Consider the following 129458-nt stretch of genomic DNA (forward strand, 5'->3'; position numbering starts at 1 on the left):
AGAGCTGGGTGGGTTTGATAAAGGATTAGGTGGGTGGAGGGTGGAAGCACTGCTTAAGCTGCATGGTGCATGAGGGGAGGTCAAAGCATGGAGCTGTGAGGTTACAGAATGAGTGTTACGTATAGCTGAACAAAAATTGGAATTTAAATCAACATAAAATCCAATCTTTGGGATGGTTCTTTTAACATTCAGAGACAATCAAACCCTAACTGGTATACAGAATAATCCTCATGTGATACTATCCTATGGAAAACTGAAGAACGGCAACATAAAGCCAAAACAAAGCGGAAAACATCCAACTTAAATGTTGACGGTCCTCTCGGTTGGGTGTTTGGGGGTCTGGACTTTACATTATGTGACACAAACTATCCCAGTCCCTAAATAAAAAAAGAGAACAAAACCCTTCTCTGCTCTCAACTCACAAAAACAGATGCAATCAACCAATGTGGAAACACATCACTTCATGTTAATACATATTTAATTTAATTTGAGGATTTTGTATCAATACCAAATGAAAAAAAAGATTGTCCTTGTATTACCTTGTAGGGAAGCGGGGCTCATAGTCTTCAATTCTTTGCTATACAGACAAAAAAAATGGATACGTGATTCAGATAGCAATTCATTCTGAATCAACATAACAATACCTCAGCCAGTAAATATAATTAAATATGTTTGTGTGTTTACATGTCTATTTTTCCATTCATGCACTTTTTTCAAGTTTTTAAAGGATTTTAACAATATTTTGTGGAGGTATAAACCAAGAAACAAGGAAGAGACTTAATCTGTAAACTATTTCCTGTTAAACTTTTGATGACGATGACGTGATTTCTGCTGCAGTTTCTCTGACGCTCAGAACAGCTGTAGTGACAAAAGCAACCAGCAGAAGGAAGTAGAGACCCATGGTCAAAGAGACAGCGTCACCTCAGCAACGCGCCTCTGACATGTCTCCAACAGCAAGACAGCAAAACCAATTACACACAGAACTACTTTCCTATCATTGTGATAACATTTTGATCGTAATTTAATGATTTGATGAAATAGTCGCTAACGTGCATATGAATAACCAGTTTCTTCTAAAAGTATTCCTTTAAAAAGTATATTAATTAAGCCTTCGCAAACTAAATCCCTAGACGACCTTTGACCCACAAATCAGGCGCAGCATTTCAGGCATTGTATTTTGAGCCTGAGCAATTATTATCTTTTTAATGTCAGTGGAGAACTTTCTGAATGCGGCGAGCCGGAAAGAACATTTTACATCGCTATATGACTGCTGTGCAATTAGACACCGCCCACGAGGAATATTCCAGGTGAGACGTAGGAGGGAAGCTGAACTTGTCGAGAAGCATTCCATGTTGCATAAGTCTACTTCAAAACATGAACCCCCTCCCCCCCTGTCGTCACCGCCCTCTTTTGCTCCTCTTTCTTTTAGTCGACGGGCAAACAGGCTGTTATCAACCTGTCAGAGGAAGTTCCCTCAGACAGCCGCAGAGGGATTATTAAATTCAACCTTCCATAAACAGGAGCATGTGAAGCGGAGGAGAGCCGATTTGTATCTTTATTGTAATAATAAATGCTCCATCCAAGCATTCAGAGAAAGACAAGAGCAGATCTTTGCCAGGTTTTGTGTGACGAAATCACATGTTTAGTACGTGTGCCTGTTTTAATGCGGACACCCCACCTGTGAGAAACCAGGCACGGCGACGCTGTAGGGCCGTTGGGGCCTGCCGTGCAGGGCAGCAGCACTCTGCGCCGCCATGCGGGAGCGGATGCCGTAATCAGGGGCAGACAGAGCCACGTCTTCTCTCTCCAGAAGGTTGCCCGTGCTGCTGCTTTTCCCGTGGAGGCTGGAAGCAGGCAGGTGTGCAGCAAATTAGGAAATGGTAAACATGCCGCTGCTCATTGGGAGATCTACGACCGATTAGCATTCAAAGCAATCGGATTCGAATTCGAAAGTCGATGATATCGCGTTTGATGGCATCACAGATTAATACTTCTCTGGAATACAAAGAAATGCTGAAACATACTTGTGAACTCGAAGTTGTTTCATGGAGTTGCTGTCAGCCTCAGATATCACTCGGGTGTAGGAGAAAGGAAACCAACCGCGCCTGGAAGAAATGTGTGTGTTTTCTTTTAAGAGTTTTATACCTAAATGGAACCAATCTAACTAAAATCCATTCAGCACTTATGAATTCTGTTAAATATCAAACAGAAACAGGTGTGAAAATATGACAAAGCCCCCCGGAGAACATATAAATGACACTCACATCCTTGTCTTCTCATTTTCTCCGTAGTGCCATCCATCACGAGCCTCAGGGACCAGCAGAGTTATGACATCGTTCTCGGAGAAGCTGAGCAGGGTGCTGTTGTCACCGGCTGCGTGGGAGAAGATGGCCTGGACCCGGGTTCTCCCGTTTCTCTCCAGCCCTGCTGCCATGGAGCTGGACCGGGGCAGCGTACGGGTCTCCACTGATAGAGGGTGACAGAAAGCATTTTGATGTTTTACATGTGATGGAGAAGGGAAACGGCCTTGTGGCTGCAGTAATCCAGGCATGGCGAGATTTACTCAGATCCTTACTCAGAGTGGTCTTGCTCTTGGCCGGGGCAACTTTGCGCACAGGCAGGGTGTTAGAGTAGACCTCCCCTCCGTGACGCTGGGTCTGCGACGAGGCCTTGCCCTGGGCCGCTTTGCCCTCCACCCACTGCTGGTAGTCTTCTCCTCCGCCGTGAGCACCGGCCTCACCGTTCATCACCGTCATACCTCCATCCATCAGCCTCTGCAAATGTAACATTAGATCATCCGATGCTGGAAAAAACTTTCAGCATCCAGTAACTAATTCATAATATGGGCCAGGATGTGCTTGATTAATAATAAAAAAAAAGGCAATATGCATTTATGGTATGCTGGTTTAAAGATAAACATAACTGCAAGGAGCTTCAAAGTGTGTGTCATCTGTGAACATGAAACAGCACAATTTGTACTGTGGCATTTAATTAGAAGCTCCGGAAACGCCTCAGCAGTCTGTCTTTCAAGTTTCTTTTCTCTGGGCCTGCGGGAGGCGGAGGGGAGAGAAGGGTGCAGAGGAATTCACTCCTCCTCTCCCCGACAACCTAATTACCTTTACTAATGATTCATTTGCATTCACCGGAGTTTTCTGAGGATGTTCACGGTGGCTCCTGTGATGCAGCCGCCATGCTCAAGGGCTACACGCCTCTAAGAGACTGTGACATTCCTTGTGCTCATTAAGGACCTCATTGGAGAACACTTATCTCTGTTTGTGTGTGCAAATATGAGTATATGAGGGCCGAATTGTGTTTTTTAAACTATGATGGAAGGCGTTCTCATTTGCTAATTGGATGTAAATATGACAAAGTACACAGATCTCATGATCTAAATGATTATTTATGGCAGTAGAGGAACAGACCTGATGTCCGATGGCCCCACTGGCCCTCAAGGCTGCCAGTTCTGGAGGCACCGGCAGGGCTTTGGCACCAGGGATGGGCTCAGAGATGGGCACGCCTGGATGATGAGCGCCATGGGCCATGATGCCCGCTGCACCGCTCATCTGTTGGGCGAGGAACATGGCACGATCGGGCAATTTGTTGGGCTCGGCACAAGCCTGCTGCCACATTGGGATCTTCTGTGACAAAAGCTCTTTCCCCTGAAAGAGAAGAACGAAGAAAAGGGTTGGGCTTCAAGGCGTTTTAAATGCGGTGTGCGCATTATAAGAATTATTCATTTGAAAAGAACAGATTGCAAAATCACCTAAACAATGAAATTATTTTCTAGATTTTTGTAATTATGTATGTCTTATTTTTCTACCATTAAATCTGCTCCAAAGTCAATCACGACAGAGAAACAACTGAATTCAAAGAAAATGTTTGCTATTAAGGTAATAAAATCTATGCAAAACCTGGAAGTGTCGATTTGTCAAATGATGAAATGGAATGAAATGGTATATACGAGCATTTATAAGAGCCTCTATAAATGCAAACATCTGAGATGCTCTCAGCCGGCGCGTTAAGAGGAGAGGAACATCCCTCCATACATCATTAAGTAGGACAGTTACAGTTACATAAAGATACTTCTCGTTTGCATTCACCATAAGTGAATAAACGGTGTCCTGAATCCATGATTATAGTTGACTCTAGCAGCCTGGTGTGGAGGATAAACACAGTTCGCTTCCAAGCCTTACTGACTGTCCTCGCTGTGTGTGTATGTGGGCTCCAAGGCGTGGGTGGGACGATCGAATAAATGATCACATAAACAGATAGAAAAGTCTGGCTCAGCGTTTACTAGTTGCTGCTAGAAGGGATCGTGAGTCACCTCCACCTCAGTCGGTCCTCTCTATTCGATAAAGTGGAGCGTAGGTGGATCGGTGCATTTTATCAGTATGCCTGTAAAATCAACAGGAGGCTCTTGTGCCTTCATTTGTGTCTTCACAGTCAACCGTCGCAGCAGATCACCGTGATAATAACAAAGATTAGCCAGTTTGCAAATCCAAACACAACCCTGAATTGTTTAATCTATAGAATAAAAAATATTCCCTCATGTCATGATAATCTTGTGTGGTTCAATCAATGATGTAATAAGTGGGAGCATGGAGTAAATTAATGTCAATGAATGTCAAATTTGCTTGAGAAAACTGAAATGATTAAAAATAGACATGAAACGAGCTCATTTTTCCTGCTCGATCCGAGACTTGACTGTATTTCAATTCTAAACACTTTCCTGCTGTTCAGTCGTCGTCACATCAGCGGCTTCCGCCCGTCTACCGATCACTCATTCAGACACTTCCACACCCACGCACTGAACCAAGTGTTCTTGCAGAAGTGGGTCATTCGCTCTCCGCTGCCTTCCCACTTCATCCACTCAACCTCCACTCCATAACTTTATATTCCGAGGGGATGAGGGGTGGGCGGGACATTTCTTGGATACAATTTAACTCCTGGTGACATGGCAGCGGAAAACCTTTTACTGAACAAAGTGGAAATCTAAACGCACTTACAGGTACATGGTGCAACACCTGCACAGTCTGGATTCAGATCCAGTTCACAATTACATAATGGTACTGATCTAACGATTTATTCTGCTTGCCTTTTCGCTGCCTGGTAGAGGCGAGCAGCGCTATCGGTGACACAACAACACACAGAAGGGCCGTCAGCAGGAGCTATTGGTCCTCACCTTGCTGTGGTACGCGCTGCTGTTCTTTGCTACTGCACACTGGCGGTCCACCAGGAAGCAGTACCGCCTCCTCTCCTCAGACAGAGCGTTCTTGTAACCCTCAGCGATGCAGCTGTCCAGCTCACCTTGCTTATTGCTGATTGCTTCAACATACTGGGGGACAGAAAGAAAAATGATGACAGCATGTCCATATTAGGGCATTGTTTCCTCTCCGCTCAAAAAGTACAACAACTCATCTGCATTTGGCGTCACCTTGACGAGCAGAACTACCAAAAGGTTGTAACTTGTTTTTCTCCATTGATTTTAAATGCATGCTTTATATCAAACACCATTAGATATGCTGATTAGATCATTCATTTTCTCAACCGCTGTAGCCGTAACCGAGTCGCGGGTCATGCTGGAGCCAATCCCAGCAGTCTATGTGCGAGAGGCGGGGTACACCCTGGACAGGCCACCAGTTCATCGCAGGGCGAGTAGATAATGAGTGGATCCAAAATGCTTTCATGAGAACATATTTCTGCCTCATCTACAGAAGAACAAAAAGAAACATTTTAAAGGGATAATATTTTCCCTATATTTCAATTCGATTGAATTTTATGACGATGTCAAAAATAGATTTAGAATTTACAATTATAATGAAACGTAACAAAAAATGACATGAATTGCAAGTGCATAAATCTGCTTTTCTTCAGAATCCCAATGCATGGCAATGTTGCAAAAGGGGGCCGGTAATAGAAGTCGAGTGAGTGTGTACCAAAGTCAAAGTCACTGGAGGAACATAAGGAGAGTTAGCAAGCCATAAAGACATGAGGCTACACATAGAACTCAGTTTCTAGGCTGAGAGATCTAATTAAAAGATCATCTTTGGATATGGATGCAGGGATGAACATATCACTTTTCATAGGGCATAAAATGTTGCTCTTATGTAACACAACGCATCGAGAACAGCATTAACAAAGATGGGGCAAGATGCTCAGTCCCCCGAGGGCATTGTTGAGTGCAGGCTTCACTTCTCCTTCTCCTAAGAACAGAATATTTACTGAAGTTAATAATAATGATGAGAGAATGTCAGTCTGGTTTTGCATTTGAATGAAGAGAGAGTTCACAATCGGTTGGCTAGAACCTGAATTACCTGAAAGGAAATATTTCCTTTGCTCAGGTTTGAATAGATCTGACATAATAAAGGACCAAAGCTTTACTCTTTAAATCAGGGGTCCCCAATTTTTTTTCCTGTGAGGGCCACATAACTTTTCCCTTCTCTGATGGCGGGCAGGGGGCACTTTGTACAGGAAAAGTGTGACGATCGCAGGGGTGCCGAAACATTTATTACTTTCCAGACAGCCACACATAAAATAAGTCAGGAAATGAATAATAATGCTATTAATAAAATAAATAATAACCAAATTACCCTTTCCGGGTTCGTCACAGAAAAAAAGTATCTGGTATTGTTCAGGGGGCCGGGCCAAATGTGGAGGCGGGCCGTAGTTTGGGGACCCCTGCTCATGAGGCTTCATCTCACCATATACTACACACAGTGACATGAATGGAGTGAACGAGAAACACACACCCAAACAGGCAGCCGCATTAACCCATGAACCAAAATCCAGTGTCGCACACGCAATAACTCTCACACCCAAAATCAGTCTCTCTCAAGGATTATCACAAAGTGCAGAGGCGAACAACAACCGTAGAGACGGCTGGCTCAACCAGCTGATCCAATACAGCTGCCAAAGACCAAACATCAAATTCTTGTAAAGAATCTGTATGCTGCACAAGCTGGTTTTGAACCCCGGACCTCCTGGCTGGGAGTCAAGTGTGCTGCCCACTACACCACAGAGACCTAGACGTCACCCTATCAGACATTAGGATAAATAGACAGTAGCATTGTTGATGTTGACTCATTTTCTGGCACCACTTCAACTATTCAGTGCAAGTCACGAATCACAACCGGAGCGCCGTCCTGTAATTATGTTTGATCTGGATTCATCTCCGTTACTGTATGAGCTGTTAAGCAATTTGTTTAGTCTTTAAAAAGGTCAGAGGACAACTGGAAATGCCACGTCTCAGTCACTTGTGTTTGTGTTGCACTGACTACAAATATTCTGCTTGCAATGATACAAAAGGAGGGAGGCAGTTTTTATTATCACCTTGGTTGAGAATAAATCTAAATGGTTTTGACTTGTTTAGCCTATTTCTGCTCGTCACTACTCATATCAGCCGATATCGACAGGTCAGGTCATCTTAATACCTGAGACAACAAGCACAGGAAAAACCCCCCTGGTGTCTCAGTGGAGACTGCCATTTTCACACCAGTTAAGCCTTGAAGGTCCAGAGGAAGTGCTGGATTCTCTTGTGCTCCCGTATCGATTTTTGTAACGGCGGGCTCGGCCACTTCTTTCATGCTCCAGCAGCTTTCTATTGAAGCAACACTAACAATTTACAGAATAATTACCTCCCCTGCTGCTCTTACATCGTGCTGTGAGATTTCAGCCTCGGCCTGTCGAAGTGCCGCTCGATTAGCCCTGAACCGCTGATATCGTATTTTCTCTGCACTGCAATAACAAGTTAAAACCATATAATGCCTCCTAGGTTATCAGGTTATCTTAGCCTCACTCATTGTGTACTCAGTTTTCAATTACTGGTACTTACAAATGTATTGTGTACTTTCTATTTTGTGTTTGTGAAATGTGCTCTGTAAATAGAATCGTCTTTGCAATTCGGAGCGTAAGGAACTGCCGCCTAGAGGGAGAACATGCAAACTCAGCACAAATAAGATTTGAACCCAGTACCTTTTTTGCTGTGAGGCACTAACCACTACGCCACCGTGACGCACACAGACTGGTTGACAATAAGAATATAAAATGGCCAGAGAGGTGTTTTTGGGGATGTGCTTCACAAGAATTTGGTTGAGTTTCCAGATTGTTAAAGTTGATCTGTCTATTTCACCAAAAAAATAATCAGAATTTCTTTTTTATTTTTAGAATTCTCCTATCGTGCCAAAATTGCTTGACCTTTTCTATCATCTTGAATATTCTTTTTTTTTATTATAATGCTGAAACATAATTAGCAATTACGAATTGGGACCTCTTGATTAATGATGGACAGCAAGTAATCAATCTGCCAAATACCACAGTGTTCCTCCTGTCACACTAAAACATGCCCAGAAAAACAACCATCGCATCTCGATTAATGCTTGTTACTATATGCATGCATAATGAAGACAAGCGCGCGCCCACGCCGGCGCACAGCATAAACATTCATGCAAAAACTCTTCATCACCCTCTCATAGCATAGCTTGACGCCCACCATGCATCAACACAACACCTACAGACGGGGCAAAGGGACCCGCGCACCTCCTCGCGCCCCCCTGCCTCAGCTTTGAGTGAGGTAAATACTGACTGAGGGGAAATTGACCAATCCACCCACTCAAGATGACTTACATGAGTTTTATGCAATAGTGCCAAATTGCAGGAATTGATAAACTGTAAATAATCAAAGGATTGCATATTTGGTATCAACACTTGTGTTATTATTAAATCATTTCAATCTATTTAAGTGTAACATGAGTCACCATGATTTGTTTTATGCTTTTGTCATACATTATTGTACGTTTGTGCTTTGACATTTTACAAGTGTTGCTATTTCTTTAATGAAACATTTGGTACCTCATGCAACAGAATGTATTTTCCGTCAAATGAATGAAACTGCGGGGGGGGCATCTCCGTTTCTCTCAGTGCGAGGAGCCTTTCAGACTTCATCTACCCAGCTGGGGGGTCTAGTCCCATTCAGCGCAGCATGTCCTATCCCATCAGCACCACTGGCAGTCACGGATTACTACACTGCACTAGAGCTCAAATCCCATCAGGAGGAGGGAAAAGCATCTAAGAGCCAATTCTAGCAGAAGCAGAGTTAGCTCTGCGCCGCACTTAAGAGTCTGTTTGACTTCGCCAGAAGCTTCTTTGGATCTCAGACTGATTTGAAATAAAGATGAAGTAAATTATGGGTAGATATTGTGTTGAGTCGTACCGACAGGTTGCTTACACCACACACTGGGCTGGAGCCAATCGGATTGTACATTCTTGGCACTCGCTGTTGTAACTACGTTGTTTTGCATTTTTATGGTCTTCTAGCTGGCCAAAAGGATTCAGAACTGAGCTGCAGAACTATATAGTCCAAACATCGGGACATATAGTTTGGATTATTCAGCCTCCTGCACACGACTGAGGACACGTGTAGTTTCACCAACACACACACATTCACACTGACCTGCATCTCTTTGTCTCCGTACTTGGAGGGGTGCTTGCTGCCCTGGCTCTTCCTCCGCAGTTTCTTCAGCTCTGCCTGGCACTTCTCCAAACTCTCCCCTTTGCCCTTGTGCTCCGTCTGGTACTTCTTTAGCGCAGCCTAAGGGGGACAGCACAATATTTTACACTGATATTCATTCATTTATAACCTCACCGACGTGTGGTCGGCTTCTGTTTCACCAGACAGAAAGGTAATTTTTTTTTTTTAACGAAACTCGACCTTGATCCTCTGGATTTGGCAAAGATCTGCTAAAGTTTGTTGGATACCAAAACTTGTTAATGTTAATGTTCTGAAGCAAAAAAGACATTCAAAAAAATGTAGCATCCTCGTTCATGTGATCATCAGACTTGCATTCATGACATATGACTCCAATGAAAGTTATTGTATCATGTGCTAATAAGTATGAAATATACTGTATGTCTCAAGTTGTATCCGTTTTGCTATTGATTCCAATTATTTGCATCAAAATCTGACTGGAATTTGCATCAAAATCTGACTGGAATTGATAAAACAACCAATTCAAGGGGTATTTCAAACTCTTCATCACGAGCAAATGCGTTTTTTTTTCATGTCATTCTCCTGGAATGAGTCATACCTCGCGAGGCAGTGTGGGAGGTAATTTATGCAACTTGCTGCAGTGGTTTGGATGAAAGCCAGTGGGAAATTAAAGAGTGAGAGAGAGAGCCTCTCTTGGTCTCTGGTCAATGATTTTATGAGAACATGGTTCACACTTTATTCCCCAAAACCTCACCCTCCTGAAAGACCTAAGTGTCACGGAGCACGGCGGTCAGGTACACTATCTGTTACAAACCCAGGTATGGTGCTGCGTGTCTCCTTGAACAGTTATTATTATGACAGGCAATTTCAACAGAGGTCATTCAATTAAGCGTTTGAACTCGATCTGTAATTTTTATTCAGTACTTGCATAGTATTTAAAATGAATGGAATATAAAATTGCTGAATTCTTCACCAAAATGTGAGGAGGAACACTTGGAAACGAAGTGGAATGTTGACACCAGAAAATAACTGATTCAGCTTTGATGAAGATCTGGATTGTGGATCCAGATTGCTTTTAAAACCCCATTCTAGTTGTACATTTTGTTGACTACAGCAAACCATCCATCATCATCGCTGATAAAATGAATGAAACAAGGTTTGTGATTCATTCGCGGTACAGATGACCCTGAAATGAACCATCAGAGTCTTAAAAGGACTGAAGGACTGAATGGCGGCCTTCATCACTATATAACTGTATCAAGAAGTGACTCACGTTCAGATAGCGAGCATCCAGCTCAACCTTCTTTTCCAGCTCTGTGAGAAGCTCGTTGTGGAAAGACTTCAGCTGCAAAACAGACGAAAACAACAACAAGTCAATAATGTTTAAAAGGGATCATCCAATATGGGCTTTTCTCAAGGAAAATGCCAATAACTATAAACAGAGGAAATGCAATTTTGAAACCATGTACACATTACTCTACTATTTTATGTATTAATTTGGAGGTACTTAATAGTTGACTTTTTGCTTAGTATTGCATCTATGTGGATTGTCAACTTTCCTGCTCAGTGCAGAGTAACGTTTCAACCATTAGGATGTGAAATCCTCTCATTGTAAATATTTGCACAAAGAATAATAATTGTGTAAATACCTTCCGCTCAGCTGATATTTGTTTGTCTAATGCCTCCACAAGAGGACATTTTCCTGTATTAGAGACTGAAATAAAGATCTTCTGGGGGGGGAGTGAATTAAACTGAACTTGAAAGGTTCCAAACTCAGATCAGATCAGCAAACAAATGCGAATCTGCTGCCTTCAGAAAAGGAGAGCAGAGCTCTACGAGCACCACTGTGTCCCTGCATGTCAAATATCTAGATATATATATACTGAGACATCAAACCAACTGGCCCACAATCTGTTTGGTTCCTAGCTCAACGCTGAAGGCCTGCTGATTTTAGCAAAGCCACCAGCAGCACCGCCGCATGCTCACCATCTCTTCAAGCTGGATCTGAATCTGTCTGTGCACCTCAGCCATCTGAAAGAGCACCTCCCCTGCAGAAGTAACACAAAGAACAAAAAAAAGACAATAAACACAAAGAGGGAGGGGAGGAAGAAGACTGATATTAAATATTTCCAGTGTCTGCGAGATCAACATACTGTACATCGTGCAAAATAACAACCATGCAGCCAGACAGAACAGATGAGAGACAGGCGCATGGCTTTGAGGGAAGAAGAGGGGCAACGGACAAGATGAAGTGGGGGTCATGATGCTGACGAAGCATGACGCAACTCATATTGATACAAAAGAAGAACGTTACAGAAATATTCAGCAACACCAGAAGGAATAACAAAAACAGGGAAATCTACTGAATGATTTAAATGCTTAAACGATGGATTTACATGTTCCTGTGTTTACAACACTACTGCTGATAAACACACAGGGACAGTATTTCGAAAGAAAGTCGTTATACATCAAGTATTTTATCTTTGCAATGAGACATTTGCTTCTCTGCTACATAACAAGGAGTGGGTGGAACATCAAAAAGAAGAAGTTGGGGGAAAATAAACAAAAAGTAAAAGATGATTCATGCAGCCAGGGAGGTGTGTGTCATTTTAAGATACCTACATGCTGCCTCTTCTGAAAATGCAATGCATTGCAAAAAAGGAACAAAAAAAGATCTAGTTTGAGCAAAGAACAGAGGGAGATAGAACTGGAGAGACAGTGACAGATCAAACCACCCCGAGGAAAATGAGACACACAACAGCTTTTCAACACAAAGAAACACTCAGACAGGAAGTTCATCAAACCCTCCACTTGTGTTACAACAGAATGCATGGAGTAAGACATTATAATATCATATATATATATATATAATTATGTGATCAGCCAGGCTACTCTATGTACCAAGGTTAAATACATCAATTAGGTAACAGGTGCATTACTAAAAATTCCCACAGTAAAATATTGTGCAGATCTGTCCACTAACATGCATTAATGTCGTTCCTCCTGCACAACATATGCCGACACCACACAATGTTGCTGCTCTGTGTGTGTTGCTGGACCCGTGGACACTAGAGTGTGGACAGTCAGAGGGGAGCACTGTGAGAGTGGGTTGTGTGAACAGGATTAATGGGCTTAATGGAAGTGCTGCGGTCATGCAGACGCGACTCAGTTGCAGCAGAAGGGATTTAAGATGGAAGGAGGGCAAAGGTGGAAAGGAAGTGTGCAAGTGCATATTTACTTCGATTGGAACTGAACTTGAGTTGCTGGTATTAATCGAGCATTTCTACATATGTATTTTCTGGTGGGAGGAAAATATTTTATTTTGAAACAAAGCGCTTCTTTGCTCCTATAAACTTCTTCCTGACTTTTTCACAGAGCAGCTTTTGCCTTTCCAACATGCCACATGCTTCACTTTGAAAGCCACACTCTCTGCTTGTGAAACTTCAGGGACAAGCACAAAACCGGAGATGCGTTTCAGTGCCGCAAGACAGGCCATTAGTAGCAGCAAGGCAGATGAACGCGCCGGCGTGTACTCTCAAACTCTCCTTTGATTCTTGGAGGGCGCCCAACACACACTCCATCCCATCCATTAATAAACAGCCACCGGCAGGCTACGGTAACGGACTGAACTCACTTCTATCGCCTACACACACACACACACAGATGTTGATCTCAGCCAGAGGGGTACTAGAAAACTGAACTTTATCAACACGCCTTACAGAGAGGAATGGATGAGGAATTTATTCCAGGATATTTTACAGAAAATGGTAGAGTTGTTTCACATAATTGGCTTCTAGTGATTATATAAACTGCAAATACACAGACTGAGATCAGTTTTAACTATGGCCATAAATGTAATCAAATAATACATAAAATGCTACATCACAAATATGAGCCCATTTTGGCTTTGAACATTAATTATTTTTTTTTACTATATATGGACAGATTATATAAAAGAAAATGCCAAAATCTTTTGCAATGTAAAAATGTGAAAACGAATGCGGTTTTTCATGACATTAAATCACATCACACGAATGGAAACTCGTTTCCCTCTTCTGGCAGGTCAGGGTGCGACTACAACCCTGACAACACAGGACAGCGAGAGCTTCACTGTCTCCTCACTTCACACTCCAGTAAAGAAGACGGCCATCAGAAATCACCTTTGCTTTACCGCCAGCTGCTGCAGCCAAAATAGGTAATCTACTTTTTTTTATTTATTCACAGCAAACAAAAAATGACTTAAAACCAGTCTAACTAACAGCAAAATAACTTTAATCAAAAAACCTCTCCATCTTGCATTGTGAAATACTGGACTTCTGCTCCTCACACTTAAGCTGCTTACTAATAATCAGTGCAGATAATTGCATACGAGGCTTAGAGCGGCGTAAAGCACATAGTTGTCTGCATGCGTCCATGTAAATGAAAGGAAACACAGAACATGCTTAAATAAGTAAATAAGGTAAGCACAACAATGTAGCTCACAGAAATAATACCAAAGAATTACGACTTATAGGTGCCAACCCTCAGAAGGTGGGTCAGGCTAATACAAAGGTGGGCCACACTCACATCTGGGTTTATTACCCACAGCAGCTCCATTTGACTCCTGGGCCCAACAGAGGGCCCCTTTTTTCAGTATTGTTTGATTACAGAATGACTTGATAATGACTTTGTTAGAATTTTTACAGCTCTAATCCATTCCGAAAAAAATAAAAAATAGAGTTAGTCGTCGAGCAATGTGCCGATTAGGGATGCACCAAATTACAATCTGAAGACACAAATGTAAGCATCTCGTATCATCATCATGCATCATTGGGTGTCTTCACTGATACAGCGTGCTGAGAAGATAGATGGATCCTAAAAGGAGATCCAGGCTTTAGATGAGCAATAGCAGTGACTAGACTAGCTCTCCATAATCGTTAAAACGGTGGCTGACGAGGCGCAATATTGAGACTGATGATCGGAAGCCAATTCAAGTTGGGAGCAAATAGAGAGGTGGAGGCCATGAGCAGAAAGAGACAAACACTTGTGGACCTCAGATGGTCAAGGTGACTTCTCCTCTAACTCATCATTTATGGGTACACAAAGGGCAAAAATAAAGATTTATTGAGCTGTTACCGCAAAGTGTTCCATCACCCATCCCATCCCTGTAGCTGATTGTCTCTACGAGGTTAGGATATTAAACCACGAAAGGCTGAAACGGTCTAAATAAGGCCGTTAGAAGGACCGGCGGCTTACAAACAAGCATCTTTAATACTGAAACTTGGAATCCCACAGGAATGGGAAAATAAAGAGGCGTTGGAAACCTGAAGATTGTTTGCATAAAAAAATGAGAGTAGCTTGTCTGTGTTTGTTTGTCCATATGTGATCTGAATGCTTGGCAGCATGTCTAATCACGCAGTGCTTCAGATCAGACCGTGTACTTCGCGTTACTCCCGGCATCATTAAGTCACCAATTGGCTGAGTCATCACATCAAGGACACCTCAAGGACATTTTATAGCGCATGTTATTAAATCAACATTAACAACTCATTACATTTCCTCAAACTCTATACTTTTTTGGGGGGGTTTACAAAAATATAATCGGTTCCCTGTCGGACAATGGTAGCGAAATATTGGCTTGTGAGATGCCAAGGCAGGGGTAAATGAAAAAAAAAAAACTACAAACTCCAGAGAACACTTTTGCTGCAGTTTCACTCAATGCAGAATGAACGCAGGCTGAATTCAGATTGAGGCTGAAGCTCCGGGGAAATCCAGCCAGTGCTGGTTCAGAAAAACCGGGGCCACGGTGACATTTCTGAAAAATAGTTTTTTGTGTTTATTTCTCAAACTAAGCCGTGAGAGATTCCAAGCGAGGCGCGATGCGAGTGGAAAACAATAACGAATATTGTGAAAGTATTTGTCTCAGGGATGCTTAGTGGCTCAGAAACACAGCAGTCTGGTCACAGAGGATGTTGCTTTCCTGTTGTTTGTCAGTCTTCATTATTGCTTTCATCTTCTATTTTCTTCTTCACATCAAGAAGCAACTGCATGCTCGTATTTCTCCTGCTGACGTTCAGCAGTGTCGTTTATCTGAGATAAATAGCAACACTGGGGTAGCCTGAGGAGAGGGCATGAAACAGGTGGAGGTTTGTGTGCACACAGTAGAACGGAGGTTTGGGTCTAGAATCTCTAGCTATGAAATCCACAGATAATAAAAGGGAAAGCCTAAATCCCAGAGCCTTTTTTTTTCCTTGCAGTTTGTACACCAGAGCTCATACCGCCTCTGCTCAAATTTGCATCTGAATGCCCTTATATGGTCAGAGAGGGGAACCGGAACTGCAGGAGCTTCCTATTTTTTATTTTTTTGCTCACAACCATATTTAGTATAAGGAAGCAAGACGACGGTGTTTTCATCGTAGTGACATCACGGCCGAACCATTTTTGGGGCTGCGGCTCGAGCATCACACTCCATCTATCCTCCTCCTCCTCCGAAGCTGCTCCAGTCAAGGCTTTGCATCTATTTTTAGAAGTATGTGCAGAGTTGGCGTGTTCTCCCTGGGCTGCCTGAGCTCCCACATCAATGCGGAGGCGTTCGCAGACACAGAGCGAGCGATAGTGAAAGCAGAGAGGGTGAGGAGGACGGGACTGTTGTCTCCTCTCACCAGGAGTCATGCAGCAGAGCAGTTGTTCAAACTGGTGCAAATCATGAATAACAGATTACAACAAAGTGAGGCATCATCTCCTCTTCCTGTGCCGAGGTGTCAGGGCATCGTGCTATCAACCGTAATAAGTGACAAACGACAACCCCTCTGCTGAAATCTGTGTTTGCAGCATATTTTGGGCTACAAAAAGGGATAATTCTGTGTTTTATTTTGTCCTAATTACTCCGCACTAACTGCTCCAGCATTGTGAAGGCGCACTCTGTGCTCGTACAGTATACAGTATGCGTTTCTGTGAGTATGTGTGTAGGCAAATAAACTGTTCCCCTGCCTCTCCCGCTGTTTCTAGTGGCACACCAGGGTACCACAGTGTTCCAATTAAAATTACAAGTTACTCTCACGCAGTTTTTCCCAAGGTGCAGTGAGAAAAATGTTCATTTTGTAGTGATGCCTTTTAAGTTAAATCTAGCACACCAGACTGATGCAAAACATGCATTCAAGTCATCGGTCCTCAGCTGGATTTGAACCCAGGACCTTCTTTCTGTCATGCAACAGCCTCACCGTATAAAAACTGGTTTAGATTTTATTTTTGCCTTTGCTGGCCCGTGTTAAATGAAATCAGGTTATTACGTATTACCCCCAATGAGCTGATAAATAGCGCTCCTCTCCCCCACATGACGAGCTTCACTCTCTCCACCAAGCTCAATTTCTCAACCCTTCTCATTATTTTGCTTGCCACACCCCTCTTTCATGTGCAAATACTATTAGCTGCTGCTGATCTTAATGCTCTTCACTAATTAACAGCTGTGCGTGTGGCCGGAGTGAATTCTGGCAGAAAAGGCTCAACATCAGTTTCCAACCGTTCAAAATCCGGCCCTGTAAATTGAGCTCTGTCACACGTCGACATTTTCCTCATTAACAAAACTCAATTAAGCGCACAGTTGCAAGTTGGCCAATTTTACAAATCTGCCGTCAGACCTAATCAACTATGAAGTACGAGGTAAAGCCCTGGGTGAGTGAGTTATCCCTGACAAACACACACATAAATACACAGACACTATATCCATCCATGGCGCCGTGGTCTTGACTGTGATCACAGTTAGAGCCACATGATGGTGAGGAACAACCACACTCAGACACTCAGTCCACACACAGGCAAAGGCACAATCGTTCTTATCTACTAATTAAAAAAAGGAGGAAAGCTTGGGAAGTTTTCACTTCAATGTATTACAAAACATCAGCAGTCAGTATTTACTCCGTCCTTTTCTAATGCAATATGCCACCACTGTTACCAACTCTCATTCTAAAACAATAACAATCTACAGGAAGCCTTTGTCAAATACACTCTTACCAACTGAGCCACACCTGCCCGAATGTTTCCCAGATAACTATGGGTTTGATTGAGTGAAAGGGGGTGATAATGCATTAAATTGCGAAATGACACAGCCTCGGTTCTGGGATTTCACGGTGTTAAAGCAAAGACTTGCCATGTATGTTGCTATGTTCAGTCTCAGGTTGGTCATCAACTACTTTTGTTCTACAGCACAAGACGCCCAATGCACCTTCTGCTTATGCAGCCCCCCCCCTCCATCCCTCTAGGGGCGCTACAACCAATACAAGGACTCACCAAGATCCTTAGAGCCTTGACTTTCGCTGGCCATCTCGCCCATCCGCACCAGAGCGTCGAAGTAGCCCTTTGCAGCATATGTGACACCTGGAAACATGGAAGCATTGGGCATCAGATCAAGGGTGCAGAGTTGAAATGAAGTCTTCATCAGCTCTGCAACCCTCCCCTACAGCTTCCCCCCCCCCAAAAGAGGTAAGGTTCGGCGTGGGAAATAAAGAGCGACAGGCGGAAATGGAGGCCAGGCAGGAAAAGAGAAAGCTCTATGGAGGCAACTACAGGCACTAAAGGAGACAAAGCTAACTTTAATTACACGCATAACCACCTAAGGTGAAGCCTTGTCTTCACAGCAAACCTTGTGGAAGGATTGCTTTACCTCAAAGTCATTTCCTTTCTTGCTCATAATGGTATCTAGTCACTAAAACTGGTCCAAGTTCTATTCATTTCTGAAATTTCTGTCATCACAAGGATGAGGTTTTTGTTGTTTTCGCTCAGCAATAGAGAAACACTCACAGTTTTCAGAATGAAAGGCAAGTGAGTGACCTGCTTTCCAACAATTCAAGAGTCTGTGCTCAGTGTTCCGATGGGGAATGTGAATTCTAATACAGCATGACAATGAAATACAACTCAGGAAGTCTAGTTTCACTAACAGGACCAGGAGCTTCTACAAAAGACTTGAAATAATTCCATGAATGTGGAAAGTTCACATCACAGCGGCTAACACCGCTCTAATATACTTCCACCAAGGCCAAGTCATCCAAAAACAAAGCAAAAGCTATTGTAATAGTTTTCGCATACTTTGGGTAATAAAAAAACCCCCTCTATTTAGCAATGTGACAGAAAGTGTAAAGCGATTCCAAAATTTGTCCCAACAAAATCCACACCATAATCGATCAGGTTCTTTCCCGGCCAATGCGCCATCCTTCTACCATGTTTGATGGAAATCCATCCTGTAGTTTTTGCATAATCCTGCTGACAACGAACCAACCAACATATACACGTGAAAACATCCTCCTCCAAATATTCTAATAATCTTACAGGAATAATCTTTTTATGTCTTTTATTTTAAGTTTCTTTCAGACTCAATGCAGATTGATTCATGTTTGGATGCTGCTTGAATGAAGATTGACTGCTAAGGATTAACATGACAACATCTCAAACCACAAAAAAGCATACCCATCATTGATAAATTATGAATGCAGATTGCATTTTTTACCCCAACTAAAGTAAAATGTTAGTGCCAAAGTTACAATACATGTTTTTTTTTTGTCATTTGGATGAATCTTTACATTTTTTAGCAATCTTAGCGAAAAAAATCTGCACACAAAAATAAGTCAAAGCAAACTGCAATTCCAAAACTGAAAGCCAGCCATTATTCTAGGCTGCAGTGCATCATCACATAAGTCGGAGAAACAGTGACTCAGCCCTCCACAAGTGACAAAAGGGCTTCAAGCAGTAAGGACGGTGAATTAAAGCAGGTCAGAGGTGAACCACTTTAGGATTGCCAGCAATGATGACAGAGGACACGTGTCCAGTCAGGAGATACATGAGGGCTGTAGTGTATTTATTAAGGGGCTGTTATGTTGATGGTTGCTTGTGGTCTGTACTGCCAAAGGACACACATGGAGTATTCCCAAAGGGTGAGGGGAAATGACAACTTAATTATACCGCCACATGAAAAGAGCATAAATCTATTCTGATGTCCCAGCGGAAGTTGTTTTAAAGAACTTATCCACAGAATGAAGCTCACCTCTATGCAGGTTCAGAAAACGATGGTGTCCAGCTGCTCGGTCTACTTAGAATTCATATAATTTCTTTAATATGATGATTTCCGAAATAATCATCTCTAAATTAGTAACAACTAACTTTTTCTTCCATCAAACTGAGGTAAAAGTGAATGCATTTCTAGGAAGCAACGCAACCCTCCTTGGCAACAAAAACAGAGAGATAAGCCAACAAGCCAACTCGGATTACATGTAGTGGGTTAAAAGACAAAAAAAAACAACAACAAAGAAATACAGGCGAGACGAAGGCGGCTGGGTGAGCGCATGTAGCATCCTCCTTGATGTCCGGAGGAATCCCTGCACAGTGGGGCTCGGTAAGGGAGTGTTCGTGTGAGGAGGTGTAAAGTGTCCAAGCTTGAGGAAGGTATGAGAAGAAAGGAAGGAGGAGAAGGCAGGTCTGCATGTAGAGCGGATAATAACAGTGATATAAAGCGGATACAGTGCAAGGAATATTGGTGTAAGTGAAACACAAGCAAGAAAGAAGTCAAAATCAGTCGTGACGCATGTTATCATTCGTCACACCAACTCAGGTCTTCTCCAATCAGCTCTAAAAACCATCAGCAGGTAGATGATGAATCGCAGGTGAGAAGACATCTGGACGTCGAGGTTAAGACTGGTATGTTTTGTTAGTCTATAACCCACAAGAATTAGCTTTGGTTCCTGCTAATCCTCAAAAGTGATGATTCCTGTTTTAGACTTTAAAAGCACATTTTTTGGGAGATTTCATAAAACCTAAATATCTTTCTACCCCTACTGTAACACAGTTTTTAACCTAGACTGCATGTCTTTTGACCTTCAGACTACCAAATCAAGGACTAAAGGACGTCCATTTCATTCAGACGTATACAGTAGCTTCACTCTAGTATGATGTTCTCTATGGCCTGCAAGCCTGCAATGTTTACTGTAATAACTGGCTCATCACAAATACACATGCACCAAACTTATCCAGTCCAATAAAGCACATATGCAACTAAAAAACACACAAATCAATGCTGTGAGTCCATCATGGAGGTTTTCACAGTCTCCACATATACCGTGCAACCTCTATTCTGCTAAATAGAGGCTGCACTGGCCTTTTTTTATGCGACAATAGAAGCTCGCTGGGAGCCCGGCTCCGCTCTGCACTGCTGTCAACCCTGCCTCTGTGCTGCTGCTGCCTGGCATTGATGAAGTGTAATCCCCGGTCTGGGAGTTGCAGTGCTATATTTAGCCTTATCAATCAGACTGGAGTCAGGCCTTTTTTGTTTCTTTTATTGGTCTCATGGGTAACCGAGTCTTCCCCATATCCTCACCTCCCATCCAAACGCATGAAAAGAAGTCTGGCTCTGTGCTGAGCGCAATGCACCGAGCCAAGCTGCAGCACAAGATTACTACAACATCCTCCCTGCAGACTTATATGAAAGAGCAAGGTCGGTTGGGTTTTCAATAAATGAGGCGTGTACATGGCCACACTAAAAGCATTCCCACATTTACATAATCCAGACTCCACATGATCCTAATCAAAGATGACAAAGTGTTAGCAGACATGGATATTTCATGTTAAAGTCAGTTTCTCCTGACATTTCTGAATCTCTCTTTTTCTCATTCTCCTCCCATTCTTTTTTTAAAGGCCATCCTGTCCTGGATACCAACTCTGTCTGTGCTCATTGCTTTGGCCCCGGGGGGTGGGGGTGGGGGGGGGGGGGTACGGTTAATCTCACAACTGCTCTTGTCCCACTTGCCATTGGTTTTATGCTCCATTTAGCTCTCTCAAGACATTTCGTCTGATGCTTCCATCTTTAACCTTGGGCCACGTAACATCAGTAGCTCTGTAACATCTTCTTCCCTCACACACACACACACACACACACGCAAACACACCTGTACGAGACACAAAAAGCAACAGCAAAGGATGTTCAGTAGAGGCAGACATTTAAAATGAATGAATGGGAGTCGGAGCAACATGAACTTATGGATGTGGATGTCTTCAAAGAGGGAGAAGATCAGAAGACTTTAATCCTGCAGTGTCATCTCTGATATCACATGTGATAATTGAATCAATGGAGATGTTACTTTTGCAACAGGCTAACTTGTGTGTTTCAAAGCCTAAATAGGCATGATTGTTTCTGCAAGAGCTATATGAACACTAAAGCAACACTAAAACTCCAAATATCTATGTCATCATCAGAGATGGAGAAAGTGTCTGCATGGCGAGTTGGTCTTCTGCCTGGGCTGCATGAGAGACGGGAGGAATGAGAGACAGATGGAAACGGAGTGAAACGTGACATCATTCATGTACTCACTGGTGAGAGCCTTCTCGTAGCTTTTTCCCATCGCGATGAAGTTCCGCAGACAAGGATTGAACTGCTCCATAATAGACTGGAAAGGGGGAGGAAATAGCACAAGTGGGTTAGCCAAGTAGCGGCAAAGACACCGATACACACACGCCGACATGAGCTGCAATGATAAAGCGCCGCACTTTACTAGGGCATGAACACACACCCAGTCAGCTGGTTTAAGCCGGAGGAAGAGGTGTGCGGCGGGGATCCATTCCCCCGTGGTGTGGACCCGGTCTGTATATGTTGTGGTGTGTGTGTGTGTGTGTGTAGAAATGGCAAACTGTTTCCACACCTCTCCAGTTGAATCCTAAAATAGGACCCGATTTTTGGCTGCACACTCTCAAGTGACCAGCAGACCTGGACACACCAGGAAGCTGTTCCCCTCGTCTCTTTAACAGTCCCTGAGCTCTGACACGTTCCACCTGGTAATTGTGTGATTTAACAGCGGAAACCGTTTTCTCGCACGGTGGAATTAGAAAAACAAACATTTGAAAACTCCATTCCTGATTTACTTGACTGTTAGTGGGTGAATCGATGCATTGAAAGACACAGGGCCCTTTATCGTTTTGAATAATAAGATGACTAGATGCGATAAAGGAAGAAACGTCTGAGGATGTAAATGATTTTTCTTGACTTTTTCCTTCTTTTTCATGTATGATAAACACACACAATAGACACAAACAAAAAATCTAATTTCCCTCTCTCTTTTCAAGCAGCTAAAAAGCCAAGGATAAGTGAAGAAGAAGTGCATAATGAGTTTTACGACTTCTATCCAACGCCCCCTCGGTTGAAGCCGCCCTTTACTCCTGCTGCATCTCATTGCAATTACCCTCTTTGAGTTTCTTGTCCATCTTTGAAGAAGCAGAACTGTCAGATGGATGAAAGGATGGAAAAGCAAAGAAAAGATAAATGACGGAATAATAAAAAGATGAGGAAACAATTGAACCATCAGCATTGAAAAGTGAGAAATTATGCAGCATCAAATAAATCAATTCCAATGCCACTGCAGGGATTTTTGTTGTTACAGAAACCTGACGTGTGCATGCAGGACTGTTGGTAAAAACAGACAGATTGAACATCGGACAATAGCTGACATGGATGGATAGACTAACAAACGAGGTGAGACAGGAAGCGCCTTGGAATATGATGTTTGCAGATGACATTGTGAGAGCACGTAGAGGAGAATTTAGAGAAGTGGAGGTCTGCTCTAGAAAAGAGAGGGATGAAGGTGAGTAGGAGTAAAACAGAGTATTCATTCACTCTACACTTGGGGGATGCAGCACAGGATAGGATGAAAGCAACTTGCTGCCCCCCCATATGTGTGGAGAGAACACTTACATGGGGGGGTCAAATGGAATGAATAAAGCTTATCTAAGGGAAAGTGTAGAGTAATGATAATAACGAGTACTAAGTATAAGCAGAAATGGATGTCAAGCTGTGTGTCATTAACCGAAAGTCCTTTCCAGATGGAAACTAAACGTATTACTGATCAAAAGCACCCTGCCGTGGATTCTTGGGCGAGTGTTATTCTAGCTATAATTAGACACACCATCGCGAAGAAGGAAAATATGATAGTGGTGCTGCTTTGTGCGTTTCTACAGACGAAAACAACCTATTTATACCCCGGTTATCTCTCGTTCCCCCTCTCCATTCTCTGGGTGCATCTTCTGTTCCATAAGGCATCAGCTGCTGACTAAACCGAGTTAGCGGAAGCGCTCCAGCGGCAGGAATAATCACAGGGACTGTACCCGAATTGGCAGAAAGAAAGGGATGGTCAAAGAAAGAGTACATGCAGAAGATAAGATTTACAGAAAGAGGCTTAGGAATGTCTCTCTAACTAGGTGTGTGTGTGTGTCGGTGTGCATGTTTGTTGAGGGTGCTTGCTGCAACACAACACATAGCCTGAAGGGAATCTCAAAATATTTCAGGGTATTTCTGTGATCACAATATTTTTAATCCACAATACCTGTGGAACCCCCCCCCCCCCCGGCTCTCCTCATACTCAGCCCAGAGCTTATGAGGAGGTCAAATAAGTTTATTTTCATATTGCTTCTCACTGTAAATGTAGTTTAAGAGTGCATTCTGCAGCCAGCATAAGAGTGTCTTAAGCCTAGGGCCTTACCTGGGCGGAGTGAACTGGACCGGTCCACTCCACTCCGCCCAGGTGTGCCCTGGGTCTACCCTGCTACCCCTGCCCCACTTCATTCCCATAGTGAGATTCGAGACCAGGGCCCTTTTGCAGTCCTCCCTCAACAATGCTACCAACTATGCCACCATGTTGGTGAGGAAACCCTGCCCCCAACTGTCACAATAACAAAAAAGTTTGAACCTCAAGCTTCCAGGAAGCATGCGTTGGACCAGGCGATTCGGAATACCAATCCCAAGAAAAAAGTCAGGAAATAAATAGTAAATAATTAATAATATAAATAGTAACCAAATGACCTTTTCCGGGTTCATCACAGTAAAAAGGTCCATGGAACATTAACTTTCTGGTCGTATTTGATCATCATTAAAATTGTCCCAAACAAAAGGAAGAATATATATTATTTTTAAGAAACAAAAGATTGAATTAATGACCCCTCTTAAATGCACCAAATACGATTATCGATCCCCCACCGGCTACTCATATAGTATGGAAAGGGAAAAATGTTTTGGGTCTCTGGTATTTTTTCATTTTCTTGTTCAGGGGGCCGGGCCAAATGTGGAGGCGGGCCGTAGTTTGGGGACCCCTGCTTTACAGGATAATCTTAATAGGATCATTAACTCAGCTGTCCTGCCTTAATCCACACTCAGTCAGCTGAGTTTGTTCCTTTTGCAACATGGATTTAGGCTGATTAGCATTCCGCTGAAGGAACGCTTTTGTCTCGCTTTGCGTGTGTGCGTCAGTCATGGGTTTTAATTGACTCACTAATCACCTCCCCAGTTAAATGGCAAAACCCAATGACAATGCGGGGATTGTCTTATCACGCTGTGGCATTTGGGAAGGGGGGGGGCTTGAATGTTTGCCATCTCTTAGCAACACAAGTGAATTAACTATCTGGAAGCTAAGAACAACATTATTCTCTGCTGAAGCAGGCACATGGAGGTACACTGTGATGAAGATGATGTTTGTTTCCTTTAAAACGCCAATAGATTCTTACTACAGGTGTGTTTTTAATAAATCCATATAGACTTACCAATGCATCGTGTGTGTTTTTTATGTACTGCATGGCTCACTGACAGGAACAGACGAAATGCCACTGCAGAGATAATCACAATAAACATTGTGCAATCTTCCCTGATAATTAGCTCACTCAAAATGAGAGGAGAATGAACTCTTTGAGGAAGACGTGCAAACGCAAGTTGGTCTTAAGAGGTCTCAATAAATAAGGTTTGGAATCATAGCAATCCTAAGATTAGACTCTTAAAGAATTCCCTCCACAAAGAAATAATTAACAAATGAGTCATTTATCAAACTAGTCCCGCAGCTGGTTTGAAAGCGCGCGAACATCTACATGCTGCGTCACATATTCGCACGAGATCCATCCGAAGCGGACACGGTGGTTGTTGTTGTTCTGTCCCGCTTCTGAAATATTTATTTATTCTCACAAAGTGCAGAAAACAAGCTTCTCTTCCATTTCACCAAAAGCGTAATGGGTGGAAAGTCATATATTTACCTTGGAAAAATGTATGTGTGCAAGTATAACTCTGGAATGAAATATTGATTCATGTTACTTAAATGCTATGTGTATTCGTCAGTGTGTGTGTGTGGTTGTGCTGGCAGTCGGCCATGACGTGGCACCACTTTCTGCAGCAGGAGCGAGCATTTGGTTTTTTCCTTGCAGAAGGGTTATTCTTTTGGACTTGGTAAACTCCAATATACCAACAGGCCCTCATAACTTGACAACAAAGTGCGGGTCCTCCATATGTTCGTTTGTCTCTGCCGCACCATGCATAAGACCGTTCCGAATGTGTGTGAGAATAACATGAGCGTCTGCTTCGTGGTTTTGCCTTTGGTAAAGTCAGACAAACAAAAACAGCATGGAAAACATGGTCGTCATGGTTACGGAGCGGCTGTGACTCAGCGGCTGTGTGAATGGGCGGATGCTAGGCGTGTACTCAGAAGCTTTCTGGGTGGTAAACTACAGACAGGCAATGTTTCAGTTCGGTCCAATGACAAGGTATGAAGCTGAAGCTCATCTTTGACGCTGCAGACTTTGTGCCATCAACAACACAAAATTGGCACACAAAACTTTTTTGCCTTGGCCTGACAGAGAGAAATAATCACTTCCAACAGAGGATGCTGCTTGACTTGATCAGGACTCATTTATGAAGCACTTTAAAGCAACCGCAGCTGACGCAAAGTGCAGCAATAACTGGAACAGGAGAACAATAAATAAAATATAGAAAACATAAGCATAGAACAAATAAAGCCACATCGTCACGCCGCCTCGAGTGCCAAGGAATAAAAGTACATTCAGTCAGTCTCTTCCACAGTTTTGCTGCAGCGACAGAGAAGGCTCTGCCCCCTCTGAACTTCTGCTGGCGCCTTGGGACCTCGAGCAGCGACTGATCAACCGAGCTGAAGTGCTGAGCAGGGACGCAAGGGTGAAGGAGAAACGCATACCTCATCAGCCGTTGGGTCTGCTGTGTGAGCTTATGTGGGCTGCCGTTGGTTGTTCCTCCCAGGCTTCATAAGAACGCCACTTACAGTCAATAGGGGAAGCTGAGGCATGGCATAACTCATTACTGCCCACACACGTAACAACCAAACGCACAAAGCTAAGAGCAACAATTAGCATTAAATTCATTGTGACCTGCAACGGCAGTTAAGACAATGCAGTCTGTGTCTATGTATCAGTGTGTGTGTGTGTGTGTGTGTGTGTGTCAGCTGGAGCCAGGAGTGTGTGAGCTGAGTCAGAGCCTCCATAAACAGCAGCAGGTTTATATCATGTTGTGGCGTAAATTACTGTAAATCCGAGCCGACCGTGCGGCAGCATTAGAACCTGCTGCCCCCTGCTCTCGCAGGATCTGCTGTGTGTGTGTGTGTGGGGGGGGGGGTACCTGGCAGGTACCATGTGGGCGGAGTTTACCAGAACAACCGGGACCATCCAAACTCTTTTCTTTCTTTCTTTTATCCGCTTTCGCTCCCCCAATCCTCATCACCTCGGCATCGTGTTTTTTAAAGACATCAATCTAAATCACCTGGAAGAAAATTGGAAAACATATCACTGCCATAACTTCACCTAATAAAAACGTCAGCAGTTTCAGTGGGTGAACTTAGGATATGAAGGTCAACTTGATTAAACGTGCACCAAAAAAACACCAAAGGTCATTTGCACCAGGCGGTCGCCTTGGAAACCGCAAAGGCTCATGCAGGGTTTGTTTGGCTTCTACTCACAGCTCAAGGTGACTCTCAGTCGTCACATTTCGCTGCTTGTGAGTGTGAACATATGACAAACCCCGTCTCATAACCTGCGAGCCGTGCTCCAGATTAAATTCGGGCCTCTCTCCCTTACAGAACTGCATATACGTCCGGATATTTATTTATGTATAGGAGACCCTCCCTGCACTATAAACCGTGTGTGATTGAAAAGCTGATGCACGCATTGTGTCCATTAGTGTTTTGCCGCCGCTCCTCGTTATTGTGTTCCTCGGAAACGGACATTATTCTCCTCAGCTCAGCCAGTGTGACAGTCATCAAAGCCGCATTGCTTCAACGCCCTCGGGAGATGGAAATTCAGTCCCTATCTGCTCTGTGTGTGTGTGTGTTTGAGATCTCATCCAATTTCCCTTTCAGATGAGCCCTTATCTGCTTGCAGAGACATGAAGGATGGGGGGGGGGGGCATTTCCGCTGCCACAAAAGGAAGTGCTGGAATTCCCCTCTGTCACAGGGCAAACCCATCGTCATTCGCCTCACGTTTGGCTCATACCACACGAAAGCTGGCGAGAGCGAGGAGGCGAAAGGGAAGAAGCCTCCATCGCACTCGTGTGAGAAGAGGCTGTCCTTGTCGCTTCAACCGATTTGAGCTGCACCACCCATTTGTCATTTGCACACACACAAGTGAATGAGCAATGCTCGGCACTCATGTCCATTCACAAATACTACTGGCAAGAGAATGGCTTTCAAAAAGCCAAAGGGCAGAGAGAGATTCCATTTGGCATCGTTTCCTGTGCAAAGGACAATGTGGCTGCACATCTATGTCTCTCCCTTCTCCCTTCAAACTTCAGATTCCAGATAAAATGCCGCTCTGAGCCTGTAGCCCAAATTAAACATGCACACACTGCACCATAATTTCAGTCTAATTACAGGGATCAACATTTTTGTCCCCTCGCTCTGCTCCATCCTTTCTCCTCTCGTTCCCTCTTTGGAGAGCCAGCCCAATGACTTCCCCTTCATCCCCTGCCAACCTCCCATCTCCCTCCAGCTCCCGTTGGATAACTTACAGATGCGCTAAAGGTTGCTGGCATGCTGCATCCGCACAGCAGATGCCAACAGTTATGTTGTGCGACAGCTGACAAAGCTGCGTCGTAACAGAAATAAACCCACACAGTCCTGCACCTGTGCTGAGCTGATGTCTTCTGGAATGCCGATTTGGAAACTGTCTTAAAGTAAAGCAATCAATGCAAATAATAACTAACAATCACGTCTTTATAGTCATGTATTCCTATGGATTCAGGACTAACTCATAAAACGCAAGAAAATAGTTGGCATGCTGCATCTTAGATAAACTTAGTTCTGCATGTGTATTTTCTTTATCCCATTAAACAGAACCAGTGCTGCAAAGATCCACCACACCACTGAGGGAGTTCAGACTGGCAGCAATCTCAATGCAATGTAATGCTGGGTGGCAACAATGCCTTCTGCCGTTAGGTATTAAAGAGTCATTTATATGGATGAGAACCATTTTAGGGGGTGTTGCTGAAAGGCTTGCCAGATAAGATTGAGAATCTCAAATTGTGGAAGTGAGGAAATATCCTCTTATCTCTGTCTCCAATCTAATTTTTCCCCAAAGAGGCATCTTAAATTGTCTTTGTTTATCCACCGATCAATTAGCAAAATTGATGCTGCTGAAAGGCTGAAGAAAATGCTTGGGGTTATGGAGTAAGCACATTTGGCTAGATCCCCAGTATTGATCGGAAATAAAGTTAATATACTATACGGCCATGGTATCCATAGCAACATGTATGAAGAGAGCACAAAAAAATTAAATGGAAGGGCTGATCCCTCGACAATCCACTCCTTCCATCACAAATCAACGGAGACGTCTCAAACCGGCCTCGCGGTGACATTCAAGCTGCGTTCAACAAACAGCCTGCAGCAATGTTGAGAGAACAACACTCCTATACAAGCATACAGATGGTGCTTGTTGAGCAACTGTGACAACCTGAGGAAAAACGTTTACCCATATTGTCAGTGGGCAACACACACACACACACACACGCACACACACAACTCATCTCAAACCAAACCGAGAAGAAGGTAGAATTAATTCCATTTTTTTCTTTTATGCTGCTGTGAAATTGCAAAGCCAGATACAGTGCCAGCCGCCCTGCACTGCAATATGAGCGCTGACAGGAGAAACACACACACACACACACACATTCGTGAGACACTGCCCACACAACTTCATCCGCCGGTATGAGTCATCCAACATTATATTCGAAACGAGAAAGCAATAAGGTCAAGGCTTTGGCCCTCTACTGTTGCGTTTGAGTGATTGTGTTTCTGGCGGTTAATAGTCGAACAAAGACAACATGAACCGCCTCATGTAGCTACAATGGATTATGTGATAGGTTTTAGTATTCTTGCTCAGCATTTTGTGTCATTGCGCTGCATGACACGCACGCATCATAGGACCTTAACTCCTCGGTGGAGGAACAGATTTGAGAGTTGACAAATATGAGCTGGCACCGCTGGGCCTCTTCATCTTCAATGCCTTTCATGAATAAATAAGGACTTATTAGCGGCACTAAACGCCGCTCCACACAAGGCCAGGCTTCCTCATCGGATCGGCTCCAAATCGCCCCGGCGGCCCCTCCTGCTGCAGCATCGACCGCGACGCCAACCAACTTAAGCATCCGGCACCGGCTGCTTCTCGTCGCTCCTGCTGACTCCGTAATGATGCAGCCTGCTGATGACAGGAAGAACCCCCCACCGCTGTATGTATTTCTGCAGGATGGCATTTTCTTCTTGACCTTACGAGGGGTGGGGGGGGGGGGGGGGGGCTCCTCCTAAGGGCGACAGCTTTTTCTCCCATGTTTCTATTTAATTTGAATAGGGATGTTATCTCAGCTCCAGATAAGGATTGTGTCTTTTTTTATTCATAATTGTTTGCTTAGTCTGTCCAACTGTAAGTAGGTGTGTGCATAGCAACTAATCTAATGCTGGTGGGCTTTCTCCTGCTCCGCCTCCAGCTCCTCCTCTTTGCGTGGTTTTTCTCAAACGAGCCAGACTAACCTCCATCAGCATGAGGCTCAGGTCTACTTGAGAAAGACTGCACTCGTCGGTTGCCTACTTGTTGTAAAGTTACACAAAACCCCTTCTCCAACAAAGGAACTGAGAACTCTGAGTGACCCCCCCCCTTTGGCCCAGTATAAGCAGCGAGTGCACTTCTCCCTTTCCCATTCACTAACACCTCTGTTGCACGACGAAGCCTCTTAAGCTCCTTCTTTCGGGTGTGTGGTGCTGAAACGCTCCTCACCTGGAGAGCTGCCCCCCCCCCCCCCCCCCCCGAGTGCATTTGAAGCTGATGAAGATCGCCTTCTTGCCTCTGCTCAAAGAGCAGCTTTGTTGTCGATATAACAATGGAGAACCTGAGAGTTTGTCATCTTCAGCCTGTCTTTAGTTTCACGTTTCCAAAGCGTGTTGGTCTGTTCAGAATGCTTCCTGGGATGGAGCAGCAGTGGGTTTTTGGTTTCCTTTCTTCCCTTCTTCTAACCTGAAGCAAGCTTCTTCTGAACTAGAATTTGTTTAAAATAAATTGGGGTCAACAGCAAAATAAGAGTTCCCTTCTTTCTTTCTTTTTTTTACTAGACCTGCTCCTTCTAGCTGAAGGCATCCAGTCATTCAGTCATCATCACGTCACATGGACAATTTGGGGTCCTAAGTGGAAACTCAAAACTCATTCTCACTCACAATTTACATCTGAGGGATTTACTTGTTTGTTGTTGCCGTTGCATGTGTTTTGTGGGACACAGACGCTCAACCTCTACATCTGGATTCACTCAGCTGATGCCGAATTCAGACCATCATCCCTGAAACGTGTGAGCAATTTGATCTGACCGTCAATTCAATTAGTCAACGCAAACTATTAACCCAATTAATTTACCGCGCATCCCCACCAATCAATGTTTTCATTCTGCACTTTATCGCTCATTTTAATCTATTGAAACGACCTTAATAAAATAAAATAAAATACAAAGGAGATCTGCATTCCGTTCCCGTCCAGCAGTCTCGCAGGACAGACAAACTGTTGTCAGTAAGTAAGACACAAGGAAGGACATGAGTCCACGTCTCCGTGGGTCAAAGTTATCCGCAGGTGTGCGTCTGCGGCAGGACGCGCGTCCTGCGCCGGGGGACAAACGACCAAACTGTCCGTCTTACCTTGTAGACGTTCTCCGTTATACGGTGCACTTCGTCGGTCCGGGACATCCTTGCGAGGCGCGTCGGTCAGAACCATAAACTGAAGATTTCCTTTGGGTGAGCGCAGAGATGGTTTGTGTTTTGGGGGGGGGGGGTTTGAGAAATGAAACAGCTCCGGTCTGTGGCGTCCGAGAGATGAGCGCGTCCGACCGTGGGATCCCTGGTTTTATAGGAAAGCCCTCCACTGCGCGCACACCGGCCCCCCTCCCTCCGTCCCTGCACGCAAGTCGCTCAGGCAAGTCGCGGAGCGCAGAGCCGGACTCAACGTGAAGAGGCGGTGCTGCCTCCACGGGTCGTAGGAAACATGACCACTTACGTTCTCAGTTACATTTACAAACAAAATATATATACATTTGTATTAAAGTCCCATGATCCCATTTGCATTTGTTAATGTATTTGCCTTGCTATCGGAGTGCTTTACGTGCTGTGAAGAAAGGTATGACATTAAGACAGACATAGCATATTCAGATGTGCAGAGATATTTCACATTTCTTGAGACTTGCAGTCTTGCGGATGATGATGGCTTTCAATTCTTGTGAATTACCTTTCTGAGAAAAATAAATACAAGTTTCATTTGAAGAAGAAGGTGCGTGGACTCTGGCTGATATGTGTGGGATGGAATAACATTGGATTTTAAAGCCGTGTGTGGTCGAATGGGGAATCCCACACACTTTTGATGACACATCACAATCTGAAGGCCTTCGAACGGCAATTTACGACACAAAAGCTGGAGGATCTGTGTGAAAGCAGAGGGACACGCGTTTTATTCCACAGTAAAATCAGACTGATGATCTGTGATATCGTTTAGGTCTGGTGTTAATGACATTAAAAAAATAAGCATTTCAGCCTCATTATCAGAACAATCTGCTTTTTGTTTTGATTCTCATGTCTGCTGATTGTGAGAATGCCAAACAGTGTTTCAGGTGCGTTTGATCTTCACTTGAGCAAAAAGTGTTGATGCCGGCGCCCCCCCCACCCTTGGCTGTTCCATTTTGGGAGACCCAGAGGTGAACTGTCCCCCAAGCCCCCTATAGTGTGTGCTTTTTAATTGGACCATTGTGTCTGCAAATAAAGATTTGATTGATTGATTGATATAGTGAGAGAAATGTGTTTATTGTTATGCAATTAAAAAAAATTGATTTGCTCAATCAGCTGATCCAACGCAGCTGCCGCGGACCAGCTGACTGTCAGGAGGCGGGGCCTGTCAGGAGGCGGGGCCTCCCACCTGGTCGGAGGTACAGCCACGACTTTGTTAATGCCTCAGGTTTACTCACCAACACCGTAGCGTGTTGGTAGCATTATTGCCTTTCCATTGAGGGCGCTGGGATCGAGTCCCGCCGTGGGAGTGGGGTGGAGCAGAGGTAGCAGGGTAGACCCAGGGCACACCTGGGCGGAGTGGAGTGGACCGGTCCAGTTCACTCCGCCCAGGTGTGCCCTGGGTCCACCCCGCCACCCCTGCCCCACTCCACTCCCATAGTGGGATTCGAGACCAGGGCCCTCCCGCAGTCCTCCCTCAACAACGCTACCAACTATGCCACCGTGTTGGTGAGGAAACCCCGCCCCCCCCCCAGTTTGATCAGGAAGCATGTGTTGGACCGGGCTATTCCGGATTTCATTGTAAAGGGCTTGGCAGTCCTTCAGTTGATGAGATTGATTGAGAATAGAATCGTCATTACTGTGCACGGTTTGGAGAGCTTCTCCTTTCAGTGTGAGTCCATAAAATATACATCATAAAAAAGTAATAATACAAGACAGTTAAGTACCTTTATGAAGTTGAAGTTTATGAAAATTTGAGACAATACAAACCTGAGCTGACGTCTAAACAGTGTGTGGAGGTGTAATCTGGGTAGGCAGCAGGACACACCTCCATATCTGAGGCATCCATTCAACAGCATTTGATCTCCCCGTCATGATCATCCCACTACCGCCCTCTCAGCATTTTCCTCCTGCGCTCAGATCCACGCCTGTGATTCATCATCCGGACTCTCTGACATTCAGGCTCTCGTCTGTGTCGCCCACTCCCACGCTGCAGAACGGAGCCGGCTCATTCAAAAAGGAGTTCGGTGTACTGTGAAGTGGATTTCAGTTGCCTTGACCAAATTGCACAGGGTCAGAGAGATGGAATTGTTCTTGTCTGACAAAGCAGGAATCGGAAAGATTCCAAACCATTATTGCGTGATCTTAACGGCATCTGCTCTCGAGCAGGTGTGGAGGATGTGACACAGATGTTGTGTGACGTGAAGAATATTTGTCTCAGACGAAATCCCTTATCTTCTGCCCATAATGTGTAAAGAACACGACCCAATCCACTTTGCAGATGCTTCCGAGCATATTTGTCACCTCCTAGTGGGTTTATAAAATCAGTGCAGCTGCAAGAGAATGGAAATAAAGTTTTATTGTAAAAAGAATGAACAACTCGGCCTTTTTACTGTGTACAAGATAAACTAGTTTACAGATCAGCTTTCAGCTTGTGTCTTACTTACTGACACAGTTTGTCTGTCCTGCAAGACTGCTGGACGTAAATGTAGGCCATCGATCTTACTGCAATTCAACACACATCTACATCCGTAGTGAAATAACTACACGCCCCACGTTAACAAGGCGTTGGGTAAAGATCCAGGCAGTCACGTTATTACCTTGAAGAGATTAATAGCTGTTGTTTGGACTCGACAGGTAAACTCAGAGATGATGCGATGAGTCCGTTCTCCAATGACACGGAGCTAGCAGATGATTTAAAATGGATCATAGTGAGAGAATAGTCTATGGAACTTCCAGGGTTGGTCAAATGGCCTGTGTGTAAAGGCAAAGCTCACCAGCCGGGATGATGTCTTTGCAATGAAAGGTTTTCATGTCCTGAAGGGTCAGTTCAACTAAACTACAGGAAAAAAAAACTTTGTCTGCTCCTGCTGTTTTTCTGGAGATGCAGTCTCATTGTATCTACCCAATGAAATAAAGTTTAGTCATTCCTTTGTACTGCTGAAACACAAGCATTGGTTTTTAAATATAGGCTCCATCTTTTATTTATTAATTTTAAGAAAAAGTGACACTTAATCCATCAGTGAGACAAAACGTTTTAAAGTTCATGTGCATGAGAGACAGGGAGAACGAGACTTTGTCTCTCTGGGCATCTGAATACCTTTCCTCGACATTTTCCAAATGAAAATTTGATTGCAAAAATGGAGCGACAAAACTAACTCAATAAAATCTTTTAGCCATTTATGAATGGCCTGCACTCCGTGAAGAACTGATCATTACATCGATTGATGCATGAATTCAAATAAAATTTATGTGTGAACGAAATAGTGATGAAAGTCGAGAACGAACACTCGAAGTGAACGAATTAGCGATGAAAGTCGAGAACGAACACTCGAAGGTTAGGCACGAATATCTGATTTTGATTGTCTGGATGACTAAAATCAAGATTTCCCCCCATTGAACCGAGGAAGTCACAACATTGAACAAGTCCCGAGTGTTTTCAGGTGTCGACCAGCATGAGACGAGGAGGAAGAGCAGCTGGGCAACATGGAGGAAGCTCGGGAGAGAGAGAGAGTGAGTTTCTCCAGCTTCATGTTTCTCTCATGGAGAAGCTCCTGCAGCTCCGTCGATGGAGGTCGGTCACACAGCGAGCAGCTCTCGCTTCTTTTTGGATGGTTCCTTTTCTGAAACTAAAACAGATTGAAAGACTTAAAAAAAAAAAAAAAAAACAAATACAGCAAGGAGGTGAATCAAAAAACAGTGAAACATGATGAGGCATTTCCCACAGTGTGATCAGAATTTCTGTAGTCCTTATTAGCCATGACCGGCTAATGCTAAGGAACTGGTGCATCTATCAAGTACACAAGTCATCCTACAGCAGGAGCAACAAACCTGGTTTCCTCTCCGAGGCTGCTGGGACTTCTGGAAGCTCATCCGACAGAACTTCAGGAAGCTCAAGATCTCCCTGCTAGAGAGAGAGAGAGAGAGAGACGGATCTGTTTCAAATCCTCTGAACGGATGCCCTGTTTGTTTTACTTTAATATTAACAGTGACTCAAAGGAAACCGACCTGAGTTATGGCCTCCAGCTCAGCCAGCACAGCATCTTCATCTTCTTGTGACAAGGAGCCAGCCAGCATTTCATCTATTTGCTGTGGGAAGATGACGAGTCTCTCAGCGAACCACACAAATAAAGAAACTCGATGGCAAATCTGTGAAATAAGACGAGCCGACTATCTATTGTTCTATTATCTATCTATTGGACAAACGTCATCAGGTTTGGAAAATGCGGAATTCATTGTAATAATGTAATAATATAATAAATAAATGACAAATGCATGATATTAACTCGATTCATATTTAAAACCATTCTGTCAGATTTGTTTGTTGTCTCTGAAAGCTGAAATGAGCATTCGCTAAAAATCAATGATCAAAACAAGGCCATTGAAAAAGTGGTAAAACCGCTATGCCCATAGCAGTTTCACAACGTGAGCTAGAATGCACGTAGAACACACACACACACACACACACACACACACACACACACTCTCTCAATGTCTTGAACAAAGGGACGACTGGACTTCTGTGCTCTATCTCCTTAGCAACAGCCACAAGCAAGTAAACCAAGGGTGAATACATGATCCAGTGTTTTTTGTGGCAGCAGGGGGGGGACTCACCTTTTGGTACTCAATACCCTCTTGGGTTTCATCCAAAATCCGTTCCACTTCGTCAATAGACATCACCTAAAGAGAAGGAAAGCAGAGCTCATCAATGATTGGGTTCAACGGTAAAGGGTGTCATCCTGCATCAGTCGCTGAATTCGCCATCGCCCACCTCATGCATTTTTTTCAGGCAATCATTTCCAACTTTCAACCCTTCAATGACTTTCCGTTCGATCTGAGAAAACTCCAAGTCTTGAACCTGAAAAAAAAAAAAGAGGAACTATTAGTTTCACCTTGTTGCTAAGAACCACATAATCGAACCCTCCCATGACTCACCATGCGCTCTAGGTTCCCTATCTGGTTCTCTGTCTTGTCTAGAAGTTGCTCCTGGTAGCGCTTCTTTTTTATCAACAGGAGCGCTTTCCTGGAATAGAAAATAAAGTGAAATCACAGAGGAAGATATTCTCTCACATTAAATCCAGCTCTACAGGTTTCCAAATTGGGTAAATATACCATTGATAGTGGCATTTCATTCTAGAACACAATAGTTAGTGTTAGTCTCCCAGCTGACATGGGAACGCCTCGGGATGCCCCTGGAAGAGCTTTGCAACCTGGCCTGGGATGTTTGAAACTTTCTTTGAGAAAGTTAAAAATCCTAAAAAAAAAAAAGTCTAGCAATCCGCTCCATGACACACGGCGGGAATATCCCATCACACTACTGAAATAAATGAAAGAAACTTTTGGTTTTGTGACAACTGAATGAAATATTTTCAAATCAAGTGTTCAAAAGCAATATTTGTCTGACGTTTTCAGTCTGACTCACTCTTTTTTGCCATTTTTCAGCAGCTGCTTGGCTAAAAGCCTCTCCTTCTCCAGCTGCAGGTTTATCCTCTTCTGATACTGCCTCAGCTTATCCCTTTGCTGTTTCAGTTGCTGCAATGAGAAGCGCTACTACTGTCAGATAGAAGAGGCGTTTCATTTAACACGACATCAAGTACACACTGCTTGGCCCAAGGCTAAGCAGACTCAGCATAGTTACCGCGCTTTAAAGCCAGTAAGTAAAAGGCTTTTAAAAGGCTTTTGAAATTCATTTTCAAAGGAACTACAGTACAGTGTCGCGCTTAATAACAACACTTAGCTAGCTGGTAAGCTAGCTGTATAATTACCAAAATCGCCTTGTCCTGTTCAGTCACACGCGTGTGCTTCCTTTTTCCAAAAAGATTTCCCATTCTGATACAGCATCCCAGCTGCTATTTACACCCAGGACGACAATGTGAACCCAAAACGATCTTCTAGTATTGTTTTCTAACTTGTAAAAACAGACGAGCGTCGCTTCTCCGCCATCATTTGTGTCGTCAGCACTGACCACACCCACACCAGGAAGAACGGTAGCCGGCAGGGACAAAAAGCATAGCAAATACTTATTGGTCTTAAGGCAGTGCGATTTAAATTAGTACTAATACATTTACACATTAATACGTTAATGTATCGTCCATTAATAAATTGTAAATATTTTATTTGACTTGGTGTTTTTCTCCATCTAAATAAGAAATAAGCTTTAATGTACTTTATTAATGCCCAATGAGGAAACTATTTTTACACTTGATATATTAAACACACAAACATGACAGGGAACGCACCACGCACACACAAAGGGGCTGTAGACATGCAAAAAACAAAGGAGCGATAGAGAGCCATGTAGCAGCAGCCTAGGAGCAGCTTGTGAGGTTTCGTGCCTTGCTCAAAGGCACATTGGCAGTGCTCAGGTTGCGATCTGACACCTCTCCAGCTACAAGTTTGCACTCCACACTTTGGTCAATGCTGGTCCCCAAGCAGAGTTCTCGTGGTCCGAGCATTGTGCATTGCTGCATGTATTAAAAAAGAAAATCCCTTCTTAACAAGTCAACATTATTTCAATATAGTCAAGGGTAAAAATACACTTATTTATTTTCAAATGTCATGTCTGATTCAAAAGATTTCACAGTTCTTTGTTGTGGTCAAAGAAAAGACAGCAACAAAGGGCAGTGAACATGGCTTAACGGTCTATCCACCAGAAAAAGAACAAAAACAACTTAGATCAACATTTATTCATGAAAAGATCATTTAGAGTCCAGAGTTCATTAATGACAACTGTTCAGTTAGATATGCAGGCAATAAAGGAGGGGCTAAAAAAAATTACAAGACAGAACGCAGCAATATCCCAGTCTTTAAAAAAATAAAATCAGTGAACTGATAATCTTACAAAAATTGCATAATACACTTAAAAATATAACCTCAACACTCCCGTTTTTGCTTCCATTTTTCACAAGCTGAAACAAGAGATATAGTAAGAACATCTATTCACAAACGGTTAGTCCCTTTAGATTTAAAAAAAAAAAAGAAAAGTGTTTAAATCCCTGTGGTTGAGCATTTACCCCCGCCTGAGTGGGCTTGCATTGTGAGAATCCCAACATATGCCAATTGTGTAGGTTTTCAGACATCTTATATGCTACACCCATCATGTGGATCAATCAGTGTAAAGGCTTCCTTAACACATATGTGAACGATATTTGAGGGGAATAAGTCATTTATGTGCATAGACAAAGTGTTGAGTGTTTATCAAATGCATAAAGAAGCCTTATAAAATTTCCACCAGGAAAATAACAAAAACCAGTCAACTTTCAAAGCTTCAGTGCTCCTCTCTACAGAGCCCCAAAAAATAGTTTGGTTTTCTTCATGTGAAATATTTCCATCAGGGTGCAACACTTTTTGATCTGGAAGCAGGGGTGAGATAAGTGCAAAACAAAAACCTGACAATATTTTGGTGGCTACATGTTAACATAAACATAAACAACATAAACGCTCAAGTACAACAGAATTCAACGGATGTTTGCTTACATTGCACTTTGAATAGCATCTTAAAAGCGTCAGCCATCCTTCACCATGTGTGAAACTTTAAGCAGAGCCAGTGTTTGATTTGATTCCTTACTTGAAGGAACAAGGCTACATGTCTGCAGAAAGGGTCGACACCTTTAAAATAAAGTTTTCACATTTAAAAGGACAGTGCATGGAAGGACACGAGGCAAAACTCCAACTCAAATTCTCAAGTATATATATATATATATATATATATATTTAGTGTATTTAATATCTGTAATGAAGGTTTGGAAAGTCAATCTTCATATCTACTTCGTGAGCTACTTGAAATATATCTCAAATCAGGTGAAGTTACTCAACATCATGTTGATGATGACGACACAACAGGCAAAAACAGCAGTCAGTAAATGAATGAGCTACAGCACTAACATATGAGAGGACTGGAAAAACCCACTACACTAAGCAGCTACTGAATGACTTAACGTTGGATAATATACTAAAATAAGAATCTATATTTAACTTTAAAAGTCAAGATAAAGATCTTTTGAAGCGCTGTTCCATCAGAACTTGTAGACAAATCTAACGATCCCAACAGGTCATTCAAGTCTGTCCAAAGAGTCCCTTTAAATTCCTTTGAACCGTTAATAAGCTCACCTGAATGTCAAGATTTCTTTTTTTTTTTTTTTTTTTACAATTTATCGGTTTGCCGACAGGTTTAGAACACAGCTGCATGAACAAATACTAGATAAATATGCAGCTACACACAGTATATACAAAAAAAAAAAACACACACATACACCAAATAGGTTAGATAAATGTTCACAAAACACAGCTGGCACCGAAGTGAAAGAGTGACTCCACCGAGTGGCCACTGCTGAGTTACAAACGCTCCTCTCACTGGAGGCCAAACATTCATTCAAAATCTGTGATCAGAACATCCTGGCAACCCGAGGGGACGTTTCGACAAAAGCCCCATCTGTTTCAGAACAAACCTCATGTTAAAGATAATCAGCCTTGACAAGAGTGGCGCGCTACATGTACTGAAGTGCATATTCTACACTATTTTCTATCAATTCTACTCAAAAGCTAAACTTGCAGAGAGGAAGGCCAAAAGAACATCCATTTACCATATTTAAAAAATAACAATAAACCTCCTCACGCCCCGGAGAATGTCTGGATGTTAAGACGTGCATGCTGGTGTCAAAACGAGGAGAGAGAGAGTCTGGTCTTCAACCTCACAGGACTAAAACGCTGGTTGTTTGTTAGCTAGTGGGCCTTGAAAAGACTTGAGGAGAAAGGGAAAATATAATATTGTCAAAATATTATGCCATCTATTTATGCACATGCTCCGGACACAAAAACTAAAACTAAAAAAGCACTTCTCAGTCTGAGTGTGGAGGTGTGGTAGTGTGTGGTTCAGAGATGTGCTGCTTTGGTACAATCTTGGATGGATTCCAGTTCTGGTAGTGCTTTTTTTTAAAAAAAAAAAAGAAGTTTCACAAACACAACAGACCGAAACAGTTGAAAAGGCGAGCAAACACACGGAAATGTCGTGCTCAAAAGACAACGGACGGAGAGGATTACAAAGCATAAATATCATATATTATTTGTATATATTTTTTCTTTGAGTTACTCCCGGTGGGGGGAAAAAAGCGCCTTAGAAAGAGGAGGAGGTGTTGCATCAGCAAGTTCAGAAAGATCCCTTTGTCATTGCTGGACAGAAAATACAGAGCACCAGTTTACATGAGGTTTACACATACGCACGCCTCAGACCCAGAAAATGGGTCTGTAGAGGCCCTAAACCTGAATACACACCCAGTTAGTCCCAGTGTGCATGAGACTCCACCCCATAGGACACCCATGTTCACAGCCCATAAGAACGGGGAGCGGGCGAGTGCTGGCGTGAACGCTCGGGCATCGAAGCCTGGCAGGATAGGAGAGGTCAGTCAGCAGCCGGTTTCCTTTCAGCTGCAGTTCAAAGCTGGTGCACGATGCTGTCGGTGTGGTTGACGGAAATGGGGCCATCTTGGCGCAGCCGCCGCCACTGGAATGTTGTGCTGAGGGAACCGACTTCATCCTCCTCGTTCTCCTGCTCCTTAACAAAGTCCATAAACACCTGCAGAGCAAGGAGAGTTACTAGGCAGTGAATATATTCTGACTGAACTCCAAAGAAGTCTAAAGATTCTGTATCTTACCAATTGTTAAAAAGACTGACAGAGTTAGTAAACATACACTTCCATCAATCCAAGCCAAAAGCAGCATTCTGTTGAACAGTGGCTGATATGGAATCTGGCCTCCATCTCACATTTGTTTTTTATTTGCTTACCTGCTCTAAGGTTGACTGGGAGAAGTTGTACTCTTCAAAGTTGAAGGTTTGCTTGGCTGCAGAGTTACACAGATTAAGAAGAATACTTGAATGAGTTATTCGATACGTTCAGGATAATTGTTGTGTTTTGCATGCGTTTTGTGTGTGTATATATTACATGTCTGTGTGTGTGTGTGCTCATTCGTGCCTCACCACTTTCTAATTGAGAGAAAGACTTGGCAAGTGATTTGACATCCTCCATAGGAATTTTGTAAAGCATCAGAGTAGCGAAGCTGCGACAAGTCACCAGACAGCAGAATTAGACGTGTACGTGAAGTAGCATCCGTTTAGCATTTAGGTTGCCATTTATGTCAAACATTATATACATTATTACAATGTTAGGGTTCATTATGTGAATGCCCTCATTGGTTGGGAACATTTTTGCAGAAAAATCGACTCCCATAACTCAAATATCTAACACTTCAGTTGGTCTCACCTCTCCTGCCGAACGGCGTGAGGGAAGATTCTTAGCATCTCTTTGTGCAACAGCGCCACCTGTTGGAGTCCAGTCAGATCGTCTCTGAGCTTCACCTCCAAACTGTAGCCTCGTCCATATTTCCCTTTTAAATGTTGGATGGAGCCAATACATCTAGCAGGCAAAAATAGACGGAAAATTAAGCGAAACAGATGACTGTCCGTTCTGAATGAGTCTCACACACAAACACTTACTTCAGCTGGCCTGACACCATGATAGCTACACGGTCGCACACAGCCTCTGCCTCCTCCATGTAGTGTGTGGTGAGGATAGCTCCCCGCTGACGATTCTTGAAAGCAGCACGTATGGCCCTCCTGGATGAAGATACAAACATCAGGGTCTGGATTTAAATCTGACATTTTTTATTATTATTCTCATTTGCTACTATTTAGCTCTTTTGATCATCCAAAGTTTTTTAGGTTTTACTCATATTTTACTTCTTGTTAAATGGCTGAGGAATGTTTGTAATGATTATAATCTCACCACATGCGCTGCTTTGATTTAGGGTCCATCCCTGATGAAGGCTCATCCAGCAACACTATCTCAGGATTGCCAATCATGCTCAAGGCAAAGCACAACTGTTAAAAGAAAGCGATGTGGTAAAACGGTGCTAATGTTTAACCCCCAAAAAATAAATAAATACATAACATGCATCTAAAATCAAAGCATCCCAGAGTTGCTTTCATTAAATCATTTCAGTCATTCAGGTTTCCAGAGAAAGTCAAAAGCAATTAAATCACAATTTGTAAATGTTTTGCGGTTCATCAGAAAATCAAAGAGGTTTATGTTTTCTACTTGTTCTCACCTTCCTCTTGATGCCTGCTGACAGGATCTTGGTCTGTTTGTTCAGATGGTCCTTTAGCTCCAGAGCGTTCACCACACTGGCAACGGTCGTGGAACAACTCTCAGCAACTTTCACATCTTTTACTCAATTATTAATATATAAGCTTAGACAAACACATTTACAGAAGCAGTAGAAACCATAATCTATGAGCGGTGGAAATCAACATTTTCATATCAATATGATATTAAACTGATTCTTTGGACCATAATATAATATGCTGGATATTATAAGAACACCTTCATAGTTAAAAACATGGTGTTTATCTACCCAAACACTGAATAATTACAATAGAAGAAGCTGCAATCCTTTAAAGTGGTCGGATGCCATAAATAATCACTCGACATTATCCTCTGCAACTGATAGTGAAACTGCGTGCAAGAGTGAAGTGAGGCTCACCGTTTGATGATGCCTGGGACATCCTGTCCTCTCAGGCCTTTAATGGCAGCGTAGATTTCCAGGTGCTCCTGCAGCGTAATCCTGGGCCACAGAGGGTTAACTTGGGGACAGTAGCCAACGTGCTCCAAATGATTGTCCCCTTGACAAAATTCTGCGTCATAGTCCCCCATCAGCACCTGGAGAGAAGAATGCAGAAACTCAGAAAGTAATACAGCTATGGTTGAAAGTCTTTAATGGGAATCAGGAGACGATGCTGCCTAGAACCAGCGAGGGTACATCAGTGACACTTGTATCTTACCTGGCCTGCAGTGGGGTTGGTGTCACCTGCCAACATGTGCATGACGGTGCTCTTCCCCGCCCCATTGGGGCCTAACAGTCCAAGAACTTCACCTGAAGAAACAGTAATAATTTTCTTTATGAATTTGACCAATCCAATCACACTGTATCTGATAAACATGCAATTTAGGCATTGGTCCATTTGACCAAGAAAGGAACCACACCTCTGCGAACACAGAAAGAGATGTTCTTTGTGGCCACTTTCTTTGTCTTGTTCAGAGAAAAACCTTCTCTTTTGCCTTTGTGCTGCTTCGTCAGGTTACTCACAACCACCACCGGTTTCTAAGGTAGACAGAGTAAAGAGTGACGACCTGCTCTGTGTTCAGCAAATGTTATATAGTGGCTTATTTCCCTGTCCGAAAAGATAAACTTTAAAGGACCTCTTCACTGGATCGGCAGGTCAGGGCTTCCTTCACTCTGGTCTTCTCCATCTGAATATCCTCATCTTCATTCAGCTCTTCCTCTGGATTCCTCTCCACTTTGGGATTTGACTTGGATGAGATTCTGTCACGTTTCAAACAACAACAACAACAACATGGCATAGCTGTTTTTTTATATTAATGGGTTTTAATTTAATCTCTAAAATTTAATTCAACTTAATGTCTCGTTAGCTCAAGTCTTAGAATATGACACATAACCTGAAATGTAATTATTACCCGCAGAACTGATCATTTTTCATTGTCCTCCCTCCGTAACGGACCTCAAGCCAACGAAGTAGGAAAAGCAGCAGGATACACTGGAGGTAGGGCTAAGCAGTAGCAAACACAAATAGCATGATGATGGAATAAATACTTCTGTCATTTACATTTGCTGATAGTCTTGTCAATAAAAAAAACCAAAAAAACTTGATACATACAGCAATAACTGCAATGAGCAAGCTTTTCCACAAGTAGTTTTCTTCATACGGAGAGGGGAGGAAGGTCGCCTATAAATGCAGAAGAATTGCAAGCCGAGTCACTCCTGCTCGCTATTCAAAAAGAAACCACGTGAAATGTTCACATATCCCTGACTGGAATAATAAAGAGTTTTCAGATAAACACATAAAGCTCCGAGCTGACAAAAGCACCAATTATTAATAGATTACCGCATTCTACACACTTCCTCGTGTTATTTGGTAGCGATTCCGCTGATTGTGACTTCATTACAAAAGTTCATCAATATAGGTCATCAATTGCTCAACACCACTCCTAAAACTGAATAGGTAAACGAGAACAAATGCTACCTTCGTGATGCAGTTCAGGCAGCCTATGAGAGGGTAGAGAGGGTTGAAGAAACACAAGACGTTGTGCAGGTTTCTGGACAGTTCAGGACTGTCGCTCCCAAATAACTGAACGAATGAGGCGGACACCACACACACCTGAGGCAAAAAAACAACGCAGTAAGCAAAACACGTACGCGTTACACTAAAAATGACCACCATCTTAAATTATGCTTCGATAATGTAAATGTTTTGAAGTCAAAATATGAAGCGGAAACTCTTTCTGGATCTGTGCAGCGATACATCCAGTTATTTTATTTTCAAGTTACTGTGTTCATACTTCTTTAGGATTTCAGGAACACATTTGTTTTTTATGGTTTGGGGGATTTCATATTTTGGAATGTGGCTAACAGTAATGTTTTCAATAAGTGTACTCGGTGTTCTCCCCCTCACCATCATGGAGATGACGGAGAAGAAATCTCTGTTGCTCTGAACTCGGGCAAAGCCAAAAGAAACCACATATGTGAAGAGGATCAGGGCTGGACCAAAGCCCACAATGCATAGGACCTAAGACAGAAGGAAGTCATGCAATAAGGAATATTTACAGCAGTATTGAATGAGGGATGCATGGAAGAAGAAACAAAGATTGTGTAATATTCTTCGCACTACAAACCACAGCAGTGAGGTTGCTTGACGTGAGCAAGTTTCCGGTGTGAAGGGAGAAAAGAACAATGGTCATGCAAGAGAGGATGATGTAGAAGAAGGGGATGTCCACAGCTGCCTGGCCGCACCAGTAGGCTGATGGAACCAGACCAGAGATGCGCAGCGTAGAGCGACACTTGATCTGCCGAAGAGAAAAACTCATAAGTCACCAAAGTTGAAAGAGAAGTATAACTGACATATTGCATAATTACATAGATCGCTAAACACGCGAGGAATTACCTCTCGGTCTCGAGTGTGGTCCATTGCAAAATATGCCGGCATTCCAGCTGCTAACATTCCCAATATAATGGCCTCTATGTACACCATAACATAGGATGTTGCATCTGGAATTTGCTGAAGGATGTCACATCGAAATCATTAAACATCTTTAATTTTTTCTTTAAGATGGGAAAGATAAAATCTGTCTCATCTGACGCACAACTCATAAATACTCACATAATCAAATGGTTTGGTCCAGGTTCGGATCTGCCCAGTACCATTCAGACCTCTTAGGATGGCATTGCTGAGAACATTGACAGCCATAGGCAAGGAGTGAACTGTGGTGCTGTTGAATGCAACATTGTATCTGAAACCCTGTTCAAAGATGGAAAAGAAAATTAAAGTGTGTCTATAAGAGAACTCAGCAGCTCTCAAATACAAGACAGCCGGAGCACTAAAACCTTACTAGATGTCGGTGGTGCCGCAAAACTTGCTAAATAAATCAATTCGAGTGACCTTGCTTGATCCTGTTACATTGATGGCAGCACTGTGGGGTGCTGCAGCCATGTAGTCACTGTTTTTCATCATTTCCACTTTGATGTTCTGAGACTCCAAGTTGTGGACAAAGTCAGAAATGTCAGAATCTGCTTGGCACAAAAACAAAACTCTAGTCATACTTTAACACAAGACATGGTAGAAATATAGGAGAGACAGATTGATGGAATATTGAGAGGATCAGCTTGAAGGAAGAAAGTCAAAGATGTGCATATGGGGCATTTCTGTGTCAATTACGATGTTCTCTGTAATTTGTGCCTGTAAATTAGTTGCTCTTTAAAGTTGAGGGGACATTGAAAAATTAAAGAAGTACAATTTCAATCAGCTCGTCTCTTCCACAGTCTTAAAATAAAATCTTATACTTTGGAAAATCTCCAGCGGACTCACCTGAGGAGTTCTGAACCAGGAGGCTGGTGGTGTATCTCTGAGGTTCCTGGTTCCTTTTCAGGAGGTAAATGGGAAGAAACTGACGGTCTGGAGAGTTAATCTGGATGTTTCCCATGGCCAGAGATAGAACAAGCACTGCAGTAACAAACACCAGGAACAAGGCCGCACTGCAAGAGAAGAGAGGAGGTGAGGAAAGAAATAACGAATGAAGGGAAAGAAACCCCCCCATTCCATTTGCTGTACACAAAACTGTTCACAGAACCACTGCTTAAAATACCGTCTGCCATTTCATATAAAGGATTGACTACCGTAATTCTCGGTGTACAAGCCGCTACTTTTTTCCAATATTTTGAACCTTGCGGTTTATGCAACGACGCGGCAAATTTACGTATATTTTCCCACTTTCTTTACGAGCCGTGTTTCGTTAAAGACTATTTATTTTCGTTACAAAATTAACGCCCGCCCGCCCGGAGGGAAAGCCCCGCTTGCGCGTAGCTGGGGAGATCTGCGAGAAGGGCCCGGCGCTCGTCCAGAGTCGCCGCCGCCGGACCGCCGTACCCGGTCCCCGCCGCCTGTCCGCCATCCGCTACGCGGCGTCGGACGCGCCGCGTAGCGGGGAAGGAACCCACCCCCTCGACCTCCCGGGCGTCCCCACCCCTGCCGCACCACGCTCCCGCGGACGGAGGATGAGGGGCACGGGGGCAAGGGGGACGGGGACACCCCGCCAGGCGGGCGCGCGCGCGCCGCGCAGCCTCCGACGGGCGGAGAGGGGAGGGCGACGGGGCGACTGCTCCCCCAGCCGCGGCTCGAGCCCAGCCCCGCTTCGCACCCCAGCCCGACCGACCCAGCCCTTAGAGCCAATCCTTATCCCGAAGTTACGGATCTGATTTGCCGACTTCCCTTACTCTAACATGCCAGAGGCTGTTCACCTTGGAGACCTGCTGCGGATATCGTTACGAGCCGTGTTCCGTTAAATAGCATTTGTCTCAATGCACTTGCGGCTTACGAATATGTGCGGCTTATTTTAGTACAAAATATATATTTTTTTTAATTCAGTGGGTGCGGCTTTTTCACAGGTGCGCATAATAGTTCAGCAATTACGGTACCTAAATACACTCATTTTCAAGATTTCAGTTTTCTTGATTGAAACTCGCTTTCTTTTCCCATTAGGAAATCTGAGTCAACCTTTTTGTTTGGAATGTTAAGTTAAACTTTAAGTTATAAATAGAATCTGAAGATACATCTCCAGAAGAGACTAGTTGTGTACATCATCATCATCACCATTATCTATGATGCATTGTATATAGAATTCAAGTTTTTTTCAGTTAGCATTTTCATTCAACCAACTAAAGCCATGGATACGTGGATTCGGTGCAGTTCTAAGCCACTAAATCTGGACCTTGTTTTCATATATTTTTTGCCCCTGAACACTCACGTGTATACAAAGGCCTTCCGTTCCCTCTTCATGTTGAGCATGTGCAGCCAGGCCACCGTGCTAAACTGCTGACGCCACAGAGCATGACCCGATACATCAGATTTATTGTCTGAGAACGTCAGCAGCCGCTGGTCTATATCGTCCAAAGAGGTGCTGTCGCCGTCATCTTCCGCCTGCTCCCGATTAAACACACTGTAGTCTGAAGACATTGAGCAGGTTTTTTGCAATTACGGAGTACTTTAGTATTTTGTAACACGAAACCACAATTTGCTCCGTGGGTAACACACTGACCAGCTTGGTCAACTTCAGCCTCTGCCTCCAAACGAAGAAAAACATCCTCAAGCGTTGTCATGGAAACTCCATAGTTAATAATTCCCAGATTGGCGTGGCAGTCGAGCACTGAGAACAAGCCTATGAAAGATAAATTATTACATAATTTACTTAGGATCACATGTTGCTGGAGGAGTTGTAACTTTCTCAGCATGTGTCTGGGTTGGGTTTGCTACTCAAGTGTTGAAGAGGGAAAAATATCCCTGGAAGTTTTAAGAATTTATGAATCTTTTTTTAACATCAACTTAAGCCATCAATAAAAAAAATGTCTTTGTTCATATTACTCATTATATATTTTCATCTAATTTTGTTTAATCTAACCTGGGAATGTGTCCATGTTCTCAAAGGGAAGAGTGAATGTCAACTCGGCCTTGTGTTGTCGAGACAGCTTTGCCTTGGGAACGTGCTGTGTGACCAACGCTGTGATCTTTTCAGCTTCACATAAATCACTGACGGACATTCTGACGGAGAAAAAAACATTTTACGATGGTTACATGAAGACATGGTTTATAAGAAGTAGGAATTAGAAACGCTAAATAAAATGAGGCATGTACTTGCCTGAGATGATATCCAACCCCACACTTGATTTTAAGATACAGTGAAGAGCCAACACATTTCAGCTGCCCTTGAGAAATCACAGCTTTGCGATCTAGAGATGAAAACAAAAATCACTGTCTAATACCAACAGATTAAGCACAGATTTTGTGAATAAATATGATAACACTTCTAATTGTTTTGATCTCTGTGGTTTTATGCAGAGCGAGTTCATACCAGCAAGAATGTCTGCTTCGTCCATGTAGTGCGTGCTTAGGACAGTGACCCTGCCGGCCCTGCGGCTCTTCAGCAATGCCCAGACTTGGTGCCTGGAACAGGGGTCCATACCCGCTGTGGGCTCATCCAACAGCAGGATCTGACCGGAACAAATATGCCAAATTACTCAGAATAAACCTAAGATGACACTGTTCAACCAGAACTGTAGACACGGTCACTGACAACCTTTACAAATTCCTCCTATTCTGAGGAGCGAATGCATAAAAAAACAAAAGCTCTTTCCATTTCAAGCTCCATATACCTTAGGATCTCCGAGAATGGCGATGCCCACAGAGAGTTTCCTCTTTTGGCCTCCACTCAGATTCTTGGCTTGCGCAGTCATAATTTTCTCCAAGTCCAAATCCTTCAGGACTTGATTAACCTATAAGGAAAAATCAGAATGTCCTGAATGATAAACAGACTCTGTCAATTTCTTGAATAAACAGTAGTAACTAATCAAATGATTATTTTCTGAATAATGATCTAAAATGTTCAACAATTTGATAGTTTAAGATAATCATAAACATCGGGCAACATCTGCTTGACTAAATCTATTAGACAGAGACTCTTAAAACAGCATTTGGGTAATCATATGACCTCAGCATCGATGTCTGCTGGTCGGATGCCTTTGATGGCGGAAAATATCCGCAGGTGCTCTTCCACAGTGAGCACATCAAAAATGATGTTGAACTGTGGGCAAATTCCCACCAGCTGCTTCATTTCCGACCGGTCTGCAATGTCCGCTACAGGAGAGCCGTAGATGGTTGCTGTGCCATTAGTGGGTGGACAGATGCCACACAGGATGTTCATCAGAGTGGACTTTCCAGCTCCGCTGTGTCCAAGCAGGGCAGTGATCTGACCCTCATAGATGTCAAAGGTCAAACCTTTGGAGGTCATGCGAAGAGAGTAGAATCAAACAATATATATTGTTTCAGAACCATGATTGAATATGGTTGACCATGGGACACTGTGGAAAACATTTATCTGCAAATTGATCAGGAATTGTCTGAGACAAACATCATATCCTCTCAGCCGAACCAAGAGTTCCTGATCAGGGATAACATTCTGATCAATATTTGAACACAATGCGAGAGTAAAGTGATCAGGACTCACCCCGTAGCGCCTCCACCACATTGTCCTTCTCTTTGTACACTTTGTGTATGTTTTTGATGCTGCAAGAGGAGGAGCACATGAGTAGAAATGCTTAAGTATTAAAGGGCTCATCCTCTGCTTGGATATGTCATTTATAGATACGAAACAGATTCGTTGTTTACAGAAGTTGCATTTACAACAGCAGACTGAAAACTCTTAATACAGAGATACAGATATTTGCATCGAAATGGGAGATGTAGGAATGGACTGGTTTTTACCGGATGGCTTCTTTCCCTCTGAACTCGGGTGAAACCGGTTCGATAGACTCATCACCAACAGGAGTGCCATTCACTTCTGTTTCGTACACTGAATTTACTTCAGCATAGTGCTTTCTGTGTCTGGACCAATAGGATGGCTTCAGGAAGTAGATCAAGGACCTCCTCAGTCCAAACTCACCTGCATTTCAGGAAAATGACTTTACACATGATAATAGCAAAACAATGATAGGTTAAAGATTAAACTTAAATTATCACACAGGGAAAGTTGCCTGTTGTTTCAAAACTGATGCAGAATAAGAGCAGACATAATTAGTTGTAAGTTATATTGAAGTTTTGGTATGTGTACTAACCAGGCAGTACTTGGTCCAGGTAGACAGCCAGGAGAAGATAGAGGATGCAGTCCACAACCAGCATGGACAGGGGCACGTAAAGAGGATGGGGACCATTGGCCAGGGAGGAAAACACAGCACCATCTCCCTGTGCCTCGAGGTAAACCACCTAAAGTATGAAACCAATCACACACGTATACAGATCAGCTTGGCTCCTAGCTGATTATTCTTCAAGTAAAAATACAATAAAACAAGACGCACCCATGATAGTCAGCTACGGTTTTAGAACTTCTTATTAATTACTATACATTACATCCTATATAAATATTTGTATCAAACATATACAAATACATTTAATGACCAACAAACAAGGTGACAAGATGGGAAAAAAAAAAAGTGAATAATTAGGAATAGATGTACTAAGTGTATTCTTATGTTTCAGTACTCCATGCAGACGAGTACACCATGGCGTGCCAATGTGGGTTAAGCTTTAGCATTCGTCACCTGTGCAATCCCGATTGAGAAGGCGCTGGGAGAAAGCAGGCAGAGAAGCCAGACCAGCGGCTGCGGGAAGTCCCTCATCAGCACGGTGAACAGCGACAAGCAGCCGAACACAACAGTCAGCATGGAGCCCACCGTGCTGGCAAACTTAGGCTTCTTGAATAACGGAGTCAACATGAAGGAAAAAAAGATCTGTGGAGAAAGAAAATCAGCGAGCGAGGGCAAGTAGTTCCTTAAAGCAAAGCAATACATTTGTGCAGCTTTGCATTCCCTCCATCCCAGCTCTACTCACTGATGATATTCCATAGAGGAAGATGAGGAAGAAGATGACAACAAAATCACTGTTAGGAAACAGGGCTGTGTATGTGGCAATAATGGACATCAGGATGGACATGGTGGTCACCAGAAAAGCGTACAAGAGGCCCCATGACAACCTGTTGCAGAACATAAAAGCTTAAAGCATAAACAACATCACAAGCAGATTATTTTCACGCAAACCAAGACAATACTGTATGCTTGGAAACTGCGACTGATGTATACTAACTCACCAAAACGCAGTGTCATGGAGACCCATCATGGTCATGGTGTCTTTGAGGCGATGCTCTTTCTCAGCCGCCACATTGACAATGAGGAAGGTGACGAACGGCGTGAAGGCCAGGACCAGATAGATGGAGATGAGGGCGTGAGGAAATTTCTGCACCTCTACAGAGCCCGGCTGACCCATCATGACTGCCTTCAGGTCCATCTCACTCCACACTGAACGCTTTGTCTGCATCTGTGCGCCACAGACAACCAAAGAACAAAGTGTGACAAGCCATGACTGTTCGTGTGCATCCCTGTGAAATTTCAGCATTTATAAATATCGAACATTTTATAGACGTGAATCCAACCCTTCTTGGACAACGTTTGTCTCTGGCCGGTCTCACCTGAATGATAGCCGCATCGATGAGAGACTGGAGGCGGATGAAGCCAGAATACCAGTAATTAGCTGCTCTGCAGTTCACCGAGCTAGAAAAACAGTTGGCTAGAGAACAAGCAGAATTACCAAGATTAATATTCCAGTTCTGTCTCTTTCTTACATTTCATGTCAATTAAACTGTCATAACTGAGGCGACACTGCTTAAACCGTAAATTTGCTCTTTATAAAACAGTGTTGTAACTCCAATGTACATGAAGTTGCACTGGAAACTCCTACTCTGTATCTCCCGAAAAGTTTGTTCATTCTTAAATAATGCAGGAAGGAAGATACCAAACGGACCCCACAGTAAATTGATACTAGCGACAGGCTCTCAGTCTGGTTTACAACTGGAACACTTTGGAACGCCATGTCATAAATAACACTGAAATGACATCTTACTTTCCAGTGTTGTCACCGCAGGGAAATCTAAGCTTGACTCAGAAGCTGAATAAACAATGCCCTCATGAATAAACAACTCCCACACAGTATTACCACTTGGATGTCGGTACATATTAGCTTTTAAACTGGTTCAGTTTGCAGCGGCCGAGTCTGTATTTTGTGGTAGAAGGCAGCGACTCATTTAAAGTGTGGAAGACATCCCGACTGGCCAGTTTGTTTTAAAAGATTGTTCATATAAAAAGGTCCAAAGGTGCTGATATTCAGATTACTTATAAACTTCATCACAGCGTGGACCAGGACGGAGAACTTTGTTTTGAGATACACCGTGAAATTACCACATTTAATGATCAAACCAGGCTTTCCAGCACAGACTAAAATAAAAACAGTACCTCTGGACTATGTCACTCATTTGTATTCTCCTGAAAAATCACAGTCTCTGCTGTATGCGGGACAGACTGTCAGCACGGTCCTTCCGACCAATCACAGTACAGTTTGCAGCAACTGATCTGACACAATGGAAAATTCCAGCTACCCTGTGAGTAATGTCCTTCCCGTTTATATTGACAACTTTCAAACTAGCACAAGTACTGGATCCTTTAGCACGCAGTCCTTGTGCTAAAATTACGAAACAATCCAAATGAACTTTAATAATAAAATATACATATTGAAATACAAGTATGACTTTACCAAAAGATTCTGTGTAATCGCTCGGGAGGGGCAGTTGGTTGTATGGGAAGCGTAGTCTATAAGACGTGGCCGTGCTGTCCATGAACACAACACCGACGTAGCCGGAAGGATCGTACAGGCTTGCGTTTTCCAGGTCATCCTCAGTAGCAAACATTTCCAGGTGATCCCGCATGTCTGATGAGGATCAAACAGTCACAAAGAACATTTGGTGAAATATAATCTTTCATTTTCCTTTCCAAGTCACTGTATTGAGGGTCCTCTCCAAAAGAGTTTTGACTCAGTAAATGTCTGTATCCTGGTCCGAATACAACAACGTGAAAGAAAGCATCCAAAATGTTTAACTATATCTGGATTCAACGGTTGGCACCAAATCACACATTAACCGAGCAGCGCATATAAACATTCGGCTTTCAATATAAAAAGGCAACAATATAATAAAGCATCTGAACCTGCTGAACAAGCAACAGCTATGGCATAGGTTTGTGAAATAGGTGCAAGCAAATCTATGAATCCAGCTCGATGCCGTCATTAAAACTTCTAGCACAATGTTACTGGTCAAAGTGGCTTAGAATCACTTACGCATCTCCTGGGCCACCTCTTCCATAATGTGACTAGTGATGTTAGTGATCGGTGTGCAGCCCAGGCCCTTGAAGAAGTGGCCATCGTGCTCCAGCTCCATTGTACTGATGCCTCCATAATAAACATGAGGATTCAGCTTGCTGATGAATATCAGCAGGCCCAACAGTAACAGAGGTAGGATCAGTTCCTGCAAAGACAAAGGGCAATTCAACACTTCCAGAAAACTTCATCAAGAGCCGTCCATAACCTTTTGAGTTGTCTCGCTGACAGGCAGACCAAACAAACCAAAGCTGGCGAAAACATAAGCTCCTTTATAACAACTTTGTACTATCACAGTTCCATTCCTCCCCCTGTGATTTGTCCAGGTAACCACAGTAGCTCCAACCTTCTCCAGTCCAACCTGGAGGATTCCCGACGCATTCCCAGGCAGATCACGGATTGAAAGTTAACTCGTAATACTGCCTGTGATCCAAAGCTCCAAAGGCAAGAACACAGACCTTCTTTGTCCAAGCCACCACCAGCATGATACAGCTGAACCTGAATTTTAGGCGCGAATTCCCCGTCAACAGTTTATTTTGGCACTTGTCTGCCTTTTAAACAGCAAGATACAAGGTAAGAAATCTGCGATACCGCACCATAACATACGACAAGCACGACATAAAACTGCATCTAGTATAAATCTGTCTTCTGAAAACGACGCACCTGAAGACTCTGTTGCTTGGTCCTCCATTTGATGAGTAGATTCTTATATAAAAGACTTTTTGTTTGATGCCAGACTCCAGCATCTCTTCTATTCATGGGATGCATGCTTCCAGCATGCCTCGTGTGGATGACGTATGGACGAGAAGTCGTCTCCCTAATGTTTGCCTCAGCTGCAAGAGAAAAACAAAATGCCAAATGCAGACATTAATGAACAAAGCACGCACTTGGACCGTTTATCAAATAAATGTGTTGATTGGCTTTTAGTTCACACACCTGTGTCAAAGCGGCGGTGATGCTAGTTATCATAAATAAGCAGCTATCATTAGCCAGCGACCCGAAAGCTAGCCTGCTATGTTGACATAGGACATTCCGTGATACGAAGCTGTAAAACTGTTCGCTTGAATCCTCAAAAAGACTGTTTTCAGCCTTTTGTTGAAATTAGAGAAAATAAATTAACCTGGCTTTTGCAGAATGCGCACAATTGCTCACAAAAATGGAGCAGACAACCAGAATGTGTGTCCTTTGATGCGGTGTATAGCAGCCTGAGTAAATACGCGCAAGCTAGCAACCTATAGCACAAAAGCCCATTTATTTGGAATCCATGCATATGCAATGAGAAAAATACTCACGAATGGAATACATTAAGGCATATCTTTTCCCAACGTACGATGAATAGCATTACATGACTAATATTGTAAAATAAACCTCCAAAAACAACAAATGTTTCTTGCGACGCTACTTCCTGCTGTCAAAGGGGAAAACCTCAGAACACGAAACGTTGTCCAATCACGTCTGACCAATATGTTAATGACAATGGATTGCACCAATCAGAATTCGTCCAAGTGGCTTTCGCGTTAAAACAAATATGATCGATGAACTGCATTGACAAACATTTTGTTTTGGAGGTTATGAACTTGAATTTAAATGTTTATTTACGAAGGTAAATCAAACCACATTTTGACGCAAGAGACAAGTAAAGCAGATGCAAATTAATTATTTATTCACAGATGACATATTATAAAAGGTAATTTCATCAATTGTTCATATTTTTAAAACTCACTGGCAACTTTGTTCAAGTTTAGAGCGCTTGTTCCAATTTATGTATACAGTTGAAGAGAAAATGGAAATCCACGTTAAATAATACAGAAATCATCTAAACATTTACATTTGATGAAAAAGTGCAACCAGAAAATATCAACCGTTGGTTCTAAATATCTCTCTTGAACATAAATCTTACTATTTTAACACCCTTAATGCATTCTATAATTTCACCCAGCATAAATTTAGAGGAATTATAAAACATGTATGTGTTGATGACTACTGCGGTATCTCTCTATTCGGTTTAAAAGTGGTGATCGTGGTGGGTGTTTGTGGAGAGGTTCCTGGATATCGCCGAACTGGAGGAAGTCATGTAGCGTTGAGGGTACAGGAAGCTGTTGAACTACATTGGTTCTCATTAGTAGATCTGGTCCCAACACTGACCTAACCTGCAGCCGACACATGTGGGAAAGACCGGTAATGGAGTCTAGAGAGAAAAATGAGAAAACCCAAGAAAGAGATAATTAAAACAGAAAGTTTCCTACAGATTATCAAACACAAAGCAGTGAGTACTTAATCGCAGTACCAAAATGTAAATACGAGTGCCAAGTTCTCCCAGCCTGTCTTCGAGACAGGATATGTTTCAAATGGGGAGGCAGAGTTGACCAGTTCACAAACTCGAGCAGGTAATTCAAAACCTCACTGTCTGCATATTCCAGCCTAGAAAACATTGAGGACAGAACGCTATTGATCAAATAAAGCCAAGTAAAACATGACCAAAGAGTGATAACGTGAAAGGATCAACTTACATATTGGGCTGAAGCAGCAAAGATGGTTCCAGACCTGCTTTCAGAATCAGAGGAAGCCAGCAGGCAGCAAATTGTACTTGGTTCAGTGCCACACAGAGTAGGTTCCTCACATCCTGGACCTTCAACATAGTTTTCCCACAATAATGTGGTACATAACACTTCCTGGTCAAAGTCTCCAGTTGAGGAATCCACCTGTGTTCAAGTATCAGTTGCAGGAATTCTGTTTGATCAGTGGCGAAGGCATAAACCCAGTCCTCCTCACTCAAACTAGCTCCTGCAGCTACCAGCGACCTCACTGATTCACTGAAAGAGATTTCAATCAAAGTCAGGGTCAAAAGTTTCTATTTCATTGTGTATGTTCTTAGGAGTGAGGAAGAGGGTCATATTTGGATTTTGACAAACCTGTAAGGTTTGTTGGATGAACGACACAAGGCGAAGGAGAGTGGTGAACGCATGCCCAGGATTTGTGTACAGTCCTGGGCATCTGGGCTATAACCTTCCCTTAAGAGCAATTCAACACTGCTGCTCTGATGCCTGTTGACAGCCACATACAGTGGACTCACCATGCCATCACCATGGTCAGACGCACGATCCGTAACTGCAATCAGCTTCCCGAGGATACTAGATTGAATAACAAAGTGACAAAAGAACAATGGTAGCGTTGTAATAAAATGTTAGGAGTCACTGATAAATAGAAACTAATTGAAAGAGTCAGTACCCAACGTGGCCAAACTCAGCAGCAGCATGGACAGGAAGCTGGGGCCAGTCCTGACTGCAGGCTATATTGGGATCTGCCCCATGGTTCAACAGGAAAACCACACAGGCCTCATGGCCCTCCTGAGAGGCAATAAGCAGTGGTGTGGCCAGATCAGCTGCTTGAGTGTTTACATTGGCACCTAAAGTGAAAAAAATGTAATTATGTTCATTCATTCATTCATCTTTGAAAGCGCTTGATCCGATACCGGGTCGTGGGTCGTGCTGGAGCCTATCCCAGCAGTGATGTACTTAATCTTAGTAAGTTCTGGCTAAAGAGAGGAAAAAATAAAGGTAGGTAAGGTACAGAAGTACCTGGCAAACAAACGTATACATTGTGGAAACTGATGTATCTGACCAACATTAACTGTTAACAAAGTTATACTTTGGAGGTAAGAGGACACACAGAAAAAATCAAAATGAAAAACAGCTATTTACCAGCATTAATAAGGATTTCTAGGCATTCCTGTTGTCCATACTGAGCAGCCGCAAACAGCGGGGAGATTCTGTGGTCATCATGGACTTCCAGCTCACCCACTTTAACCAATATGCGTACAGTTTCAATATGGCCCTAAGGGAATTTAAAAAAATGAATGTCAAAAGTAAACATCACAGAGTGTTTCAGGGCGTGTGTTTCAGTTCTGTAATTACTTTATAAACAGCTTGATGAAGGCAGGTCCAGCCAGATGCAGTGTGTGTTCGGTTGACCTCTGCACCTTTCTTCACAAGCAGTTCCACAATCTCCTTATAACCAGTGTCTACAGCTGTTGAACAACAGTTTGAGACTGATAAATATCGCACACAACATATGTTCGGGCAATGATGCGTACAAAGGTGTACAGAAAAACCATTAACACCAATTTGATCATGTTCAAATGATATATACCTGCATATAAAGGGCATGATAAGTCGTTTGTTAGCTGGTTGATGTCGGCATGTGTTTTCAGCAGGAGTCGGACCGCTGACAGATGTCCACACTTTGCTGCCAGGTAGCATGCAGATTCTCCTTCATGCGTCAACGAGTTCACGTAGGCACGGAGACAAAGGGAGGGGCCCGCTGCTCACAACAAATCAATGGAAATGCTTTGTCAGACACAAAATAAATTGAGATATCAATGAAAAATTATAAACCTCTGAAAGGAGTGGATTAATTATCGTTCAATCATCAGCTTTCTCTTTACACAGTTAATAGAAGCGTAGCTCATCGTCATAGCGTGCACAGCTTGACTCATTTATCAAGGCAAATATCAAAACATTGCATCTTCTACAACAGTTATTGAACTATAAAAGCTTTCTCACCGCCAGCAGCAGACAGAAGTTCTTGAACACACTCCTTACTGCCAGCAGCCGCTGCCTCATGCAGGGCGTTCCAGCCGCGGTTGTCTCGACAGTCCACGCTGAACCCTCTCTTGATTAGTTTTCTGACCCGCTTCCGACAGCCTGAGCGAGCTGCAGCAGCAACGCTGGACACTGTGTCTCCGTAGCATTCTGTAAAGTCCATTCCCTGATTGAAAAAGTTCGATATACTATTTCATTTACACAAAAAATAAAAATAAACCACACACAGTTTGACTACGACGATGCTAACACTCTCGCACTATAGGTTTATTTAATCGCCCTATACTGTAGTGTGAATACATTAAAGGTATTTAAAAAATAAAACAGTAAATAAACCTGTCATGAAAGAAAGAATAACGTATACAAGTTATTTGTTGTGCATTAAAATTGTTTTATGATTTACCAAAACAGTATCGCTGGACGGCTGCGTCTGCTGCTCAGGAGTCGCTGTTTAATGACGTCACCTCACAACATCCGGTCACGTGCAGCTGCAGTGGGACGCAGTGTTAGCTAAAACCAGTGTCAGAAATCTGCCACCATTAAAGTTTATGAATACGTTTTTGAATAAGTATGAAAAAAATACGAAAGTTTAAATTCTGCAGCGCGAGAGAAATAAGTAAATCAACGTTTTCCCGCTGACGTGTTTTTTTAAGACAACGTTAAAAGGAGTGTTTAATACTAGCAAGCTGTGTGCATTTTCATCTGCAGTTGTGGCAAAGCCTTCTCTAAAGAAATGTGAAGAAACACGAAGAAGAAAGGTCGGTAGTCTGTGGAGAGTGAAGTAACCAATGGTTGAAGCAGAAGCTGCTTGTAAGTGGCGTCGTAAGCTATAATGTCAATTTACTCGTATAAATTAAATCAAACTTAAATGCTTTGACCTGTGCGTACGTAAAATTGGTCGAAGAAGATTCATCGTCTGAACATCTGGATTTGTACCATGAATTGTATCCTGCCGTTTTTCTCTTGCTCCATCGCCTAACTTCTATCTTGTCTTTATCCTTTCCTATTTTAGAACTGCTCCCAATTATCTTGATGATGATGAGTTGTATCTTTGTTGTGTTCTAGTTTGTCTCCTTGTAGGTTACTGACCCTGCGGGTTTAACAGAATCATGGTGGACATTGCTGTGAAGAGTGGAGCTGCTTGGGTCTGTCGCGCTCAAGGACATCACTTGGCTGATGCCCTACAGTCTGTTCACATTAGTGACAAAGACAATATTGAAGAATTCTGCCAGACAGACTGGTAAGAAGGTTTTAGGCAATTATATTTAACTGGTAAATGTTGAATCATGACTCTAAACCTTTTCCCACAAAGGGGCAGCCCAGTGCTACTGGAACAGACTGAGGAGGGTTCTCCCTGCGTTTTGACTCTCCGCTGCGACCCCTGCTCCCCGGCGCCGGCGGTGATCAGCCACCTCCTGGTTATCAGTGAGGCTCGAACCATGGAGGTGTACAGCCAAATGGGAGAATACTGCGGCACAGTACGTGGGAACGGAGGCAACTGCATCCAGCTAGACAAGTTTGTATACAGGATTCTTATCGCTAATATGTGTATTGGCCAATACAGTGCATATAATAACAGTAGTTTGTTAATATTTTAGCATTTTATTTATTTAATAGTCTTACTGTACCAAACACATTTAGGCTTACTGATATGTGCCTGGAGATGCTTTCCGTTTACCGCGTAAAATACTACTCGTAAAATAAAAATAAGTTGAATTGGGTTGGGCTGATTCATTATTTAAAATGTTCTCCTCCTTTGAAAAGGCTGTGTAAACAGGACTACATATTCACAATACCTGTAGAAGCATTTATATTTCCAATACATCATCTTGCCACATTGCGAATGCAAAATGTCTTCTTGTATGTCCTTTACATTTACATTATCAGATGTAGACTGTTTTAAATAATGTATTTACACTGATACGTGTATTATTCACTGTTGATGCCTGATAAATGTCTGTTGGGCTTTTGAAATGGTTTCTCATCTCTTCCACGCTGGCAGCTCAGAAAGAGGGCCTTTCTACAACAAACAGCTGGTTCTCGAGCAACCATCATCGGCCTGTGAGGTGAAGGTGAGATTTTATTACGGAGGCACGTCAAGTCACGTCAGTGATTCAAATTAATGAGACTGAATGAGTAGAGGAGGAGAGAGGAATCCAGTGCATCATGGGATGTGATTTTATTTTAAAAAAATGTGTCAGTTTGTGTACGGCTGCATTAACACGGTCATCTGTTCTGTGGTTGGTTCCTGATTGGTTCTGTCCTCCGCAGCTCCTCTCCCTGGCCGGTAGGAGAAGCGTTGCGGTTTGTCGAGTCGTCGTAGGCCTCCAGCGGCTTCAGCCTTGCCTGCCCCGCGGCCCTGGCATCGACATGCAGCAAGTTCAATGTCTGGTGGAGGAGATGGGAACGAGCCTCTCGCCCGGAGCGCAGAACCTCATGGACATGGTGCACTTCCAGCAGAGGGTGGGAATAAAGGAGCAGCAAGTTACTTATTGCTTGAGTTGTGGTTTCCTCCCAAATGAAAAGCTGCTCAAGACAGATAAAGTGACAATTAATCTAAAATAAGGTAGAATATAATATAATAACCAAATAGACATATGTATTTAATATCATGTATTTCTTGACAGAACCAGGCCAGAACTCAGGCCAACTTACTGCCGCTCCTGATGAGTGGTGGAGTCTTCTCCGCCCTGGCTCAAGGAACCAACATCTGCCCAGCGGCCCTCAGCAGTCAGCTGGAACCCGGAGACTCCCAGGTATGAGTTGTCTCTATGCGCTCACCACGTAGAATGGAAAGCCACGTCCTTGTTTGTCATCACAAAGCCATTGAAATGGGGGGGGGGGGTCACAAAATGTTTGCAAGTACTTTTCTCCATCATACTTCGAGTCTGTTTCCTGTGCCCTCCAGCCTCCAGATGAAGCTCCTTTGTCACAGAATGGAGCAATGTCAGACAGCTCTTCCCCTTCCTCCCCAGGCCTGATAGTTTCTGGTGTCGGCACTGAAGATTCAGGTAAGAATCCGTATTTAATAAGAAACCAGGCACCTTTCCGCGGGCTTTTTTAATCTCTGCAGCTAATCACTTTGGTCTCGTAATTGCAGCAAGCCATGCCCAGCTAGCGGAGATGATGTCACGCTTCCTGAAAGGGCAAGTACACAACCAGGTGCCATCATCTGGCCCAGAGCTTCTGCCCATGTTGCAGAATGTCTGTGGCCAAGTGACGAAGCTGAGACTGGATGAGACTACAGCGGTGGCAAAGAAGGAGGAGGAGATGAGAAATGGCACATGGTGAGTGAAGTTTGGCTTGTCCACCCCTTAAAACACCGCGTTTCAACAACAGCACATTTGTTTCTTCTGATTACGAGAAGTTTGTGTGTTTCAATAGAACACGGTTCAGTAAAACTTGCTACTACTTCTATTCTACTCTCAAAATACTATTCTATTCCTGAAATTCAATAGGAAGTACTGCTTTACAATTAGGAGGCATTTCCTGATTACTTCAGTCACACTATTGTCCCACACTCATGTTGATGTTGGTACTGAGTGTGTGGATTTATCTAATGGGCCGGTACTTATGGCTGTCTAAAGTTGCATTGGCAGCTAAAAGTCTTATGCTGCTCAAAGTTATTTCCCACATTTCCCATTACTTCATGGTGGAATATTCATGCTGGGAATACACAATCAATGCTTATCATGATATGCAATGTTTTAGTAACACCATGTAAAACGTTCATGTTCTTTTCTGGAGCAATAAATAACAAAACAAAAAAACGTTCTGCTCACAACTTTGACTGACAGAAGGATCTGGTTTTGACCAGTGGCTGATAGGAGTACAAGGAGGAGGCTTATAAAGAGACAATGGAGTTCATTTATCAGTTTTGCTATGGTGTGAATCATTCAAATACTGGCAATGTAAAAGAAAACTCATAAAACACATGATATTTTTTTAGCAGAGACTGATGCAAACACTCGCTATCAGTTGGTTTAACTTAAATCTAACATTGGTTTCTCTCTCAAGTTGGATAAAAGCTGATGTGGCAAACTAGTTTGATAAAAGAAGCTCTTTGTTAGAGCAGAGAAGCACGTGTGGGTTCAGAAAGAATGTTCGGTCACTCTGAATCTGCATCCAAGAGAGGACGACAGCTCAGAAGAAGTCCATTCTGTTGACCACAGGTAACAAGAATTAAAAAGTTGAATGCTCTAAATTAAGGAAAAGGTCACATCTGGACGATGTGTTATGATATTTAAAGAAAATCATGTTACCGGTAATTACAATGTTAATAGCCTTTTTTTGTGAACTCACTGTTTCGTTCCTCCTTTAAGCCTTTAATTACAGTTTCAATTTAGTTGCATGGTTGTAAAGTGGGACTGCTGTATTGCATTCTGGTCTATGTTCTGCTTCCTGGTCTCAGAAATTGTCCTGTTTCGCACCAACTTCTGACATTTACCAAATCCTGACCAATGTTTCCTCTGTACAGAAAAAGGGCATCAGTTGGCAGAAAAAAAGGCTTTTAAAGCATTTGAATTAAGATCCCTGAGGGTACAATGTGATCCTGACAAAATGGAAAGACGTGTTTGAGAAGGTGGAAAAAGAGGACGCGCTTTTCCTCTGGACGGTTTTGGGTAAAATAAACCCAACGTCAGCGGTGTCAGAGGATCTGTGAGTCAGATGGCCGCAGTCGAAGTTTGAGGTTAAGGAAAGATGATGATCAGCTTTAGCTGTGTGTTTAGATCTTTGTGTTTGATGTGGCTTCATGTTGAGTCACAGCTCAACCCTGTCTGTCTGCCCTCTCTTACCACATTTTCTCCGTTCTGCAGGGAATTGGACTCGGCCATGGAGCACTCTCTGGGGGAGATGGAGAGGAGGTTGAAGGAGTATGTGGATCGGCGAATGGACGCTCTGGAGCAGAAACTGGAGAGAGCCATTCTGAGTGCCCTGCCCCACATCCCCCTTGACCAGGGAGCCATGAGCAGCGCAGTAGGAGAAGCAGCATCCCTCCAACCATTGGAGCAGACTAGCCCATCAGCATCCATGCATTGAATTCATCGACGCTAACACACTAGCATACCTGTAACTGGTGCTTCTCAAACTGACTGTACTACAGAGGGGAGGGGCAGCAAAATGAATTCTGAAAGTATTCTGGGGAAACAGAAAGTATTCTGACCATAATCACAATATTTATGAAACATAAAATTGTCTTGAGCTGAAAGTGACCGGTTGTCAAGCCTCTGAAACAATTGGTCTCTTCTCTCTGGGGAAAAGACTAAAAAGCTAAACAATGCAATCCTGTTTGTCGGCCATTGTTAAATGCCCCAAATGTCGAACTGTCTACATATTCACATTCTGCATACATCAAAAACTTTGTATATGGCTTGCAATGAATTATGGACAACATAAAAAATATACAGCTAACAAAAATGAAGGCTGAGCATGGAAGGATTGCAGCCTCGTGATCTCATGCAGGTTATTGTGGTTAGGTTTTAGTCTGATCGTAACACCAGCAGAATACTCATTTATTCTAACTGAAATGTTTCTACAAATACTCTATGGTCCTCCCAGCCACGCCCATTCATCCTCACTAACCGATATTGTAAATTAGCATTAGTTCCCGTTTTAAACGGACCTGAACTCTGTTTTAACACTGATGAACCATTTCAGAATGAATACATACTGTAATGTTATAAATAATGTATGTCTGTAACATATCATCTTATCTACAATGGGAATTATTGAAGGACTGTTGATAATTTTAATACTGTTACTAGCAATAAACCAATATTTATATATATATCTTATGGGTTTTGTTTTGTCTTCAATTCTGTTAATGTCTGACTCTGACCTTTCACATATAAATGGAATTGATTATCTCCACTATATATGGTACTGACTCCATAAATATATATATTTCAATATCTCAGAACAGAAGCAAAAGGCAGTGATAGAATATTATTGCCTTGTTTGTAGATTACAGAAACACACAGTTTAACATGAATTAAGTTAAACTTTAAGGAAGAACATTCGACATGAAAAAAAATATAGAAAGGGCTGGGAAAGCATAGCAACAGTTACTAGCCATGTGTTTTTGTCATCCAATTTTGACTTGAACTCTTGAATGAGTCAAAGTCCTTGAAGAGTTGAGGATTCTCATTTGTCCTAATGTTGTGTGCAGACGATGGCAGTACATTCTGCATTCAGGCTTCCTGCTGGGCCTTCCAGTTATTGTGACTCATAGATTGGTCAGAAATTAATCATCAAAGTCTCCTGCGGAGAAGATATCTAAAGAGAATCCTGCTTTCTTTTAAAAATGTAAAAAGAAACAGAGAAATTAATCAATGCCAAGATGCGCAGCAACCCGGCGTCTGAGTCATCAGAAACTAAATGGGTCACACATTACATAAGGAGGACAGCAAATTATAAAAATATGTTTGGTTAGGCATGCGGAGAAGAGACGCAGTCAGCAGAGGGGAGTTTTGGGAGAAACTCTGCTTGGCTAATCAGGAAAAACTGGGTCACTGGTTCCATTCACATCAGCTGAGGCAGAATTGTTAATTGCTCATTGCTTATAAATGCTATCCAGCTGCATTTCAGGATGTATTTCATGGTAAATAAGTATTTCATGTTTTAGTGGTAAACTTGCTTCAACCCATCTCTTCTGTTCTCTGTTCTCTGATAACACATTCCAAGGCAAGATGACTCATCCTCCAACATGGCCATTTCAGAGAGGATACATTTAGCAAAAAAAATTAAAAAATCCCCACCAGAGTTCGTGCAGCGGTTATCCCACAAATGTGTTTCTGTTATAACATGTATTTTAAATCATAGAAATGATCATGGATATCTAAAATGTGTAAGATATTTTCCTCGAGGAAACAGAGACGGTGAAATGAAAGAAAAAGTCAAGTATGTGAACCATTTCACCGACCTGGGTTCCCCAATCGCTGCGATGGATCTATAGACAATGCATTAACTTATAATTAAATATATAATTGTCAGTGAGGAATTATTCTAAACTCTGTTGTTGTTTTTCTTTACTAATTTAGTGTCTGACTTCAGATTTTGACAGACTTAGAACAATTGTAGGGGTTTTCTGAGCCACTGGGGGGCAGCCAGCTTTAAAGGTAAAAAATCATAGGTTGGAGCCACCACTAAGGAAAATCATATAGTGTATGTGCTTCTGCTGATGACAAACACATGGTTCCATAAGCTTGCAGTAGGTTTTATGTGGGATTACTGCATTTGGCATCATGTGATTTCAAATAAAGTGATGTCATCATGGTGGCATCGTCATTGTGTGGAGTTGAGTGCAATAACATAACAAATTGATAATCTCACGGGGATACACAATGGAAAGCGTGCATTTTTGCACAAGCACAGCCGTCTTCTTTTCTTGCAGAGACTCAAATGCTGACAGAAGCTGCCAAAAGGCTTCCAGTGTGAGAAAACCATTTTCCAGATGTTCCGGTTCTACCATCAGTGGTACTGGTAGTGATATGCACTCTCTGAATCTGTTCAACTGTCCTTATGAAAGAAAAATTATGACATTTTTTTTCACAAACAGGTGCCGTACTTATGTACATGCACAGAAGTAGAATGGAGAAGTCCAAAGTTTTAGTTCTAGTTTCTTCACCAACGCGGTGGTGTAGTTGGTAGCATTATTGACTTTCAGCCGGAGGCACTGGGTCCGAGTTGCACAAATATAAAAGTCTCGATATCTGGTCAAATTATGCGGCTAAATTTTACAGTAATTTTATTTTTAATCAAAATCTATTCTGTTTGTAGCTGTAAAAAACAACATAAAATACATGGAACATGTAGGCCTCAACAAACCAGCATCATCAAACAATAGCATTAATCAAATCTAAACTTGTAGGGGCTCAGACCTGATATACGTAATCGCGAGAGGTAGTTGAATATTTATTCATCATTTTGGCTTTAACTTTACAAATGAATATGTAGCAAACCAAAACATCGAGACATTGCAGAGGTTCCTCATGGAGTCCAAGACGACTCCATGTGGAACCCCAAGAGATAAACTATAGACCTCGTTAAATAATTATTTGCTCATTGTTTAAAAAACAATTTTAAAGTACAGAATATTCAAAACTATTGTAAATCACTGTTTCACTGTATTATTAGTTTGTTTGGGCAGACTAAGTTTTTGACCAAAGTTCATAACTGTCAATGAAGGCAACACTTTTTCTTTTAATATATATTTAATATATATATTTATTATCAAAACGCACACAACATTATAAAAAACATTTGATCAAGTGCATACACATTTAAAGAAAACTACGACACCCTGCAGTAACCATTTTGTAGCAACAGATGGACTGAGTAGAACACAATTAAGTAAACAGGAATTAGAAGAAAATTGGGATAGAAATTCAAATTACAATGAGAAAGTCGACATCAGGGTTGAATTTTCAGCTTCCGTGGTCATGACGTTGGACCCTTGATAACGTATCTGAGCGTAACACCATCCTGCTGGGTGGCTTTTCTAAGTGTCCATATTTGCTTGAAAGCGAGCCATCTCAGAATTGGCTGACTGGCTTTCTCATCTGACAGTTCGGTTGATTGTGGCTCACAAAGGTCAAGGCTCAATCTCCTCTGGGACGATGGTGAGGATGACGTCCTCGTTGCCTCTCCTCACCACCGTTCGCAGCGTGTCCTGCCGCTTTACGGCGGCGCTGACATCACTCGCCGAGGTGATTCGCTCACCATTAATGCTGATGATGACATCACTTTCTTGCAGGCCAGCTCTGTCACAGAATAAGAAGAGTGAAGATTAGCACATGTCAGAAATAGACAGGACTGGCAAAAAGCCTCGTCCAGGACAGCTCAGTTTTCCCATTGTGTCATTGCACCCAAAAGCAACAGTCCCACATTTGACCCTTATTGATCGTTTGACTATGAAAGCATTCCTCGAGAACTTGACATCATCGTGGGTTAAAACAGCATTACTGGGGTAAGATAATGATTTTAGATTGGCTATTAAATAATTGATCTATATGCAGTCCTTTGATCAACTTTTGTATCTTTTACAGATTATTAAGTACAATAGTTTATCTAAGTGATCTCTGTGGGTTTCCCTTGATGCCATCTTTGTTCTTATTATACCAAGTCTTCTTTTGTTTCTTTGTTGGAAGGATTTAGCTCTACTTCAAGTCTTACTATAGGTTTCTTCTGCCACTAAAGTATCTGTTACGGCCCCAGCAGTTCACAGTTCTTTTAGCAATTAGATTAAACGCTTTTATTGTCACATATGTACAGTATATATACACAATCACTGCACACACACACACGCACAAAATGTCAATTGCTTCCTGAGCAACAATTTTAATTAATCTGTTCGCAAGGAAACATAATATATATCTGCTTCAGCTTCAATGATTTCCCATATGAAAATTGAGGCTTTACAGGAAAGCGTTTATGGACACACTTTTTTAACTGCTCAGCGTTTGACAGTATTCAGTTACTGCAGTTCTTTAGGTGAACCTACAGCAGTCTCTTTTTTGTTTCTTACACACAGAGGCTCCACTTCCAGAGCAAAGAGTCAATGACTGAGGTAGTTGTGTCCTGCTTGCCAGATGAAGTTGGGCAGTCTCGGTGGGAAACATTCACGATTCCGTATTCACTGCCAACTTTCAGCTCGGTTCAGAAAAAAACTTTCCATATCCTGTGAGCTTTTGACACACATAGAGTTCAAATCTAATTGATGTCCTTTCCAGTAGGATCAGATCCTCCCGACTCCTCCGTCTGATGCACTTAAACCACGCGTTGAGGTGAAAATAAACTTACATCCACTGTTTATTCAGGTGAAGCCCTAATTTACTTTCGACAAGCTTTTCATGTGGGTATCAATATTCTTTTCATGTACAAAATGTATTCCGTAAGCCTGAGTCTGGAACCTATTTGCATTTGACACACTTCATTACTGATTTCCAACAGAACATCTAAAATGGACCTCTTGTCCCTTTGGCATGAAAATCCCTCTCCGGATGACTTACGAAGATTTATAGATTCTAAAATTTTTAAATTTGGCTGTGAAAATACATTTTTGTTGAGTTGTGACATAATAGGCAGCAGGAGTGGACTATAAAAAAGAAGAAATGAATACAACTTAGTCCGTTCATGGTTTCTATAGAGACAGACAGGGCTGGACAACAGGTAAAATCTTCATGGATTTTTTTTTTGATGGTGTAGCAACAAACTAGCACGGAGATCCACTGGGATTTGTCACTGTATGCCAGAAGGACCATGCACCAAGTGTAATTCATTTTGTAAGAAGTGATGAGAGAGACACTCACGCCGCAGCTGGAGTTCGGCTGATGACTTCAACGACATATGCCCCGGAGGTGACATCTGGGAAGTCGGATTGTCTCTCCTTCAGCTCCTTCGCCAACCTGAGAGAAGAAGAGGAAACCAGCGAAAACATGTTGGCCTTAAAGGATAAGAGAAAATAATATCCTCCCAAGCAAACGCTGAACCGTGTGGCTGCATCTTACCTCACCTCGAATTGGAAAATAATTTCCAATTCTAATTATACAAAAACAAATGAAGCATGTTAATTGCTACCATATTTAAAAAAAAAAAAGAAATAAACAGAAACTTCTTTCAATTATTCTCTAATGTGTGATTATAATTCTGAGCATACAAATGGAAAAGAGTGATGAAAATAAAAAGTTGCTGATCTCATGGTGTCATTTTATTAAATGCAGTAATAGTGAACGTTGTCTGATACAAGGTGATGAAATGTTCACTGAGATAAACAAAATATTAACCAAAGATCACATCTCTGCCACAAAACCGAAACAGACGCTGCTGTTTCATGATCATTTGATGAATGAATGAATATGTGACGTTATTATGCCATCAGATACACGAACTTACGCTGAAGTGAGACTCATCATTCTGACTCCTATGTATTTCTTCTTCTGAAACGTTTTTCCTAGAAAACATGAGAGAGAAAAAACAATTCCATTTGTATCACTGAGAAAATCATGACTGTTACAGACAAAGCAACCTATTAAAAGGGACCGTTAAAAGGGACAGATCTGCCTTCATGCATGGATTTTATGGCAAAATGTCATTTGAATCTTGAATCTTTTATCTCTTCATACAGTCTCTGATGTCAAAAAGCAACAGTGTTTCACACCTTTGGCCTGTCTGCTGTGTGATTCTGCCAAGAATTGTCTGATCTTATCTGAGGGAATGGCGAAGGAGATTCCTGCTGTGACCTTCAGGGTGTTGATGCCAATCACCTCGCCATCCTGCAGGAAACATGTGTTCATTTCCCATCAATAAACACTCAAGAAAACATTTAGTTACTGATGCCGCATTACTTTTTGTTTGGGAACACACCCTGGTGAAGATAAGTGTATGATTAGATTCAGCTGTGGACTATGACCATACGGCAAGTATGATGTAAACTGTTTATCTTTCCTAACAATGACTTTATGTCCTTGATGATTGTTTACATGACATTACGTATATCTCTCTCTTCGGAAATAAATGGATGTGCCAGTAATAGGACATGGTGTTTCATCGCTTTTTAAAAGATAGAAAATGGTTATACAAAGAATATATGTCTGGTTACTTTACTTAAAAAACATTCACATTGAGTTCCTCTAAAGGAGCAGCGACAATACATTTAAATGTCCAGTTATTGAATTCAACATCCTGGTAAGGCCCAAAAAACATATGGTAATAACTAATAACATGACTTTCTAACAAAAGGAACATGCCATTTCTACCAATCACAAAGTCAGAAAAAAAAAAAAAACTTTGAGACGGTTTACCAGATTGACTAGTGGTCCTCCAGAGTTGCCATACTGAAAACAAAGAAGAAGAAAAAAACAAATAGTAAATAATAAAGGCCAGGCCATGCAGAGAACAAAAGAAAACCTCTGATGGGGCATAAATGGAGTAAAATGAAGCGCTCCTTGTTATCACGATGCCATATTGCAACTGTATCAATCTATTAAAATAATTCAACTTATTTCTCTTCCATTGGAAATAACGTGCTATGATTTGAAATGCATTCTCCATGCTGGATTGAAAGATGATTAAGTTCCCTCTCTGTCACTTTGCATATCCAAGCAGATCATTGCATTGCCTTGAGGATTTGGATCAGTCGGGGAACAGCGGACTCAAAAACTTTAAATTCTGTCATATTCACTTTTGCAGAATTTATAGCTTTTTCTGAAACCCCCCAATAGGCCTATAGTCTGTCCGTTCTTATCACTGTCGCTCACATTAATGATGGCGTCTGTCTGGATGTAGTCCATGTCAGAGTTGCGGAGCCCAAGTTCTTTGCCTCCCCTCTGGGTGGTGCTGACGACGCCAGTGGTGACAGTGTTCTGCAGGGAGAATGGGCTGCCGATGGCAACCACAAACTCACCGGGACGCAGATCCGCCGAGCGACCGAGCAGCAGCACCGGCAGCTTCGTCTGGTTGGAGAGAGGATGCAGTTTGTCTGAGCCGTACTTTCATGCCTGATGTGTTAATTGTGCATCTCAGCTCAGTCCTATACTTAAAGTAGAGCAATCACAACAAGCAGAAAGATTAAACGAACATCTATCTACCCATGGATAGATAGATTGAAATATACTATACAACGTGTGCAATGTGCCTGTCAAAAGTTCTACAGACTTATAATGGAAGATGATTGGCCGTCCCTCTGTGAGTTGGACGCTCGGCCAAACATGCTCCACGTCATCCTAGTAACCTACTTCAGCCTGAGACGTGACGCTGAACAGAAAATCCGAGACATTACACAGCTGTGATGTTAAGACCCAACCTTTATCTACGCACGCCGCATTCCAGCGAGCATGACTGGCGTGTGTGTGTGCCTTGTTTCCCCGGTGATGACAGACACATCTGTTGCCCATTTCTTCTGTTAGGTAAGAAGCCTGAAGACTGACCCAAATATTGTCGGGTTTAGTGAGGAACAAAATGAATGGCACATGAAAAAATGAAGCAGAGACAAAGACAACAACAACAATACGTGGATCAGACGCAGGCCAATGCCGCAGATCGTGAATGTGGTTTACATCTATGTGCATCTGTGGATTGATGAACACGTTACTTCCTGGACCATTGAAGAGGAAATTAAACTCTAGCCTTGAGCTTGAGCCACGAACAGCTTGTCAAAAAACAATGACAGGCATGCCTAAAGAGAAATGTGACGCATGCTTTTATCGCATCCTCACTTTACCTCTGTCATGCAACTTTACTATGTTCAGAACAGCAACATTAAATCGTGTCACGCCAGATGATCTTTTAAATTGTCTAAATGGGATCTCTTTTGTCTTGTTCATCACCAGCACATGCAAAAACAAACAAGTTCAAATCGTTGACGGAACTTGACAAAGAAAATACAATGAGCATCAGGCTTGCTACAGTATTCAGTTGTACTAGTGTCACTTAGTATTTCTGAATAATACACATTGAATTACTTACCTTCCATCCTCACTGACCTTTTGTATTTAATTTCTGAATATTAACGCATTCAATAAGACAAAATCTCAAGTAGCTCCTACAGGGAGCCTTGTGGGATGGAAAACGACATTAAGGCGACTATTTGCATGTTCAAAACATTTTTTTAGTTTTTTGTGGCTGTATGGGGTCAGTATGAGATGTGTTTGACAGATCTGAACCGATGTTCCAAGGGCATCATCAACAAATAACCCCAGTGCTGTCGCTAGTTTAGTAACTGGTGGGAAAGTCTCCTCACACTGGCATCCCTAATGAACGCTTGCATAATAAATCCTAACAGGAAATAGCTTTTGTTGTACTAATAAGGTCAGTCCCGACACCCCGACCCTCACAACCACACAAACTAACCAGCTCGATCGCCTACAAAGATGCACGGACATAAACTAGGTGCTTATGAATGGATTCATTCAGCTCCCCAGGAAAATGGCCGTGTTTCTCACTGATGAGATTACAAAGCTGCTTTCAGCAGTGATTTTATGAGATGCCAATGCAGAGACAGAACAAAGCAACCGAAATCAGAGACCACAGCGGGGAACAAGACTGTGGCGTTGCCCATCGAATGTCTTCTTCTTTCAAAGTTTAGAATGTATTATCACTCTCGCTCTCATCCAGTCACTTTTCTCTAAAGTTGCTTTCTGCTGATTGCAGTTCCAGATGGCAGGAAGGATGCGTTTCTCTATGAATGGCATTAGCAGGTCTGAATCTGCTGTCCCGATAGACTGAAGGAGGCTAAGAAACAATCTCACCTAATTTGAGGTACAAATTAAACGCTACGTAAATGTGGCCATTCTGTTGTATCTATATGATCAGGCGGGTTCTAATTAATAGCTTAATGTCACTTTCATTTTCAAAGTCAATTAAGGCAAGTTGGATGTCAGACTGAAGGGCTTTAACAAAAACAACAAATGCACTGTCATCGAATCCCACCCCCCCAACCCCCCCGCTGTATCGATCTTAATCGCCCCCCCCCCCATCTTACCGGTGTATCGATCTCAATTAGAGCAATGTCAGCCTTTTCATCCACATCTTTGATTTTGGCATCAAATGTTGCTCCGCTTTTCAGCTCCACCTGTAGGAAATATAATTAATTATGCATCACCATTGAATTTAATATTCATTGGGAGCTAATCAATGATCAACACTTTTGATACTTTCTCAATACAATAAATGAAAACCATTGCACTAAACTATAAAAGGGCCAAATACAAATACTGCATAGTAAAAGTAATTAAATGTCCATCTGCTTTATGTACCTTTACTCTGTGTTTGTTGGCCACAACGTGGGCGTTGGTGACAATGAGCCCGTCCTCTGACACAATAAACCCAGAGCCGCTGGCGACTGCCACCTCCCGCTTCGAAAATACCAGCCTGAGCAGAAAAAGGAATAAAGTTTCTAATTGCAAACAGCAACACAAAGACCTTAATGAAACTCAAACATGCAAATTAAGATGTGGCTACTTCTTGCCACCTATAGCAGTTCCATGTCTATTGGTGAGGCACAACCTGCGTTTATTATATGCTCTATCATTAACTCCTTTGGTTAAAAGGTACCAGGTATTAATTATTGGGATTAAGAATTTGGAACAGAAAAAAGAAAACAGCTTTTGTACATGTTCTTGTTTCGGGTCGCTTTCTTACTTGCGGTACAATTCAATATGAACGACTGCAGGTGCGATCTTCTCCACCACGTCAGCGATGAAGTTGTACCTGTAACGAAGGCTGTCGGGGTTCTGCTGACCTGAAAAGGGACGAATGTGTACATGAGCTGCATTTCACACAGAAACAGAAGCAAAGCATTCTGGTCCTGGCTGATGCCTGCATAACCCGATTGGCTGGAGTTGGGACCGTATGAAATGTAGGAATTCTCGTTAATTTCTAAATGAAGCGGTAAACTGGGAACATTTGTTGCACACATCTCAAATCATGCTGTAGGCTAAATTGCAAACTGCCATTTTATCGGGAATTATGCTCTCACTGAGTTTCATCTGAAACATGATAACTGTGTTTCACTCAGGGGTAACTTGTGATAGAACCAAAGCTGTCGCTGCTGTATTAAACCGAATCCAGATGTGCAGCATATGAACCACAGGCCCGAGAGCAGCTGCAAACGGTATTCTGCTTCCACTGATGCTTATAAAACAACGGAAATGACTCACAGCTTCAAAATATAGACAGAGGATTGCAGAAGAGGAGCGTTAAGATGTTGTTTGATAAAGTTGCAACAAGCCGTGTGCAACTGTTGCTTTCGCCTTACTTAACCCACTTTATTTGTGCTGGACTTTCTGTCACAACTTTTGTTTTCTTTCTTTTCTTAGTTTCAAACTCTTTATTAATCCCCACAGACAAACTATTCAGAATGAATTAAGAGCGCCGCATGGGATAAATATATTAAACAAAACCTGAATGAATGAATGAAAATCTGACCTATCACTGGAAAACACAAGACTTCTGAGAAAATATTGAAAACAACATTGCAAAATGAAGTCCATACTGCAGCATTTCTTTTCAAAGGAAAATGAAAACACAATGTCGATGTCACTTCGCTGTCAGATCGTAGGTCTTCGCCTTCTAATCTAAGCCAACTTCGTGTTCACCACAACGAGCTGATACAATGAATGTCACATCTGTTGCCACAGCAAACCTCTGGTCTCTGTGAACAAACCTGAATCATCTGCAAAGAGCAAAAAACATTACAAGGTTCTCAAACCTCTCTTGTGATTTGAGATCTTATCTTATATCTTATATTATGAGTCCAACAACTACTTAAAGTGGAAGCGTGCTTGGATTTTGGATTTATAGACAACCAGTGGCTTGCAGCCAAGACCCCAACACCCCACATTCCCATGAAATAGAACTCCCTAGAGAGCGCGGCCATCGGCCTTCTCCAAATTCATGAAACACGTGTCGACTCAAAGACTGGCTAAGCAAAATCCCATGAGCCCTCCAACAAGCATGCAAGGGGGAAAAAACCATAGTGCACTATTTGACAACCAGGACAGAAACCACAATGTCAGTCAGAGGTGAAACAAATGGTCAAAGCCGTTGGAATTCCCATCGAGTGGAACGCCTGAATAACTGGAGAACACCCTGTGGTTCCCTAAATCGACAAATCCACTGTAACCAGTCTGCTTGTTCTCTTGCTCTTGTCAGATCCCTCAATATGTGACTCAAGTCATCACAGCAAAAAGTTATCAATTTCTTGATTTGGTTCCCGATGCAAACTGAAGACTTTTCCTGCTGCAGGGTTTCTAAGAGCATGTTTGGCCCGACCTCAGGTGCAGCAGACAGTCTGGAAAACATTGGTGTGTTTATATGCATGTGTGTTTGGCAGTAGGATTAGTGGTATGCCAGCTGCAGCAGCTTTTGAAGTGAAGTGAAGTGAACTGAACGGAGCCAGTCAGACCTCAAGCACACTGTGGAGGTCCGTAACAACACTGCGTATGCCAAAGTCAAAGAAGGTTAGTTCGAGACCGACTTGGCGAATAAACCTGCAGCAGGCACATTTGAATAATTATTGCTCAGGTGTGTAAGTGTTTTTTTTCTATTTTCAAACACACAGAAAATCATTCAGAAATGTGCCTTCACAAAAAATTAAAATCAAATCTCTGTCTGTGAAATTTCATTATCAGCCGGACGAGCCCGAACCGGGGGAAATTCCATCCAGGACCAGAAAGAGTTGAGTCACAGTGCAACCATGTTTTGTTGGTGGTGTATCCAAGCCTGTCAATCTGACAAAGAGCGTGCACGTCTGTGCAGGAAAAATAAAGAAAAAAAGAAGAAAAAAAACACATTTTAATCCCTTTTAATAATTATGGGTAAAAAAAAGAAAAGAAAATTGACTTAGATCTGTGTTTTTCAGGATGTTATATAAGCAAACAATCAGCTCCAAGGAATGAACCATTACAGGAAACCTGACAAGGTGCTGTTCCGTTTCCTTCAACAGGATAAAGATGGGAGAAGACATTAATTGCATGAGGGGGGAAAGGAAAAAAACGAATAGTTAAACAGGATAAGAGGTATAAAGACTATGAAAGAGCAAAGGAGGAGGTTAAGTGCATAAAAATATGCTGGATAGATTGTACATGGAAGATGAGATGAAGAAAATAATCCACACACGCACACACGGCGCTCACCTTCCCCACATGCTCCTCTCTGGATGAAAATCGCCGGCGGCTGCTGCAACTTTAGCGCACGCTTGCTGACGCGTTTCAGCTCACAGATGTTCCGGTAAGAGACGCCGTCGCTGCCGCACACCGGCTCGGAGCTGGGACACGCGCAGACCCCGGCCTTGCCCCGTCGCCTGACGGTGGCGGACGGCTCCACGCCGTCGCTCACCACGCACTCCATCCCCTCGGCGCAGTCGCGGCCCCCAGCACCAGCAGCGCCGCCGCACTGCTCGCCCTCGCCAGACGCGCACACCGGGCAGCAGTCGCAGCGGTCCAGCACGTCGCCGGCCACGCAGTCAGCGGGGATCGGTGCGCACTTGGACTTGTCGCACTTCTCCGGACAGCCGATGGCGAAGCGTTTGCCTATTCGCGCCTCGGCTACCAGATACGGGCCGACAAGCAGGGCCATTACGCAGAGTTTCAACCGGAGATGCATGACGGAAACAGAGCAAAATGAACCCTAACCCAAGCAAACCGAGAGTTGGAATTTAAATTCCGAATTTTTTTTGTTTTGAAGTGTAGCGTTTCGTAGGGTGGAGGTCAAAACGCAGAAACCGGCACCATCGAATGCAGAGTAGCGCTGATCTCCGGCTGTCCGGTTTATAAAAGCGGCAGAATAAACACAGGAGGCGATTGGTGGGCGTGCGTGACGTCTGTCGGATGGAAGGAGGGATAGGGAGGATGCCATGTGGTGCTTTTATCAAAATGACATTTTAGTTACGTGCGTAAATGTCATTCATCGCCCTGTCCCGGAGTTTTGGCATTTTAATTTTGGGATGTAATATTACTATTCTATACGTGGCGTTGGGGAACCCTAACCCCATTAATAAATAAACAAATTATTTCATCTAGTGAACACGACCGATGTGAGTGTATTTTCAGCTCTTCAACCTGGCTATAAGATTCCATGTCAATGTATAACTCAGCATGGAAATGTAATTGGACTATTCACTTCCTCAAAGTAAGCAAACCCAATACTGAAGTTTGTGCTAGAAGTAATTCACAGACCTTTTCACCCTGTTTCCTGTTTCCGGACGAGCTGGTAAATATTTATCCGTGATTAACTGGCAGTCAGCCCCAGAGTTGTCGCTCCATGCTGTGTGACATGACAGCAACCGCTCATTTCCTTATGTGGCCAGACTTATTGTGTTTGTGTCAGAAGGGGCGAAGGTGGGGGGGCAAGAGGATCCACCCAAAAGTCTGATCTCTAGAGGTCATGCCTTTGTTCCAGTAATATTTGGGCCTGGAATATATATAAATCATCAATGTGACAAAGTTGAGATGCCGCTTGAACCGTCTTCAAACAGTTTGCGTTAGTTTTTATGAATGTGTTTTCATGCACAGTGCATGGTTCTGAAAGACGATATGAGTAACTGCGTGTTCTTGCTGCCTTTGAAATATGTACATTTGTTGGCCCCCATTTCTACTAAAGTCCAAACTGTTCAGTAAAGAAGAAGTTAACTGACAGTGAATGTTTGGCCGGAAGTATTGCTTTACATCTGAAACACTTATTTACGTATACGATTATTCCACTTCAGTGAGGCACAGCAGATTTAAACCAAAGCAACTGACTCGAAACACCTGTTTATCCGCAATATGCTCTCAGGAATAAATAACCGAGGGTCATTTGTGGGGATGAATTGAACCAGATTTGGAAACATTTAGCGAACATGTTAAATGAGCTGACTGGGGAGGATGTTTACGCATCCTGGCTGCAACAAAACCCACACACATGGAAGCACTAGATTCATGCTGCTGGCCTGTACTCAGGTTTGGCACCTTTGCATTAATAACTCAGGATCAATACTTTAAATGAGCTACAGTTGACAACTACATTTATTTATTTATCTATGTAACATAGTTTGGCTGTGATTTCTTATGACAACGCAATTTTTCAATCTCTTTTAGATCACAGTTCATTTATTTTTCAGAAAACGAATGAAGCTGCTGGAAGGTCTTCATTCCGCGTGTAAATATCCGACAGGACAGGCTTTGAGATCTCTGACTGGGAGGTGGCCAAACATGCACCATGCCAGAAAAGAGTTAAACAATGATTCTGTGGTTCATTGTTTCACCAAGGAACACGCAGTCCAGTCAAAGTTGAGTGAATAAGGAGGGAAATAGTCTGATAGCGCGGATAAAATTAGAAAATTATCAAGGAAATATCTATTGATACAAGGTGTGAAAGAGAGAGCTGAAGAATTAACGGATATGATAGAAAAAGAACATTTTGACTGTTTCTTTTCTTGAGTACTTGGAATATTTAGCATCCTTCAGCCAGGAATCATCATCAATCACAACAACCACCTTAGAAGAGGTCATTTAAGAGCCGAGTGAGGAACGGTATGAAGAATAAAGGCTTCCTGCAGTCAAAACTGACAAATATTTGAAATATTTGGTGACACCAAGTGGACAAATACATATGTGCAGTGTTGCAAATGTTTTGGTTTATGTACTCTCACCATGATCAATGTTAAGTTTTTTAATTATCGGGGTGATGCTACCTGGTGATGTCAAAAGCGGATAAATTCTATAATCCTCTGCATTCAGTTGAAACAGACATAACATGACACATCAACTTTGGACACTGCGTTTGTTGCAGTCTTTATATACACCATATATTAGTTTACTGTGTACTTATGAATATTTTACAAATTTTATTAAGTATAAATTAAGTGTAAATATACTATATAAGAATTGATTGGTCACCAGTGGGTTGACAGTGTGACCTATGCAGTCCAATTTGCATATTTCTCTTTCACTTTGAGTACATATATGTTTGCATAATACCAATATGCATTTCTTACCAAATCACATAAGCTTCCGCTTGACCTTGGAACATACAGCTTTTCGGAATCTGCATCATTTATTAATCCACCATCTAAAATTGCCTCAAACAATTTCTGAGTAACATTTACTCAAACCTTTGAGCCGTTTCGAATATATTTAAAAAAAAAAAACATTTATGACAATTTTGTTCTCCAACATTGTTCCTCTTTAGTCGAACTGTCATCAAAGAAGACACCTGAATAAAATATATTGGACATTTCTTTTAATAAACAGAGCACATGGTCTTAGATTCAAGTACGCACGAGAAGGGGTCAAAACAACATTTTCGTTAGCTTTTTTAGAGAACAATGCAGGCACTTAACCCAGTTTAGTTTAACAAGGAACAAGAGTGGTGGGTGGTGCTGTGTGCATGCAGACATGCACACGTGTTTATGAAAGTCAATAAACAACATATATATATATATATGTAAATTGTTTCTCTCTCAAACGCATCTCATCACTGACAATAATAAAATCATTAAAAAAAATAGAAGCACAACAAAAGAGTAAAGAACACCCGCAACCGTCCTCCAGTGAAGAGTGCAAAGTCCTCGCACCACAGGAGCAAACAGGAACAAATCAGGCAAACAGCTTTTCATGGGGAACATTTACAGAACAAAAACTGGAGAAATCAAACATACAGATTTCATGCCCCGCCACGTCCTCACATTACAAACGTTCAGACAAGCACGCGAACGTCTGAAGACGTTAGGAACAGTCACACAAATGCACACTGTAGGGAGTGTAGCTGGTGAGCATGATCAAGATCGTTTCTGAAAGACTGGGTCACAGCAGTGCATCTTTTTTTAGTAATCTTACTTACCGGTAAGTAGTTGTGTACTTCGCTGGTGGATCGCATCAGTTTTGGAGTTTAAATTCATCATTTCAATTCAGAGAACATTTGTCAGATACTCACTTTTTCATTTAAATCTGCATACTGTAATTATCTGTGTCTATAAGTGGGGCAGTAAATAAATGTTTTCAGACACGATCCATACAACCAGTAGCTCCAGGTGACTGCTGGCGGCATGCTGATGTTGTTTGACGTTGCATATTTTTAAACTATATGCATGTCCGTGCAGTGAGAAAGCTTGGTGATGGAGTTAGATGGCATGCTAGCTGGTAGCGTTGCAGAGTCCAAAACCCTGTTTCTTAGTCCTGCTACCTACTAGTTAGCATGCCAACTAGAACAAGCCACAACATATGTTAATTCAACCATGTAACTTTGGGCAAGTTCATTCGAACATTATCGAGCTTCAAGGTCTTCATCCAACAACGGCGGTGAAATCCTCGGGCCAATGAGAAGAACCCATCTTGATTGCAACCTCAGTGAATCTGGAATTTGTGAATCGATAGTACTAAAACAAATATGAACAGATGATCTCTTCAGTCAGAGATCAGAAACAGGGGACAGTACAACTTTAATGGAAATGTGGGATTAACAACTTTATAATGGTAAGTGTGACTGCCCTCGAAAAGAAACAAAGGCGCTGAGTCAGTCAGCAGAGTCAGACAACTGACTGTTTCCGTTAACATCTGAGCTGCAACATAAAAACCGTGACTGCAAAATTTGGTTTGTCAGTTTATTACAAGAATCATGGAAGCCTGCTCATCTTTGTGCATTGATCAGGGTTCGTGATTATTGCTCTGCTGAAATATGTCAAAAACGTCTGTAGAGCCTGTAAAGATATTCTTTCTACTTGTATGACACCACAGTTTTTCTTTGCCAGCTGTAATAATTGGAAAATACCCGGGAAAAACACGGAAGCGGACTAAGGTCCTAATCCTCATGTGCGCACACACGTATAATAAATGGTCCCAGGAAGTTTTCAGAAAGATCAATCCAGGTAGATTTCTAAACACATGGAGGTTGTGCAGAAGTGTGCTTGCGTGTGTGTGTGTGTGTGTGTGTGTGTGTGTCCTTTAGAGATTGTCAGTCGTCATCGCATTTGTCAGCATCAAATCAGGGTTACCTGCAGGTCAGATTTTTCAGTGATGTGACTGCCGAGTTCTTCTCCACCGTCATTGCCAACAATTTCCATCTTGGAGAGTTTGCTGCGCCGTTTCCACGGTGACTCGTTCTCCTCTGCTACTTGGAAGTCTGCACTGTCTCCTGCAGCGAAAGGCGGGAGCGCGTCGATGGGAGCGGCATCATCACTGACTGGACGCCACTTAGCCTCCATGGGAGCAGGCTCAGGAAGTTGTCCTGCTGCTGGGTGTCCAGTGTGAGGCTGAGGGCCCGCTGAGGCGGTGTTGGAGGAGGATTGTGGGTTCTGTAGTTCCTCATCACAGGCGTAGAAGAAGTTGGAGGAGGATGCTGGTGAGAGAGGGGGGTGGTCACAGCGCTCCTAGAGAAAGAGAAGGAAGGTGGAGAGATAGTGAAAGGCAGAAAACAAAGACGTCTGTGAGTGATGGATGATCAAATGATTGCACAGCACGGCGGGGGAGGGGAGGTGACTCGACGGACACATGGTGGATGCGTAAGAAGTGCAGTGTGAAAAGAAAGAAAAAATAAAAGTGAGAAAGGATGTTATAGTTCTTCTTTTTGTCAAGATAAATGCATCTAATTAGGCCATTAACCTGTTTACCAGGAAATTCTTTTAACGTTTTTGGGAAGCCAAGTCATTTTCTATTAACCTTTACTGACCTTTCTATATATGGCTTCAATAAATGTCTTATAACATTTTTACATATGGACAAACTGAAAAGTTATTGCAGAACAGCTATAGCTTAACTTAAGTTTCTGATATATCTAATACATTTTCTCATAAAAAAAAACATGCATGTCATTATTTAATTTAAGGGTCACGTGAACACGACAGTCAGATCACTTTGACCTTGTATTGTCGACACTGAGCCACCGCATTTTCCAACACCTTTGATGAACTTAACATCATACAGCATACTTGTCTGGCTGAAGAGCTTTCAGATAAGATGCTAGAATAACACAAACAATTTGCTGGATTAAGAGTAATGATAGAAAAATCCCTTCCAGCAAACTGTTAACTTTTAGTTATGCGAACTGGGATTCAGAGATAGTAAGGCCTTAACATCAGGCGTGTTCTCTATTAATTACATGATAAATTATTTTCCCTGTAATAGCTGTTAAACGCTGCTATCTTAAAGGAGAAGCCCAGTTCTCATTTTAAAAACACTGCTTCAGCTGTGGTTACTAGAAATACATCCATAATTCACCCAGCACTCACAATAAAAGGGGATTAACACAGTTAGACAGCAACTAGCTGCAAGATAAATCCAATGATTTAAGACACTTTTATAAAGCTATGACTTCTAGTTAGTGCTTGGCAATTGTAGATCATTCATAGATTCTGTGGTGCATGCATTTTTCCTTAAGGCTGTAAGCTATGTTCGAGCTACTTCATTTCATCCTCTGTCAAAAGACAGCCTTTTATTTATTTTTGATATATGATATGAAGTTTAGCTGTGCTTATTGTAAGTTAAATGCATAAATATGGGGGGGGGGGGTCACAAAATATCCATCAAAAGAGCAATGGAGTAAAATGTAACTGTAACACAAAGGTTCATGCGGCTCCAAGCAACACGTACAAACGAGTGATGCTGCAGTTGCCAAGGAGAGGGGCAGGATCGAACAGTAGTTGCTAAGGAAGCAGAGAGGCAGTGGGGCTTGGTGATTGGACGATGAGCAGCGGGAGGGGCAGGAAGTAGGCAGCAGGGCTCATTTGGGGAAGGTTAGTACGTCACTGTCACACCTCACTCTCTGAAAAAGCAGACGTACACACGCGCACACACGAAAAAGAAAGACAGAAAGACAACATGACAACGGGTTAGCAGAGAAGAAAAAAAAAAAGCTAATCATGAATTTGGTTTTGCAAAATCCAGCTGGGACTCAGGAAGGCTGTAAAAGTTAAGAAGAGGTGAATGACAACACACAACATGAAGAACGCAGCTACGCCATGGAGAGAGATGATTGGACATGGTCTGAGAGTGAAAGCAAAAGTGTAGCCTGACATGAATGATTCGATGATGAACGAGTGGCCTCTTATTTAGTCAAAAGCAACGTATTCAGGCGGGATGTCGGTGGACCGTATCCGAAACCGATGAGGTGAATGTGAGGATGACGATATCTGGGTTGGACGAGTTATGATGGAGGATAAAGATGCTGCAGCTGCACGAGGTGATCATCAGTGATGAACAAGAACAGATTCTAATACATGCTGTCAGGTCAAATGTCAATAAACTGCAGTTAGTACCTATCCATCTACGATGTTATTACTGCACTGCTTTCCACAACAGGCTCACAGACGCAGAGAGCTCCTGGAATGTTCAGGATAAATGCTTGGTAAAGGGAGGCTGGTGGCTGAGGGTGAATGGGGCGTGTGGGGAAATGGCATGGGGGGGGGGGGTCACATACGTGCTGCATTCACCACTGCAGAAGGGTGTATACCTCTGTATACAAGGGCTGGACAGCCTTCTGGCCTGACGGATCTGAAAACAGTTTACAGCATATCGTAGTTACAGCAGTGTGAAGAGCTCCAAATAAATACCACACATCCGACCACAAGAGGCCTTGCTGCTCTGAACAGAGTCATTGCAGCCAAGGTTACCTGTTAACGGTCTCATTTTAGCGTTAACCTTTGTATATTTCGATGTGTTAGGTGTTCCTTTAAAATATACTGACTCCACACAGAAAAACTCTTTAGGAGCAACCAACCCTGTATCTCATTTAAATTCTAAAGTCTTTCTGTTGAAGGAAAATAAATAAGAAAAGATTATTTTAGCAAGAAATCCCTAAAACTGATTGCATGGTGAATGTAATTACTTTTAATTTTAATTTACATTTGTGCTGTTTTTCCCATCTGAGAGTTAATTGTGTGGTTTTTGATGGAAACTCTTCAAAGGGAAGAAAGAAGTTGAAGAAGCACAAGAATAGAGAAAGACAGGCAGAAATATATGTTTGTTTGTATTTGTATGTGTGTGTGTGTGCGCGCGTGTGTGTGTAAGAGAGAGATAGTAGGCACGGTAGCACAGTCTGTGCCATATACAACCATCATCATAACGATTGTTATCCTTAGAATAAATGAAAACCACCTAAACACAATTCTCTATTTTAAATCATGTGAAAATCGTTTGCCTGCTTCAGTAACTCTTTCTGCCACAGGATGGCGCCGCTTCACCTCATTACACATGAACAACATCCATCTTGATGTACTGGGACCGAAAACAAAAATGAAGTGACTTTACGAATGAGACGGAGTAGAGGTTTCCTCATAGCTACACACCAAAATGTCCAAACGTTTTCCTTATTTTAACAAGTACGATTTTATGGGCCCCCGGAAGACCAGCTGTCGCCCCGGCATCAGCTCATGGGGATCCATTCAGTAAACAATAAACAACAATAACAACATTGGTACAAGATGACTCTGACAAAACACATACAGTATTAGCTGAGCGTCCGGGTCCACGTTGAGCCACGATCGCCCCAGATATGGCCTTAATCCAGCTGTGCATGTCCTCTGGACTGTCAGTCTGACACACACACACACACACAAAGAAAAAGAGATAATTTATTTGTCTATTCTGTTGTTTTAGACTTCAAATAAGGCATTTGAAAGTAAAGAATGAAGTACTGCTACTATAGTGCTAGTAATATGTATTTTGTACGAATGTTTCTGTTTTATTCCAGCAGAATCCGATAATATGTCGCTATTGAACTCGTGGTCCCAACTTTGTCCTCTTTGTTACCTGTACATAGAAGGTTCTGGAGCTCGTGACAATTTCAAACAGGTTGTCCCTCATCATCAGGTCACTGTGGAAACAGAAACAAAAGCTGTTCTTAGCGTTGTGCCCCGCATGGCCAAACACTTGGACAAGCAGCGCATGCTGAAGCAGAAAACTGACTGACCTCTGGTTGCACTCCTGAACTTTGAGAATCTCTTTTAAAGGGATGACTTTAATCGCGTCCCTCTCCTGCAAGGCAGAATCGAGGAAACAATACCACATGGTGTAAACACATTAAATGTCAGAGTTCACCTTAATTGCCCAGCCCTACTTACATTGTATTATGCTACTCTATAATGATAAATACCGATCAATGGAGGATAAATTGTTATAAACACACAGCCAGCACACACACACACACACACACACACACACTGGGTGTGTCCTTTTATCATATGTGGAGGTATTTAGGACACATGCCGCTGCGTGTGGAGGCACAACTGAGGGCAAAACAAGGCTTGCAGCGCACACACATACACACCCTCTTAGATATTCTGCAGCTTACTCTCTGTCAATGTTCCACTAATGTGTTGGATTCAAGCAAGCTGTGTGTGTGTGTGTGTGTGTGTGTGTGTGAGAGAGAGATTCAGCCAAGATTCAAGTGTTATGCGATGCAACACTCAGGGAACCAGAACATGCACTCAAGTAACCTGGTTTCAGCCAGCCAGCTCTCTGCTGTACTAATAACATCTATGCAATGTCTTTTCTCACCAGCTCCGATTTGTAGTAGCTTACGGCATTGTCATCCAGCGTGAAGTACCTCCTCTTCCAATTCTTCATCTGAAGAAGAGGAGCAGAGCTATTAACATCTTTGTGCTTAGCTTAGGCAACTTGTGCGAGTTCAGATATAGTTTGATACTAGTAAAAAATAAATAAATAAACATGCATCAGCTGAATGAAAGAAAAAAAAAAAAGAATGCCAGTGAATATCTTTTGGTTTTTCAAGGCTGGTCAAAAGAAAGAAACATCACTTTAGGAACTTGAGCTGGGCATTTGGCAAAATCCTAATGTTAAAAATAGTTACAGATCAGAATCAAAGTGTCATCAGTGGGTACTGTGTGAGTGTGTGTGTGCGTTCTCACCACAGCTCCCTGTTTTACACAGTATCCAGCCTTGCTGATGGCCTGGCCCTGCATCCCTCTGGACAGGTAGTAGGGAAGTTGACCCTGAGCCCGCTTTAAACCTACACGCTCTGCCCCGTTCTGCCCCTCCCCTTGTTCCTGAAACATGTACATTGTTGCAAAGTATCTCAATTCACCACGAGAACTTTCTAAATTGCAATGAATGAAAACATTCTCCGAATTACACTGTTTTTTGTTTTCAAACTACAGTGAATTGTGTCTTCGGATTACTTCATTTGACAAAGGGATCAGCTTGTCAGTCATTGCTGCAGATAAGGTCAAAGATTAGTGGCAGTATGCAACAATTGGAATACATAATGGAAGCTCATGTTGCTTCTAACTGCTCTATTAGATGTCTGATAAATTTACTTATTTTAATTACACAGCCATACGTTTTATTCACTTTTGTAGTGTTAAGAGTTTCACACAAGCCACACAACTCTATCTGGAGACACTTCAATTTTCATATACAGCAGCTTCGTATGCATAAGTTGATCAGACACTGCAAAGCCTGGAACAAGTTAGATCACGTGTTTGAGGCTTCATTCCATCGTTGTCAAGACTGGACCTGCTCCTCAAAGGCACGCGACCTGTGGGTGTTACCTGTGTAGCAGTGATGATCGGGACTCCTCCTATGATCTCAGTCTTGTAGGAGACCTGTTTCATGGCTCCAAGTATTTCCTGAGGTGTCTCTGCATGGATGGCGTGACCCTCAGCTGACTTCGGTACCTAAAAAAGCCAAGAAGGGGTTAAATACTCTTATCTGTCAATCACAAGGCTGACACCCAGATTTCTTATCGCTTGCGAGGATCTTGAATCTTGGTTTTCTTTTCTTAACAGCACACAAGTGAGCTTTTTCTTTTGTGTGTTGTGCTTTTATTAGATTTTAGACAACAATTAAACTTTAAAGAAGACACTTTGGAAGCACAAAATACTTTAAAAAAATTTCATTGTTAGTTTGGTGGGTTTTTTCGTCCATAATGATACAAATGTAAGATTTCCCTTGCACAGCGTTGCTTGTTGCTGCATTACGAGCTACACTGTAGTTTATTTTGACCCTGTTTCACATATGACCCCCCCCCCACCCCACCACCACCACTGCTAAAAATAGAACACAGAATGTGGACTAATCCTGTGTGGAAAATACTCCTCCATGAATATGCTATTTGCCACTGCTTGAGTATCGTTGACTTTAAACAACAGGCCTTGCTGTTCAGAGCAGCAAGACCTTTTTTTTCTTTGTGAGAATGCAGGAACTGCAAACATGGCATCAAAAGTTATCAGTTAAAAAATAAAAAAAACTTTAAATGTTCAGGGACAAAGAATCCTGACACTCTTCCAGAGACTGTAGACTATTGCAATAAAAGCATGGCTTTCTCTTCTCTCTTTATTCACACTCTGTTAAGCTTGAACTGAACTTTATATCCCTGGTCGATGGGTAATTTTCCATCTGCTGCAGCCTGAGGCAGAAGAGAGAGAGAGAGAGAGAGAGAGAGAGGCCAACAAAAATCACCAGAAACAGGGCCATCTATTGATCATTAGTGTGTGTGTGTGAGAGAGAGAGAGAGAGAAAGAGAGAGAGGCTCACAGTAATCTTGGTGGCGTTGTTGAGAACGCTGATCCATTCCACCAAATCCTGCTGGTCGTTGGCCTGCAGATAAAACTTCCTCATTCCTGCATTTATAACTACAGGCAGAGAAAAGAAATGTGTTGACAGAGGGGAAGAGAACTACCGGTACGCCGAGCTTCATGCAAATCCTGTTTCTAGTTTCTCAGAGGCGGAGGATGTGAGTGCATGTGTGCATTTTAATATGCCATCTGCATGTGAACACACACACACACACACACAGGTCGGGTCAGGGATATTGTACAGTTTCCTCCTATTGAGTGACAAAAAGCTACTGTCGGCCACCAGACGAACAGAACAACAACACGGCGCGAGGGACAAAGGAGAGGAAATAAACCGAACACGAGAGGAAAAGAGGGCGGCAGAGAGGGGGGGGGGGATCTGGGAAGGGAAAAGGGAAGGGGGGGAGACACGGAAGGAAAGGGAAGAGAGGTGATTGACTTGGGAAGACTTGACGGAGAATAGAGGAAGAATGGGAAGAAAGGAGAATGGACAGATTAAAACATCTTAACATCTGATCTGTAAACTGCCAGCCAGCATTATTCTGCTGGACATTAATTCGCCGCTATAAACGGCCTCCACTCTTCCTGTTTCGGGTTTTCAACTTGCTGTTGGAGCCTGGACAAGGTGATGAGCACAGGAGCATCAGTGAAGTCCAGTGCTAATGCTAGGCCATCAGGATTGGCTTTCAGTCATCATTCACAGGCTCCCGAACAAACCAGTCAAGCTCGTTCACACCTAATTCATGTACCTTGCTTTGTGCATGGGGGGGGGGGGGGCATGGTCATTTTATAACAGGAAAGGGAAAAACTGTTGCAACAACACTGGAAGTTCTCTATTGTATCAAATATCATTGTGTATTATAGCCTTAACAGCGGCTTTTAATGGAAGCAAGAAAAGTAGACAGGAGTAGACAGGAAGACTGTAAAGACAGAACGAGATGTAAGGAGAGCGATAGAAAAAAAACAATGGAGGAAGAAAAAAAGAAACAAGAGAAGACAATAAAACTTACCAAAGCAGAACTCTGCTTTTGGTCTCAGCTTGGTGGCATCGCTGACCTGAACGTGAGCGAGAAAGGAAGCCATGCTTTCACTTCGATGAGATTTCATTTTGAAATTCACAACCATTTAGAGACAGCCGTGTGAATCAAGCTAAAGTGTAACGCTAGTATGCAACCTCCAACCTAACCATTGGTTGGAAAAAGTCCACAAATACTTTACTTAGGTAAAGGTTTTCTTAAAATGCTTCCCTAAGTGTAAAGATTATGCCTTATACACTATATTAATGTGGAAAGAGTATGTAAGTGGAAAGTAATAGCAGAAACATGTATGCTGCCTTTTTACTGATTGTACTGATTTTATTTCATCACATACTAATACATAATTCTGTATTTGACAAACTGATCGTGTGTGGGCCTATTTCAGATGAAGTAGACTCACCTTGGAGATGTAGGCGAGACTGAGAGATCCCACTTTCTCTGCACCTATAGGCAGATTCTGAAAGAAAAAATACACAAATGTGTCCCCTCATTTACCCATTACTGTAGTTTTTCTTGTTTTAGAAACAGGAGTGGTGGTGGTAGTAGTAGTAGAAGTAACTGCAGTAGAAAAAGGTGTAATAGTGACATAAATGACACGTACTAGTTAAATATCTATTAAATCAGGTACTGTAGCTCCATTACAATGAACAGTGATCCACTGTTCTTAGACATTTGAAATTCACTGTCAATAAAAAGTTTATTAATAGTGTCACCTGAATGTAGTGTCATGTTTGATTTATGACGAATAGCATTCATAGCGTTACCACCAGGAGCAAATGTGAGCTACTATAGCAGCTTCAATCAAAACAGCAGAAGCTGCCATGAACCCGAGCTTATCATGTACCTAAACCTGCTGCTGCTGCATAACTACAGTCAATTGATGTTCCGAGTCATGTTTGTGTGCGTGCTAGCCGTCAATATGCACACAACTGTCGCTCGTAATTCAAGAGTTGTCTACTTTAAATGGCTTTACAATATGTTCTCTCTGAAGAACAAGGGAAGGGGGGGGGGTCTATATTATTTAAAGCTTTCCTACCTTTGTTGGGGCTATTATAGGACGTATTGTTAAACCCTCACCTTCCTCTGGTTACATATCCTTTGCCATACAACGGTGCTTTGAGCTGTTTACACTGCAAAGTGTTTTAATATTAATAAGCCACATTGCACAGTTGATAAGATCTATGACACTACGCATCTAAACACTCACTAGAGTATTAAATATGGATTAATACACCAATGAAACAAATGCGTTTCCTCTTTAGTGAGTGATGTCTGCTAGAAACAATAGTGTCAAGATGTTTGGGGAAATAAATGAGGCTGAAAAAAAAAAAAAAAAGAAATCAACCAGAATCAAGTTTAAGTGAAATTCAGGCTGAACTAAGAGCAAATGTCAAAAAGTACTTCAAAATAAAGCCCCCTATTAGAGTATACTTGTTTTTAAAAGCACTACAGGTAAATGGGGGCAAACATCAAAATGCAGGCCTTGTACCACAACGTGTGCTGAGAAAATATGGGAAGGAAATTGATTGAATTACTGGTAGTTGAGTTAGTTTCAGTGGGTTTAAGCAGGTGAAAGACATAATGTACATATACATGCAGGATTTTACAACACATCCTAAATCTCCCCACTTCCTTGGTTACTCCTTCCTTATTCTATCAATGTGATGTGATTATTATCTCTGCATTTCTTCAGGACATTTGTCTGACAGTGATGATGCTATACAGTGTAAGCACAAACATTTAATAAAAGGTGTCATATCCTTAAAACACACGAACAAACACAGACACACACACAAGGCGTTACAGTAATAGGCTCATTGGCATGCTCAGATGGTGAGCATGTTTTCAGGGCTGACTCATTAAACAAGAATTCATACAGACATCTGAGACACAAGTGCCTCTACTTATCTACACAGACACTCCCATTCACACATCCAAACGCACACACACAAGCCCTCACCTGTGGGTTGTCCATGTACCACAGCAGGTTGCCCTCCTGAGTGTCCAGGATGAAGTATCGGCGCAGGAACCTGCCACTGCTCTCATTCTCCTCAATGTCCAGGAAACCGCAGATGCGATTCTGTCGGTCCACGTAAGGCATCACGACGCCGCCCAGCTCAGCCCGCCCAGGGGCATCACAGGAACGCTGCGGGAGACGGGACAAAAAGGAATCACAAGTTATGTTCAATTCTTCTGACTACAGAGTGATGAATATGAAAAAAACATCAGGCAGAACAGCTTGCGGCTGGGGCGATGTGGGTCTTTAGTGAGTCCAGTCCGGTCTACGTAATGGAGTATGTGTGGTTAGAGTGGTTGAGATGGGGGGGGGGGGGGGGGGGGTCACCTTCAGTTGACCTTTTGGGCCGAGAGGTTAAAGAATGTGGGTCCATAACAACATGTGTCCTGATACAATTGAATGCATGACGCAAAAGTAAATCTGACAAGCAGCTGCCAAAATGTGGCGAGCGAATGCAATTCAATGTTTGTTTTCCGGAGGGCAGACGCACATCAGTGCCAGACAACAAGACGGGGCGGCATATCCAGACAAGTTGATGCACGTCAGCCCGCGATGACACACACCAGTGCGAGGGATTCCATACATACATGTTTTTGATTATCTTGGTACAGCAAATGTTTAAGACCTGTTCTACTCTTAACTTCAAACAGGTCAAACTTGTATTATCAGTCGGTTCATTGGGCAAAGCTCGACGTGATTAATTTCATAATTAGGATTTGTCCTGCAGTGCGCTCCAATGAGGCTATTTTAGTGTCTAAACTGCATTAGATTGTATCTGCACTAATACTAACAGTACTACAAGTAAAAAAAAAAAAACAAAAACAGAATATTGTTTTCTGCTATGGTGGAAAACTCTCTATTCTGGAAGAGCTAAACCCATTCACAATTGCATATGTTTGTATTCACTACTCTATAAATTTCAACATCCAAGAAGTGCGACGAATAAGCACAAATGCTTCTGGGTGCAATTGGACAGACCTACTGTACAACCAATCATGAAGCTGAAACTCAAATGTGTCAGATTATAGCTAAAAAAAATTACAAGAAAATGTTTCTCTCAAACAAACTGGGCCAAGAAATTAGTCACGGAGCACGGAATGTTGAGGTTTCGTTAGCCTGGATCTACCAGATGCAGCAGGACAATTTCACAACCAATCAGGACAGTGACGTGTGGTGAGAGAATTTGAACTTTTGCGATTTGGACTGGCAACATTCCTCTGTCAAGGCAGAGTTGTGATAATCCCATCAGAAACGCAGATGGAAGGAAACTTCTCTGAATAATCAGCAAATAAAACATGAGCTTCCATAGTTGTTCAGTACACATGCAAACACAAAGTTCTGTGAGCGTAGGGAGGTACGGTTCCTGTTATTCTCACCGGTGGGTGTGGATAAAGGTAATTCAAATGTTTTCTTCATTATAGGCTTGCTTCCATATACAAAATTACACTGACACACACACACACACACACAGTGGAAGTCCATACATTGATTCATGTAAAATCGGGCTTTGTGTGGGTATGTGTGCATCACATAATAATATTCTTTATGACAATATTCTTCATCATTTGGGTAAAGATTTGCATTCTTAAGCAGGGCCTGGATGCTGTCAGAAAAATTTGCATGAACACAAGACAGAGGGAACTAAACATACAGTATAATGGGATTATTCCAAAGAGGAGGAAAATTCTGGAAAAATCTTGCAGGAGGAAATCAGGTAAAATGAAACATAGATCTTATTTGTAAAAAATATCTCTATATATAATGCTATAATTTAAATAAGTTGTGTTTTATCAAGTCCTCAAAAAGCATGTTTTTGTTGAATTAACAATCTGAAAATGGAAGACATTAAAAAGTCAAATATAAACATCATAATTAGAGTCCTACTGTGGACAGCATTAGAGCATCTCTTTAGGGATATAAAGAGCCTGAAGATGTTCTTATGTTTGAAAGTCACTACTGAGGATCACAACCACACAATATATTATTTTAGCAGCGTCATGGTGTTCGGTGTACAGGAGACAAGCTGAGGAAACCCCACAACGCTACTTTCCTCCAAATGATCGAGCATTTCTACGTGTAATTACACTGTATTAACACGACTACTAATAACTTCAACTGTCATATGCATATGATGAATTCCTGCAGCCATACACATACAGAAGTTACATTTATCGTGTTCAATTAATTAATTTAACAGTCAGAATTGCAGGATTCCTCCATTTGGAAATCAAAGTGTTGTAACAGGCCTAAAAACATCGGCTGATTTCCTCTCCCATCTCCATTTAGCTGTCTGTTCGACACTTTCCTACCAATGAATACCTCCTCTTTGGGGGAAGATATTTGTCTCCGTGTATCCCGGTCCGGCCGTGTGGCAGCACACGGGCTGTAAAAGCGGCGGATTGCGGGTTTACTTACACCGTTCGGCTTAGTCCGAGTCCACTGTGGCCAGCTGTCAGGAGTAAAAACGCACACTGGAAATCAAGGTGCTTCCGGTTTCAGTTTTTAAAATAAAAGCGTTAATAAGATTACTTCCGGGTGGACTTCAAGGTAAAGTAACACATAATGGCAGAAAACGTAGTAGACTAAAGCAGAACATTAGAGGCAAAGAATGGCAGTCTAGTGGATGCATTATTCACATTCAATTCAACACTGATATTTTTGGCTGGGGATTATCTACCTATAAACCTCATACATTTTTGTACTTAGGTTAGGATAATTTGAACGAAAGGTAACTTTCTCACAAATGATTTGTGATAATAATCTCATCAGATCAGAAGTCTTCTAATTACGCAGGGAAAAAATAGAAATATTTCACAAGGCAGGATTATGCCTTTGTTTTAAAGGTGGAACTGCTGTATGTACACACAGAGTCTTATTCCCGACAACTTGATACAAAATGCAAGCCAATCCACGAGTCCAATTTTCCACCGCAAAGGATAATGGTAAATGAAGTCCCACAAAATTTACATTGGCTTCCAAAAAAGTACGAAAGGAATCTTTCATAACCATTTTGGATTCATAGTAAAGTTTAAGTCGAGTCTAAGTAAAAAATAGACATTTTGTTTTGTTTCTGCCTAGGAATAGTCGAGTGTAATGTTTTCCTCATTGTCCATTGTCTGTGTGTTCTGTCAAGTTAATTTTGAAGACAGCAAGAGGGCAAGGTTAGGGAATAATTGATACTGGGCGTTCAACAGAAGTCCAATAAAGTGAAGGAAAATGAGAGAATAAACAATAAAGCAGAGGGGTGAGAACAGCTGTGGTAGAACACATGTAAATCCTGACACCCGGTGGTGAAACTAACGCAGCAAATCCTGAATCAGTTTCCTCCTCACATAAATTATTAGTGCTCTCAAACTGCAGATGCAATTCATAAAAATAAAGTCATGGAGTCTCCCACTCACAGTATTCTAAATCTATTTTACAATAAAAAAATAATAATCAGTGCATCACAAGTAAAGGGACACTTCATGTTAGTTAGTGTCTATTATAAGTAGTACCAAATACATGAAAAACGTATTTTAGAATATGCACAGTTTTGTGCAATTAGAGTGACAAATGTTTTGTACTCCATTGTATGCATTCTCAACATTGTCACTGCAGGTTTAGGTAACAGATAACATTAAAGTTCTCCACATATGAATGTCACCAACAATTAGAAATGAGTAGAATCCTACTATATTGCTTTTACCAGGACACATTTCAAATACACAAAATAGCGTGCCAATGTTATTCCCCGAAAAGGGTGAATATTAATAATAAACATCTGGACACGATGCTTCCTCTCTGGCAGCTTCATCCAGGATGATAATAGTTATTATTTTTTTCCAGAAAAATATGGGCTAAATGAGTGAGGACAAGTTAAAATGATGTCTGATATCAATCCAAGAGAAGGCCAATAACAGTATTTAATACTGCCGCTCGGCCATTTTTCTTTGTTTTCCCTTTATCCTTGCTCATTGGGTTCCTATACAGCTGCTATCTGCTAAATGTCAAAGGCCTAATTGTCATTAAAGACAGCACTGCAAACAGCTTGTGCCAGTCTATTCTTCAACACTGTATGATGCCTAAACATGCGCCATGTCAAAGTACTGCCAAAAGTACGGTACTCAAAAACCAAAGCGCTTTTGGCTCTGTGTGAAAAACTCAGATCTATTTTCATTCTGAGAATATGGAAATCCTCATGATACAGTAGTCTGTTGGCTGGCAGAATGACCGACGCTGCCAAAGTGGCCACAGCACGGCAGCATGCCATGGATTTCAGCCAGGATTAGAGCGCTGCAGTAACAGGGTTTTGGGTTTTGAAGAGGCAAAGTTGATGCCAAGATGACCTGACTGGCTTGAAGGATGAACAGCCCTGGTATGGTATATGTCAACAAGCACTGGGATTTTAGGTCATGTGGCAAAATGCTACAATCACCAATCCAGCTCTGAAAACAAAAAAAACAAAAAAACAAGAACTAAATATCCATCCATCCATTGACCACTTTATCTGTAATCGGGTTCCGGTAAGTGCTGGAGCCTATCCCAGCTGTCTACGGGCCAGGTGCACACTGGACAACCCCGCATTTCATCGTAGGGCCACACTTAGACAGACATTCACACACAAACTCACTTGCTGTGAGGCAAGAAATAGATTTCTTTCAATAAAATTCCATCTTATCTTGACTGTAACAAAGGAAATGAATGCCTTCTTCAGCTGTCCAGTTCATTTTATGTAATAAATAAAAATGTTGATTTTCCACAGTAAATTGTCATTAACTTTGCAGATTTGAATTCACATTTTGAATGCACAGCATGCAAATAATCAATATGTTTTTTTGTATTTAAGGCATAGTGAATCACAGCATGTTTGATTACTTTTTCTTTCAATTATTGCCGACCTTTATTTTGAAGGATAGATTACCCTTGTTCCGGTCGTTTTATTCTATGTCCGGTGAAGTTGATGCAGCGGCGGAGTCCAATGGAAGCCTTCGTCGCTACCCGGAGGAAACAATCGAGTGTGATTTATATAGAATATTTGAGCCTATTTTATTAGATAGGTTTTTAATTGGTATCTTTTCGCATCAGTCGAGGTTTTCAGTTCTATCTTTTCTCCGTCCTACGCGCTTATTTGACGACAAGTGCGTATAATCGGCCTTGTTTATACTGTGCAGGGCAGCTTCAGTCAGGGAAGCAGGCCCAGTCCGATACGAGTTTAACGACCGTTTCGGAGCCGGAGTGTATTTTGTGCAGATTGGCCCTTTAGCGCAACAAGTAAGTGGAAATACAGAAAACGCCACGTGCCTATTTACCAACAGCAAGTGGCATTTGTTTGCATTCTTTGTTTGTGACGCGACACGATGGCAATATTTGGTTATTGTTAGCTGTTAGCTTCGAGCTAACAGTTCGATTAAGTGACTGCTGGTGTCTCCTCTGCCGAGCGTTTTGCTAAATGCTAACATAACACATAACGTTAAGAGTAGCTCACAATGTATATTTTTTATATCTATATATGACATATATTTCGCCTCGTAGGACAGTACTGCCCTGTCAGGTTTGTTGTATTTAAACCAATGGGGGACGTAGCATTTCAATTAATTCTTGTGCTAGCTCCCTGCCACTACGAGCACTTAGCGCCATTATCGCCCAAGCTAATGTTAGCCTTGTTTTTTTTCTTCTAACGAATTGGTTAAGAACTACTAAAGCTCTTCGGTTGCAATTAGAATCCCTAGTTACATATTCTGTCTAACCGTGATTATACAAAAACATGCGTTTAAATTGTAACTTACAATTAAAAAAAAAATCGCTTTTTAAAAATTTACATTTGCCTGCAAACTCGAATGACGGAAAGCGAATATCTTGTGGATTTATTAAATTCATTGATTTCATTAAAGCTGATCAGTGACCATGTTTGACACTGTAAACCTTTGTTTGGTAACACTAAATAGTTGCTGAAGAATTTTGCATGAAAAGTTAAAATAGGGATTCACTTCAACATTCTTTTTCAGAATGATTCTTACAAAATTCTCAAATATTGCAGTGTCATTGGTTTGTTTTTGTTTTTGTTTTCTTGTCATATTAGGGAATATGACCCAGATGCAACAATGACATCTAGATTTGGTAAAACCTACAGCCGCAAAGGAGGAGCGGGTACTTCCAAGTTTGATGAGGTTCTGTCCACCAAGAGAGGTACCCTAAGCACCAAATGGGGTGACACCACCTTCAAAGCCAAGGTGTGCTCCAAGCGTGCCATTACTCCCAAAAAGGACTCTGCCCTGGGAGTTTACAAGAAACCTCGCCCCTCTGCGGATGGGGAGGACCCCTTTGGATTTGACAGCGATGAGGAATCCAAGCCGGTGTCATCCCGTGGTGGCAGCAAGTCGTCACCCGCCAAGCCGGCCTCGGCAGAGCCTCCCCAAGCAGAAAGACCGGGCATTTCTTTGGACACTGGGAGCAGGTCAAGCCTGCAGGGAGGGTTCCACGCTTCTACTGGGGGGTCATGGCTGTCCAATGACAGGAATCAGACCAGAGTGATGGAGGACACAGGGCGGTTTTTCAACAGTAGCAGCTCTACCGCAGGTAATACACAAAATGGTCCTGCGGCTGTTGGATTTGTCTCCCTTTGCACCTCTGTGAAATATGAATTCATGTTTGATGATGCGGCGTCAGATAAATCACGTTTAATGGTTTCCTCTCAAGACCAGTCATCATTAGTGTCTTACTTACCCTCAGCTTTTTTCGTGACAGCTGGTGGTAGCCTGCCAGTGACATGTGCCATTCCCGCCCCCCCTCTATTTGACAATCGTTCCACAACAAGAGGTTATTACAATACATTATTTTGTTGGATGAAAATTCACTGATTTGACATGCAGAATTCAGAAGTCATTTTACATTTAATGCTTGCAATTAGGTTTTAATGTACAAACCGTATACTATGGAATCCAAAATTCAAGTTTTGTTTTGGTCAGTCTGAGTTTGTCTCAAAATGTGAAAAGAGTTTTTAAGTTTGCTTTAATGAACTTGATTTTGTATACCATAGTCAGTATTAACAGATAAGGGTGTGTCTGTCTTATACCAGCTGGCAAGAGATGAACAATTTACTGATGCATAATGGCTCGACTGAGAGAGAAACATGGAGGGACACAACGTAAACAGAAGATACCTCCTGCTTTCTTCAAACATTTATTTACGCAATGCAAAAATATGCGGAACGCAGGAAAAACCGAGCTCTTTGTGAATAAGATCTGCTTCATGACTTGGAGGTCTTGTTTAGGATATGTGAAGTGTGTCGGTGATAGTGTCATCGTGAAAACCTTTGTTACCGCTATGTTAGTTCAAACTGACGCTCAGTGTAAATAAAACTGAGTAGATTGAACTGTCTGAGACTCTACAGATATAGAAACTGCAGTGAATGGTAATGTTTGAACATCCTGTACTCTCCTAATCATATGCAAAGACTGTGGGAGAAGTATGTGTTGATGTCTCACACATGCATTATGTATGTGAGATGTCAATCTGCAGAAAATCTTGTTAGAATGGCCTTCAAGTTCAAATTATTTTGTGAAAGGCTTAAACGATGTCAGACACACTGATGTTTCCCCGCTCTACGACGCTCTCCAGATTTTTTTTGGTGCATGAGCGTCAAAAACAGCCGCAACCTGTAGCCTTCGTGCGTAACCAGCTGTATGCAGTTACCACTAAAAAGCAGTTGACGGAGGCGGGCGGATGACCTTGTTTTTGAAATAGCAACACTGCCAAGTCTTAGCCTCTGATGCCACAGCCTTAAAAAAAAAAAAAAAAGTCCATGTCTTTCAAAGCGCAGATACTGATACTATTCGATGTCGCATGGTGAAGCAAGTTCCTGTCTTTGCTCAAAGTAGTTTTTTTCTCTCTCATTGGTGAAGGCCGATATGGCTATCAGGTTCTTTCAGCCACTGTGCGTGTGAATTATCTTGGTAAGCTGTTACAGACCATTTTAACTTTTTTGAAGAAAACACGCAGGCTGGATAATGTGGGCCACGGTAGCAGTTCCTTTTGAACTGGTGCCATCATTCAGGACACACAGTTCTTCTCATTAGCCTGTGAAGCAGAAGCCAAATTGTGGGCATTAGTGTTGATTCATTTTTGTACCGTATACTGTGAAACTCTGAATGTTCGATTTCAAGGTTTTCTCTACCTTCAGAATTGAGCACAGTTTTTACTTACCGGTACTATATCAATTTATATGGGATTACTTTTGATATATTTTTTTATTTGGATCTCATTCAAAATTGCTAATTTTAAGAATTAGAAGTTGTATGTGAGATCACATACAATTCCTAATGCAGTGGCTGCAAATTTGTGAATTTCTTTCTTTCTTTTTTCTTTTCTGCAGCAAAGTCCCAGCAGAGTTCTTCGTCTGAGACCCAGCACAGCTACTCGTGGTACCAAAATGCATCTGAGAGTGATAAGAAGCCCCTGGCGCAGACCACCACCCTGAAGACGGGGTCCAAGGCAGAGTCCACCTATGACTCCTGGGATGCCATCATGGGCCTGCGCCCACCCTCGCCCTGCCTGGAACCTCGCAACCCTTCACTTGTGCTCTCCTGGGCAACAGCAGATGACACTGTGGGCAGCTGTGACCTAGGGCAGGCACACCATGAGAAGCCCCCCTCTCCTCCACAGCTCCAGAGTGATGACCTGGGAGTAGACACTGATTTCCTCGTCGAGCCATCGGCCTACTCCCAAACATCCTCTTCTTCATCACTTAGGAACTCAAACTGTCGGACTTACAGGAGGCCCAGCAAGCAGGGCAAATCCTCTGACTCCAGCGGCTTTGCCAGCGCCGCTTTTGGCACGGATCCTCTCTCATCTGACAGCAGTAATAAGACGACAGGCGGTGGAAGGGCACGGGGCAGGACGAGGGACTATACAGTGTTGCATCCCTCTTCCATGTCGATGTGTAACGTCACTATCCAGGACCGAGCAGTGGAGGAGTTTAGTACCGACTCTGTGCCCCCCGGCGGTAGCAGTAGTGCTGTGTCGGGCAGCACAGCAGAGGTGGGGGAGGCCGGATGGCAGCGGAAGAAGGCCGAGCAACAAAATACAAGGTAGAGTGGCGTAGGTTGGCACATTTGGGCCTGTTCTGAAACATTTTGTTGTATTGAATGTTGTCAGACAAGTTAAATGCATTGCTGCCATTGTGAATGTATGACAGGTCCATCAGAGTGCAGCATAACTCGTACGAAAGTGAAATATCAAGTTATTGAAAATGGATGGATGATCTAAGCAAGCCTCCGTCTGGCTGAGAGTGATTTTGGCCTCGTTTGGGGATGTAAATGTGCAATGCTGAAAGAACGATGTGTTCTGACACAAGATCAAGAGGAGCATCGTTGCAAAAACATAGTTTGATCTTTCACTTCCAGGTTCCAGTGTAAAGTTGGGGTTGTTGGCCAAGGACAGTAAAATACTGTCATTTCATCCATTTGACTGCTTAAATGATACATCAAAGTGAGACCGCTTGCTGCCACAAGATCCCATTGGGAGAAAAAAAAAATAGATTGTCCACAATTTGGAAACTAAGAAACAGAGGCAGCGGTTGGCAGGGCAGGATTCCACCAGAGAACACAAATTAAAAAAATAGATTTGTAATATAAATTCAATTCTTCAACACATTGACTGCAGGATGTAAACCATGTCTGTAATGTGCGCCCGTCTACAGGTCCGGGCAGGCCCAGACCAAGTCGAAGAAAGACAGTAAGCTGGACCTGTTTGGTTTTGACGACGTAGATGTACATCAGGAGGAAAGCAGCGCTGAAAACACAGATGGCGGCTCAAGATACAAGATCAAATACTTTGGCTTTGACGACATGAGTGACAGCGATGGCACAGATGATGACTCCAGCTCTAAAGAGAGGAGGAGGGCCAAGAAGGCTGCCGTCGCAAAGGAAATGATGGGGATTGACGAAGAAGAAATCCTGGATGATGACCCACCAGACCCATTTGAAAGGCTAGAGGTTCTGGAAAGACCAGCAGCCAAGGACAACAACAACAAGAAGAAGTTTGAGAGGCAGGAAAACAGGATACGAGCAGGTGAAAACAAGCACACCTTCACACTCTGTCTTATTCAGGGAGAATTGTGCGTAGCCGGATAATCGCTGTCCGTATATCCTCTGTAACTGGAGATCATTTAGTTGATCTGCTGAACACTTGGTAGGTATATCGCTGGGTTTCTAAGGAGTGTTGTGTATAAGTGTGAAGTTGTTTAAATGAGAAATACTGGTATAAATACTGGTGCTGCACTTTGAAACGTGAAACGTGCCTCAACAGGGCTTCTACTGGAGGAAACAATATAAAGTGCTATATATATAAAAAAAAAAGCTGTTTAGACTTTCAACTGCTTCTGCAGAGGCAACCGTGATGTTGATCTTCGGTCATAACAAAGTCTATTTGGTTAAAGTGCTATAAAACAATGTTATGTGTGGTAAATGCTTCGGGCTTTGCCATGTACCCCAGTGACCGACGCCAGGCTGTTCCAGAAAACTATTTCGGCGCTTTTCGGCTGCCCTTAAGTGCAGAAAGTTCTCAAATTATTTGAGCTGTATAGTATTTACATAACATTGTGCATCAGTGTGATGCTCTGGCCTTTATCATAATCAGCAGGTCGAGCAGTTCAGAAAATGTGAATAGATAAAAGATTACAAATGTGCCAAGCTGCAGTTTTCTAAACTGGTTTGATGGTTGCGCAGAAATTCTAGCCGCACGTCACATCTAAAGTACCGTGGATTCTAAGGTTTGTACGGAACGACCAGTAATAAAAGCATCATTATCAGTCCTCTGGGCATAATGTTGATAAGAAGAGGAAGAGAAACACGAAACGAAAAAAGGCTGTGAAAGCACAAGATTAATTTTTAATTTTTAGATTTTTACAAATAATTCTCTTGGGATGATAATGTCTGTTGATGACTACCGATACATGGAATGGTTATCTTAACTTTGAGTGCGAAAATACATTAACTTAAAATATATAGGCAAACTAATTTCTATTCACTTTATTGAATCTTTCGGCAATGCTGACTTTATGTTCTGCCTGCAGATGCCCCAGACTTCTCAGAGGATGGCCTCAGAGTGGTGGCCTCAGCTCCCAGGAGGCCACCTCAGGGCAAACCGGTAGAGAAGAACCCAGACACCCTCCGGAGGATCTTCAGTGCACACAAGAAGGTGAGACATCGCCGCTCTTCCGCGTCACATCACAAAGGAAATGCTAAATGCTGCTTGCAAATACACAACAATATTAACACGAATGCATTTATTTATTTATTTTAAATCCAAACTGTGCCGACCTATCAAACAAAGTATTCCTGCTCGATCGTGCTTGTGTAGTTTAATCCATTTGTCAATGAACTCAGCAAATCCCTTGGAAGACGGCACACAAACTAAAGAACTGTTGGTATTGGCAGAGCCAGGCTGGACGTTGTGCCACCACTTAGGGATATGCAAATGATCGTACTGTAGGCTGAAGTGCACGCGGTCATTGTTAATGTTCATGAAATGCTGCAGTGTCGCAACCACAGAACTCATTTATAATGTGAGCAGTGTTATTCTCTGTCCTGATGTGTTTAAATGGAAATTAATGCTATTTGGTAACGTAAGTACATGCAGTTCTTGGCCACACGTCAATGACGGCAAAGCCAAGGTCGTATGCATTAGTCGAATGTCGCTTTCGGATTCTAAAGGAATGAAATTATGAGGATAATTATGGGAGAATAGTCTATGTGCCGCTAACCTGAGAAACATTTTCATTCTCTACTATAAAACTCTGTTTCTATAGTGCTGAAAGAGATCTGCGTGTACCTGTGCTGTCCTGAGTGTCCACCTACACCCAATGTGACTCAGAGCTGAAAGAGCGTTTGTGTGTTTGTGTGTTTGTGTGTGTGTGTGGGTAGGGATGAGTATTTAGTTCTGGATTATTCATAGCAGGATGAGCGGAGACATTGAATTGCATTTGAACATCGTTGAACTGCTGCTGCTTTATTCGTCAGCGTGCTTGGATTGGAGTGGAGCAAAAAAAAGCACCTTGCCTTGAAATCAATATACAGTAGATTGATAAATAAAATTTTATCGGAAATACAAATCTTATGTGATGCATATTTACAGTGTTTCATGCGTGAGACCTTTTTTGTTTCTTCCCAGGATGAATCTTGCTTGATTGAGAGACCAATTGAAACACTTGAATGAATTCGTGTCGCGCTGAAGGCATGTTGATGAGCTCTCCGAGGTGTTTCTGTAGCTTTCTGTTTGTCTTAAAATGTGATGCCAGCTGCTTGTTCAATGTGTTCTTTTTTTAATTTGCAGCATTTATCAACCTTGTTGGGTAAAGTGATGCACGGCTTGAGATTTAATTAGCGAGATGTATTTCTCCAATTAATCAAGAAGAGAAGTCAGAAACTCTGCCAAGGCTGCATTGTCTTCAGCAAACATAAAAGGGTTCAGCTGGCCAGATCGCGAAGCTTTTTGTTCTGCATAATTACTCAATTTCAGTGTCATTTATATCCCATGTAAAAAAATGTAATTTGAATCTATAAATCTAATCTATAAATGGTGTTTTGGAATGGAATCTCAGATTGAGTCTGGCTTGCATCCTGACACTGAGTGTTGGCTAATTCCAGTGACGTGATAATGCGCTTATAATTATTGTGACGGAAAAAGGGATCTGACTCGCAAATTCTTTTGCCAGATCACTACTTATAGTTCTAATAAATTTCTCAATTTTTTGTGATTTCTTTCTTTTTTTTTTTTTACATTTTAGGCACAGTTGAACTTTGATGGTTTTTGTGTTCATTTGTTCAAATTCACCCTTGAAGGATGTTCAATGTCTCCGTGTTAGCTGAATTGTGTTTTTCCAGTAGCAGAGGCATCATTTTGTGGTTTAAATACTGCTAACTCCGATTTCACTACGATTATTGAGAGGTTTTTATTGCGATGTTTATCAGTTCACCCGCCTTGGTCTCTCTTTGAACTGTGCACCCTCGGTGATCAGGAAAGCCACCCCATTCGTAGAAGCCCCATTTCACCGCTCTTTCCAGTTATTACCAACTGGCAGATGGTGCAGGGTCCCACCGGCGCAGAAAATATTCACAAGAATTCCTTCTATGAAAAGCATTTTGAACAAATTAACTTGGACACTTCACAGTGTTAGAACAACCTTTGAATAGCGACGGATAACTGAACGTTCTTAGATTCAGCCCACGTCCCAGCGTCGGACTAGAAAAGGAGCAGAAATCTGCGTGTCTGCATGAGATGAATGTTTCCATCCCTGCTTATGCGAGCTGAGGCCGATAAACACTTCGATGCCTGCAGCATCATTACGAGGAAATGTGTGCAGACTTGACATTTTCATTTTGTTTTAAACACACACAACACCCACTGTTCGTAACGGTCTTTCCGTTACTGATGCACGCCTCACAATGCCAAAACAGCCCGTTTTGTTTTTGGACCGCAGCGGGGACACTGCTACACTCGCCCACCTTCCTCCTTTGCTCTGGTCTGTCCCATGCTGCTTTGTGGCAGGTGGGCGTGGCGGGTGGGGTAGGTGACTGTCTGTGCCATTCAGATTGCTCTAGGGCGCTTTAATTCGGTCTGTTGGTGTTCCAGTAGATTAAAGCTCATTCCCAAAGTCCTCTTTTGTCTCTGTTTATTAACCCTGCGGTGCAAAATCTCCACCACACGTACATCCCTCTGTACTCCGCTCTCCTGCCAATTTCTCGCTTTCTTTCCGTGCTGCTCTTCCCGTCTTTGTTTTTTTTTTTTATGGATGCCCCAGCAACCACCAACCACAGGTTTGGCAAAAAGTACAAGGCGAGTGCAGGAGCCAAGGATGACAGGATGAAAGTGGATGTTGTTGTTGGGGGTGGAGATTTGAATTTGTCCTGCTGTTTGATCAGTGCTGGCAGACCAGTTTAATTTGCATCCAGTATTCCTCTGTCTTTCTCTTTATGTCTATCTAACTTAGCAACATACGTTGTTACTGTTAACAATGTGGGTTAACTTTTAAACTTAAACTCTGACATTCAGGTGGATTTCAGTTTTGTCAGACCGCTTCTACGATGGTAAATGACTGTTATTGCCATCTTATCCCATTGCACACTTAAATTTCATTGCATCAGCGCTTTGTCTAATCCATATAATTATACTGTCTATAGCACACTGTTTTTCCACATGATTATTATTGACTTATAGCACCTGACACACGAGGTAAAGAAGGGATGGGTCACAACAAAGAATGAAAACTGCAATGTCCCAGCTGGAACTCTGACTTCAATGCTTGCAGCAGAAAGCAGCTCGTTCTCATGTTAAACTCTTAATGATCTATTACAATGTTTCATTTGTATCTGTGTGTTACAGTCTCCTACCAAAGCTGTGTACAACGCCAGACACTGGACGTTGGTGAATGAGGAGGAGCCTCCTCCACCTGTCTTCTCACGGTCCGAGGCAGCAAGTGTAAGAACAGAACGGCACTCGCGCTAATAGACTCGGCGTAATATACTTCTTTATGCCGCAATAGTTATTTAAGATTGTTGTCTGTATTTCCAGGCACCAAATTTGACCGGAGGATCCAGTAAGGAGCCCTCCAATGCTAAGAAGGACGACGGCGTTTTCAAGGCTCCGCCCCCGCCTCCCAAGGTCACCAAGTATGTCACCGTCCCCACCGATCTCTACCAGGACACAGTCACCGCACTCAAATGCCACAAGGAGCATAAAGAGGTGCACAGGAATAATTCACACATTTCTAAAATGTAAATATTTTTCTGCATGTTTCATACACTCAGCACCAACCCTGTGTTTCTCCAGCTGTACACGGTCGTCCAGCACGTGAAGCACTTCAATGATGTGGTGGAATTTGGTGAGAATCAGGAGTTTACTGATGACTTTGAGTATCTGGCTACTGGTCTGAAGGCTGGACAACCTCTGAACACGCGCTGCCTCAGGTAAAAACACAGCTTTTCCCTTGGAAGGAATGGAACCTTCCCTTTCATCCCATTAACTTTAGTACAGCTGGTACTGTTCTGCGTGGAAGTAAATCAATTATTGATGTATGTCTGTGCTGGGTTTTTTCCAGTGTGATCAGCTTGGCTACACGCTGTGCCATGCCAAGCTTCAGGATGCACCTCAGGGCCAGAGGGAAAGTGGCTCACGTCTTCAAAACACTCAATGATGCCCCTCAGCACACGGTACGGATTGGTCAGAATAGACAAATCAAACACAACTGTGAATAATCAGATTTAGTTTTTAGTTACAATTTTTGGTGAAAAACAGGAACTCTATTTTCATTCTTGTTTCTGTAGAACCTGGCTCTCTGTACGGCATCTCTGATGTACATCCTTAGTAGAGACCGATTGAACATGGACCTGGACCGGTCTTGTCTGGACCTGATGATTCGCTTGCTGGAGATGGACCAAGACCAGGGTGGTTTGGCTGCGACAGACTCCACCCCTCAGTTCAGTGCCAGGGAAATCGCCAAGATAAAGGAGAAGATTAGGAAGCTCTGTGACACTGTGCACAACAAGCACCTGGACCTACAGAACATAACGGTACTGAATACTCAGCAAACCAGATATGTTTTTCACTCTATCTTGAAAGGCTCCTGCTGGACTGTCGGGTGGTAGCGCTTTGAAAAAGTATTGAGATCATTGAACTGCTCCACCGACACCTCTAATGATATTCCTTCAGCAGCTCTTGAGATGAGTCACAGCCGCCCACATGTGTTAGAGCATTCTGAGCAGCTCTGGTGAAGCTGAAGCTCTTCTGTGGTCTAAAATGTACATAATAAATTGCAGTCTTTGTTGTGAGTTGAACATATTTAAAACCTTCAGAGGAAACATGCAATCTAACTTGTGTATCTACAGCAGAGTTTTCTAATCCATTTAGGTTTTGCCTGACTTTTTTTTTTTTTTTCCCCCTCCTCTGTCCCTGTAGACGGGTCATTTAGCCATGGAGACGCTTCTGTCTCTGACTTCAAAGCGAGCAGGAGACTGGTTCAAAGAGGAGCTACGGCTACTGGGAGGACTAGATCACATAGTTGATAAAGGTGAAGAATAATTAAAAGAATCCCGGTGACTGAAGATAACGGAAGGAAATGATGACGATGTGTCCGGTTGACTGAATATGTCTGTGTTGTTGTTTTTTCCTCTTCTCTCTACAGTGAAGGAGTGTGTTGATAACTTAAGCCAGGAGGATGATAAGGAGAAGTTAGTGTCATCTCTTTGGGGAGCTGAGCGATGCTTGCGGGTGTTGGAGAGTGTAAGTGTGGCACACATTATTGAGAGATCTGGGAAATCCCTAAACCCAAACCAGACCTGACCAGCATCTTGATCCAGATTTTAAATTATTCATCACTCTCAGCTACAAAAGTAATATCCCGAAACTTTAGATCTCAAGAACTATACTGTGTGTCAAATCATGTACGGTCCACTGCCAGAAGAAGCACAAGCTCATGTAACTTTGAATCCGAGCTTTTCTACAGCAACTGACGACAACCGTCTTCCCCAGAGAAGTCACACACTTTCCTCGCAGCAAGAGATTGGTTAAATCCATTCTTGTGTTTATGTTTATGCAGGTTACGGTCCACAACCAGGAGAACCAGAGTTACTTGATCGCCTACAAAGACTCATCGCTCATCATCTCCTCTGCAAGGTGAGAAAGCACACACTCGCACAGATTCAGTGTTATGTTTTATATTTGCAAGTCTAATCAACGCAGCAGTGCTAAATGTTAGCGGCCCGACATTAACTGACCGTTATACGGAGGTGCAAAAAAAAAATAATGAAAGTCCCAACATGTCTAAGAAGAGATCATGAATCTGTGTCCTGTGTGTGTTCTTGTCTGAGGAGCATTATGTGTAATGTTTTGAGAGTTTTGTGGTTCAATTTCCTTTCCATGACATCCTGTCACTCACAGCACTGACCTTTGCTCCTTGGCAGAGCACCAGTATAGAGAGGAGGAGTCCACTGTGGAAATAACCCGACCTTGCTCTCGGTCCCTTTTTATTTTTTAAAGGCATTGATTTTTTAGTTTTAGTTTTTGTCTTTGAGCCTTTTGGGCATTTTTTTGACAGTTTTTTAACAAAATAGGATAAAACTTTATACCCTCTGTGCTAATTTGTTTTGTTATTCCGTCACTGGGTTTGGATGCCTGCAGAGAATTTGTGCATCATTTTGTGTGTCAAGATCCATGAATTATAATTGATCGTTATTATTATAACGATCAAGGCATAAGCACACACATGCACAAACTCCATCTGTCTCGTGTTTGGTCCAAAAATACTCTCTCAATTTTATTTCCCAAATGATTTGAAACACTGTCATCTGTCAGGGATAAAATATCTTTTTTTATTCCCGTATCGAGCTGAAATTAGTCCCAATTATTTAGGTAGTCATCACATGAAAATCACGAGTGAAAGCTGATATGACTCGGCGCCGCTGAAACAAATTGTTTACGAGATTGCTATTGAGTGCAGCCTCATTACTGTGGATATAAGTCTCACTGTGCCGGACGAGGACTTGATTCGGGTTTTGGTGATGAAGATGAGGATGAAGGCTAATTAAACTCAACAAAGACCTGCTGTGTCAGTGGGTGACGCAGGCCTCAGTCTGAACTTTCAGCTGTCCTCTCCGTTAACTCAATTAACCCCCAAAACCATAGGGCGAGTGAGATGGCATCCGAGCGCGACCACGGAAGCTTTACACACGCACACCAAGTTGGTCCTTTTTTTCTTTCACTGTTATGTCCTTCCTTCATTCTCTTTTCTGACCTCACACGTTTCCCTCCTCAACTCAATCTTTCTCCTCTTTGTCACTGTGCATTTTTGACCTTGTTGTTTTTGCCGCTGTCTCACCCCATCTGCCTCGCAGAGGCGTTTCAGCTGCCGACGAGACTAATTCAGTTATCTCCCAACCACCGTTTTAGGCAGCATTCTTTCTCCTGCCTTCATTCGCACAAAAAAGACAAACGCACAAAAGACCTATTGCTGATCTTCATCTGCCTGCGAGCAGGAGCCAAACCCTTGTCTCGGCAGTGATATACAGTATATCATAAGGATAATTTAGGTTTATTGCAGCCTTATTTTCATAGTTCATGAACTTAAGCCTTAAGATGAAAAAGAAAACAATGCACAGTTCTGCCCATGAAGAAGAAATTATGACACAAATGTGATTTCTCAACCGTCTTATTTCCTAGTTCCCTCCAAAGGCCAGATTTAATCTCATGAGGACATGCTGCTTTTTTCTTTCTTGCCATTTATTCTTTTGTTTCTTGATTTCCTTCCTCTCTTCTGGTCCTCAGACTCTGGTTTCTGTTCTCCCTTTAGCCGCCGCCGTCATTAGATGTAATTTAGTTATTGACATCAGGCGGCTGACCCTGCTTCACCCTTTTTCTGCTGCAGCCTGTGTGGATGCATCTTTTCTCTGAATGCTGCTCTGTTTTATGGTGGAGCAGACACAGGACATCAGGATAGGAATCAGCTTTCTTTGCTTGTTTTTCTTTTTCCATTGTGGATCCGACCTTTATACACAGTTCTGTGAAAAAATAAAATAATGACATTAAATTAGCAAGCAGCCGCTCTGATTTTCTTTCAGGTCAGGAAGCGGACTTCAAATAACATTTTTGTTCATCATAATACTTGCACCTCATTGAAGCCAGCAGAATCCCTGAATGTTCAACATGTATAGTGTGCAAGCTTTACTTCTTCACTTCTCTTCACATTGGCTGACCTCCAGGTCGCTTGTCATACTTTCAAATGCTTGTTTGTTGTGTTGTGGGAGTGAATCCTACCACCAATCTGTAAAAAACTAAAATGTGCCGCGCACTGTTTAATCTTTCCATATCTTCCACACACTTTCTCAGGGCACTGAGCAGATGCGAGGAGATGATTCAACGCTACAGCAGGGAGTTGAACTCTGATGGATCGGCGGTGGGAAAAGCAGTGGAGGACTGCATGAGGGCCATCATTGGCGTCCTGCTCAACCTGACCCATGACAATGGTTAGCCCGCGCACAAGCAAATCAGGGCTGCTGAACTGCACATGAACAGGATTTCTTGATTATATCGAGTGTGAAATGTTCTCACGTGTTAACTTTCTGCGCAGAGTGGGGCAGCACAAAGACCGGAGAACAAGAGGATTTAATAATGACGGCTTTGAACTGTGTTCTCAAAGTCCCTCAGTATCTCCCACAGGAGCGGCGGTTCGACATCCGAGTACTGGTGAGTATAGCGTCTGCTCACACCCCCCACTTTTAGTTGTGGAACAAGATGTGTCAGTATACAAACTCGGGTTGGGCTTGTGTAAAAATGTTCCAACTTAGCCAGTTGAGGCATACACATCACACACACACACACACACACACACCAAACCACACCAGTGATACTGACGAGCATTGGAGCCGACTCAGCTGTTCCTGAGTTGGAACCAGTTTAGCGTGAGCCAATAAATGAAAGTGTAGTGGCACCACAACCCTTCAGAGAAAACTGGTGCATCATGGTCTCATTTCTCAAAGAAAGAAAAAATGGCATTCACAAACTGATTTTCTGTTAAATTTTAACATCAAAATTACAAACCAAGTGCAACTTAACAAACGATGTAGATCAATACATTGTTTCCAACAAAACGCATAGAGGGCATTACCCTGGATGCACATGTGCTAACCTGCAGCATGATGCTAACTATCATTTACATCTCATAAATATTGTCTCATTCGTTATGCAGAAGGTTAGGCTTGTAACTCAGACCGTCAAAACTGGCACCTTATCCAACTCTTGTATAAACAGTAAAGCCAGACTGATCTGATATGTAAACATTGATACATCCCTGACTGTGTGTGTGTGTGTGTGTGTGTGTGTGTGTGTGTGTGTGTGTGTGTGATGTGTCGTTCAGGGTCTGGGCCTCCTGATCAACCTTGTGGAGTACAGTGCCCGGAACAAGTACTGTCTAATGGAGATGGAGATGAAGGAAGGTCAGGGTCCCTGCGACTCCACCGTCTTGCCGAACCCTCAGCACCAGGTCATCACCAGCACCGGACCGCTGAGTGCCATTGCTGCACTTGTGCAGGTGTGTGTGTGTGAAATAACACAACGACCCACATAGGCTATGGAATTGAATATAAGGATCTGTCTTTCCTGCTTAGACAGTTGAATATTGCACAGGCAACAACCAACCTGAGCACCATTATAGCTTTATTTAAATCCAATAATTCCACATAATCAGATTTAGCTGATGCCCTTCTCCAGACTGACTTCCAGCGAGGTCAGTGGTGGACTAGCAGTGACTTGGACTTAAACTAAGAATCTGAGAGGACAGAATGGATACAGATTGATGTGAGTTTTGCTGGACTGTTCTCCCGTTTTTTCCTCCTCAGCTGTTCCTCCAGCGCGAACGCGCTGCGATCCAGGCTGAGGCGCAGACGGATGACCTCATCAAGGAGGCGCCAAAGCCTGCCCTGGACAAGAGCGGGGAGTGGCAGGAAAGCGGCGGGGAGATCCAGTGGGTCGCCAAAGACAACAGCACTGACGCAGAAAAACAGGAAGATGAAAAGACGAAAGCAAAGGAGGAGGAGGATGAAGAGCTGGACCTCAACAAAGGTACGCTGAAATCTGTACATAAATGTTTAGATTTGGTAAATGACATTTAATGTATGGAAAGGCTTCCTCACAATCACCTCTTTGTTTCTCCTCCTCCTCCAGCCCTGCAGCATGCAGGGAAGCACATGGAGGACAGCATCGTGGCCTCGTACACAGCTTTGCTGCTAGGCTGCCTGTGTCAGGGAAGCCCGGTGAGAGTAGCGCCCAAAACTATTATCAGATATTCTTGATTTTTTTTTAGGGGGGGGGTCATATCTCTGACTCTGTCTTTGTCTCTCAATCAGTTGAATGTGACTACTGTGAGGGAGAACCTGCCAACAGGAGACTTCACCATCATGACAGAAATGCTGAAAAAGTTCCTCAACTTCATGAACCTCACGGTGAGTCTCAGCCGTTACGCCACTTCAGAAAACGTGTTTAGAGTTTAATACAGGAAGGAGGTGACTGAGTTTACCCAACGTGTCCCTTTGGTGGAGTTACGGCGTGTTTGAAACGCAGCAACTCACAAATACTTTATGAGGTTTGTTGTATCCAGTTGTTTGAAGATGTTGATCAGTGTTTTCCTCTTTTTGCAGTGTGACGTCGGCACAGCAGGACAGAAATCTATCTCCCGTATCATTGACTATCTGGAGCACTGCTAAAGAGAGAGACACTCTCTCTCCTTTCTCCTCTCTCGCTCTGTCTCACTCACACTCACACACACTCACACACACACACACACACGCACACACAAATACGTTTGCTTCTGCATTCTTCATCATCGACACAGACACATTTCCTTGCTGGTAACAGGCAGGTTTCTCGGTTGTAACATGCAACAAACACTGCTCATCTTCCTCTCCACGTTTTTGACCATTCATCTTCCTCATCCTCCATTTAAAGGAGCTTTCCACTTTTTATTTCACTGTTTTCAGGAGTGGAAGCTCCAAATAGTTTACCTGAAGCTCACATGAACGTTTTGACTTAAGGAGGCATTTCCTCCTTTCCACACCACCCCGAGAATGTAGTGGAATCCAAGTCAGTATTTTCCTGCTCTTTATATTTTAACGTTTCTTTTTAAGCTTTTATCTCATTTTCTTTGTCCACCTGCTATAACCCCCCCCCCCATTTCCCTCGTGAAGACACCTTTGTGTTCCCATGGCTGGCTCTGCATTTGGAGCGCATAATTACCAAAACACAAGCAAGACCAAAAAAAAAAAAACATAGACCAAAATAATTTCTTGGGCGTGTTATTCTCCTCTTTTAGCCGCTTTGGCCTCTTGGATCATTGGAATGAGGTGGTTTGACAGAAGTTTTTTTCTGTCTCAAGAGCACAGAAGTCTCAACAGTTCAGACTCTGAAGTTCTTTTTTGTGTGGTAGTATTTTAAGTTGTTGCTACCCGAGAATGGTTGAGCAAGGCCTGTTCTTTAGGTGTTTTCAATCATCTAACCACAAATGTTCTCTCTTTGGAGTTAAGCGATAATCTTCCTTCTCCAACCTCTCTAGCAGGCCAGTTGAATTTAAAGTGCTTTTAAACAAAACCACAAAAATTCAGCGGTGGTGTTTTCATTAAAAAAAATAAAAAATACTTTTCCAATACACATTTTTACTCGCCCCGGCTTCAACTGAACACCGTCAAATTTGAAAGCTTGTTTTTTATGATTATATTTTATTTCTTTACTTCTCCATAGTGTTTTTTTTTTTTTTTTTTTTGCCGTAAAGCCAGAACAAGTTTGTACTTTCTTTGAAAATCCAGGGTTGGGACAGAGATGAAAGATTCTCCTTGCTGTTTAGATTTGGAGGATTGAGGCCGGTTTACTTCTTGATGATGGGATTGTTCGCTCAACATCCAAAGGTTGTAAATGTTCAGAGCATGTCATGAAACGTATTCATCCCATTTGTATTTGTCTGTTATTATTGCCCTACTGACACACACACACACACACACACAGTTTAACCCTCACAGTCCTTTTCCTGGGTTTACAAGAGCTTTATTGACAGAATTCTGTAACAATAAATTTAAGACATTTTTGTACATAGTTCTTGTACATAGATTGATTTCCTCATGTAGGAGGAAACTTTGATGGGTGATGGGGGTGGGGCTGCGTGTAGGTCGGGGGATAAATTTAGACAGTAGACTCTACTTTTCTGAATCTGACTCTATTTTTCATTTTCTAAAGCCTTTCCTCCCAGTCGTGTTGTTGTTTTGGACAGACGGACAGACGGCGCTTCTTAACAAAGCCAACTGTGGGGAGACTTGATCTTTGTACCAATTTGCAGATTGATGTATTTGGTTACCTGTACATAATTTTAAAATGAAATAAAAAAAAATTGATACTTTCAGTACATCCTGCTTCATCATTCTTTGCTCTCTGGATTCCAGTCACATGGTAATGATACGTTTAAGAATAATCTGCCCTGGAAATATACAACTTTGTGATACAGTATTGTGTATTTGACAGGTGACGTTCAATTGGAAACTTGGACTTTCATCTGAATTTTTCCCACATTAGAAAACGACGACCTGCGTTGTTAGTTGCGAAGTAAAGCATCATGTCAGAAAATAAGCCTTTATGTTGGAAATAAAAATACACTTTTAAGTCACCAATACAAATTAAAGGGGGGGAGGGGGGCAGGAAGTAAATAATTACAGTCTTACAGAAAAATCCTAAAGTCTCGATTCTAAAAAAAAAAAAAAAAAAAAAGGCTTAAATATAACTTCCTTATGCTTGTTCACTCCCACGCGTCCTCCAATAGCCCATCGGTTCCCCCACCTGGGTCCTCCTGTCCTTCACTGGTCCCGGTGGCCCCCCTCCCAGACGTGCGCTCCCCTGTGACTGCCCCCGTTGGCCGCTGCGCGTCAGACGCTTTCGTGGCTCCGCAGGCGCCCGCTTGGAGAAGCTCGCTGAGGGTGGCGATGTAAATCTGCGCCATCTGCAGCGTCTCAGATTTGGACAGCTTCCTGTCGCTCTCCAGGTTCGGGATGACGCTCCGGAGCCGGTCGAAGGCGACGTTGAGTCCCAGCATCCTCCTCCTCTCCCGCGCGTTGGCGGCGAGGCGACGTCGTCTCTGCGCCCGCTCCGAGGTGCACCTGTCTCCCTGGAGGTAGTTTAGCGCGCCGCCTATAGGGCCCAGCCGGAGCTCCACCACGGCGCGGGCAGGGTCCTGAAGGTCGCAGCCGCTTTTGGTGCGCTCTGTCCCGGGTCGCTCCTGCGCCTGGCTCCGCTGCAGCAGTGCATGGATGTCGGCTTGCAGAGACACTGTCCCCGCGGGGCCGACTCCTCCGCCCCGATCCGCAGAGAGGAAAGGCGCAAAAAGGCTTTTACTCGGCGGCATCGCGCGTTCATATACCGAGAAACACTTCTCTGAGAATCCAAACAAAGTAAAAACAAGTTCAACTTCAATTTGACGAGTGCATTTATGGAGGTGGGGGGAGGTGGGGGGAGGTGGGGGGGGGACAACGTGCGCCTGCTCCGGGGGCGTGGAGAGGGTCGTGTGCTGTCCCGCGGGGAGAGCCCAACAGTTCTCTGCAGGAGGTCCATTAACTAAGTTCATCAAAAGAGGATTAGACGCGTCTCGGTGCTCTGCAGTGGGCCCGGCCGACACGGGGACGCGGCCAAGCGGTGGAGCAGCATGGCAAAGGAGAGATGAGAGGGAGGATGAGGAAGGTGGTGCGAGAGGGTAACTTTAAGGAGTGCGTTACAACCTCCGTACACACCTGATAATAGAACAACAACGATTGAAAACCTTTTCCAACAATGTGAACTCTCTCAAAAAATAAAAAAAATCACACCCCATAATTCTTCATGCATGCAATATGTAACCGAGGAAGAATCACTTCAGTTAAAAATGTCTGTTTTGATTAAAATTTGCAACTAAAAGCTTCAGCAAAAGTAACCAAAAGCGTTAAAGTGGTTTCAGGTTCATTCCGTTCAAACCACAGGGGAAAATGTTAAAAAGATACTGTCAGAATTACATTATTGGTCTTATTAATAGAAATGTTTAGTTTGAGACGAGTTTTAGCCAGTTTGATTCAAATACAGTGTTTCGTAATGGTTTAATTTTGACATTAATTTAAAATTGAGTTTGAGTCACTATTATTATTAATATTATTATATTATGTCCTTTTCTACAGTTATCTGTAGGTATTATTTCAGAAAATGTAATGTGCATGTGTGGGTGTGTGTGTGTGGGGGGGGCATCTCTTAATTCACAATCCTTCTGTGTTGGATCTCAGAGTTTGTTTTAAATCTAAAGCCACATACATTACATTTTCGTTTTTCTATAGCTGTGTAATACAATTTCCTCTGCATCATTCCTCTGTTGTTGTGATATTTTTCCTCAAGCTCAAGTTCTTATTTTTATGGTTAATCAAAATTATATTGCAGCTCCCTGAAGAGACAAAAACCTCATGATGACTGATAGTAACTGGCAGACTTGTATCCTCTGGACGGAGCCTAATGGGATTTAACAGCATGTCCTCACCACTGTGTGCCAACACTCTGCCAGGCCGGGCCTTTACAGACGCCGCAGCGTGGGACCAAACCTGCAAAGAGTTGGCTGCGTGACGCACACAAACATAATAGACTCCTTATGGCCTGGGGGATCCCTCGCTGTCTGAGGCTGCAGGGCCATTTCATTTCACTCCCCAGTCAAGAGCACGTGGGGAGGTTTGGCTTCACTGCTCAGATGACCGTTGTTGGCACACTCCAGTTTATTAAACCCAATGAAATGGCTCATTGCAGCCAGAAGAGGGACACGGGCCAGAGATCAAACCCTCCCAAAGCCATGAGACCGACAGAACTATTTAGTCTTCTGTCTGTGGCAGATCCTTTGTTTTTAGAAATGTGGCATTTTGACTTTATAGTTAAAAAGAAGAAACCTTCTATCAAGCTGCAACCTTTCATTCATTCATTCATTTTCCACCCGCTGTATCCGTAACCGGGTCGTGGGTACTGCTGGAGCCTATCCCAGCAGTCTCTGGACGAGAGGCAGGGTACACCCTGGACAAGCCACCAGTTGATCAAAGGGCCAAGCTGCAGACTTTTCAAATATAATTGTTTTTATAGGATGAATTTCATATCAGTCAGCTGACTTTTCAAAGATCCATCACATGGTACTGTTAACCACGGTTCAGAGCGAGTGGCGTGTTCCATCATGAATCCTCTTACTCTGGCTGTTTACCTCCACTGACTCCTGGTCTTACTTGTCACACTTGTGGAGTCATTTTTGACTTCTTGTAATAAATATGCAAAGGAATAAGAATATAAAGATGAAAATATGAAGAGGAATAAAGAAATAAATTTTGTGGCGGTCAATAAAAGAATAAATTCACACTTACGTAACTTCTACCATCTCAAGCATATGAATGTTTTCGTTCTGAAAAGGATGACAATAAGCTACAACATGTACGGTATTATTATTATTTTTAAATTACCCATTGCAACAGTAATCAGGCATCACTGATTTCTTATCCACATTGTCAAATATAATCCTTTATTGATATGTAAAAGGACAGAATCAATACTTTTTTGAAATTGATTGAGACTCTTTTGGCCTTTGCAATAATTGGCTTGTGGGTTTCTATCGATTGGATAGAAAGATTTCTGAGGAAATTAAAATGAAATGGAGTAGTAAACACTTTAGCTTCAGTTGTTAACGCGCTCTGCTTCATTAAACCCAATGAAACGGCTCGTTGCAGCCAGTGGACTGACACAGGCCACAGATCAAACCCTTTCATCCACTGAGCCAGCAGCACATCCATCAATGAGATTTCAACCATCCTCTGTGTCCTGTGATTTTGCAGGTTTTCCACCATTGTAATAAATAACTAATAAACTAGAAAAGCAATTTCACTTTGAAATTTTCGCCAACATTGCAGTCAATGGAGCTTCAAAATGTATAGAACCTTTTGCTGATGATCCAGATCACCATGGATCGTGTAAAGGGAATGAGCTGCTTGGCCAATCAGAGAGATCTCCCTTATTGATCCAATATGCTGAAACAGTACTCACACACAGACCTTAGACAGCTGACAATTGGCTCACAAAAAAACTCTTTTGATGTTTTGATGCAACACACACACTCGCGCACACACACACACACACGCATACAGATCAATGGCCCTGGACTCAAACGACCACACACAAGACTGAACACAAACATCCACACAAGAAGCCACACTCATTTGTCTAATTTCACACCAGTGATCCATCCTTCCTTCCTCATTGTGTCTGCCTTCAGTTACAAACACACACTCATTTGTTGCGCTGTACACCACAGAACCCTCCTGTTCTTGCTTCCTGCAGGTCCAAGCAGGTCCAATTATTACCATTGATTGGCTGGCAGGAGGATGGATCAGTATTTGTAATAAACAGTTAATAACACACAGGACTGCAATGGACATTTTTTTAATTATTTTTTGTCTCATTTTATTTTATGTTGTGATGGTGTTCAGGAGAAACATTTTCCGTTTGACACCAGAGAAGTCCGTACCCAGTCTTTGGCCTCACTTCCTGTTGGCTGTGTACAGGTTTGCTTCTGCTTCCCTCCAGCAGGCTGATCACGTGTTAGCACACATTGATCGATAGCATTATTAAATAATGTCTGCCTGCAGGAAATGAAGCAGTTGTGTGTTTGTGCTTTTCCAACAAACACCCTCCTTATAAATATGGTCGGGGCTGAAAGCTCTAGAAGAAGCTTGTTAGGGAACTCTGCTTTAAGGCAGCCAATCAGAGACCAGGCCATTAATGGAGTGGCGCTGACAGGTTTCCCCATTCTTGCGCAGTCAGAGGACCTTGGCCTAGTTTGGGGCACGTGAGCCACACAGATTCGGGAATGATTTGGATCCAGTGGAAGCAGCTGCTCATCCTCGGGAAGAGTTGACATCAGACTAATCTGCCATCTTGCTGCTATACTGTTCTTCACGTCCTGACTGCCATATCTGATTTGGTTTCAATCGTTTTCCTTTGGATTCAGACCTCCCGCCCTGAGCTCCGTGTCGCTTCTGGTTTCATTGACCGTCCGAGGCGTTGAGCGACGATCCATTCGGGCATGTTTTTCTCACCGTGATAACTTGACCCTCCAACCTCTGCTTGTTTCTGCCTGGCTGGCGCTGCTCCTGTAACCCCTACCAACGGATGATTAATTATAGATGCATGAGACAGGAGGGAGAGGAGATGTCAGAAATGTCAGGACGGATTATGAATATTACCCGGGAGGAGAAGGAGGAGAACTAGCTGGAGGATGAGGAGCTAACGTGCAACTTTCTATGTACGTGCAAGGATATAGATATTACATCATGGTCAGGCTGTATTTGGACATGTTATGCTTCAGCATTCTTGGAAAGTGGGGACATTATGGCTATTTTTGGAAAGAGATCATTTGGATTTGGAATATACGAGTCAGTCCTGAAAGAAAAGGCGGAATACTGTGGAATAATCTGGGACTCGTGTGTTTGGTTGCCAGCCTGCTAATGAACGATGGAGGGAGCTGTGGCGCTAAAGAAGACTGGACAGTCTGGAGAGAGAGTGAGCACTGCGGGGGGGGGGGGGGGGGGGGGGGGTGAGAGACCAATTACCTCCACCAAAGAGGTCATGTTTTTGACGGCATTTGTTTGTTTGTTTGTTTGTCTGTCTCTCTGTTTTCTTGTCTGTTTGTCAGCAAGATTATGAAAAACTGTTTGATGGATCTCAATGGGTCTTGGTCTAACTTAGATCCCATTAAATTTTGAGAGCGATCCAGACACCCGTCTGGATAAAAGAAAACAAAATCCGGATTTTCACACCTACTGTGGTTATCTACTTACTTTTAACACTGAAAACCCCCATTTACGGATTCAACAATCAGTTCAAAGCACACATCAACTCTGATTCACGTTTACTTTTCATGGTTGGTGTATAAAGATACCAAGAACAATTGAAAACCTGTAAATCCAATTACAAGGGGAATGAGCTTGGTGGAGGTCTGTGCTCGCTGAGTGCTTTTCTGTTTTTTTTTATGTGGCTGAATTTCTAGGGTTTGCATATTACATTTAAAATAATATATTGGTTAACTTTTATTGGGTCATGTTTTTAAAATGCCCTGTAGGTCATTAAAATCAGAAAATATTTTGAAATAATGACTGAGTGTGTCTAAATAATGGGAAAAAAAGATTTAACCATAAGGAGAATTCTCTCAAAGTAATGATTGAGTGGCTCAAATTAATGACATGATGTTACAATTTTTTTTTATTTCTCAAAGTAATAATACCGGTAATTATTAGAAGCTATTGATTGTTATTTTGCAATGCTATGTATTATTTTGAGAAACTCATGCTATTTTGAAATACCAAACCATTATTTTGAAAAACCCCCAAACCCAAACATTTACAGGCACAGGTTGGAATAGGCACCCAGTGACAAATGACACTTCCAACACTGTGCCAAATGAGGGGTTTCTTGATTCCACCTGGAGATTGCTCTGTTTCTGTTCTCTCCCGACTTGACTTAAATAGTTGAGAAAGCACTGCTGGTGTTGCATCTTCGTCACACGTCTTCATGCAGGTACACACGTCTGTGTTCTTGACTCCCAGAATTCCATGTTTTTGCTGAAGGCTATTTCGAGACAGCAGGATGGTTGAAGCAGCGCTGCTGATGAGGCTCAAGCTGTGCGTGTGTGCTTTACCTGCTGCAGCACACACTTGGTGTGTGTGTGTGGGGGGGGGGGGGGGGGGGGGGGGGGGGAAGAGGACAACAGCATAAATTTGTTTCTCGAGGAAAATGTAACAAGATCAAATTGAGAGCAGAAATGCAATTTGCAGATCAGCAGCTGCAGAACGCTCTTCTAGACTCTAAAGGCAGCTTTATAAAGACCCAGGATCCAATCTCAAATGTGTCATCAATTTTTGTTACCTAATCGGAATGCTTTGTGTATTTCTGTGCAGTATCTTACTGTAACTGTTCCTATAGGACCGGATTCCACTGAAAAGAGGCTGGAAAAAGCCTTGAATGCTCCCATCACCTTTCAAACCCCTTTGGTTGTCACAGTCCTTCCAGCCCTAGTGCTTCCTAGTCTCGTGCCACTTGGTAATGCCTCTGGGATAACACAACAGAGAGTCTGTAATAATGTCAACGGGGCATCTTGGGTCCTGTTTTTTGTGGTAGACCTCTATTTTTTTTCCTCTTGCTCTGCCATGTATCTTTTCCTCCTCATTACCTTCTGTCACCTGCTGCCTGGGGCGCTTTCTCAGCCGCTCACCCCAGGGGCCAGTACATCAGCTTCCTGATGTTCTCACGGATGCTCGGTTTTGTTCACACTTCTCAGGGCGCCGGACCTTTGTTGGAATCATCTCTGCGTTGTGCATCTGGACATTGTGGCATCTATCTGATGTTCCAAAGGATCTGAGTTACTTTCAGTCTACCATCAAGCCTTCCCTCGCGTCATCGTCTGAAGCAGAGTAGAGGTCTCTGGAATGACTTTGCCCAAAGTACAGGATGAATGGGAAAAAAATGGCCAAGGGCCACTTTATTACAATTCTAATACAATTTGTCACTAAAAATCACTTTCACCTCTTTTCTCCTTGTTGTCAAACTGTCACATCTGGCAGCTGTGACTCCATGTTGTTGTCGCCCACCTTGTTGCTTTTCTTTTGCATAAAATTAAATCTCTTGGAGGTTCCTGCATTAAATTTCCTTTCCGATTGTCAGAAGACCTGGTGTGAAAAGGGTTCTCTCTAGGCTACTTCGAGTAAGCATGACAGTTTGCTCCTTAGCAAATATGTCAGCCATAATCACATTTCCAGGCTTTGCCATTGTTAAATGTTTAGTGAGAGAGTCTCCAATCAAAACAGTGCCTGCTGTGGAGCAGCACCAGCCCTGTGCTAGGATGACTCATCATTAGGAGAGGCCGGTTTGGAATTGGAAAATATCCTGCGCATAGTCTCAGTCAAGTCTGTGATGGGATGGTCCGTCCGTTCTCGGTAGCACATTCTCCAGCTGCTCCAGAGTCAGTAAATTGTTCATTCTTTTACATATTTGATGCACATTATAATTTATTTTAAAATGGCATGTTTCTTTTCAATTATTTGGACCTCGGGCAAGACATATTTTGTCTTTATATCTTCACTCTAATCCCAGGTTTCCATTGACAGATAAATATAACACAAATATGGTCGTAGTCTAGACAGCTCAAGGATGCATTTCAGTCTGTATCGCTGAATACGATTATAAAGTTTGTTTACAAGAAACCTCCTTGGGTGCCGTTAACTATGAAAAGAAACAGCTGCTTTGAAATGCTGCTCAATATCAAGTCTTTTCCATTTCTTTTTGTCAAGGCTAGACAAGGTAACACGAGCACTAGACTTCACGCGACTGTTTGGCTTGTGTGTGGGGATTTGCAGTGCAGAGACTAACCCACATACGCACAAATAAAACGAGGCAGCGATGTCCGATAAATTATACAACACCGACTCTTTAATGAATGCCGTGGTGCTGGAATGGCAGCATAATTCCCTCTCTCTGTGTGCCGGGATTTGATATTGTTTTCTCTCTGGCCATCTCGGTGTATGGGAAACTGTGGGTGCTTACATATATGCATGCTGTTATGCCAGCCACAACAGTCCAACAGCTCTCAGCAAGGCACTGGTTGGGAGTAGCTGCCCTATAGTGCGAAGCTGCAACAAAGCTAACAAAAGTTCACAGTACCTGCAGAGATCCAGGATGAAGAGTTGGTTTAATATGTCACACCCCCCCCCCCCCTCCCCAGAATAAAAGGCAGAACTGCTTATCTGACAGCGTTAACACACAACCTCACCATTATCCCGACAGCCAATGATTTAAATGAAGTGCAGCAGCTGAAAGAATGCAATAGCAGTTGAGATGTTTTTTTTGTTTTCTTTTTCAAGCGTGAGAGGTATACCTCATATCGCTCAGTTGTAGCAGTGAAGAAAGAGATGAAGAATACGCGAGCAGGCCGGGGGGGGGGGGGGGGGGGATTACAAGGACACGACGGCCTGTTTAGCTGTCAGAGGACACTGACTCAGTGTGGAGGGAAGAGATAAGCCAATTATCAGCTGCCGCCACACACAAGCACACATGCATCCATACACACATTAATTCACACAATATTTAAAAAAAAAGGTGTTAACATGACACTCCAGGTGACAAACCATCTGGTATAGGAGTAATTTTTGGTATCTAAAGTACAATTGTAACAATAAATAATAAAGCAATTTCAGATTAAACAGAATAAACAGAATAAATGATGCAGCATGGTATGAGAGTCGTTATTCTAAAATCTGGGATGCGACTCCATGCCTATGTTTTAGAGATAGGGGGAAATGAGGACTGCACTGTATATATTGGGGTGAGCTATGCGAGCTTCATACAGGATATAAATAAACATGCATGTACTGTGAAACAGAGTGGACAGACTGAGAATAACTGGTCCTCCCTCAATATTCAGGAGGGAAATGGGCTAGCTGCAGACCCCTGCTGTTGTAACCACGTAAAACAGTCATTCAAGTAATGCAATTCTGGGCTTAAAAATGCACTTAAAGCAAGTTGTTATTATTTAAAAAAACAGGCACCACAGACAGGAAGTGCACATTCTTTTTCAGATTGCAGGTTTACATTCCAATTAAATATGACTCCAGGTGCTACCTGGAAAGTCCTTCTCTCCGGAAGGACTAATTAGGAGTTATCTGTCACACTAAAGCATTAACGGGTCCATATTTAGTTGAAATAAAAAAAAGAAAAAAACATTCAGCACCATGGACAGCATCTTCATTCCACTGCGAGAGAGAGAAACAGAAAGGGCGAGAGAGACCTGCGGCGAGTTGAGACAAATTCCAGCACTGTGGACTTTCAGCTCAAAACAAGGCTTCATGTTTCTTATTTAAAAAAAAGAAAGTGAATAACTTAGTGAATAGATGTCGATTTTTTAGACGGCAGACAATGAATATTTTATTTTAATTCTGCCACATTCTTGTAATTTATCTATTGCAATATTTAAATATAATAATGAAACATTGTTTAAATTACATGAATAAGAATGTGCAGAACCTTTTAGGCATAAACATGAATGGAAACAGCATAAATATAAGACATTTAATCATCAAATCAATATATGCTTACAATTATATGGTCAACATAGTTAGAAAGTACCTGAAGTGCTGTAAACGCTGAAGCTGTTTGATTTAATTATCATGCCAATAAATCCATCTCCATGGGACACAGAATGAGACTGAAAGCTCTTAAAAATCCAGAGAATGTAGCTGGATTTTATATATTTCGAAAATTATTAGTATGTGCGTTTTATAAATATATCTTTTTATGTAAATGTTTGTGCATGTGGCCATATATTGGCCAGAAAAGCCTCCATATGGCACATCTGCAGCAGCTGCATTGTAGCCTGTTGACATGCAGAGGGAATGCTTTGACTTCTCAGTGTCCCTCAGCACAAAGCCTTGGGGAGCGACGAGAAGAGAAGAGAAAGGGGGATGTTTCGTCAATAATTTAACATGCGATACTGAAATCTGCCTTCACTGGAGTTTTATGTGGGGTAAAATAAGCTTCCGTCTGTCCACTAGGAACCTGGCAGAGTGATGGACTGACAGAGAGACAAAGGAAAGGAGAAAGATGAGAGGAGAGAGTCAAGGGAATTGTTCAACTTTCTGCAATGGGAGTTGATGTTGCAGCACTGAAGAACGAGAGGACAGGAGGTTGAGAGTGACTGAAGACGGTTCGAGTCGGTCATTCATTTGGACTCGTTGCCACAGATGCCATCCTGCTGCCACTAATAGCTATTGAGCACCAAATATGTGGATGAAACTGCGGCTAAAAACAGCCCAGAACAAATGCACGTCTTCTTCTTCCTGTTTGCTTGGTAAAACAACAGGAAGCAGCTATTTTGGGAAAATGCAGAGCTTTTTAAAGAAGGAACAAACGACTGAGAGCCACACTGTGGAACAGGAAGCAGGAACGCTTTGAGAGATGTTGAGGTTTTGATGGAATTTTTTTGTTTTTTTAGCAAACATGTGTCATCATACCGACAAATGCTTTATTTTATATCACTGTATCCAGGCTGCATCCTGAAGCAAAGACATGATGGAGCAAATACACTCAGAAACAAACACCCACTTACAGCTTCAAGCATCAGAGCAGAACTTTTTTTTCTTTTCCTCAGCATGTGGTGTCGCTGTGATACCACCCGATTCTCATCTCTATTCTCAACAGCACAAACAAACTGGCTCCGCACAGCTGGTAACAGCAGGCAGAATAGACAGATCCCAGTCTGTAGGGGTGAGGAACAACACTTCAGTCTCTATCTCACTCGGCGCTGATCCCCCTCAGGGCTGGAGTCCACTTCTCCTCACCCTGGTGACCTATGACTACTGAGCCTAAATCAGTACAAGCAGCATTGTCAAGTACGCAGATGACACCACACTGTTAGTCTCATCCGGGATGCCAGTGAGCTGGCATCGTCAATGGCATAGAGAAAGTGAAACACCAACAATCTGGCCCTGAATGTCCACAAAATGAAGGAAAACAATGCTGGATTCAGGAAGAACAGACATAATCATAATCATATCACATTCATTCAGTATTTTCTCTTAACCAAATCATGCCATCCTATATATATATATATACTTGTATATTTTTTGAGAGACAGTTGTAATGGGATTTCATCCTGTTGTTCCTTGTCTGTTGGATAAATATTAGTTGTAGCTACGCGGGGTAGGAGTATGATAGTGAGAGACTATGTAAAGATGAAAAGAGTAGATACTGCAGCGATGATGCATTTAGTATTCTGGCTCTGTCTCATCCATTCTGCACTATTGATGAGCTGGCAATGTTCTGCTGTAGACAATCAAGGACATTCAGTGACAGCTGTACAACACAAGCCTGCACAGCTGGAAACACACTTTATGCATCTGCTTCTGTAGATAAAGCCACATCCAGCACAGACTATCCCATATTATTAGCATGAAAACTCCTTACCCAAAGCTGCCCTACTTAAAGTTTTAATATTGACAGTGAAATTAATGTGTAATATTACAGTATTCATGGTGACAGAGAGAACCATCCATATTTCTCCTCTGCTCCAAGGAACATTGTGATATATTTCAGCTTGTTGATTTGGTTTTGCAATATGAAACCTGTCATTTTCAGCAGCGAATGAAAAAAACTCCTGAACACCATGTGACTGTGACCAAATAGCAGGCTGACAGTCATAAATGACCCAGCGAAGAAAAGGAGACGTACATCATAGCTGTTTGAAAGCCAGATATTGTTCTCGGGAGGTTATGTAGACAAACCTGGAGTGAACAGAGCGTGGTAATAAAAACCACTCGGTGTGAGTAACAATGGTTTAAATAAAACCCCACTCGCAGGAGGCACTTTTAAATCAATAGATGTAGTGCTAAAACCAGAGCAACATCGCGTAATGCATCACTATGCAAAAATAAATCCTCTGTTGTTTTATTGAGTAGGATTGGGATATTTATGTAATCAATATCTAATCTATGTGGTTAAATGTAATTATAGGCAACATAATGTAATAAAAAAGCTTCGAGGAACCGATGACCAGAATGAACTGTATGCACAGCCAAACACAGAACAGGCAGAGGCCATCTTGACCAGTACATAAGTGGGCTTCATAATGAAAGCTGCAGAGAGGTTCTCTATAAAAGGAACGCCTGGCACTGCAGCATTGGAAACAAGCTTGCAAAGGCTCGGGGCACGTTGTCAGGCATTACACTTATGTGATGTGGTTTCCTTGTGTAACGAGGGTCAAACTGTGGCGTCTTGATTCTGTATTTTATTCATAGCCAATCAGAGAATCTCTTTGACTTGTGTGTCTTTACTGTGGAATAACCACATAGTTGTCTGGAAAGATTTGGAGAAAAAAAGAAGAAGAAGATGACACCATATTTGATAACCCTGACTGCCTCATCCTTCAAATAAATATTTGCACTGACCTTGGTGTCAGGTTGGTAAAACTAACTGCAACTTCACTGTGGGTGTGGGTATGAATACTACAATATTCCACTCTCTTTTAACTAAGAGAGTTTTATTAATTTATCTGCCGATAGTCCACTTTGGTCCCAATTGTAATGCATCTTTTTAATGAGTTCTGACTGTATATTATATATATTTTTCATATTTTTGCTCATTAAATCTGTTTATGATGCTTTGGTTGGTTTAACTTACCTTGCTGTTACAGAATAACAGTTTTGTGTCACAATGCTGGAAGTGTCAGAGTTTGGTTTTTGATTAGTTTATTTTGATTATTTATGTTCCTTGCACTTCCTGTTATTCATCTCTGTTCTTTCGCTTTCTCTGCAGTGGGTGTGGCAGAGGACGGATTGGCAGAGCGGAGCAGACACACCTGTGACCCATCCTCCCACCACCAGATGGTTTAAATTACCTCACCTGTTTGACCAGTCACCGGATTAGGCTTTTTGTCTCTCGTGCTTTCCCAGTGCTATGCCTATTGTGATTTGCTCCGAGATGCCAGTTGGTCCTCTGCCAAGGTTGAGTTTGTATTTTTGTATTATCATTATTGTGGTGGCAATTTTTGCTTTTGCGTTTGAATCTCCTTTCCTGATTATCTTGGTTTTCTATTGGCTGTGATTTGTTTTTGTTGGATTATTGAACGTCCAGCCCCCCCCCTCTGAGTGTTTTGAGTTTGGTATTATTGAAGAGTTTGAGCTGGTTTTTTTTGTCTCCGTCTCTGCATTTTAGGGTCCTTATTCCTGCCAGTTCCATAACGTAACGTAACAGGAAGATTATGTTTTCACACCATCTTTAATTTATGGAACATTAAGAAAGCCTTTTTTTTTCACTTAACATCTGAACTACGAAGAAATATTTAAAATCCAGCACAAACATGCACGCACAGGAAAAGCCTCCACGCTAAGCATTTTGCTGAGTCCTAAAATATTTGTTTTGGTATAAGTAAAGCATTAATATTTAAAGAATCTGTCTTTTCTTGCAAGCAAAAGCAAAACACAAAGAAAGAACATCTTTTTTTCTATGAGAGGAATTAAAAGGAAAATAGCACTTATTACATAGCTGCGCCAACAATGCACATTCTACATCTGTAAAATAATTAAAGAAATATTGGTTGTTCTATGGATCTGAAATGATCAATGTCATAAGGGTAATTTATTTTCCATTATGATTTTGGAAGCTTTTGAAAAGGGCATTATCCTGCAATGTTTAATGCTGTTGCAATGTCAGGATCTCGATCAAAGTTTCATATGTTCTCGCCTTTTTTGTTTTGGGTAATTCCAAGACAACCAATTGTCACAAGTGAAATCAAAGCAGAGGTAATAATCCCATCTGTTTGTTTTCTGATGATAATATTTATATTGGAGGTATGATTGTTGTTTGCTTTTACTCAAATGCTGGAAGAGGAGTGTGAAGTACGCAATCTTCAGAAACTAAAGTGAGCAATGGGGGCAAACCGCTCTCGTATTTCTTTACCAACTGGAATCAAATTTAGAGCATCATTGCACACATTTCCTAACTATCGCATATAAGTGTTCATGTTCTTTTTTCTAACAGGGACGAGGGACACATTAAAGGGACACATTAAATAAAATATGTTAAAATACATCACCATTGCTGTAACTTTGATTTTTCCAAAGAGTCTGGGCTTTGTGTTCTGTGGTGTCATTATTGTCCTGACGTTCCCGCTTCAACGCGTTCGTGAATGTTTTTCTGTGTAAATCAGTTGTGAGTACATCAGGAATTTCACTTCTATCTTCCAAGGTGCTTTTTTATTATGGATGTGTTTTAGCCCTGCAGCTATTTTCACCTGTCAGTCCATACAGCACAGCTCCAGCCAACTCGCACAGAGCGCTCTGATCATCCTCTGTGCAGCGGACCCGGAGCTCATAGTCGACTCGCATTTATTCATTTCCTTCAACTAACAGCATCACAAAGCGCATTAAGCAACAGCAATGCAAGCCAATGCACATGTTATATAATCTCTTACTATCATGGTGCTGTGCAAACTTGGAATTCTTTAATGCAAGCTCATTGTTGCTCCCATATTAAGAGAAGTAAGAGGTTGTTAACTCAAACTTCACTTGGAGTCTCCCCTGAGTTTTTACACAGATGTTTTCTCAGATCTCTGTCTCAAGTTATCAGATCCACTCGTCTTGTTCTGTTTTACTGCTCTCATCAACCTCGTTCTCAATGGAGTTCATTGGAACACATTTGTGTATTTTAATTTGTTCATCTTGATGACTGACAGTTTTATTGCTATAGATTTAGCATCGGGAAGCTTCAGTCAGTGTAGAGTAGCTGGTGTCTTGCTGTTTCTTGCTCATTAGCGATATGTATAGACTTATTTCTGTCTCTGTTGAAGTTATGTTGGAGAGGATGCGTTGCAAGGCTAGCGATAGCTCACAGCAATGTAGCTGTACGACAGAAAGCACCCGAATATTTGAACTAAACCAAAAATGTAAAATCAAGACAGTAGTTTAGAGAGTTGAAACAGTATCACAGAACTTTTGTTCCTGTAATTGTTTGCACCTGTATGAGGCTGTGGGCCTGGCCTATATAAGCCCCTCCCCTTCTGTTGCCCTCTCTCTTCTCTTTGCTTTCCTCAGCTCCCGGGCACCAGAGCAGCGGATCCTCCCATTGCTTCCTTTTTTTAAAAAAATTCCTGCTTTCTTTTGTTATGAATAAATAACCTTTTTTTGTTGTTGTTGCAATTCAATCTGGGTTTTGTTCCTCGTTGCGTTGCGGCTCTGAGCCGGTCGTAGCGCAAGTTGCCATACCAAACTAAGGCCGTAGGAGTGTGAAATTCATCTTTGAGATTTGTTCTGCTCTCAAAGCTGATTTTATGCTGTTCTTACTGAGGCAGCAACCTGCATGTGTGTGTGTGTGTGTGTGTGTGTGTGTGTTTTAATATCTTTGCACGGGATAGCCTGAGAAGACGTTTCGAGTCCCAGTGTGAGCATCAAATGTACAAAGCAGCAACTCTGGTTTTCTCTAGAGGCCAAACACAGTGCAAATACAGTAGAAATGGTAATGGAATCACTTTTAAATGCCTTATCACATATGTGTTTAAATGATTTATTCATTTCATTCTCAGTCTCTTTTATGAGCGCAAGGAGCTCCTGGCCATGGCGCTCTCTCCTGAATTTGAAGTAGCAGTTGTCGGTTGCATGCATAGAATGTCATCGAACATGACAGCGTCATCCAGAGAGGCACAATAAAAGCACAACAATCCCAAATTGGGGCTGTCTAAAAGAAGCTAATGGATTTTGGATTCCAATTCAAACCAGAGCCGTGATTCTTGTCCTGATTCTTATTTCCATCCATCCATCCATTCACTGTGTGTTTGTGTTTGGG

General features: G+C 42.4%; 8 protein-coding genes across 11 annotated transcripts; 2 read left to right on the forward strand and 6 right to left on the reverse strand.

Annotated features, from left to right (window-relative positions):
* Window positions 1-535: 535 nt before the first annotated feature.
* Window positions 536-31511, reverse strand: LOC137910422 (BAR/IMD domain-containing adapter protein 2-like). The gene is given in 15 exon segments (XM_068754859.1): window positions 536-577; window positions 1679-1844; window positions 2025-2105; window positions 2265-2466; window positions 2576-2774; window positions 3423-3659; window positions 5183-5335; window positions 9449-9586; window positions 10758-10829; window positions 11471-11532; window positions 12107-12118; window positions 17750-17836; window positions 21813-21888; window positions 31436-31489; window positions 31491-31511. Coding segments are annotated over 15 exon segments (1602 nt in total).
* A 2348-nt stretch (window positions 31512-33859) lies between these two features.
* On the reverse strand, window positions 33860-37476 carry chmp6b (charged multivesicular body protein 6b). Its single transcript, XM_068754398.1, has 8 exons — window positions 37276-37476; window positions 36933-37042; window positions 36446-36533; window positions 36282-36368; window positions 36125-36190; window positions 35519-35599; window positions 35342-35417; window positions 33860-35139 (listed from the first exon to the last, which is right to left on the reverse strand). Exons 1-8 carry the CDS (start codon window positions 37336-37338, stop codon window positions 35090-35092), a joined length of 621 nt encoding a protein of 206 aa, XP_068610499.1. The 5' UTR covers window positions 37339-37476; the 3' UTR covers window positions 33860-35089.
* Window positions 37477-40940: 3464 nt separating this feature from the next.
* On the reverse strand, window positions 40941-55184 carry abca5 (ATP-binding cassette, sub-family A (ABC1), member 5). The gene is made up of 38 exons (XM_068754342.1): window positions 55172-55184; window positions 54543-54712; window positions 53841-54027; window positions 53262-53435; window positions 52144-52241; window positions 51766-51992; window positions 51510-51651; window positions 51221-51409; window positions 50738-50885; window positions 50388-50565; window positions 50131-50189; window positions 49615-49901; window positions 49280-49399; window positions 48979-49117; window positions 48766-48856; window positions 48529-48668; window positions 48169-48288; window positions 47878-48076; window positions 46443-46609; window positions 46017-46144; window positions 45738-45875; window positions 45522-45635; window positions 45253-45423; window positions 45033-45146; window positions 44604-44738; window positions 44238-44306; window positions 44038-44129; window positions 43762-43885; window positions 43546-43663; window positions 43344-43435; window positions 43046-43221; window positions 42611-42686; window positions 42289-42383; window positions 42000-42119; window positions 41767-41919; window positions 41484-41563; window positions 41292-41347; window positions 40941-41081 (listed from the first exon to the last, which is right to left on the reverse strand). Exons 1-38 carry the CDS (start codon window positions 55182-55184, stop codon window positions 40941-40943), a joined length of 5040 nt encoding a protein of 1679 aa, XP_068610443.1.
* Window positions 55185-55748: 564 nt separating this feature from the next.
* Window positions 55749-58661, reverse strand: asb3 (ankyrin repeat and SOCS box containing 3). Its single transcript, XM_068754730.1, has 9 exons — window positions 58442-58661; window positions 58029-58199; window positions 57794-57906; window positions 57581-57713; window positions 57108-57285; window positions 56792-57010; window positions 56390-56692; window positions 56167-56300; window positions 55749-56067 (listed from the first exon to the last, which is right to left on the reverse strand). The coding sequence occupies exons 1-9, from the start codon at window positions 58641-58643 to the stop codon at window positions 55835-55837; spliced, it is 1686 nt and encodes a 561-aa protein (XP_068610831.1). The 5' UTR covers window positions 58644-58661; the 3' UTR covers window positions 55749-55834.
* Window positions 58662-59589: 928 nt separating this feature from the next.
* On the forward strand, window positions 59590-64240 carry c21h10orf88 (chromosome 21 C10orf88 homolog). The gene is made up of 8 exons (XM_068754215.1): window positions 59590-59720; window positions 59793-59996; window positions 60483-60552; window positions 60752-60943; window positions 61108-61236; window positions 61368-61491; window positions 61581-61767; window positions 63298-64240. Exons 1-8 carry the CDS (start codon window positions 59590-59592, stop codon window positions 63518-63520), a joined length of 1260 nt encoding a protein of 419 aa, XP_068610316.1. The 3' UTR covers window positions 63521-64240.
* A 2441-nt stretch (window positions 64241-66681) lies between these two features.
* Window positions 66682-76582, reverse strand: htra1b (HtrA serine peptidase 1b). Its single transcript, XM_068754214.1, has 10 exons — window positions 76114-76582; window positions 73619-73718; window positions 73234-73348; window positions 72960-73049; window positions 70738-70932; window positions 70282-70314; window positions 69639-69753; window positions 69374-69431; window positions 68791-68886; window positions 66682-67242 (listed from the first exon to the last, which is right to left on the reverse strand). The coding sequence occupies exons 1-10, from the start codon at window positions 76580-76582 to the stop codon at window positions 67074-67076; spliced, it is 1440 nt and encodes a 479-aa protein (XP_068610315.1). The 3' UTR covers window positions 66682-67073.
* Window positions 76583-79002: 2420 nt separating this feature from the next.
* plekha1b (pleckstrin homology domain containing, family A (phosphoinositide binding specific) member 1b) lies at window positions 79003-90662 on the reverse strand. Of its 4 annotated transcripts, none has more exons than XM_068754254.1 (12): window positions 90483-90623; window positions 88923-88979; window positions 88496-88541; window positions 87445-87542; window positions 86460-86585; window positions 85818-85955; window positions 85447-85515; window positions 84860-84924; window positions 84700-84763; window positions 84394-84483; window positions 83402-83442; window positions 80933-81323 (listed from the first exon to the last, which is right to left on the reverse strand). In XM_068754254.1, exons 1-12 carry the CDS (start codon window positions 90621-90623, stop codon window positions 81065-81067), a joined length of 1194 nt encoding a protein of 397 aa, XP_068610355.1. In that variant the 3' UTR covers window positions 80933-81064. The 4 variants fall into 4 exon arrangements, 3 of the variants coding, with proteins under 3 accessions (XP_068610356.1, XP_068610355.1, XP_068610354.1); XM_068754253.1 differs by having other exon boundaries at window positions 83369-83442; XR_011106024.1 differs by lacking the exon at window positions 83402-83442 and adding an exon at window positions 82543-82714 and having other exon boundaries at window positions 81189-81323.
* A 5960-nt stretch (window positions 90663-96622) lies between these two features.
* Window positions 96623-111830, forward strand: LOC137909993 (wings apart-like protein homolog). Its single transcript, XM_068754419.1, has 19 exons — window positions 96623-97097; window positions 98893-99607; window positions 100219-100589; window positions 101593-101717; window positions 104901-104996; window positions 105090-105260; window positions 105348-105484; window positions 105616-105727; window positions 105842-106087; window positions 106473-106584; window positions 106699-106796; window positions 107113-107189; window positions 109398-109534; window positions 109639-109754; window positions 110425-110598; window positions 110906-111128; window positions 111231-111319; window positions 111413-111508; window positions 111704-111830. Exons 1-19 carry the CDS (start codon window positions 96623-96625, stop codon window positions 111767-111769), a joined length of 3636 nt encoding a protein of 1211 aa, XP_068610520.1. The 3' UTR covers window positions 111770-111830.
* The last annotated feature ends 17628 nt before the right edge of the window (window positions 111831-129458 follow it).

Source organism: Brachionichthys hirsutus, chromosome 21 (assembly GCF_040956055.1).
Source record: "Brachionichthys hirsutus isolate HB-005 chromosome 21, CSIRO-AGI_Bhir_v1, whole genome shotgun sequence".
Lineage (NCBI taxonomy): Eukaryota > Metazoa > Chordata > Actinopteri > Lophiiformes > Brachionichthyidae > Brachionichthys > Brachionichthys hirsutus.

Coding starts and splice junctions, on each gene's coding strand:
- chmp6b (XM_068754398.1), bottom strand. CDS start 37,338: ATGGGAAATCTTTTTGGAAAAAGGAAGCACACGCGTGTGACTGAACAG. Junction 37,043..37,275: donor AACAGGACAAGGCGATTTTG/GTAATTATACAG, acceptor TTCTCATTGCAG/CAACTGAAACAGCAAAGGGA. Junction 36,534..36,932: donor CTGAAAAATGGCAAAAAAGA/GTGAGTCAGACT, acceptor TTTCTATTCCAG/GAAAGCGCTCCTGTTGATAA.
- abca5 (XM_068754342.1), bottom strand. Junction 49,400..49,614: donor CAGCAGACATCGATGCTGAG/GTCATATGATTA, acceptor TTTTCCTTATAG/GTTAATCAAGTCCTGAAGGA. Junction 42,384..42,610: donor CAGCAGGCATCAAGAGGAAG/GTGAGAACAAGT, acceptor TTCTTTTAACAG/TTGTGCTTTGCCTTGAGCAT.
- asb3 (XM_068754730.1), bottom strand. CDS start 58,643: ATGGACTTTACAGAATGCTACGGAGACACAGTGTCCAGCGTTGCTGCT. Junction 58,200..58,441: donor ACTTCTGTCTGCTGCTGGCG/GTGAGAAAGCTT, acceptor TGTTGTGAGCAG/CGGGCCCCTCCCTTTGTCTC. Junction 57,286..57,580: donor AGAAATCCTTATTAATGCTG/GTAAATAGCTGT, acceptor TTTTCACTTTAG/GTGCCAATGTAAACACTCAA.
- c21h10orf88 (XM_068754215.1), top strand. CDS start 59,590: ATGGTGGACATTGCTGTGAAGAGTGGAGCTGCTTGGGTCTGTCGCGCT. Junction 59,721..59,792: donor GAATTCTGCCAGACAGACTG/GTAAGAAGGTTT, acceptor TTTCCCACAAAG/GGGCAGCCCAGTGCTACTGG. Junction 61,237..61,367: donor TGGAACCCGGAGACTCCCAG/GTATGAGTTGTC, acceptor TCATACTTCGAG/TCTGTTTCCTGTGCCCTCCA.
- htra1b (XM_068754214.1), bottom strand. CDS start 76,582: ATGCATCTCCGGTTGAAACTCTGCGTAATGGCCCTGCTTGTCGGCCCG. Junction 73,719..76,113: donor GAGAGGAGCATGTGGGGAAG/GTGAGCGCCGTG, acceptor GTCCCTTTTCAG/GTCAGCAGAACCCCGACAGC. Junction 68,887..69,373: donor ATGATGAGTCTCACTTCAGC/GTAAGTTCGTGT, acceptor TTCTTCTCTCAG/GTTGGCGAAGGAGCTGAAGG.
- plekha1b (XM_068754255.1), bottom strand. CDS start 90,623: ATGCCTTACGTGGACCGACAGAATCGCATCTGCGGTTTCCTGGACATT. Junction 88,980..90,482: donor GGTACATGGACAACCCACAG/GTGAGGGCTTGT, acceptor TTTTTCTTTCAG/AATCTGCCTATAGGTGCAGA. Junction 81,324..84,393: donor CCGGACGCTCAGCTAATACT/GTATGTGTTTTG, acceptor CTCTTTCTCTAG/GAGCGCTGTGACCACCCCCC.
- LOC137909993 (XM_068754419.1), top strand. CDS start 96,623: ATGACATCTAGATTTGGTAAAACCTACAGCCGCAAAGGAGGAGCGGGT. Junction 104,997..105,089: donor CACGGTCCGAGGCAGCAAGT/GTAAGAACAGAA, acceptor CTGTATTTCCAG/GCACCAAATTTGACCGGAGG. Junction 111,129..111,230: donor AGAGCTGGACCTCAACAAAG/GTACGCTGAAAT, acceptor CTCCTCCTCCAG/CCCTGCAGCATGCAGGGAAG.